We start from the raw sequence: 144,179 nt of genomic DNA, 5'->3' as shown, positions 1-144,179 counted from the left end.
ATAAAAAAATCCAGAATTTCAATTTCTTATGAAATTGTAAATAATTGTTTCTTCCCTTAATGACTGTGATAAACATTCCTAAGATTAGGACCCATGTATTGAAAACACCATTCCTACTTAATAAAACCAGATAACTGAAGGGGCAGGAAGGAACCTCAAAAAGAACCCAGAGGTCTAGCTGGAATATAACAGTCCAAACAGTTCACTACATACTGAAAGAGACCAGTACTTTAAGATCCTACCCCCCACCCCCGCCCATGTTAAAACCCCACCCATCTATCCAGCCTGAGACTAATGACCACCCATGTTGACCACTGGTAGGTCCTAAGAGGAGGTCGAGGGTAGGAGGAGAGGCTGTCTTTGGAGGGAGAACATGATTCAAGGAAAGGAGATATGCAGGGGTAGGGGTTTAAGCACAGTGTGGTGGGATCTTACAGTGAGTGTCAGGGGCAATCAGATCTGGCCAAAGCTTCAGTGTGGGGGGGGGGGGGTAGATTGGAGGGGTACCACCAGGCCACCTATTGTGACAGTGCCTTTTACCAAGATACACTAGTAAATGGGCTTAGTGAACCCTTACATGGGCTTTTCCTGCATGCTAAGTCCATTTCTAGCATGGCCGTCAAAAAGGGGTTTTTTTTTCCATTTGATGCATTTCTGGCTATAGGCTAATGTTGAATATCAAATAACCAGAGTGTAATAAGAAGGAGACCAAAATGACAGAGAATTGGCCAGACAAACTGTAAAATATATTTAAAAAATTTTATGGAGACGGAGAATTCTCAGAGTATAAACTCACTCAAGCGAGACTACACCAAAGTGATTTACGCCTCTAAGGGTGGACAAGTTTCTCAATCATAGAACTTCTCCGCAATTTTTTTGTTTATTTTATGTGTGAGCAAATACACACCAGTGGTCTTATTACAACAGTAATTTTTAGCCTAATTCAATGTTTGAAAAAAAATGTCTGGATCAATCCTATCATTAGCTCCGTCATACCTCATGCACATAATAGATGAAAAATATATATACGTAGAAGATATTACTCCTCTCTTACTTTCATAATCTCAACAGAATATTAATGTGCAATCATATTTTCTTCACACTGCTCTATACTATGAATCAATATAATCAATGTGATCCACTCCCGAACAATACTCAGTCTGTATTCCCAACTTGTGGTCCAGTCAAGTGGTACACCAACGCTACTTGTTATGCTACAGAAGCGAATCTTGTTTTATCATGTCCCAGATTTTAAACGCTCCCACGCTGTGGCGTACTGATTCCTTCAATAAAACCATAATGAGTTCAACTCTGCAGGGTTTCGAAATAAATTTCCTCAAGAACTCTAGATATGATTTAACAAAATAATAAGCAAAAGAAGAGTGCCCCTACTTTGTTGGGCTAATGTTACCATTAGCGCACAGCTATTTTTAAAAAAATTAGTACCAGAGCACTTACCATCTCTTACTTAGGAGCTGCTTAAGTGCTCCAGCATTATGGACATGCTAACCTGTTAGCATGGTGGTAATGTCAGCACGCTAGCTGATTAGTACATCCATATCCATTCTCTGCCTGTGACACGCCCCCTCCAAAATACCCCCCCCCCCCCAAAAAAAAATATTGCACGCTTAGGACCAGATTCTGTATATGGCACCTGAAAAATTGCACCAAACAATATTTCTGCCTAGGCGTATTCTATAAACCGCGCCTAGATTCAGGCACAGTTTATAGAATATGCCTAGTGCTCATGTCTGCGCCTAACTCTAGGTGCGTCCATTTTCACCAAATAAAACTTGGTGTAAATACCGGCACTTAAGTTATGTGTGGTGCAGGTGTATTCTATAACTGTGCATGTAGATTTTTGGAATGCCCATGGTCTGCCCATTCTAACACCTATGGCCATGCCCCCTTTTTGGCAGTGCACATCAGAATTTACCGCACCACTTTACAGAATATGCCTAGCAAGTTATGCATGTAAATTCTAATTAATGCCAATTAGTATCAATAATTGCTTAAGTGGCAATTATCAGCACTGATTGGCTCATTGAGCAATTAAATTGCACACACAAATCCAGAATATGACCAGATTTGCATGTGAAATTTTGGTCACGCTTTATAGAATCTGGGGGTTAGTGCGCGCAGATAACAAAACTAACACAAAACACTTTAGTGCATACATAGTTAGGCCATTGTTATTGCATTAGCTGCATGTTATCACTTTGCCTTTGATATCCAATCTTATTTGTTTCTAAAGAAACTTTAGTGGGCAGAGAATGGCCTTTAAGGGACAACACAGGCAGGAAAGAAAAGCAAACCAGAGCCTAGTAACCTGTAGAGCACTTCATCTAACCATACTCCTGACTCCAGTCAGGAGACCCTGGCTGTCCTTGCTCAACCAGGACAGGGACCCACAGGCCAGTGCTCCAGAGGTCTTGCCCATCATGAGTGGCTTGACCATGGGACTAGGTCCACAGACTACAGCCCTGGTAGCCTCCAACATGCCCAACCACGGACCTCAGACAAATCTGGGTCCCTGAAAACACTCCACTGTCCTGCTGCATTGCACGTGACACCATCTGCTGGAGACAGAGAATACTGGCAAGTTCCAGGGCTGCAACACGTGGAGGGGCATAATCGAAAGGGGCATCCAAGTTTTCCTGAGGATGTCCTCACAGGACATCCCAGCAAAGGGGCGGGGAAACCCGTATTATCGAAACAAGATGGGCGTCCATCTTTTGTTTCGATAATATGGTTGGGGATGCCCAAATCGCAAAATTTTGGTCGACCTTAGAGATGGTTGTCCCCAATTTTCACAGATAATGGAAACCGAGGATGCCCATCTCAGAAATAACCAAATTCAAGCCCCTTTGGTCATGGGAGGATCCAGCATTTGTAGTGTACTGGTCTCCCTCACATGCCAGGACACCAACCGGGCACCCTAGGGAGCACTGCAGTGGACTTCAGAAATTGCTCCCAGGTGCATAGCTCCCTTACCTTGTGTGCTGAGCCCCACACCCCCCCCCCAAAACCCACTCCCCACAACTGTACACCTCTACCATAGCCCTAAGGGGTGAAAGGGGGCACCTACATGTGGGTACAGTGGGTTTCTGGTGGGTTTTGAAGGGCTCACATTTACCACCACAAGTGTAACAGGTAGGGAGGGATGGGCCTTGGTCCGTCTGCCTGAAATGCACTGCACCCACTAAAACTGCTTCAGGGACCTGCATACTGCTGTTGTGGAGCTGGGAATGACATTTGAGGCTGGCATAGAGGCTGGAAAAAATATTTTAAAAGGGTTTTTTAGGCTGGGAGGGGGTTGGTGACCACTGGGGGAGTAAGGGGAGGTCATCCCCGATTCCCTCTGGTGGTCATCTGGTCAGTTCGGGCACCTTTTTGAGGCTTGGTCGTAAGAAAAAATGGACCAAGTAAAGTCGTCCTAGTGCTCGTCAGGGACGCCCTTCTTTTTTCCATTATCGGTCAAAAATGCCCATGTGTTAGGCACGCCCCAGTCCGGCCTTCGCTACGCTTCCGACACACCCCCGTGAACTTTGGTCATTCCTGCAACAGAAAGCAGTTGAGGATGCCCAAAATCGGCTTTCAATTATGCCGATTTGGGCAACCCTGGGAGAAGGACGCCTATCTCCCGATTTGTGTCGAAAGATGGGCGTCCTTCTCTTTCGAAAATAAGTCTGATAATCTCAGTATTTTAAACTCACTCTAGCCCAACTGAAATTGGTTCAAAGTGATTTACAATAAAAACATTACAAGAAAATTAGAAATAAAAAATTAGTCTTCCTAACTCGTCACCCTATTCCAGATACTTCTCAAAAAGAAAGGTTTTTAAATATTTATGAAATAATACGTAGGAAGATTGTTGTTTAATGATTAAAGGTAAAGTATTACAAGTTTGTAAAGCCTGATATTAAAAGGAAAGTTCAAAACAAAATTTACATAATGAACACCCATAAAAGATGGAGCAGACAGCAAATATCGATTATTCGAGCTGTATATTGGTTGCCAGAACTAAAGGAATGAGAAAAAAGATTAAAATATGAGCATATAGAAATCAAAACTTATTGGGTCAATATTCGAATAGCACAGCCAGCATTTTTTAAAACATGGCAAAAAGTGTGTAAATCTGTATTACAGCAATAATAAGATGCTATGCCCATGTGGTCTGTGTTAGGACAGCTTTTATGTTGGGCTAAATTAAGCCCTATAGTCATGCATATGGGAGGCAAGTCTATACCTTGGTATCTCAAGTTAGGTACCTCAATGCCAAACACTGAGCACCAATTCTATAATGGCATCTTGGCACCAAGATTTCTGTTATGGAATAGTAGCATAAGTTGGCATCGATATGTCTACATTTAGGTGCACCCACGTACACTAGATCTGTAGCAGTCATGGGCTGTTGTGCCTAAGAGTACCAGGCAACTTATAGTATTCTGTATTGTGCATGCATAAATAGGAGGCACACCCATATTTTGTCATGTTTTCAAGCAGGAAACTAGGTTGTGAGCCCTTGGACCACTGCCGAGGAGCGGCAGTGGCAGGCAAAACCACCCCGCGCTAGAGACAGGGCAGATCTCTGACAAACAGTTAGGCTTCACCTGCACCTGGTCACTTTTCACCAAGAGTTGAGCTCCAGGCTTCAGGTGGCCGGCAGGACTTACTGGACAGGGCAGGACTGGATAACAGCTAGGCAACTCAGGGACAGCAAGGCAGGGAACGGATAGGCTAAAGGACAGGACTGAAAGCTGAAAACAGCCACTAAAACAGGGAGCAAAACACTGACTAACAAGACACTAAACTAAAAGCTGCAGAGCAGCCGGTAAGATACAAACAGACAAGGTCTAACACAGAACTACAACTCAGAGACAAGACAAGACAAGCAAACAAACAAACAACAATCTAATCTAACTATCCACAGACTAGCAAGAACAGACAAGAATCAAGGCAGGAATAAACTAGAAACTGGAAACAGCAGAAGTGCACCAGCACTCCAACATACCAGGGCCTTAGACGCAATGCAAAGGCAAAGGCAGAGAGGTTCCACATGCCTAATAAGCCCAGCAGCAGCTGAGGCTTCAGCTGCAGCAATCACCAGGCAGCTACGGGTGCTGATCAGGGACAAACAAGAAGAGTAAGTCTGGCAGCCTGGAAGATCCGGACTGGACTGGGCTAAAGTCTGAAATGGGCAGGAACAGCAGGACAGTCTATAGCAGTTCAGAGCAGCCCCCCCCCCCCCCGGTTCTGGCCACCAGAGGGCGAGGTGAGCACAGATATAACATATTTATTTATTTATTTGCTGCATTTGTATCCCACATTTTCCCACCCATTTGCAGGTTCAATGTGGGATACAAATGCAGCAAATGCAGCATATATATATGAGCCATGAGTGAATTCCCAAAATTCTTTCAAAGTTTTACCAATCATTTTTCTTCTTTGGAAGATATATTAGAATAATTTATGTATGATGTTTCTTTTATTCTAAAACTGCCATTATCCAAAAATATTCATGGTTTTGGCTTGTGTTCCATCATCCAGAAAAATTTCTGTTATATATTTATATATACTTTGCCAGCCGCTTGTTGAAAACCAAATCAAGCTACTGTTCTTGCAAAGTTCCAGTGTTCAAAATCACAAAGTTCTCCTGGATTAAACAAAGTAACAGATACATATTTCATTGATAATGACAAGGTGGTAACAAAACAATGTAATATTTGCTCATGTTATACATTGTAACTGACATAACGGTGACAAAGTTCTGAAAAGAAGGACCTCTTCCAGGCAAAAAGAAGTAAGCTGATATTGTACTAATAATGACACAGTGGTAACTAGATAATGAAATACTTTGCTCGTGATATACATTGTAACTAATATAGTGGTGACATAGTTGATAGAAAGGCTGCTCTTTTTAGGCCAAAAATGCTGATGTTGATCTTGATGTATTATGTATTTATACATTGTTTACAGCCCCCTGAGGCAGGCTTTTGAAGCCAAATAAGGTTCCATGTTGGGTCTTTTTGATCACCAATAAAACCACACCATTTAGAATCTTCTTTCATTAGTGCGATTGTGTTGGAAGGCTTTTCTATTGACCTTACTGTTTGCCTATTTCAACGGACTCTGTAAGTTTATTCTCGTCCCTCCACTTTGGTGGTTTGTACTTTCCTCTTGATATTCAGTACTGGCAGCCACATATCTAACTGTGCAAAGATAAGACTTACTTTATTTGGTCCTATATGACCAGTTAAGTAGGTGGGTACCAGAACTGAAAAATCACCAGTGCTGGTGCATCCGATGGCTCCATTCCAACTCTGCCCATCAACCTCACTGATACTAACTGCACAGTGCCACAGCTATCACACCAGATTTTCAGTGGCACAGTGCAATTAAGTGCTGGTGAAAATCTAGGAACGGCCAACTGAATATTAACCCCAGATTGTTTTAATTGGCTAGGTTCAGCAATTTTCTGGTTACATTTTTGCTTTTAAAACGTTCCCACCACAGATTGACTAAATCTGATTCTTATTTTCGCAAGGCCACTAAGGGGCCCTTTTACTAAAGGATTGGCATGCTGCAATGGGCTTGCCATGTGCCAATCTGGAACTACCGCCAGGCTACTGCGGATTCCAGCGGTAGCTCCCGCTCCCAGCACGCACCATTTCTGGCACTACAAAAATATTTTCTGTTTTTGTAGCGCCGGTGCTTATCCGGTGGTAATTGGCTAGCATGGGAGCCCTTACCACCACCTCAATGGGTGGCGGTAAAGTTCCCCCCCCCCCCCCAAAAAAAAAATGGCCATGTGGTAAGTGGTTCACTTACCAAATGGCCATTAGTTGAAAAAAAGAGACAACCTTTTACCTGCTGCAGTAAAATGTGGCCGCAGCGTGCATCAAAAATGTGCTGATGCTAACACAGGCCCCCTTTTACCATAGCTTAGAAAAAGACCCCTAAAGCCCTTAATTTAGAAGCTCTATTCATGTTTTGGATGACTAAAAACTAGCATTTATATGTATAAAGCCAGGTTATGGATGTCTAAAACTGCACTATGTCCATATGGCATGGGGGCATGGTCTGGGTGTGTTTTAGACAGGACTAGGGAGGGGCCAAAATATGGATGTCCAATTCCAATTTCAGAAGCGAAAGGAACACCCATATCCAAAAAGATGGACCTCCGCATGTAGACTTGCTATTTTGCATGTCCAGGTTACTAACGGTGTTTTGACCGCACCTGGAGTATTGTGTTCAGTACTGGTCTCCGTATCTCAAAAAAGATATAGTAGAATTGGAAAAGGTACAGCGAAGGGCGACGAAAATGATAGTGGGGATGGGACGACTTTCCTATGAAGAGAGGCTGAGAAGGCTAGGGCTTTTCAGCTTGGAGAAGAGACGGCTGAGGGGAGATATGATAGAAGTGTATAAAATAATGAGTGGAATGGATCGGGTGGATGTGAAGCGACTGTTCACGCTATCCAAAAATACTAGGACTAGAGGGCATGAGTTGAAGCTACAGTGTGGTAAATTTAAAACGAATCGGAGAAAATTTTTCTTCACCCAACGTGTAATTAGACTCTGGAATTCGTTGCCGGAGAACGTGGTACGGGCGGTTAGCTTGACGGAGTTTAAAAAGGGGTTAGATAGATTCCTAAAGGACAAGTCCATAGACCGCTATTAAATGGACTTGGAAAAATTCCGCATTTTTAGGTATAACTTGTCTGGAATGTTTTTACGTTTGGGGAGCGTGCCAGGTGCCCTTGACCTGGATTGGCCACTGTCGGTGACAGGATGCTGGGCTAGATGGACCTTTGGTCTTTCCCAGTATGGCACTACTTATGTACTTATGTACTTATGATTGAGCAGTTCTCCACCGAAGACATAGGAGCCAACTTTTCAAAATGATTGGAGGTGCTCAACTCAGCAAAAATTACCCTTTCCTGGACACAGTCAAGGAGTTTGCTCAATATTGGGAGTGCTCAAGCACCCACAGCACTCACAGAACTGGCTTCTATTACTGGAGAGAGTAAGGGAAGTCACAGTAGGTATTTTTTTTGTGTGTCCCTACAGGGCTCACAATTTAAAAAGAAAAAAAAAACAGTATAAAGAGCTGCACGAGGATTTGACCCAGCAACATCTGGTTCTTTGCTCTGGATCTCAGCTGGCTGCTCTATTAGGCTACTGCTCCACATGGACAGCTACATGGCCATTTTATAATATGGACATTCCTATGTCACTTAGAAGACAAACATGTTCTTTGTTTTGCTCCATTCATAGTTTGGACTTTTCAGGTTTTACAATGGATGTTCGTACTGGACATAGCCAGCACATGGACATCCATTTCTCACATATTTTAGAAACAGCTATACGTCATCAGATCCTGTTGTAAAATACACGAGAAATGGGTGTCCATATGTGATGTACTGACTTGGACATTCTTATTCTGGGTTGAACGTCCTTTTTTAAAAATCTGCCTCTAAATGTATCCAGTCAACAATGGACTGAATTTATAGGTGCTACAATCCAGATCTATCCAGCTATGTTTTGGTGCTCAAGCTTGGTTGCACAAACAGCACACCCAAATATAACTAGCCAAATTTCGTCTGGTGAAATTTAATAAAGATTTCAGCTGAAAATCTAGCTGGAGAGGTATGGTTGAAAATTTTTCTAAAATTAGCAAATAATTTTACTACTCAGTTGGCTTCTTTTACACAGCAGCGTTACCAATTAGCATGTGCTGAATGCGAAGAAGCCCGTCGGACTTGATGTGCTTCTTCATATTCACTGTGCTGCTAATCAGTAGCGCCACTTTGTAAAAGGAGCCCAATGACTTTATGAAAATTGACTCACTAACATGCGCACTATACCAGATCTAAATTAAGATTTAGTGGGTGCATCCTGAATAGTGTGGTAGGCTGTTCTTCAAATGCTATATAAAATGCACAAGCTAATTCGTAACATTTAATACCTGCTTTGTAGCATATGCTATCTTTTTAGCTCAATATTATTTAATTGGGCTCAGTGAGCAGCATGGGAGTTACAGATAGAGGAATAATGAAAGATGTAGGGTAGAACACTAGAGAGATATGGAAGAGTGGGGGAAGACAGACAGACCTATGTCCATTTTATCACTTTAAAAAATCCACACAATTTATTTTCAAGCAAAACGTTAAGAGCTGGCAATCATTTTCAAACATTAAGAGCATAAGGTGAGCCATGTTGAGCCAATCCAAGGATCCATGAAGCCTAGTATCCTGTTTCCAAATAGTGACTAATCTGAGTCACTTGTAAGTACCTGGCAGATCCGAAAGAGTAGATCCATTCCTTGTTGGTCACTCCCTTGGATAAGTGGTGACTTTCCCAAGTCTACCTAGCTATCCAAATCTCTTATAAACCTAGTTATTCTAGATGCCTTGACCAAGTCCTCCAACAATAACTTCCACAGTTTCATTGTGTGTTGAGTGAAAAACTACTTTCTCCCATTAAAAAAAAAAAAAATCTGATGTGTCGCTTCAATCACAAACCCCTCTCTTGAAGTTACTTCATTGCTTCCCTATCCGTCTACAGTTCAAACTCCTCTTACTCACTTACAACTGCATTCTGCAGCTCCTCGGTATCTCTCCTCTCTTATGTCTCCCTACATGCCTCCCTAGTAACTCCATTCATCAAGGAAGTCTCTCTTACTGTACTCTTCTCCTCCTCTGATAACTTCAGACTCCGTTCCTTTTATCTTGCTGCACCACATGCCTGGAATAGACTTTCTGAGTCAGCACATCATGCTCCGTCTGTGGCCATATTCAAATCTAGACTAAAAGCCCACCTTTTTTGAGGGTGCTTTTAACCCCTGCTAACCTGTTCAATCCCTAATCCATTATTTGTCCTGTTCATTTATCTTGAATAGATTGGAAGCTCTGTCGAGCAAGGACGGTCTTATACTTGTCTAGTAGTGCGATAGAAATGACAAATAGTAGAAGTATTAAATAGATTAAATAACCATTCCGTATTTACCTGTTACCACCCACCTGATAATTTTAGAAAATTCTGACATACTGTGCTGTATAGCATGCCACTGTTGGACATGGATTGAACACTAGAGCTCTAAAAAGAAATGTGAGCCATTTAACACTGGGAGTTGCCATTCCTGGGAGTCCTGGATTGGTAGGTAGTAAACTCACAGAGGCAAGCAGTCTCACCAGTCCACAAGTGAAGGCAATTAAGCACCTGCAGCTAAGCAAGCTGTCTGCTGATGAATGCAGGAGCCTGGATGTAGTAATATACTAATAGGATAATTATATAAGATGCTGTTTTAGGATATTAGCATAACTCAACATCAACTAGCTTAAAATTTAGGCACTCACAGCTACACCAGTCATAGACCCAGCATAACTGCAGGTGCCTATATGTGGCAAGGGTGATATAATGTGCAGTATTCTGTAAGTGTGCATGTAAGTGGTGGCCCCAGCCCCTCCCATGCTCCACACCTTGCATTTAAACGCTATGCCACTTACATTGTGTTGCTGCCATTTACACATGTACAGGGCCGTGCCCAGGGTCTCTGGTGCCCCCCCCCCCCCCCCCGTGTGGCACAAGATGCAAAGGAAATAGGAGCTGAAAGATGGAGTGCATCTTTGTGGGATTGCTGAACAAATAGAGGGTTTACAACCACTTAGCTTTTCGTGCTTTCATGTTCACAAAATTAGTAATTAAATCTTTGATATCTAACTGGGCACATATATCATTCTCAATAGCAATCATGGCAAGGCTTACAAGCCTTTATTGCGAAACACTTGATTGCAAATAATCCTATATAATAATTCTCACCTCCAACAGGATGTGCCTGGGACCGTGCCTCCCTCGGAGGTGGTCTGCTAGATAGGCACACACTGACGTCAGTGATGTCAGTGACAGCTGATACCAAAGCAAGGGGAGGAGTAGGGAAACACGTGGAGCGTGTTTCCCTACTCCTCCCCCTGTGTTACAGCCCACTGCACCCCCCGTGACCCAGTCGACCCCCCCTTCTCGGCGAAAACCATCCCCCGCCACCATCCAGTACCTGTGCTGATGGGGGACCCCAACCCCCGTCAGCCGAAGTCCTGTGCTGGCCTTCGCGCTGTTGCTTCTTCAATGATTTTCAGTTCAAGTTCCTCTGCGTGCGTCTGATGTTAGATGCACGCAGAGCAACTTGGACACAAAATCATTGAGGAAGCAACGCCTCAAAGGCCAGCACAGGACTTCTGCTGATGGGGGTTGGGGTCCCCCATCAGCACAGGTATTGGACGGCGGCGGGGGACGGTTTTTGCCAAGAAGGGGGGGTCAACTGGGTCGCGGAAAGGGGGGTGAAAATGGAAGGATGGCAGAGTCTGGAACAGCGAGGGAGGGAGGGTGGGGGATGGCCTTGCTAGCGCCCATTTCCTTCCCTTTTGAAACAGGCATTTTTTACTAGTTTTTTATTATTTTTAACCGTGAAAATGATCGCTTACCACTTGCCACACTGACAGGAATTGTCAGCAATATTCTTAGAAACAAACTGCTATACATTGCAAAATAAGATAGCAGATGTAAATTCTCAAAGTGGACATATTCCAAACACTAAAATGAAAATAAAATGATTTTTCTCTACCTTTGTTGTCTGGTGACTTTCTTTTTCTGATCATTGATAAGTCTCTGACTCTAAAGTTTAGCAATTTCTTTAAAGCAAAATATATTTTCACATATCACAGACTCTTCCTATCCAAGGAGAATCTTTTATATAAAAACAAACACCAAAAAAAAAAAACAATCAGATTTCACTTACCAGCTCTTCTACACTACGTCAGCTAAACTTCCTCTGAAACCACTGTTGGAACCATCAGCCAATGAAATGGCTTTTAGCTGTAGATATCTGGTTACCTGATAATTATGCAAACATCATTGCAGTCATGCCTCTCTCGGTGTACAAGCTCAGAGAAAAACAAACAATAACTTTGAACCACTTACGGATTTTAACAATTACACTATTTAGTTTTTATTTCTCCCCAGTCTCACTTGCACACCTCCCTCCAAACCTGGCTGTTCTCTTTAATTTGAATGTTGTTCAAGCTCACCCTGAATGAGGAATTTGTCCCACACCAAAGACATAAATAGCACTGGTTGTATTCTTTCAAACAGCTTCAGCAGAGCCTGCCTGCCTCAGTGAGCACTGCGGTCGAAGAGGGGAGGGCAGGGGAGAGAGGAGAATCACAGCTTCAGGTAAAACATTTTGCAAGTGAGCTGACCTCAGGAAAAAGGTGCCGGTAGGCGCCCTCCAGAGGTTGGCGCCCTCCAGAGGTTGGCGCCACCCTGCGGCGCTTACCCCGCTTACTGTGTTGGCACGGCCCTGCACATGTAAGCGTATGTGTACCTGTGAAACTGTTGGTATTCTGTACATTTATGTGTGCAAGTGGAATGCAATATGAGCACCCATCATAAAATTGTCCTTTATCCCCCAAATTCTATGAATGGCACTCAAAAATGCTCATACAATGTAACTGGAAAACAAGCTCACCGGTGCTAATAATTGTGCATTAGCAATCAATTATTACTACTACTTGTCATTTCCAAAGTACTACTAGATGTACACTAAACATGTAAGAGATTGTAAGCTCTGTCGAGCAGGGACTATCTAATCAAGACAAACAGGACAAATAAGGGATATGGGAATTACTTGTGGTGGGAATGATAAAATAGACATGTGCACTGAACAAGTGAATAGGGGCATAGGCGTAGACTGGGGGGGGCGAGGGGGGCAATGCCCCCCCCAAACGATGATGAGGCGCCGCCGCGCCATTAGTTTAAAAAAAAAACACATGCATGCACGCGCTCCTCTCCATCCGCTTGGCTTCCCTGCTCTCTCTGTCTGCGTCCCACCTTCCTCTGACGGCAGAGGAAGGCGGGACGCAGACAGAGAGGGCAAGGAAGCCAAGCGGAGTAGCGGACGGAGAGGAGCGTGTCCGTCTACCCCTCTCTCTTCCTCCCTCCCTCCCTCCCTCCGCCGCAGGCAGCAGTCTTTTCCAGCATTCCTGGCAGTGGTAGCGTTGTACACGCTGCCTTCGGCTCTGCCCTGAAGCCTTCTCTTCAAGTTCCTGTTCCCGCATAGGTGGGAACAGGAACTTGAAGAGAAGGCTTCCGGGGCAGACCGAAGGCAGCGTGTACATCGCTACCGCTGCCAGGAACGCTGAAGACTGTTGCCTGCGCCGGAGGGAGGGAGGAAGAGAGGGGGTAAACGGAGTCACCATCTTGGACCTTGCGGGGGGGTGGGGTGGGGAGCAGAGGGAAGATGGATGGTACTGGGAGGGGTGGGGAGCAGAGGGATGGACCAGGAGATGGATGGGATTGGGAGAGGTCAGGCACAGCAGAGGGAAGGAGCAGAAGATGGATGGGACGGAGGGATGGTGAGCAGAGGGAAGGAACAGAAGATGGATGGGACTGGGAGGGGTGGGGAGCAGAGGGAAGGAGCAAGAGATGGATGGGACTGGGAGGGGTGGGGAGCAGAGGGAAGGAGCAGAAGATGGATGGGACGGAGGGATGGTGAGCAGAGGGAAGGAACAGAAGACAGATGGGACTGGGAGAGGTGGGGAGCAGAGGGAAGGAGCAAGAGATGGTTGGGACTGGGAGGGGTGGGGAGCAGAGGGAAGGAACAGAAGATGGATGGGACTGGGAGAGGTGGGGAGCAGAGGGAAGGAGCAAGAGATGGTTGGGACTGGGAGGGGTGGGGAGCAGAGGGAAGCAGCAAGAGATGGATGGGATTGCGAGGGGTGGGGAGCAGAGGGATGGACCAGGAGATGGATGGGATTGGGAGAGGTCAGGCACAGCAGAGGGAAGAAGCAAGAGATGGATGGGACTGGGAGGGTGGGGAGCAGAGGGAAGCCTACTGGAAAGAAGACACTGCATAAAACAGAAGACACTGGGACCAAAGCGAATAGAAAAACTAAATGATCAGACAACAAAGGTAGATAAAAGTATTTTATTCATAATTTATTAATTGAAATGTGTCAGCTTTTTGAAATGTGCATCTGTGATATTTTGCCTGTAAATTTCAATTCCTTCCTCCACATTAGCATATTCATTTGCATATGTATATATGCAAATGATATGCTAATATGCTCCGCCCATTCTTTGCCCCCCCCAAATGAAACAGTCGAACTACGCCTATGGAATAGGGGTTAAGAGTTAAAAGCAGTCTCAAAAAGGTGAACTTTTAGCCTAAATTTGAAGACAGCCAGAGATGGAGCTTGACGTACTGACTCAGGAAGTCTATTCCATGTGAATGTTGCAGCAAGATAAAAGCAGGGCTTTTTTTGAGGGGGTACTTGGGGGTACTGAGTACCGGCACCTTTTCCATTGTTTGCTAAAATTGACCCATGATCCCTAAGTTTTAATGAAAGAGCTCAGGCTCTACACACAAATTCTGCCTTGTCATAGATTCTGTGACTGGTTGCAGGGGGCCTGGCTATTGTGGGGTGGGTCCTCAGTAATCACCCCACCCTGAAGGGTGGCCTGGCATTTGAGTACCGGCACCTTTTTCGCTAGAAAAAATGCACTGGATAAAAGGAACGGAGTCTGGAGTTAGCAGTGGAGGAGAAGGGTATAGATAAGAGAGATTTGCCTGATGAATGGAATTCCCGGGTAGGAGTGTAGGGAGAGATAAGAGTGGAGGTACTGAGGAGCTGCAGAGTGAATGCACTTGTAAGTCAATAAGAGGAGTTTGAGCCATGCGCGGAAACGGTGCTAATTGGAAACAATTTGAATTTACACATGCATATTTCTAAGCACTATTCTATAAAGATGGACAAGTGAAAAGGGGGTGTGGCTATGGGTGGGTCAGTGGTATTCACTAAAGATGCACACAGTATTATAGAATACGGGAGATCCATGCCTAATTTAGGTGCAAGGATTTACACCAGATTTCTGTTGTGTAAATCCTTGCACCCACAATTAGGCACAGATCTCGGTGTTCAGTGATATTCTATAAAAGGGGCCCAACTCAGTGCGTCGTTATAGAATAGTGCTCATTCCAAATGTGGGTGCCATCTACTTAATCTAGTCCTAATTGTACACAACATCAACAGGAAAAATAGAAACAGAAATATATAAGTGTCATCTAGTCAACCATCTAGTCAACCAATATATAACTGTCATTTAGTCAACCATTTAGTCTTCACCTACCAACACAGCACGACTATGATCGAACAGGACATCATGCAATCTTCATCCATTCCGACCCTCCACTTATACCTCATGCGATCACTATACAACTTTGTATTTGTTATCCACCAACTGGGCAAACACCTTTGACGGTACTATGTAAGCCACATTGAGCCTGCAAATAGGTGGGAAAATGTGGGGTACAAATGCAACATATAAATAAATAAAGTATGGGGAGAATGAAATACAAAATTTCAGGCAAACACAAAAATCATAAGAAGAAAAAATAAAGTCACCAGTTAATTGATCACAATCATATTCCTTACTTGCAAGCTTCAGCAGGAACAAAATTGACCAAGAAACTGTGTTAAGCTAGATCATCTAACAAGTCCAATGCCATTGGTAACTTATTCCACAAAAGTGGGATGTGCAGGAACACCTAATACATCTAAAGGATCCAATCTCAGAAAGAGCAAATAACCTTGCACTGGAAAGGAATATGTACAGTTAAATATCTATACAATTGGTCACATAAGGAGAAATCTTTATGTCCTAGATTTATTAACATTTGTTATATTGAGAAACATATGAACTTTTAAACCATAAAATAACTCACCCCTATGATGAAAGAAAAATCTTATTACAATATTATAATCAGAATCAAACACCAGACTAACTATTAAAGTCACAATTTTCTTCAACAGATGATTCCAATAAATCAGTAAGATTAGGAACTTCATCAGACAATTGCCTTGAATATTATCACCAGATTTTTCCAAGTTCTTAAAAGGTTAGAAATAATGAGTCTCGGAAGCCATCGGAAAGGACTTCTCTTTTATCTTTGCTACACTGTAGACCCCATAAAACACATATGTTGGGGTCCAAGATATTTGACTAGGTTACAGATTAATCCATGCTATATTAGGTCTACAATGTAATATGTAATATCAAAATGATCAGGAACCAACCCTTGACTGCATTATAAATGATCCTGTGTTATATCAAGCCATGTTATATGGAGTCTACAGTGTACTTCTAACAAGTGTGAGCAGCTAGTTGTTTTAGCGCTCTGAAAACATCCAGTATCTTGGACCCTGATGCAGCATAAAGAATGTGTCTATGTGAAACATTGGCCATAGTTGGTCCTGGGGAATTGAGAAACTGGCTGGGATGCTTTCCAAGTTAAGTGTGCCTTTTTGAGAAATGTTTTGAATTGGCTTGCTACTGATAATGAACAATGTTATCTTTAAATCATAAGGAAGGTTTATTTGATCAGATTAACTCTATAAATTGGATGACTTGGATCTCTTTGAGGCTTTTTCCCTCCTATTTTTACCTATTAACTGCTATATATACTTTTTGATTTTTGGACAGTGGGGCATTTTTTGTTTTAAGTATATCATGTGTCACCACACCCGTTTTGGATTCTGTAAAAAAAAAAAATTAAAAATGTATCAATAAGAGGTAAAATTAAAAATGTATCAATAAGAGGTATATTTTGGACCGTAGAAAATTAAGGAGATGAATATTCCTCAGCTTCACCACATTTTCCAAAGCCTCAATCTTATTTTGGAGAAAAGCATTTCCATGAAAGTAGTAAATACTTTCTTGATTTCTTATCAAAGACTGTTCAGTAATAGTCACTTCTTATGAAAATACTTTATCTCATCTTCCTGTATTTTAGCCACCTCAGGAAAAAGTCTGATTTTGCTTAGAAAATTACAATATCTAAGAAGAAATCATAGCCAAAGTTTCCCTTATAACCTCCAGATTAATAACTAGGTCTCTGCAGTTGTATCTCAGAACATGTCCCACCTTGAGATGCATTAACAACATGCAGTACCTCATCATTATTAAAAGGCTGACCAGAAGCAGGAATAAGTGTAGCACATTCCACCCCTGCTTCAGCCAATCAATTATTTTCGCCATTTGTCACATGCACCCCAGCACATTCCAGACTTCAGTCGAAGAACCAAACTTCTCTTCCTCCCTCTCCTTGGGCTGTGATCCACCTGGGCCTGGTGTCATACCAGCAATGACACAAACAGCTAGTGCTTTTGCAGACTCGGCAACAGCTCCCCTCCTCCTGTAACCTGCTCCAGCAGAATACCAGCATCCCTCGTGACTGAATACTCTGGCTGCCAAGCCAAATGGACATCCATCTAGCCAATACACTGGGAATGTGAGAATTTATTTGACAATACACGGGATCTGGCTTTCCCCTTCCTTATGCAGAAGACAGGTAACCCTAAACAGATGAAAATTAGTGAACAGCTAAGAGGTAGCTATCTTGCTCCTCTCCCAAGTGGAGTAAGCTCTTGCTAAATGTGGTGGCTAAGAGCTGTGCAGGGAAAAGGCACATACTCTAAGATAAGCTAAAAGGAAGAATCCTACAATGGAAAAGTTATTGCCTACCTGGAAAATGCACTTGGAATAGCTAACTATTATAAGTTTATGATAAGAAATTAACGGTGAATATTTATGAGAGAGATTTGCATGCACTGCCTCCACTGTATGCAAATCTCTCTCATGAATATTCATTATAGATATCCTGAAAACTTGACTGGCTGGGGTGCCTGCAGGATCAGGTTTAGGAACCACTGCATTAGAGTTTTAAGCTTCAGGTGATGATGACCCTTTGTCCATGAGCATTTCATTCTATGGAAAATTCTGTTTCTTGGGACCTGCAGAGGACTAACAATGGTGGCAAATGCTAGAACTCATGTAGCCAGCATGTGATGTTACAGCCTCACTGAATACAGGAGGAATTCTGACTGAAAAAAATTACTTCTTGCTTTATTCAGTTCCCTTAAGCAATCTTTGGAAGGCAACAGAATCAGGAAGGATGAGATCTGCAGTTCCAATCTTTGAAACTGCAAGTACTCTGGTCTGCCTGCCATTTCCTGTACACATCTAACTGTATTAGAGACGGAAGACAAGGACATTAAGAGGTAACAGGGTAAGTAAATAATTCCTTGGTTGCCATGGCAAAGATAAAAACAGGCTATATTAAACAATGATGCAGATGATCATAAATCTCCACTTTGTCAATTTTGTTTAGTTTAAAAAACTGAAGTTTTGTGCTTAGGCAAACTCAATAACAAGTCTTCTCTATTTTATTTTCCAGAGGAAAAGAATATCTAATTATTTATTTTATTTCCAGGATTTTGCAGAACCCTTAACCGGGGCACTATCATGGCCTTCAATGCCAGCAGAAAGACAAGAGAATGGTTATCATAACTAGTATCTATAAGGCTGATATTCAGAGAGTTTAGGCTCCTAATTTAGAGTTAGGGTCCTAAATTAGCCAATTTGAAAATTAACTAGGGCTCAGGACCTCAGAAGCAGGCCAAGCAGGATGAAACAATGGTGCAGGGAGAAAGGCTATAGATTCATTAAGAATGGGGAAATAGGGAGTTTATTCCAGAGGGGTGGGCTCCCCTTTAACCAACATGGAACTTGGCTGCTGGAACTAATAATTAAGCAGGACATGGGAGCTTTTAAATTAAATCATTTGGAAATGTTCAGGTGCATATGGTTTGTAGCAGGGTATCTAGGAAGGATACCAACAAAAAAGGGAAATTATGGAGTCCTGATGGTGAGGCATGTAAAAAGCTGATTCCCAGTTGGTTGGATCAGTGCTAATAAGCAGACTGTGAAAAAGAACAAATAGGATACGTTTAATTGTCTGCATGCAAATACCAAAAGTTTTTAAAAGACTGGAGAATTAGAATGCACAGCATTAAATGAAGATACCAACATAATAGCATCTCAGAGACTTGGAGGAATAAAGATAACCACTACCAGTGAATACAATTTGTCAGAAAGACAGAGAAGGATGATGAAAATTATAAAGGGGATGGGATGACTTCCCTATGAGGAAAGGCTAAAGAGGCTAGGGCTCTTTAGCTTGGAGAAGAGATGGCTGAGGGGAGATATGATAGAGGTCTATAAAATACTGATTTTCCTCTTTCCAAAAGTACTAGGACTAGAGGCTACACAATGACTCTCCTAAGAAACAAATTAGAGAAAATATTTCATCACTCAATGTGTAATTAAGGAATTCAAGAGGTACAAACCTTTTCTGTGTAAGGGAGGTAAGGCCTGATTTAAATTTCGAATACTCACTTATTCCCAGAGGTCTTCCAGATTCTTGTCATTATTGGCAAATTACTGATTGGATGAAATGAATGCACTTATCATATGCCAATTTCTTATGCGCAAGCTTTTATCACTCCCTTAACCACAGCCTATGTTTTGCATGCACCTGCCAAACAGTTGCCAAAGTACATAAAGCAAAGCCGTTTGATCCACCCTCTCAGGAGAGTCTGGCAGAGACTTTGCAAGGTTAAATATATTAATAAAGTTGTTACAGCCTGACTACCTTTATGGAGTAATGCAAATTTGCCAGTAGGTAATACCAGCATAAGTTTTCAACACTGGGCCAGGAAAGGTAAAACATGGTCTCATCTTTGGGACCACAATCAAACATATTGAATAGATAATCTAGTACATTTCCAAGTTAAGCGCTGTATCTCCTCTCTTCCTAGAGAGGCCCGGACAGAAGATATGACAGATCACGCAGAGGAGTTTTTACTATGCAGTGAAAGAAATCCTCAAGTCTTGTTTTTCTTTAAGTGCAGAGTTGCCTCCCTTGAGTTACCAAAGGTGGGTGGATGTTTTGGAAGGACATGACTGATAAGATTGTGCATATTTTGAGCATACATTTTCCACTTTCACAGTTTTTCTCCTTGACGATTACTCTGTTTCTAACCACATATCTTCAAAATGTGTGCATACCTTTCTCCATTATGTGTTTTTATTGGGATACAGAACTATCTTGCTACAATGGAGACATATTTTGCCACCTGTCACACAGTGGCAGAATTTGGTATGTGCTACTATGATCTTACTTAGAGTATCATAAAACTGGCTGGACTCACCCTCTGTGCTGAAGAACATTCCCTCCATGCTGGAGAACATTCCAGAAGATTTGGGAACCAGTTTAGACAGCAATGTCACTGTCACAACAACATTGTTGATTGGCTGTGTTAACTTACTCTTGAACATTATTTGTGTCAGACTTGGATAAGATCCAACCAAGTCTGGAACTATAGTTGGGTTGTGAATATGGGCATCAGTAGGGGTGTGTGGAAGGGAAAATACATACTTGTAGAATTGTCAACAAGTTCAGAATTATGTAAAGATTTTAGGGCTAGCAATTCCCGTGTGGCAAATGAGAGGAAGCCCATTCAATTCCTATAGGCTCTCATTTGCACGACTTTATAAAAGAGGCCTTTAATCTTTTTGTGTATTCATTTTGGTTTGAAAGTAACTTATTATTAATAAAGAAAAATGTTTTAAAACTCTGGAATTTGTTGCCAGAGAATGTGGTTAAAGCAGTTAGCTTAGCAGGGTTTAAAAATGGTTTGAACCTATTCCTAAAACAAAAGTCCATAAACCATTGCTAAGATGAACTTAGGAAAATCCACTTATTATTCCTGGGATAAGCAGCGTAAAATCTGCTTTATTCTTTTGGTATCCTGCCAGGTACTTGTGACCTGAACTGGCCACTGTTAGAAACAGGATACTGGGCTTGATGAACTTTCGGTCTGTTCCGGTATGGCAATGCTTATGCTCTTAGAATTGATAGAAGTGGTGGTGATACACTGCTATGGAGATGATTTTATAAAGCATTTTCCATATGTAAAGCACATTCTAGATTCAGAAAAAGACTCACGAAATTGTGTGGCCAAATCTGTGCATAAAAATACACACACCAACAAGATTGCACACAGTATAAAAATACATCTATTTTTAGGCATCAAGAATGTTTATAAATGACCAGAATACTGGCATATACATGCATGTGCACGCACATATGTTGGAGTGTAAGAAAAGGATAAAAATCCCTGTGACAATAAGCAGCAAGACAAAAACAGTGAGGAGATGAAGCCCACTTGCAGAACCAGTCAGTAGATTTTGCTTCACAGTTAAGTTCAGCTATACAACAGCTGATTGAGGCTTTGAACCTGTGTTTTCTCTCACATCAAACCAGCAACACATCATTTTTGAGATTGTATAGACAGACTCTTGATGCAGGGATTGTTTTTGTCGAAACACAGTCATGTCGGGTCGCTCTGTTTGTGCTGCAGACGCTGGTCGTAACAAAGTTTCTTTGGTTCTGCAAGTGGGCTCCATCTCCTCACTGTTTTTGTCTCACTGTGCACATATATGTACATAATTTCCAATACGGAAAAATAGAGGCTGTGATCTACATGCAGTTAACTAAGCTACAGAAGAACAATGCAGACCAGAGTGAAAGTAAAAATGTTAATAAAGAGTGCATTTTTACTTTCACTCTGATCCGCATTTTTCTCCTGTGCATAAATTCCAATATTCCGGCTATGCACTATTCTAGAAATTGGTGCCTACATGCAATGGCGTGTAGTTTGAAAATGAGCATATACATGGGTGGAGTGCACTGTAATGCATGCAAATGATGGAATACTGTAATTTACATGCATGTTCTAGCAATCTAAGCTATGGCCGGTGTAACTGGTTGTGCCGAAAATATAGGCAGGTATTTGCCCTGCTATGCAAATATTCTCTAAGGAAAAGTAGGCACATGTATAAGTGCATTTTTAGCACATAAAAATAGATGCATTGTTATAAAACTACCATCCACATGTGCATATCATACATATGTATACCCAGGGGCATAGTTTAGTTGCATTTGGAGTGGATTTGCGATATATACATCTACTATAATAAAACGCAGCCTCAACGTTCTGAGGACACTGACGTCACTGAAGTCACTCACACACCGGTTCGTGGTTTCATGGTGGTGAAGCCACACAACATCTTCATGCCCTGCCCTCGCGTCACACGTGATGACGTCGAGGGTGCAACACGAAAACAAGGCTAATCCCTACTCCTCCCCTTCCAAAAAATCCCAGCCGCCCAGGACGTCCACATCAACCCGGCCCCTTTCCCCACATAGCCCCGCCCCTTTGAAGTTACCGCCCCGCCCACGGTACCACACTCACCCTCAGCAACGTCCCTCCCCCCTGTCACCTCCCCTCCCCTTCCCTTCCGCCTGTCTCCCTGGTGGTCTAGAGGTACCTGTTCGGTGGGGGCAGGACAGAAAGAACCCCCTCTTTCCTGCCCGTAGCGGTGGTGGTAGCATCCTTGCTACATCGTGTGGGAGTCCGGCTCTCAGCGTTTCAAAATGGCCACCGAGAGTTCAAGCTGCATCACGAGACTTCAACTCTCGGCGGCCATTTTGAAACGCCGAGAGCCGGACTCCCACATGATGTAGCAAGGATGCTACCACCACCACTATGGGCAGGAAAGAGGGGGCTCTTTCTTTCCTGCCCCCCCCCCCCCGAACAGGTACCTCTAGACCACCAGGGAGACACGCGTAAGGGGAGGGGAAGGGAGTCCGCTGCCCGCTAGCGCTCGTTTCATCGCCGCCAGAAATGGGCCATTTTTACTAGTATTTTATAAAATACAAGAGTACTTGCATATATTTACAACCTCTTCAGAGCAAGTGTAAATTTGTGGATACAAATTTGTGTACTACTGGGTAGTTCCTCGTGCTTATTTTATAAAGATACATAGGCACCTGTGTTGCCTTTGTAAAATATGTCATTCAGTCAGATCCCTGTAAACTTTACATTTGCAATACACCTTCCAATCAGGTTAAGGTAATTTGATGGGCCTTTCCAATACAGTATGTTTTCCACTGGAACTTCTTATGCTGTCTCATCTCTTTGTTTCATGGTCATTGCTGTCGCCTTATCTGTGTGCTCTTGCAGAGACCTTCCTCCTGCTATTTTGTTGTATCACCAAAAGGTTATCAGACTGAGAGCTAAGACCATGACAAGGTACATATGGGACTAGTCTAGAGTTAGCCAAGTGTTCTGGAACTCCTTTATTCAATGCTCTACGAGTCAACATAAGCTTCTTAAACTCAACACAAAAGGGTACCAGAAACCGGTATAGGTCAGTTAAATATAGAAACAAACACCCACAGAAGGTGAACTCTCCACAGGAAAACCAATGAAAGGCAAAACACACAGTGGATCCAAAAAAGTCCTCTCACAATGAGTGTCTTCCTGAACAAGGTCTTTATTGACAGTAGCAGAAATGACCCGACACGTGACGTGTTTCGGCCGTGAGGCCTGCGTCAGGGGTCTATAAAATAATATAATATACAAAGACATGCATAAAAATACAATTATGATTAAAAACATGAATAAAAACTTGAACATCCATATACAATTTCTTGTACAAATTTAGACAAATAAAACATCAGAATGAAAGATGCAAAGTATATATAATAAAAAATATATGATAAAATATGAAATTATACCACATAGAGATAATGAGGACAAGGCATGGAATAAAATACACAACATAATAAAGTATAAATATAGAGGACATACCTAGTATTATCTGTAGAAAAAAGTACCTTGTAGATCAGATGAAAAAAAGCACTAAAGCTGCTAACAACGATATCTATAATAAATATGTAAGCGAAGGCATAAATCACTACATACTCTCCATACATACATATACAACAAAATGAAATGATACTGAAAAAAGTGAAACATAGAATATATGGACAGGGATCCCAAAAAATTGTTTTGATGATGGAGAATAATGAAGAAGACCACACGGGTATGAAAATAAAAATAAAAAAATGAAAAAAAGGCACGGCTGCCAAATGAATCAGCAAATGTCAAAGGTGATGAACCATAAAATGATAAGGATGGGAGAAACAGAAAAAAGAATTGCCTAATATTACTGTGAAAAATAGCATATATTAAAAAAGAAGACCATAAACTACTAAGAAAAATGGACCATAACATAGGGGAACCACCTAACTGAAAAATAATATTACCTTTGCAAAAGTGCATAAAGAACCACGTAACATGCTGGCAGAGTACACCTGAAGGCCATGTTTAGACGATACTGTCACCATAAAAAATATATATAAAATAAGAGTCAGCAAAAGTATATTGGCATATAAAGATAAATAAAGCTGTGCCCACAGGAATGATGACATAAATATCCTCAGTGTGAATCAAAAAGGGGGCAAAATTACAAATAAAAGGTAAATGCCAATCGAAATGAGAAAAAATAAATAAGAAAAAATAATGGGTGTGGGGCATGCTATAAGCTATTACAGCAGCCAGCATAGCTATCAGCGATACAACGCGATCGAGCCATGAAAACGCCAAAGTTAATACTGAGTACTGAAAAGTACGCTAGTTTATGTAAGGCACCATGCTAAACCCAATAACTGCACTAAATCAGCACTAATTTAAGTGAAGACTTAATGAAAGTTGGAAAGGCAGAGGAGAAATCGATAAAAATGCTTATCATACACAAGAACCCGTTAATACATATGAGAGCATATGAAGACAATATGAAACAATACTATCAACATGGAATATTGAAAAAAATGAGTCTAAAAATGTATATTAACATCTAAAAATATCTAAAACTGTGCCCAAGGGAATATTGACGTAGCTCCCCTAGGTGTAAATCAAAAAAGGGGGGATTATTGCAGATAAAATATATAACAATGAAAATGAATGGAATAGTCGGTGTGGGGCATGCTATAAACTACTAAAACAGACTACATAGCTATCGGCATTGCACAAGATCAGGCCATAAAAGCGCCTAAATGACTGCTGAGTACTGGGAAGCAAATTCGTTTGTGTGAGGCACAATGCAAACCGCTATAACTGCATTGAATTAGCACTGGTTAAATAAAAGCTAACAGGACTAAGGAAAAACCAATGAAAATGCTTACCGTACACAAGAAAACGCTGTGCTGCTTTGTGAAACGAAATGTATGGCAAAACATGAAACCACCTTCAAGGGAAGGATTTATACCGGAAGTAAAGATGACATCACTTCCCCTGTGATTGGAACGAACCATTACTAAGGAGATATAGCACATGCGAGTGGTGGGGTCGATACTTAATGGTATGATCGATATAAGAGACTCCACTGCTAAAAAGGGGTTAGTGAAGACAATGGGGCGCACATAAAGCTATAGGTGGAATCTAACAACAATAAAACAAGAGATTGGACTATATAAAACATGTGATCCCATATGTAGTTCCAGCTAACTACAGAATACAAATGAAAAATAAAAGGTAAAAAATAAAAATAGCAATTCAATTGTTTGACATGGACAAATAATTTTGTAAAAAAAATTTTTAAACATATATATATGTCCTCGTATACAATGTATATGCTATAAAAATAAAAATAAAAATGGTAATAATCCTGAATGATGGAACAAAATAATAATAATGGAAATGAAAAAAATGAATATGGAAAACCAAAAAATGTGTAATAGAAAAAAGACAGGCGACTGGGAACACTGAACAAAAATAAAAATAGAAGCAAAAATGAAAATAACAAGGATGATCATAAAAAAGGACTGAAATCCATGTCCATATTGAGTCCATGCGGTGTGGCTGTACCTAATGTATATATAGTTCTCTGTTCTTCCCTTAGCAGTTTCTCATCCATATTACCACCTCTCCAGGACATAGATATTTTTTTGAATACAAAAAATTTTAAATGTTCAATTGTATGATTTTTTTCAACCCAATGAGTCACCAGGGGGGCGCTATGTATCTGCCTTGTGAGGCAACTCCTATGTTCTATAATTCTTGTTTTTATGGCTCTCTTAGTTTTTCCTACATAGAGTAAGTCACAAGGACATATTATGATGTAAATAACTCCAGTAGTATTACAATCTGAAAAATGTCTGAGAGTGTAGTTTTTGTTATTATGTTTACTGTGAAATGAAGTGATAGTAAGTGATAGTAAGTTAAATATAGAGTCATATGGTTCTGTGAATGGATGTATTTTGTATAATTTGAAGGTGCTTCAAAGACAAATGCTTTATCCTGTTAATAAAAGGAACTACAGTAGTCTAAGCTAATAAGAGCCAGTGCATGCAGTGTAAGTCTTGAAACAAAGATATGACCTAACAGTGCAAGTATGTCCAAGTGAAAAACAACAGGAATTTACTACTCAGAAGATGTGTTTGTCAAAAGATAGTTTCCTGTCCAAGAGAATATTTAATATAACAGTACATCTTGAGGAGTAGCCTAATGGTTAGTGCAGTGGGCTGAGAACCTGGGGAACTTGGTTCTTTTCTCACTGCAGCTCCTTTTGATCCTGGGCAAGTCACAACCCTCCATTGCCCCAGGTACAAAAACTTAGACTGTGAGCCCACTAGGAACAGAGAAAGTACCTGCATATAATGAAAACCGTAAACTGCTTTAGTTGTTGTAACTGCATGCAGTTAAGACATGGTTAAGTGAAAATAAATCATCCATTAACCCTACTAAATCCCATGCTGTCCTCTCCTCCAAATCAGCAGATCAGGCAGTAGCTTTGCCCATATGTTTATGTTCCACTGCTCCCTACTGTAAAACATTTAGGGCTGATCTTGGACAGCTCTCGCACCTTGTCCCCCAAATTTTTCAGTTATGAAAAGTTCTTTCTACAAACTACACATGATCCTCTCCATATGTTCCTTCTTGGAACCCTCTGCCCTAAGCATTCTCCTGTACTCACTTGTCCTCAGTTGGCTTGACTACTGTAATTCCTTGTACCACGGGATCAGGGCTAAAGACTTGCATTGCAGCTAATATAAAACACAGCCGTGAAGCTTCTTACTAGCCATAAGAAATACGCAGACCACTCATAAAAGATGCCCATTGGCTGCCTGTCTCTCACTGCATTCTGTTCAAACTCCTTCTTCAGATTAATAAAATTCGTACCATTGGCCTCAGCCCTCCTTCAGTACCTTATCCCTTATTTTCCATCCTGTAGCCTACGCTTGCAGCAGCAGAACAAACGTGTTGTCCCTTCTTTTCGTGAGATTCTTCATGACTCCATTCAACATTCTGTCTTTTCAGGACTCTGGAATACACTACTACCACATCTTCAATCCACTCACACACTTTTCAAAGCTGCTCTAATAACACACTTATTTCTGAATGCTTATCCCTATGAGGGGGTCCTGAATGTTTCCTCTCCCCTTCTTTCCTATTAATATTGTAGATCTTCCTCCTTCCCTCTTTTTTTCTTGTCATCATGAATTTTTCTCTTTCCTTTTACTTTTAGATTGTAAGCCACCCAGACATTTATTTTGATGGACGAGATAGTAAGGTTCCGAATAAACTTGAAACTTGTACCACAGAAAGGCGTTATATTAAATTCATGACCCATTACCCTTTGAAGCTAGCAGTATAGCAGGCAATAAAGTGGGAATCATAGCATTACCTGTGAATCAAATCACAGATGACTTCACGGGATTCAGTTTAAGCCCTTTGGGTGCTGACCAGTTAGCCACTGAATCCAATCAATGATTTAACAGAAAACTGTAAATTGAAGGTCTACAAGACATAGCAGCTGGACATCATCAGTATAATACTTGCCAGTGATACCATAATCCTGCACCAGGGTAATTAAGGGGCTAAGATAAAAATTAAAAAATAAAGGGGCCAAAACCAACCCCTGGGGATCTCCACATATAAAGAATGACACTCAAGAGGCTGAAGATTTCCAATGGACTTTAAAGGAACAAGAGTCCAGAAATGAAATAAACTAGCTGAAGACAGTTCTTGCTATTCAATTAAATCAAATGTAGCAGTCAATTCTAGAGAAACCATAAGAATAGTGATACTGGGTCAGACCAATGGTCCATCCAGCCCAGTATCCTGCTTCCAGCTGTGGCCAATCCATGTCACAAGTACCTGGCAGAAACCCAATTAATAGCAACATTCCATGCTACCAATCCCAGGACAAGCACTGGGTTCCCCCATGTCCATCTCAATAACATACTATGAACCTTTACTCCAGGAACTTGTCCAAACCTTTTTTAAACCCAGATACACTAACCGCTATTACCACATCCTCCAGCAACGAGTTCCAGAGCTTAACTATTCCTTGAGTGAAAAAATATTTCCTCCTCTTTGTTTTAGGTTTAATAGTTTTTTATTGATGACAGAATCAAGTAAACAGGCAACAGACACGTTATACATAGATCAAATAGCATATCATTTAACAAACTAACAGAGATTGGCTAGTAAAGTAGTCATCAAATATCCCCCTTTTCTTCCCATCTGGCCCTCCTTTGCCCTTCCCTTCTCCAGGAAACTACTCCCTCTTTCCTTCATTTGGGGATCAACGTTCCTTTAGTTACATAACATAGAACTACTCAACAATTGTAACTTGCATCCATTCAGCCTCCAACTATCTGAGTGCCAACTTAATAGTGATCCTATCTTTTATATTGACCATTATTCCCTACTTCCCTTCCCACCCCCGCCCTTGCCAACTCCTCTTTGTTTTAAAAGTATTCCCATGCAATTTCATTGAGTATCCTCTGGTCTATGTACTTTTTGAATGCGTGAAAAATAGATTAATCTCCACCCGTCCACACTACTCAGGAATTTGTAGACCTCAGTAATATCTCCCCTTTTTTATGATTCATAATTTTTATTAATTTTTATATACTTATTACAGAAGTTATCATACTGCAAAAGTGTAATACAGCCATTAAATACAACAAATCATCTAAATAAAGACAAATATTGGCTTCCTTAGACCTCAATAGTGGGGAGGCAGGAAATAGTGAAGATATACAAAATCAAAACATATTAGTGAAACTTTTATGGTACCGTCAGTCCCATTTATAATTCTAATTCTATCGTTGTTTAGTGTCTAGAAAAGTCTGAAGCTGTTCAGGCATATAATATATGTATTTAGCTTGATTCAACCTGATGACACATTTACATGGGTAAGCCAGGAGGAAAGAGCCTCCCATTTCCAATACTTTAGACCTCATAGATAGAAACTTTTTACGTTTTTCTTGTGTGGATTTAGTCACATCCGGATAAAGCCAAATCTTTTGACCTGCAAATTCTCGATTAGTAGATTTAAAGTAAAGACGCATAACTGCATTTAAATCCTGTTGAAATACAAAGGAAATTATCAATGTCCCCCTTTCTGGTGATTCCTCAATTGTTTGCTCCAAAATGGCTGTGACATTTTGTAGGTCAATAGAATTTTCTGTCCCAACTTTTTTCATCGTGCTTGGAATATAATATATTTTATCCAGAGGAGGAAATACTTCTTGGGGAAAGTTTAAATTTTCTTTTAGATATCTCTGGAACAGATCTTTTGGAGATTCTCCCAGTATTCTAGGAAAATTCAACATTCGAAGATTTAATCTCCTATTGAAATTCTCTACCTGTTCCAGTTTTCTTCTAATTTCCATATTGTCTTTTACCACTGCCATTTTGAAATCTTCTGTTTGTTTTGTCTCTCTCTCTAAGGCCTCAATCTTTAAAGTAAAATCTTGTTTTGCCAAATCTAGGGAGCCTTTCACTTCCTGTACATTGAAATTCAAAGTCTTTACCTCATCCGAAGATTGTCTCAAGGTTTTTTCTATTTCCAATAACTTCAGCCAGATCTTGCCCAGGCTCACCTCCGTCTCCTCTGCAGCTGCAGTTGTCTTTACAGAGCCAGGCTCCCCTCTGGGCTCCCCAGGATAGCCCTTTCCGGGCTCCAAGAGAAACCCCGACTCGCTCAAGGCAGTTGCAGGGCAAGGAGGCGTCGTAGAAGGCGGGGAGAGAGAAACTTCTATTTCCTGCGGGGAGGTCGCTTCACCGGCCCCACTCGCTAAGGACTCCGCTCCGCTTCTTCGGGACAATGCAGGGAAGAAGCGTTCCAAACCTCCGCTTGCCGGTGTGGACGTCGCGGGGTGAAGGGGAATCCCCCGAGTCGTCCCTTTACGCTTGGTATGCGGCATTACAGGAAAAAACAGGTATATAATTTAAATTCCGCAAGCAAAAGGCAGGAGCTCGCTTCTAGCACACCTGCTCACGGCGCCATCTTGACACGCCCCCGTAATATCTCCCCTTAATCATCTCTTCTCCAAGCTGAAGAGCCCTAACCTCTTTAGCCTTTCCTCATATGAGAGCACTTCCATCCCTCTATCATTTTGGTCGCTCTTCTTTGCACTTATAGAATGGCTCACAGATGAATTATTCTTATTTACACATATATATGTTCACATACATGCATGAATGACTAGAATACGAACAATTATGTGTGCATTTTCTGCCTAAATGTATGCTCTCCTTCATTGGAGCCGACTCTGTGGGTGCTTGAGCACCCCCAATATTGAGAAAATTCCTTGTATTTGTCCAGGGAGGGGTTATTTTCATTGGGCTTAGCACCCCCAATAACTTTGAAAAGTTGGCTCCTATGCTCTCCTTATAGAATTACTTCCCACACGTGTAGATATATATTTTATACATAATCCTCTGGATTCTATAAAGTTGTGAAGTGAAATTTCTGACTGGCACGCAAGTTATAGAATTTTGCCAGTTGTGCACCTGGCCTAATTGTTAAATTTAGACATCAATTGGCCTAAAATACCAATAGTAGCACTTAAGTGATATTAATTGCTGCTAATTGGCACTACTTTGTAGTTATGAGCGTAACTGCACTTAGGCGCTATTCTGTAAAATTAGGCCAGTGACCGGCATTGAATATCCAGTTTATTTTTGGCCGGTTAGAAGATAACTGGCTATGTCAGTATTCAGACTTAGCCGGTTATCTTCTAACCAGCCAAAGATATCCCACATATTCACATGGCCAAATATAGCCACTAAAGTGGGGCTGAATATCGCCACATAGCTGGTTATGGTGATCCTGGCCAGTTAGATGCTTTTGAATATCTGGGGGCAAACGCCTAAATGCTATAGTGTGCAACTACAAAGGGGATGTGAGCATGGAAGAGTCAGGGGGCGTGTCTTCCAGTTGTATGTAAAATACTATGACTTACATGTGCAAATGCCAACTTTGGGTGCAACCGCTTACATCAGCTTTTGACATGGCGGAGGTGCTCAAGCCTAAAGTTAGGTGTGTACATGCCAACTTATGCTCTATTCTATAACAGCAGTTTCACACACACTTGCCATTATAGAATTGGCACTTACCGCCTGATTCTATATAGCGTGCCTAGCATTCTGTGCTGAAATCTAAGCGTATTCCATAACAATGCACCTAACTTAATTGGCTTAACAAGCTAATCAACGCTAATAACAGCACCTAACAAGCAATAATTAGAATTTACATGCACAACTTGCTAAGAGTATTCTGCAATGAACTGCGCCTAAATTCTAATGAGTAGTTCAAAAGGGGCATGGCTATGGGCAGGGAAATGGGCATTTCGTTGGTGTTCTTAAATTTACAGGCATAGTTACAGAATACCATTGTGCATAAATCCAAATGCTGAGATTTATGTCACATTTTCATTGGTGTAAAGGGAGACGCATAGTTTTAGGCGCTGGGATATCAACTAAGCGTATTCTATATACCGCGCCTAAATCTAGGTGCCACTTATAGAATACGCTTAGCCGGAAATGTTTACCATGCAAATTTTTTAGGCACCTTATATAGAATCTGGCCCTTAGTGCCTATATTTTTTGCACCTAATTTTTAGTACTTTTTCTTGAGTCTACCCATATATGTGTATATCGCAAAACCACTCTTGTTCCACTCAAATTATACCCCCAGAAATACAGATCAGTGTTGCATAGAGTCTTCTGGCTGTGTTTTCTTGGACTTGGCCTTCAAATGGTTAGGGTGAGAGGGGAGGTTGGGGGGTTCTCCTGAGTGGCCTCTATTAGTATTGTCATACTGGGACAGACCAAAGGTCCATCAAGCCCAGCATCCTGTTTCCAACAGTGGCCAATCCTGGCAAGATCCCCAAAAAGTACAAAACATTTTATACTGCTTATCCCAGAAATAGTGGATTTTCCCCAAGTCCAATTTAATAATGGTCTATAGACTTTTCCTTTAGGAAGCTGTCCAAACCTTTTTTAAACTCTGCTAAGCTAACCTCCTTTACCACATTCTCTGGCAACGAATTCCAGAGTTTAATTACATGTTGAGTGAAGAAAACTTTTCTCCAATTCATTTTAAATGTACTACTATTAGGGCAACACAGGAGGAGGAGTGGAGGCTATGCAAAGAGGTGGAAAATGCATTGGTGGTTATATTTACATTGTGTATTGCTTGTAACTGTTCTGGGCTGTTAGACTATTGTTGGCTACATTTTATATTGCTGTTGTTTCTGTGGCTATGTTTTCACCAATAAAGAGATTTAAACATAAATTAAGCTAAGCTGTTGTTGGCCCACATAAACATTTACACATGAAAAATGCATTTTAAAATTACCCCATCTGTGTAATACTTTGGTAACACATTATGTATAAATTGTCAAGCCAATAGCTTCCTGAATTGGACTATGAGTGAAGGCGATTGTGGTTACTACCAGAGGTAACTGTACAGCAGCTTTCCACTTTTAAGCATTGTTGCATGGTTCCGAACCCTATTATAGTACTAGTCTATAAAGGAGGCGTATTGGCCCCTATAGGGCTGTCTTTCTTCCCCTTCAGGAAGGGTGTTGTGGTACTTATCTTAGTTGGGTGTTTATGAGACTGGGGAAGGGGATGGTAAGGCTCAGCTGCACATGTTCACCAGACTTGAGAACAGGAAAAGAAGCTGCAGAGGACACTCTCTGTCCTTTTCATGTGGCTTTTTTTAAATCCTCTGAATTGGTTTTTAGAAGCATTCGTACTTGCAGTCTCACAAAAGAAACCTGCCTTTAATGTTTTCATTTTAAAACAAATCTTTTAGTCAAAACAGAGCAGATGTGCTTCCCATTCACCAGATGTGGCACATGTATGAGGATTCCCCACAATGTTGCAGCCAGCTTTTAGACAGCATCTGAAGCTCTCTGTAAAGTCTTCTGTAGTAAGGACTGGAAAAGGAGGGGTGCATTCCAGATTTCATCTTAAAATATAGTCCGTCCATTCCTCTTTTCTTCTCGCCCTAAGTTCTTGTCACACACACATACTCTCAAAACATAAAAACAAAATCTGGTAAATTATTGTCACTCTAGCATGATTGGCAGAATAGTAGTATCTCACCTCCCAGGTTTGAAGTTGCCAAGGTTATGCGAGTTTACCAATATATTCTATATTCTTGCAGCTTTCTGTAAAGGGACATGAGCTGAACAAAATTATTATTATTAGATAATAGGGAAGCCAGGGTAACACTGGTAACACAGGGTAACATGCATATAACAGAGCCTTTAGTAAAATACCATGGAACTGAGCATGTCCCAACTTGCACATCTAAATTCTAATCTCAGCGTTCTATGTACACTGGGCCTTCACATATCCAGGAAAGCATCTAACATAGTAACATAGTAGATGACAGCATAAAAAGACCTGCAAGGTCCATCCAGTTTGCCCAACAAGATAAATTCATATGTGTATACCTTACCTTGATTTGTACCTGTCTTTTCAGGGCACAGACCATATAAGTCTGCCCAGCAGGATTCCCCGCCTCCCAACCACCAGTCCCGCCTCCCATCACTGGCTCTGGCACAGACCGTATAAGTCTGCCCTCCACTATCCTCGCCTCCCAACCACCAACCCCTCTTCCCCCCACCTGCTCCGCCACCCAATTTTGGCTAAGCTTTATAAAAGAAGAGAAGGAAATGGAATTTGGATTTAGCTTACATCTAGTTTTCAGTAATAGCGCAAGGTGAGTTGCATTCGTTCAGTAGACATTTTTCTGTCCCTGAAGAGTTTACAATCTACATTTGTCTCTGAGGCAACAGAAGTTAAGTACCATGCCCAAGATGACGAGGAACTTCAACGGGATTTGAATACTGGCTTCACTGGTTCTCAGCCTGCTGCTCTAACCATTAATACTCCATAGATACTTAGAAAGATCTACTTAAAAAATTTACAAGGGTGCATTCTGTGAAGATTAATGGTGTCTTTTGTTTTCATTGAATGCATAGGTGCATTTATACAATAGGCATAAAAAGGTGCCTTTTGGAAATTTTGAATAGGTGGCTTTTATTTTCATTTCCCAAAATTTGTATTAATTACAAAGTAATATGCAAGTAAAAATTTACATCAAAAATAAACTTTACATCACATCAGAGTATACTAGTCCACATCACAGGGAGTCGTGGAGAGGCAAAATCGAAAGGGACACCCAAGTTTTGCTGAGGACGTCCTCGCAAAACATCCTGATGGAGGGGCGGGGGAAAACCGTATTATCGAAACAAGATGGACGTCTATCTTTCATTTCGATAATACAGTCGGGGACGCCCAAATCTTGAAATTTAGGTTGTCCTTAGAGATGGTCATCCCTAGACGTGGTCATTTCTGATTTTCGGCAATAATGGAAACCAAGGACGCCCATCTCAGAAATGACCAAATGCAAGCCCTTTGGACATGGGAGGAGCCAGCATTCGTAGTGCACTGGTCCCCCTGACATGCCAGGACACCAACCAGGCACCCTAGGGGGCACTGCAGTGGACTTTAGAAATTGCTCCCAGGTACATAGCTCCCTTACCTTGTGTACTGAGCCCCCCCAAAACCCACTACCCACAACTGTACACCATTACCATAGCCCTTACGGGTGAAGGGGGGCACCTAGATGTGGGTACAGTGGGTTTGTGGTGGGTTTTGGAGGGCTCACATTTACCACACGTGTAACAGGTGGGGGGATGGGCCTGGGTCTGCCTGCCTGAAGTGCACTGCACCCACTAAAACAACTCCAGGGACCAGCATACTGCTGTGATGGACCTGAGTATGACATTTGAGGCTGGCACAGAGGCTGGTACAAAATATTTTTAAAGATGTTTTTTGAGGGTGAGAGGAGGTTAGTGACCACTGGGAGAGTAAGGGGAGGTCATCCCCGATTCCCTCCGGTGATCATCTGGTCATTTCAGGCACCTTTTTGTGCCTTGGTTGTAAGAAAAAGAGGACCAGGTAAAGTCGTCCAAGTGCTCGTCAGGGATGCCCTTTTTTTTCCATTATGGGTTGAGAACATCCATGTGTTAGGCACATCCAAGTCCTGCCTTTGCTATGCCTCGACACGCCCCTGTGAACGTTGGCCGTCCCTGCGACGGAAAGCAGTTGAGGACATCCAAAATCAGCTTTTGATTATACTGATTTGGACGACCCTGAGAGAAGGACGCTCATCTTCTGATTTGTGTCAAAAGATGTCCTTCTCTTTTGAAAATAAGCCTGTTTGTAGCCTAGCAAGGTCAAAATAAGAAAAAAAGAATTTCCAAATCTAATACAGGGAAGCTACAATACTGCAGGAGAGACAAATAAACGTAATAAACCCACTACATAAAACCTGTCTTTAACTCAGTAGAAGGAGAACCTAGACCCTCCTTAGAAACTAAGAAACTTTCTAAATGTAGTGGGTCCAAAAATATATAAGAATTGCCTCCAGACATTACCAAGCATTTACAGGGAAACTTTAGGGGAAAAGACCCCCTAAAGCTAAAACTCTATCCCCCCATTTATTAATCCATGCTAGTGGCTGCCATGCGCTAATGCCGACACAGCCCATTCACTGCTGCGTGGCGTAGTAAACAGGGAGGTAGGTGTCAGCTTCAGGAAGGCTTTACACATCAACTGAGTGGGCCTGGCAACATAGGGAAAACAAGAACACAGTTTGGCTACAAAATGGTACAGCTTTTTTTTTTTTTTTTTAAATATGCCTTTTTAATTTCTTCTCCATTGAGTCCAAAACGACTAACAAAGCTGCTCTGTTAGTTATATTATCTTGCTAAGATTCTAAAAACTTCATCAAATCAAGACTATCTGGTTACCCAACTGAATATTCCTAGACAAATAATCTCAAAAACATCCAAACTAAGTTGCAAATCTTTCAAGAACATTTTAAACAGTTCCATAGCAGATAAATAATGGGTTATTGGGAAGTTCAACAATCTCAAATTAGAAGCAGAAGAGGCATTCTCTAGTGCCTGTAGCTGCAGATGTAAAAGCAAATTATCCTTGGCAGAAGCAATAGCGAATTGTCCATGAGCAAGTTGAGACTCCACCTTCTCCAAATTTTTCTCAACAACCTGAAGTTGCCCTTTCCTTTCTGAGCACACTACCAGAACCTTCATCCATGCTCTTATCACCTCTCGCTTAGACTATTGCAACTTACTTCTCACAGGTCTCCCACTTAGCCATCTCTCTCCTCTTCAATCTGTTTAAAATTCTGCTGCACGACTAATATTCCACCAGGGTCGTTATGCTCATATTAGCCCTCTCCTATCCGTTTCCCCATACAGTTCAAACTCCTCTTATTGACCTATAAGTGCATTCACTCTGCAGCTCCTCAGTACCTCTCCACTCTCATCTCTCCCTACATTCCTCCCTGGGAACTCCGTTCACTGGGTAAATCTCTCTTATCTGCACCCTTCTCCTCCACTGCTAACTCCAGACTCCGTTCCTTTTATCTTGCTGCACCATATGCCTGGAATAGACTTCCTGAGCCAGTACGTCAAGCTCCATCTGACAGTCTTCAAATCTAAGCTAAAAGCCCACCTTTTTGATGCTGCTTTTAACTCCTAACCCTTGTTCACTTGTTCAGAACCCTTATTTTATCATCCTCACTTTAATATTCCCTTACCTTTTGTTTGTCCTGTTTGTCTGTCCTAATTAGATTGTAAGCTTTGTCGAGCAGGGATTGCATCTTCATGTTCAAGTGTACAGCGCTGCGTACGTCTAGTAGCGCTATAGAAATGATAAGTAGTAGTAGTAGTAGATTCATGATCCATCAACTTAAGTGAGGTTTCTTCAGTATACTTACTGTACAAAGAAAGATTCTCTTGTAAGCTTTTGTCCACAGAAAGAATAGCTTCAAAAATGTCTTTTAAAGAGACATCTTGCTTACCAGCCATAGAAACTGAAAACTCCTTCAAAGATTTATAAGAGCTCACTACTGGAGCAGGTACCGGACATTGCACAAAAGTTAAGGATTTGGAGAGAGAAGGGGACTCTGGGAGCTCAACATCCCTGGAGACTGCCATCAATCGTTCTGGAGTGGTGTCCACCGACTCTTGTTGAACAACAGGTTGCAGGAGTGGGGTTCTATCCCCAAGGAAAAGGAAACTTCTGGGAATGCAATGGAAGAGTAATCATTGGCATTGACAGATGAAAATCCATGGGCTTCTTCACAACGACAGGGGCCGGAACTTTCTTAACACATCCTTTACGTTTCCCCATAGAAGCGGAGCAGAGTGACATACTCCACACTCTCAATCACTCTGGAGGGGCTCCAAAGAGGCAGGACCTGCCCCTCTGGCCATGCACCCGTGATTGCATCCCACAGAAGGGACACACTTATGAAGATGAAAAAGACTTGCACAGCTGACTACAACGAGTTAGGCATCTAGACTTCTGCCTGCAGGGAACCTCACAAGGCACTGGAATGAGTCCCACTTGGATAAATGGATTTTATAAAATTATGCGGGGGTATACACGTGTCCAAAGTAGCCACATCTCAGGATTGCACCTACCTTTACACAATTGTAGGTGTTCCCAGATTATAGTTTGGATGGAACTCAGGCAGGATTGTGATATACACATTTGTCACTTATAGAGGACAGTTCTACAATAGGGTGCCTGGTAGGTGTCTATTCTACAAAGGAATGTAGGTACCTACTTTCCTTTATAGGATACAAACCTAATCAGGTACATATGCTTAAAAGTTAGGCATGAGCACTTAGGACTAGATTCAATAAGTGGTGCTCAATAAAATTGCACGCTGAGCACTATTTTATAAATGCTGCACCAAGGTATCATTTATAGAATAGCGTGTAGCACCAGAATCCGTGCCCAGAGGATTTACACCAACTGAAACCTGGTGTAAATCCTTGCATGTAAGTATTTGCATATCCCCCAAATTCTATATTACTGTATACATCTTTAGTGAATGCCCCTGACCCACCCCCTTTTCAGTTACATGTTAAAAGATTTGCATGTGGATCTTTATAGAATATCACTTAGCAAGATGTGCATGCAAATCCTGATTGAAACCAATTAACTGCAGTAATTGGTTGTTAGCACCCAATTATTTTTAGTTGCCAGCTTGTTACTCAATTAAATTGCACATGCAAATTGGGCACACGCCTAAATTTGCATGTGAAATTTTGGCTGCCATATATGGAATCTGGAGGTTAATGCCAGTTCTAGAACTAGAGTCAGTTTTAGTGCCTAATTGCCATATAATATTCCACAAGTTACGCACACTATGTATGAGTCCCATATATAATGTGCTTAGGAACTGATTCCTTCTCTGTGGGTGTTGACCACCCCCAGTATTGAACAAGTTCCTTCACTGTGTCCAGGGAGGGGTAAAGCGAAGATACTTACCTGTAGCAGGTACTCTCTAAGGACAGCAGGCCATATATTCTCACATGTGGGTGACGTTTCCTTTGTCGCCCGGTTTGGGGCTTTAAAAAAGCTTTGTACAACTTTAAGAGTGTGCATAGCACTCACACTGCGCATGCGCAAGTGTCTTCCCACCTGCCACGAGAGTGTGGGACCACCAGTACAATGAAATAGCAGAGGGAAGGAGGGAGGGTATGTGAGAATATATGGCCTGCTGTCCTCGGAAAATACCCGCTACAGGTAAGTACCTTCGCTTTCTCCAAGGACAAGCAGACCAATAATTCTCATATGTGGGAATCCCTAGCTACCAGGCTCACCGAAAACAACAGCATTAATCAACTGAACCTTGCAACAGCGAGGTCAAAATACAGATTAACCTGAAACTATATACAAACTGGGTGAGTGTGCAGCCTGGAACAGAACAAAATGGGCCTAGGAGAGTGGAGTTGGATTCTAGACCCCAAACAAATTCTGAAATACTGTCTGTCGAAACCAACTGTTGCATTGGATATCCTGCTCAAGGCAGTAGTGAGATGTGAATGTGTGGACTGAAGACCACGTTGCAAATTTCTTCAATGGAGGCTGACCCCAAGTGGGCTACTGATGCCACCATTGCTCTGACTTTGTGAGCCTTGACATGACTTTCAAGAGTCAGCCCAGCTTGGGCATAAGAGAAGTGGATGCAGTCTGCCCGCCAATTAGAAATGATGCATTTCCCGTTGGCGACCCCATCCTGTTGGGATCAAAAGAAACAAAAAGCTGAGTGGACTGTCTGTGGGGCTTAGTCCACTCCAAGTAAAAGGCCAATGCTCGCTTGCTGTCCAAGGTTTGCTGTGCGCTCTCGCCAGAATGGGCATGAGGTCTGGAAAAGAATGTTGGCAAGACAATCAACTGGTTCAGATGAAACTCCAACACAAGCCACAAAAAAGGAGGTAAAAACCCTCACGATACCGTGAGATATAGAATAAAAAAGTGAGGAAACCTCACTTTTTTATTCTATATGAAACTCCAACACAACCTTAGGCAGAAATTTAGGACGTGTGCAGAGAACTACTGTGTTGTGATGAAACATACTGTAAGGTGGATCCACTGAAACCACTGTATACCTCAGGATCACATTGCCCACCTTCTGCTTTCATCACCTCACCATCCCTTTTGGTTTCTCCCTTCTTCTCAGCTCTCAAGCTTCAACATTTTCTTCCTTTCATGCAACCATCTGCATTCTTACTGAGTGCATCTTATCTTCGTCACTATTATTTTAAAGGGAAAGGGAAATGGGACTTGATATACCGCCTTTCTAAGGTTTTTGCAACTACATTAGCGGTTTACATATATTCAGGTACTTATTTTGTACCGGGGCAATGGAGGGTTAAGTGACTTGCCCAGAGTCACAAGGAGCTGCAGTGGGAATTGAACTCAGTTCCCCAGGATCAAAGTTCACTGCACTAACCACTAGGCTACTCATGCCTCTCCTACTCTTCTCCATACTCTCTTGCTCTTTATCCTGCTCTCTGCTGGGGATATCAATCCCAATCCTGGTCCTCCAAATCAGCTCTAACCCTACTCGTGCAGGTCACACAGCAATGTCTCCAATCTAATTTCTGTTCCTCTCCTCTCCCCTTCTTCTCTGCCTTTCTCATGCGCCCTCTGGAATGCCCGCTCTGTCTCCAACATGCTTTCCTACATCTACAACCTCTTTATCTCTCATCATCTGCTTACACTGAGACTTGCCTTTGCCCTAAGGACTCTGCTTTGGCTGCTACCCTGTGTCATGGAGGTTATCTTTGCTCCCATACACCTTGCCCGGTTGGCCGTAGAGATGGTGTCAGGCTACTACTTTCACCCTCTTGTAGATTTCAACCTCTTCTTCCACCTCAGTCTCACTGCTTTTCTTCCTTTGATGTCCACGCCATCCGTCTAATCACTCCTCTACCTCTCCGAGTAGCAGTCATTTATTGACCTCCCTGACAAGTCTCTTTCTTCCTTTCTCACTGACTTTGACTCATGGCTTTCCTTCTTTCTCAAACCCTCATTTCTTGAGAATTTTAACATTCTTGCTAATGATCCCTCTGACTCTTATGCCTCTCAGTTTCTTGCTTTAACATTCTCCTTCAATCTTCAGCTGTGCTCCACTATCCCTACTCATCAGAATGGCTACTGTCTTGATCTTGTCTTCTTTTCCAACCGCTCACTCTCCAGTTTCTGCATCTCTGTTTTTTCCCCTTTTTGACAATCATCTGATAACTTTCACATTTATACACCCCCCCCCCCCAGGTCCCATCCAATCTCTACAATACATTTAAGAATCTTCAGGCTATTGACTCTTGCACTCTCTCCACTAGTGTTTCATCTCTGTTTCATAGTGTTTCTCAACCACTATATTGTCCAAGTCTGTCAATGAGGATGTCTCTTTCTATAATACTATTCTCTCCTCTGCTCTGGATACTCTCGCTCCTCCCAGTCCCCATTCCGTAAGGCGTACCAAACTTCAGCATTGGCCGACCTCTATAATCCGCTACCAACGTTCCTGTGCCTGATCTGCTGAACACCTTTGGCTGAAATCACGTGCCCATGCTGACTTCATACATTTCAAATTCTTGCTGACCTCCTTCCAGTCTGCTCTTTCACTTGCCAAACAGGGCTACTACATCTATTTGACAAACTCTCTTGGCTCAAATCCTCGACGTCTCTTTGCCACACTGAAATCTCTCCTCAAAGTGCCTTTACATCCAACCTCCTCTTCACTTTCTCCCCAGATTATGTAAAGTTTAAAAAATGTCCTGAAAGGGAAAATAAGACAAAGAGAGAAACAAAATGACGTGGGAAGGCACAAAAGATAAGTTCTAAAAAATTCTCACAAACTGAGCTGTGAGGAGTACCAAAAATGCCATCCTTTCCTCACAGCAGAAAAAAGAGAACTGGTGGTCCCGCACTCTCACAGCAGACAGGAAGGCACTCTCGCGTGCGTGGTGGGAGCGCTGTGCGCAATCTTAAAGCTATACAAACCTTTTTTCAAGCTCCGAAATGGGTGACACGGGACACATCACCCACATGTGAGAATTATTGGCCTGCTTGTCCTTGGAGAAATATTTGTACTGTTTGGCATCCCCCCCTCCCCCCCCCCAATCATTTTGAAATGTTGGTGCTCAGAACTGACATGACAGTAGATTTGAACAGTCTGTCCTCCATGGTTCCTGTAGGGTGTAAAAACAACTTATTTAAGGCTGTTTTACATATTTGAAAGGAAAAACAGGTTTGCTTTTACCCACAAAAAGTGTTATTCACCTGTTAATGATTTGCTCCCATTATTGCCTCTTTTTTGTGGAATAGCCTTTAGGTAGGGCTTCATACATGTGTGGATAATTCATCCTGTTTTTCTGTGGAGAAGACTAAGGCCTAGATGCACAAAACCTAATAAGGCAGCAACATGGTTTTTAAACTGGTTATAGCAGGTTTAGTGAGCAGGGAGTTCAGCGAGATATGCACAAAGGGGTTCTGCGGGCTGTTTTCCTCTCACAGTACCAGCTAATGATAATTGCATGCTAAGATACTAAAATGAGCTACTTACCATTCAAATGTGCATTCATTGCAATGCATAGCCATTTTCTGAGCGATGCACAGAAAGGACTGCCTCCCCTAACAAGAAATTTGTAACGGATGGTCAGGAGCTGTCGGTACTGCTGAGGAGAGCTGAGCTGCGGATCGCAACAGAGGAGGGGAAATATATAAAGGTCACCTTGATGCGATCTGAGTTGGGCACTATTTTAGAAGGCTTTCACAAATTTCAAGGCTAACAGCATGCAGACTGGTAAACTGTGATAATAACTGCAGCTTGGGTGGAGATTGCTTCTGAGCCTTACAAAAACTCCGGTTATTTTTTTCCCCCTGGCAGTTCTGTATACCAGTGAACTGAGCTGCTTTACCATAGGAAAGGGAGTCCCATGGAGCAGACACGAGAAACAGGAAAAAGAAAAGAGGGAAAACTTTGCACCGAGCCAAGATTTTCAAACACATCTATGATATGGAGAAGAACTGAGCCGCAAAGTTTGCGATCCACGCTCAGGGAAAACTTGGCACCAGCAAACACAAGCAGAGGCGCTCCGGTGCAGAATAAACATTAATGTTGTGATTGCTTCACTAAAGAGGCAGCAAAGGAATAGCAGAGAGCTCGGGTCCAAACACAACATCCCCAGGCAGCATTCCCAACAGACAGGAGAGCACCTACCTGCCCTCCCCAGCTCTCCTAAGTTGATCCCTGGGCAGAGACTCACCCTAATCTCCTCAAAGTTACCACTGTGGAATTCACCTTATATTCCTTCCTGAGCAGCCCGTGGAACTGTGTCCTGTGCCACTTCCAACTGCCGCCTCCTCCTTCTCCTGCCCTGCATGGCAGCTGCTGCTGCTCAATGTTATTATAATTTATTATTCATTATTAGCACAGGGTGAGAAAGGGAAATGCCAATGTCACAAATGTGCCTGGTTTTTTTTTTTCAAGGAGAAAACAAAAAAAGGCCAGAAAAAAACTGCTTTCTTACACGCAGCCTATATGCGTGTATGAAAACTGTCTTTAGCATATGCAGAGCAGCCATGCTTAGCGATTGGGTTCACCCCCTAACGCATGCAATTGAGCCGATTGCAAAAGCAGCAACCAGCTCATTTTCATGCGATTCGATTTGTAGATCCCTCTGTATTTCCAAATCGGTAATTTTTACCGAGGTGGAAATACAGAGCGATTCTTTACCTTTGTGCATCTGGGTGTAAGTTACTTACCTCTAATGGGCGCTCCGTGTAAATAACAGAACATCAGTTAGATGTACCCTCCTGCCTCTCCTTTTGGAGTTAGCTTTGGTTTTAAGCAGTAGCAGGCTGGGAACTCCCATGCATGTCAATAACATTTTTCTACATTTCTGTACACCTTCTGAAGAAATGTTCCGCTTGTGTGGCTGGACATCCTACTGTTCATGAAGAAAAGCCATTACAGGTAAGCAACTAGCTTTACATATTAAACCATACAAATCGATGCAAACATACAGAATTGTTGCAGTATTTAGAAATCTTTGCCACAGAACTGACATATATTTGTTATTTGTTACACATTTTACCCTGAGTCACAGCACAAATCTGGGGACCAAGACAATATCGTATAAAGGAATCACACCCCCTCCCCAATTCTATAAATGGTGCCCAGATTTAGGCATGAAATTGGGTGTGCAGTTAGAAAATAGGGTTGTTTGCACATATAAACTAAGTGGCTTAATTGGCAATAACTATCAATAATTTGCCTTGTGCTAATTGGCATAAATTAGCAGCTACGCTACATCCTATTCTATAAACTGTACAAAACTCTGAAGGGGGTGTGGCCAGGGGAGGGGCATGGGTGGATCAGGGCCCTGCCCAGCATTTAGGCACAATTTAATAGAATGCTCACATTTACATGCCTAAATGGCAGTAGTTAGATGGTGCATGAAAATGCAGACTATCATTTCCCCCTCTTCACAGCACATCTGGCTCCCAGCTCCCTGCCTGAACGGTCAACCCATCCCTTTCAAGAACTCGGTTAAGGTCCTTGGTGTGACATTCTACTCCTTTCTTACATTTAAGTCTCTTACAGATTCAGTCATCTGCTCCTTCTTCTTCCCAATTCATTGTGTTCAGTCTGTTCACTCACTCTTCCCTGCGTCCTTATTACACCTTCTTCTTCTTGCTCTCGTTTTCTCACACCTCGACTATTGCAATTCTCTCTTCACTGGTCTTCCCCTTCATAGCATCAAATACCTACAGTTAGTTCAGTCCACTGCAGTCAGTCTCCTACACAATACTCACTGGCTCAACCATGTCACCCCTCTCCTTCAGAAAGAACACTGGCTTCCTAGCTCTGCCCACATTAAATTTGAAATACTTCCAGTGGTCTATAAATCCAGGTTTCCTGCTGCCCCCTCTTAACAATCTCCTCATCCCTTACTCCCCCCCCCCCCCCACTGCATCTGCTCCGTTGACAACAACCGCCGCACTCTTTCCCCACGCTCACTCCTTCGTCTCAACAGTACCTGTGAACCTGCATTTAGCTACCTTGGCCCCAGACTCTGGAACGACATGCCACGTCACATTTGAAACCAATCCATGAGCTCAACTTTCAGGCACACCCTGAAGACACACCTCTTTGCTACCTCCTCCTCCCCCCCCCCCCCCCCATCATAGTTCCTTTTTCTTTCTTATCTCTTTCATTAGCTTATACTCCCCACTACCTCTTTACTCACCCTTGTGTTTCTCTGTCTTTATGTTTCTTTGTGTTCCGGGTAACCAATGTAATACCTATGTGAAGGCCCTCAGTGGTATATCAAGTTTGTCGAAATAAATAAATAAATATTCCATACAGGTGATTTCTGCATAGAATTGCTATTATAGAATTTATGCTTAATGCCTTACTACTACTACTATTTAACATTTCTAAAGCACTACCAGGGTTACGCAATGCTGTACAATCTAACAAAGAAGGACAGTCCCTGCTCAAAGGAGCTTACAATCTAAAGGACAAAAAAGTGCAGTCAATCAAATTGGGGACAGTCTAGATTTCCTGGATAGAGGTACAATGGTTAGGTGCCGAAAGCGACATTGAAGAGGTGGGCTTTGAGCAAGGATTTGAAGATGGGCAGGGAGGGGGGCTTGGCGTATGGGCTCAGGGAGTTTATTCCAAGCATAGGGTGAGGCGAGGCAGAAAGGGCTGAGCCTGGAGTTGGCGGTGGTGGAGAAGGGTACTGAGAGGAGGGATTTGTCCTGTGAGCGGAGGTTACGGGTAGGAGCGTAAGGGGAGATGAGGGTAGAGAGGTAATGAGGGGCTGCAGATTGAGTGCATTTTTAGGTTAGTAGGAGAAGCTTGAACTGTATGCGGTACCTGATCGGAAGCCAGTGAAGTGACTTGAGGAGAGGGGTGATATGAGCATATCGGTCTAGGCGGAAGATATGACGGGCAGCAGAGTTCTGAACGGATTGAAGGGGGGATAGATGGTTAAGTGGGAGGCCAGTGAGGAGTAGGTTGCAGTAGTCAAGGTGAGAGGTGATAAGAGAGTGGATGAGAGTTCGGGTGGTGTGCTCGGAGAGGAAGGGGCGAATTTTGCTGATGTTATTTACTGAACCTACTCCATAGTGCTCTCCTTCATACTGTACTTCCCCTCTATTATACTGTATAAGAGTGAGGATCAGCCATCCACCCCACATCATCTCTTCAACCCATTTTTATTTCTTTCATTAAAAATAAAGTCAGCACATCTGTGCAGCACATGACAAGAATTTTCTTTCCTTGTATTTTTCTGTGAAAATGTAAAGCCTGAAAAAGTTTGGGCTCTAGATAAAGTCATCCTTGGTCTGATTCTTTGAACTCAGTTTACTTGCCTGATGGCAATGCTAAGGGCAGTGCTGGCTTTGGGTGATGGACAAAAGATGCTGTTCCTGCTCTGAAGAGATGTCAGAGACTGTCCCAGGTGTCAGTCACAACTCTATTTAGTGCAGCTGTTACCCCAATAACACACCACTGACAATAGCCCAGGCCCTCTGGCATCCCAAGCAATCATTTATCTAATTAAGATATTAAAAAATATGGAAAGACTTTAAGAGACATATTAAAGTGCAATTAGCAGTGTGTACCACTTCAGCATGAGTGATATTATTATTATTTTTTTTTTAATTTTAAATGGGTTGATTGTGCAGCATTACCAACCGCCTTACGGACGTAATAAACCTGCCATTCCAGTTCTTCTCCATATTAGAAAAATTTCATTCCTTTTTACAACCCCTAAGTGAATATTAAAATTGATTATTAACCTCAGAATATTTGAACAGCCCAGACAACCTCTATAAGATAAAAGGGTTAATGGAAATTTTTACAAAGCAGAAAAACTTGGTTGTGTATAAAAGGCCAGCTTTCGTGAACTGGAAGTACATAAAATCGTCTGTCCCTCAGTATAAGGGACTGGTGCCGGCAAGTGAGGTGGGGCAAGATAAGAGATCTGTCCTTCTGTATAAAGAGCTGTGTCTGTGATTGGGGTGGGACACACTGAGAGATCTTTAATTGTTTTGGAATAAAGGTCTGGTGTCCATGGTCAGGGCGGGATAGAGATGAGAGGTCTACAGCTGGTGCCTACGATCAGGGGAGACAGGGTGAGATGTCTATGCTTTATATGTCTCAGTATAAAGGAGTGGTATCTGGGATCAGGATGAAAGGTCTGTGAGCTTCAGGATAAAGGGCTGATGTCTGTAGGTGGATGGGATGGAATAAAGGACTCGTGTCTGTGATTGGGTGGGACATGATAAGAGTTCTATGTGTGTCTTGGGATGAAAGGTTTGTGTGTGATTACAGTGGGATGAGTGAGAAATATGTCTTGGTATAAAGGGTTGATGTTGAGTGTGATGCAGTAAGAGGTCTGTGTGTGTCTTGCTATGAAGAACTAGCATCTGTGAGGATCATGCCTCGCCTTGGTTCCCTTAGCATGCAGCTTTTGCATTGAGATAGCAAAACTGTAAATGTTACCAGAATGAAAAAGCTATCCTTTCTGTTAACTGGTGATATTCAGCGAACAGCACTGCCATCTGCTGTACATACTGTGAACTACACCACTACAAAATGCCAACATATAGGGCATGATATTCAAGGGATTTAGGCTCCTAAATTTGAGGTCCTTTTACTTAACTGTAGTCTTTCCTGCATGCTATGGCCATTTTTAACACAACTGTAAAAATGTCTTTTTTTTCTATTTTTTTTTTATTAATGGCCCTGCGCTCACACTGCTATTAGCACGTGGCCATTTTGAAAAATTACACATGTGTACTCACTGCCACCCATTCTGTAAACAGTAAGGGCTCATGTGGTATCCATGCCCATAATAATAATAATAATAATAATAATAAACAACATTTATAACCCGCATATCTAAAACATTCTATGCAGGGAACAACAAAAAATTACAGAAGTGAAATACAAACATACAAGTCACACTACAATAGTTCAGTATCATCTATTTAAACATAAAAACAAAATCAACAGTCGACTTAGCCATATGCCTGAGCAAACAAATAGGTCTTTAAGTCTTTCTTAAACTGACCAATGGAGTGCAGGGAGCGAAGCTCTATGGGAAGAGCATTCCATAGTTTAGGACCATAGACATAAAAAAAATAGAGAACCTACACAAAAACTGAGCATGCATTGGGTTCCAGCTCAGGAATGCTGCTGCTAACTGCTAAGCAAGGCTCAGGAGACTCCTGAGGGCCTCTGGATATCTTCAGCTGACAGGGCTCGGGGATTCCCACCAGCTACAGCACAGACGCACCACTGCTGGTGGGCCTGAGACCAAAGTGTAGGGCCTCAATTCACTGAAGTTCACCCATGGCTATACCCTTGGTCACAGGTCCATGGTTGTTAATAGCCGGTAAATTTATGTGCTGCCTATTTTGGTCTGTGCATAAAGTCCTTAATTAACTTCATGCGGTCTGTGAATTTACTAGCAGATAGCATCTTCAGTCACATTTCTTTTCCAGATCCATCCAACAGAGGTAGGAGTTGCTGGAACTGTGCGTTGTTTCCGAGAGGTGTAGGCCCCTCATCGAGGCAAAGTACTATGAGTAGAAAGAGATGTGGGTCAGGAGTACAGGGAAAGTCTGGGCAGGGACAGGTGAGAAGGGAGCGAATGTCTGCCTGCAACCCGCTCAGTTTATCCTTAGTGGGTATCTCCTCACTCTATTGAGTCTCTGAGGAATCCTGATCTCCTTCCTTTCCATTCAACTAACCTAAAAGACAGTTTTATTGATAATCAGTAAAATAAGCTGGGTTTTCAGAAAAGGCAGAAATGTAAGGATACCTACTAATTTCTTTTCCTTGAATCTTGCTAGATCTGCTGGCAAGATGATGTAAACCGTGCATGGTTCCTTATCTAGCAGGATGATAAGGAGCTATCCTTAAAACTCTGATTATGATGGACAGATAAAGCCCTCAGATAAGTAAAACATTAAAGAGCCCCATTTACTAAAGTGCAATAAGCACTTAACACACAGAACCAAATTCTATAAATAGTGTCGAAAAAAGTGCTGTTCTATAAATGGTACTGAAATTTAGGTGCTGTTTATAGAATATGCTTATCGCCGGGATCAACGCCTAACTTTAGACATGAGGATTTACACCAGGTAAACCCTGTAAATCATCGTGTCTAAAATAGGCACAGATCCCTCTTAATCTATAACAGCGCACAGAATTTATAGGAACACCCTGATCCACCCATAACCTTCCCATGGTCACACACCCTTTTTGGAGCCACATGTAAAATTTCCGCGTGGATCCCTGCAACTAAAAATGCGTGCATAAATTTCAACTAATGCCAATTAGTTCTGATAATTATTAGCACCCAATTATCAATGCTAATTGGCTCATTATTCAATTCAATTATCCTCAAATTGGGTGTGCGCACAAATTTGCATATGCAGTTTTAAGCACCATTTAAAGAATTTTGTGGTTAATGTCCAGAAACAGGGTACTGTGTGATCACGTTAATGGGTTTTGTAGCAGTTTGCCTGTTACTGTGCATTAAGCTGTGCATTACTGAATTTTTCAAAATGTTTTGGTGTGGAAGTGTTAGCTAGCTAGTGCATTACACACAGGGGCCCTTTTACAAAGGCTCACAAGGGCCTGCGCATGGCCAGCACATGACAAATCGGCATCATTGGTGCCTCGGGTGGTAATTCCAAACTTGGTACATGCTGAAAACACTATTTATTTATTTGTTACATCTGTACCCCACATTTTCCCACCTATTTGCAGGCTCAATGTGGCTTACATAGTACTGGAGAGGCGTTTGCCAAGTTGGTTGATAACAGATACAAAGTTATATTGTGGTCAGATGAGGTAGGTGTGGATCAGGCATCAAGGAGTCGAAGGTATGATGATTATAAATTGTCCAGTACGATCATTAGTTATGCTGGGTGCTGGGATTAATGTTGGATCGGTGGGATAGGCCTTTTTGAAGAGATGAGTTTTAAGTGCTTTCTTGAAGTTTAAGCGGTCATGGATTGTACTCACAGCATTTGGGAGTCCGTTCCATAGTTGTGCGCTTATGTAGGAGAAGCTGGATGCGTAAGTTGTTTTGTATTTTAGTCCTTTACAATTTGGATAATGTAGGTTTAGGTATGATCGTGATGATCTGTATCTGTTTCTGATTGGTAGATCTATTAGGTCTGTCATGTATCCTGGTACTACTCCATAGATGATTTTGAGTACCAAGGTGCAGATTTTGAAGATGGTCCATTCTTTGATTGGGAGCCAGTGCAACTTTTCATGTAGGGGTTTAGCACTTTCGAATCGTGTTTTACCATATATCAGTCTGGCTGCTGTATTTTGGGCGGTTTGGAGTTTTTTTGTGAGTTGTACTTTACATCCCGCAAGTAGATTCCGTTACAATAATCTGCATGGCTTAGGACCATTGATTGTATTAGGTTTCGAAAAGTTTCCCTCAGGAAGAAAGGTTTTATTCATTTGAGTTTCCACATTGCCCTGAAAATGATGGATACAAATCAAGGTAAGGTATACACAAAAAGTAGCACATATGAGTTTATCTTGTTGGGCAGACTGGATGGACTGTGCAGGTCTTTTTCTGCCGTCATCTACTATGTTACTATTGCATAGAACATTTTCTTTATTACGGTGTTTACTTGGTTCTCGAGTGTGAGGTTACGATCGAATGTGACGCCAAGTATTTTTAAGCTACTGTGGGGCATCTACCCGGCGGCAAAAGGCAGTTAGTTGGCGTATGCTGCATGCTTACCACCTGGGCAGCGTGTGAGTCTTTACCGCTAAGTCAATGGGTGGCGGTAAGGTCTTAGGCCAAAAATGGACACGCGCTGGTTTTCATTTTGCCACACATCCATTTCCAAGCCCATTAAGATAATCCATTTTTTTTCCAGACACGGTACAATAAGGGTCCAGCACATGCCAAAAACACACGCCAACACTGCCTCAGGCCAGTTTTTGGCGCACCTTTGTAAAAGGGCCCCTTAAGGCCTTGTTTACTAATGTGTGCTAGCATTTTTAACGCACTCTAAAAGTGAGTGCCAAATGCTAGAAACTCCCACATATTCCTATGGGCGTCTCTAGCATTAGCCTGCGCTAAAAATGGTCGCATGCCTCTAACGTAGCTTAATAAACAGGGCCCACAATGCGCGCTTACTGGCTAAGCAGAGTTAACACACGAGCACTCAGCGGCTCCTATAGAAGAGGCGGTGACTTGTCCTCCATTAACTCCCAGCAGGTATTGTGCGTTAATGGGTACATTAACATATGACCTGCAATAAAAAATACTGGGAAAGCCCCTTCTTGATGCAGCATTAGTTATGGACTTGCCACACATTAAAATCCTGCGTTTTGATGTGTTCAGCCCCAAACTTAATGCACTTTAGTGACAGTTTTGGGAAAAATAAACATTCACGTTTCCAAAATGACTAACATAAACATTTATGTTTCAGCACATAAACTGTTATGTTGTTATTCCGTAACATAAAAATGTATGTGCTGGCACATAATCGTTTAATGTGCCCATGTTGCCCCATCTGTAGGCATTTATGATTGTAAAGCGGGTGCTCCTGCTGCACAAAATTAGCACATAAATGTCCATTTCAATATGTATTTTAGAATAGGCTCTATGCCAGCAGATGGTGTTCTACAATACCAGTGGTACTTGAGCTGGACATCTGAATTCTGATTTATACATATGGTCCTTTCTAAAATCCACCTCTAAACTCTTACATAGAAATGGGAATAAGGGCAACATCTGAAAAGCTATGTTTATTAAAAGAATTTTATATACCGCCTTACTTTACCAGATCTAGGTGGTTAACAATTTTAAAATAACAAATGACAAAAATCATCAAAAGAAAAGAATGCTATAGTTTGACAGGACAGACCTACCCATGCTCTCAAGGCAATCAAACACACCATGGTAGTTGAACTTTCTCCAATTGCAGTTATCTCAGTAAGTCCTTCCAGCCCTTTCCTCGGATAAATTACATGCTTGACAAAAGAAATTAGTTTTAAGCAGAATTTTCAATCTTTTTAAACTGACCTCCACTCTCCATTCTTTTGGTAATCTATTCAAAAATGTGGAGCCAGACAATAAAAGGCTCCGTGTCTTCTTCTTTCCCATCTAACTCTATTTGAGCTAGGAACCACAATTCTAAAACCTTGTACTGATCACAGTACCCTTCCTGGTGAATAGGTTATTATTAAAGTATTTAAATATGGTGGCTGCATTTCATAAAAGGCCTTATGAGCCCAGACCAGAACCTTAAAATAGATTCTATATTTAATAGGCAACCAATGGTAACTCCAGACCGCCCAAAACACTGCAGGTAGGCTTATATTTGGCAAAACGTGATTTGAAAGCGCAAAACCCCTCTGTGAAAAACTACACTGGCTCCCAATCAAAGAACGCATTGCCTTCAAAATCTGCGCCATGGTTCACAAAAATCATCTATGGAGAAGCCCCTAGTTACATGACAGACTTGGCCGACTTACCAACTAGAAATATATCCAAATCAACATGAACTTATCTGAATCTGCATTACCCAAGCTGCAAAGGACTTAAATACATATCAACTTACACATCTAGTTTTTCCTACATAAGCACACAACTGTGAAACGCATTACCCAAAGCCTTGAAAACGACGTATGACCACCTAAACGTCCGGAAATCACTAAAAACTAACCTATTCAAGAAGGCATACCCTACTGATCCAACCTAAATGCCTAACCGCAGCAACACGGTCAAACTAAAGCACGTAATGGTCATAACACAACTCTTCTGTTCTACGATTCCATAATGTGGCTGTGCCACATGAACTTTATCTTACCACGACATCACCTTGTATTTGTTCACACCGGAGCCTGCAAAGGCCTCTCCGGTACTATGTAACATAGTAACATAGTAGATAACGGCAGAAAAAGACCTGCACAGTCCACCCAGTCTGCCCAACAAGTAAGCCACATTGAGCCTACAAATAGGTGAGAAAATGTGGGATACAAATGTAACAAATAAATAAATAAATACAAACAGCAGGGTGACATGATCAAATTTATGTCTATTACCCACAGGCTTTTTAAATTATAACCTGGAAGGCCTGAATACATGGCAAAAAGTCCTGAATCTATGGGCTGCAATGAAAAAGGCGGACTTGGATTTAATGGTGGTCATGGAGACATAGTACATGAAGAATCATGACTGGGATATATGTTTATGTTTATTCACAGCATTTGATAAATTGCCATAAATTTGGACTAGCCAAGTCTCAGTGATGTACAACAAAAGAAATTAAAACTACAAAAGGCAACAGAAAAGAACTCCAATAAAAATAAGAAAGCATATCAGTCACACAAAAGAAAAAGAGATCTCAAATGTAGTGATTTCTCATATCATTCATCTCCCACCATTAGCTAAGAGATCTTAAGCGTCCTTGAAAATAAACAAGTTTTAAGGCCACTTTACATTTAGTATAAAAGGGTTTGGACTGAAACCCAAGGGGCAACCCATCCTATAAAGATGGAGTCAAGAAGAAAAAACAGTAACTCTTGTAGACTCCCAATGAGCTCTTGACAGGTGAGGGAGAACCAATCGATGATCGTTAAGTGAATGCAATAACCAAGATGTAACATAAGGAATAATATGATTGGAAAGATAGTCCAGAATTCCCTCATGAAACACCCTAAACATTAGAAGCAGAACTTTAGTGTATCCTAAAAGAAACCAGAAGCCAATGTAATTTGCAAACAAAGAGGTAACATGATCACGAGATTTAGCATTGCTTAAGAAACGCGCTGCAGTATTTTGAAGTGATTGTAATCTTTTGATTGCTGATTGAGGTAACCCTACATATACTACATTACAATAATCCAGACATGAAGTGATAAATGCATGATAAAGAGTGTGTAACATATTAGAAGTAAGGTAAGGCTAAACAGCATAGGGTTGATGTAGTACAAAAAAAAGCCAGATCGCAAAACAGAAGAAATCTGTTCAGTAAATGTCAACCATGAGTCAATAATAACCCACAAATACCATAAGGAGTTCACAGGTGGCTAGGGAACATTAAAAAGAATCAGAATAACAGACGGCGGAGGTATGTGATTTGAAATCCAGCATGTAGCAGTTTTCTCAGCATTAAGAACCAAGCCGTTGTCTTTAAGCCACCCAGCTATGGCCTCTAAACAAGTTTGAAGAGGCTGAAGGTTGGGAGCTATGGGGTCAGTATGATACACCAGCAGAATATCATCTGCATAAGGGCTCCCAATGAACTCAAGAAAATGTTTAAAAGTAAAGGAGACAGAATAGACTCCCGGGAAACACCACATATCAAAGGAAACGTTGAAGAGGTAAAACCTGCATGTGTTACTGCAAAAGATCGATATTGGAGAAAAGAAGTAAACCAAACCAGAACCATACTGTATAGACCTATCAAAGACAACCACTGAAGCAAAAGTGAATGATTAATTAGATCAAAAGCTGCTGACAGATCCAACAAAACCAATAAAATAACAGAACCTTTATCTAAATTACTGTGGATTTCACTTAGCAAAGAGGAAATAATAGTTTCCGTGCTATGTCCTATATGAAATCCTGATTGTCTTGTATGTAAAGTCTGTGGAGGCTTAACATGTCCAAGAGGTTGTTGAAAGACCAATTTCTCTAACTTTTGAAAGAAAAGGAACAGTAGAAACCAGGTGATAGCTAGCCAGAAGAGAAGTGTCAGGGCCAAGGGTGCTGCTAGGGCAAGTTCAGAAAAACATGTGAGGAGATATCATTTTTAAATCCCCACAACTGTCAGTACACTGGAAAAAAAAGTCCCACAGCACAAGCCAGATGTTGGATTTTCCCTTTGAAAACTGGCTAGCAAGCCTGTAGGGAATTTGAAATTTTCCCTCAGCAGTTCCTCACTACCAGTTCTTATTATCTCTTCCTACACTCCTTTACAAGAAGGGGGAAGTTATCAACAAGGGCTACCCTTAAGACACGTTATTTTACTGTTAACCCATTATTAGCAATTAGGTCCCAATGGATACAATGGGAAAACAGCACAAATTAGTAGTAAAATAACACATCTTAATGGAAGCCCACATTGATAACTACGCCCCAAAGTTCACTAGTCACTTTGTGCCATTCTCCTCCGCTGCAAGCTCTTGACTCCACATTTTGTATCTAGCCAGTCCATTTCCTAGAGATCTATTGTACGTCTTCTGCGTCTCACTTTCCCATGACACTTGTTTGCTTTCCAAAGGGCAGCTTCTGAGAGGGCACATTGAGGTAACTCTGTAACATGGCACCTAGTTTAAGTCTATTCTAAAGTGCCTAAAGTAGTGTGACAAGGCTAGCATCCAGGGCCCTGCAGAGAGGCAGCTAATCCACAAACTACAATTCCCAGAAGCCCTTGCAAGAAGGAGAGATGAGGGTAGCCCCAAAAGGGTGGAACGGATTTCCAACCCCAGCAGGGAGAGCAATGGCTCAGTGCTAGGTTACAAACACCCACAGAAGGTGAGCTCTCCACAAGGAAACCAACGATAGGCAAAACACACAGTGGATCCAAAAAAAGTCCTCTCACAATGAGTGTCTTCCTGAACAAGGTCTTTATTAACAGTAGCAGAATTGACCCGACACGTGACGTGTTTCGGCCGTACGGCCTGCGTCAGGGGTCTAGCGTATCTGTAGAAAAAAGTGCCTCGTAGGTCAAGTAAAGAAATAGCACTAAAATTGCTAAAAACGATATCATGCACGAGAATGCGCTGTGCAGCTATGTGTACACGATGTGAGAGGACTTTTTTTGGATCCACTGTGTGTTTTGCCTATCAGTGCTAGGTTAGCCAGTTACTCCCATCCCCACTAGAGGGAGAAGGGGAGGTGGAGCTCAGTCCCTTGGCTGCATCGCCAGTATATAATTCCCACCAGCTGTGAGAGAAGGGAGAGATTTCCTGGTGGCTCCCAGCCACCAGGGGGGAGAGGAGACTGATCGAGAGAATCCATGGAGTAGGTTGAGGATGAAAAGGGCCTGCCACTGGAGCTTCTCTGGGGGGGGGGGGGGGGGGGAGAGTAAGCTACCATGGAGTGTGAGAAGGAAAATTCAGGCCTGTCCAGTACATGAAGGCAGTGTGAGAGGCCACAGAGGTTGTGGTGCTGTGAGGTAGGAGGCAAACTGCCAGCCCTGCTCAGTACAGGGTCCTCCTGGGTGCTGAGAAGAGGACAGGTGCATTGAGTATTGGTTTCCTGTGAAGACACTGTTTGTGAAAGTGTTGGAACTATTTAGATGTATAGAAACGCCGGCTGAACTTTGACTGAGCCCTTCTGAGGGAGAGGGGAAGGTAGTGCCAAGGAAGTGGGCCTGAACTGTTAAGGAACTGAATGTTTGCTGGAGTTTTGAACCCGGCCTGAACCATTTTTGTGAACTACTACTACTTATCATTTCTATAGCGCTACTAGACATACGCAGCGCTGTACACTTGAACATGAAGAGACAGTCCCTGCTCAACAGAGCTTACAATCTAATTAGGACAGACAAACAAGAGATAAGGGAACATTAAAGTGAGGATGATAAAATAAGGGTTCTGATTTTGATATTGGGAGTGGAACTGAATTAAGAATAAAACACTTTGGCCCTAAGTCTAAATGGAAGTCTTGTTCTTTACCGGCCACCTGTGAGCCTAACCGGGCTGCCGGCACCAACCCAGAGTGGAGGAAGCCGACCCCTTTACAGTAGGCACCCACATTTCTTTTCAGAATACTAGCACAAGTGACAAAGAATGCACATGCATCTAGGTGTGACCACTTATACAAACCCCAAACTAGTATAAAGATGTATGCATGAATGTGCAGAAATTATAAGGGCACTCCACATTCCATCCATAAGCATGCTCATTGGAAAATTAAGATGCCATCAAAGCATGGTACATACTTTTCCATTAGTTATTTTATAAAAGGTCATTTACGCACATTCTTGTCTCCTCAAACTAGGCAGCTCTTTCTAGAAATGCTTTGTTGTGCCCAGATAATGAGCTGCCAAGGGGGTCAGCCTTCTGAGTGGGAGATTTAGGACCTGCCCATAGCTCCACCCCACTCTGCCCAGCCCGCTCAAAGCTCCGCCCAGCTGCTCATAGCTCCACCCAGAACTCTGCCCAGAACTGCTCACATTTCCACCCAGCCTGCCCAGAACTGCCTGTAACTCCACCCAGAACCACCCCAGCACACCAAGTTTTGCAGCCAGCAGCACCAGAAGTAGCCTCCCTTTCCAGCGACAGCAGGAGACGTCTTCATAAAACATCATCTCCTCCTGCCACGAGGTCAGCAGCAGCAGGAGATGATGTTTAATGAAGGCATTTCCTGCTGTCACTGGAAACAGAGCTGTTCAGCGGGAGATTCCAGCTCCCCGGCAGGAATTAACCCACAAAAGCGGGAGTCTTCTGCTGAAAGCGTGAGACGTAGCAGGTCTGCAGATAGCTCAAGGGCTCTTCTCTCTTCTTGTTCCTGTTTAACTACATATTTTTTACCTCCAGACTTCCAATGTCACCCAGTAATAAGATCCAGATTCACCTTTCCATTTATTAAAACACATTCTCAGTTATGGAATTCAAGAATGTGTGGGATAAACACAGAAGAACACTTTATAGAAAAAGGATGTAATCAAATTAAAGCAAAACTTAAATGACATCATAACTGAAGTGAACTTTGACGGCAGCTTCAGAAGTTGGGAAGTAAGACCAATGCCAGGAAGTCTTTTATGGTCTGGGACCAGTAAATGGCAAAAACAGATCAGGACTGAGGCTGAAGTGGGCTTCAATGGCAACTCCAGTAGTTGGGAAGAAGGAACAGTGCAGTGCAGACTTCTATGGGCTGTACCCCAAAACTGGCACAGAAAGACATAGATTAAGTACACCAGTGTTTAATCATGAAGAAGAGAAATCTGCGCAGAGTGCTAGATTCAACTCCGATAACCTTGTTGGGCAGAGTGGATGGACCATGCAGATCTTTATCTCCTGACAATTAGTACATTACTATGTAATATTCCTACCTATTTCCATAGTGCTATTAGACATATTTGGCACTAAATTCTATAACTTGGTGTCTCCAGTTAGGTGTGCACCAATTCTACCAACCTCTCGCAGTAGCCTTGTGATATACCATCCATTTTAGACACTTAGAGTTCGATATTCAAAGCGATTTAACCAGCAAGAAGAGGCTCCAGGCTGGTTAAATCACTTCTACTGGGCTATCTGCTGATATTCAGTGGCACTTAACCAGTTATTCAACAAGATAAAAGCAGATTACATAAAAACCACAGAAATGAGTGAATAAAAAAGGAGAAGTGGTTTATTAAAACAGTTACCCGACGTGGCCACGTTTCACCTTCAGGCTGTGTCAGGGGTAAAAAAAACTACAAGATAAAAACATATAAATTGAATCTACAGCATCATTATAAATCAAAACTTACAAACAATAACTCAAAAAAGTATTAAATAATTAAAATCATATTAAAACTATAAAATAGTAAAACAATAAAAACAGAGAACTTTAATTTAAAAGAACATTAAATATAACAGCAATCAAAGTTTAAAAAGAATATATACTCACAAACAGGCAACAGGAGACCATAGTGCGATAGTGTATGTGAAGGCAGAACAAATAAGTCAGTGTATTATCCACAGTGACTTGCTATTCAATGAAACATATTGTCTTCAAAATATATTGAACAATGAACAAAAAATGTGCAATCAGCAAACAATAACAGGTAACTGAAATAGGTATCAATTATAACATTGACTAAACATTTGTTTATTTCCTAAAAAGTACCTGGGAAGATCAGGACATATAAATCATCGAGCCTCACAAAGAGACCTGTCTCTCTTTTCTCCCTGGCTAAGACTGAAGGCAAAACCAGTACACTCTAAAGGAAATAAGCTCCTGGGCCAATCACAGCCCAGTCAACAAGATTTAAAAAATATACTGCTTCTTGCTTCCTGCTTGTGTGCTAAAACTGAAGAAAAGGCCGTAACAGCTTTACAGCAAAGCAACACCACCTGCTGACCAAATAGAAGAAATACACTTCAGGACATAATTAAGGGAGGAAAATATCCAATACATTTTACAGGCTTAAAATACTGTTTCTTCACAAATGTCTAAAATATCAAAGGGCCAAAAAGGGTACATGTTTATGGTATGACATAGCAACATAAATGTTAGCCAGTTTAGAAACATACCTCCAGATTCTATATTTGGCACTCAAAACTGCATGCATGCCAAATCTACACATGCAATTTGACTGAGTCAAATACCACCAATAATTGGGTGCTAACAATCTATAGTGGTGTTAATCTGCAACAATTTGGATCTACACGTGCATCTTGCTAAGTGCTATTTTATAAACAGTCACAAGTAAATCTCAGCATGCAACTGAAAAAGGGTTCTGGCCATGCGAGGAGCATGGGCAGCTCAGGGGAGTTCACTAAAGATGTGTTTCAGTATTATAGAATTCAAGCGATCCGCACCTAATTTAGACATGAAGATTTACACCAGGCTTCAGTTGGTGTAAATCCTCACACAAGAAGTTGGATGCGGATCCTGGTGCTATGATCTATTCTATAAACAGCTCTATTAGCACTCATTTATTTCAGCTCCCATTTATAGACTCTGGCCCATAAAGGTTTATTTTTCATGAAGCTGTCACAGTGTTTGGTATTTCATACCAGTTTCACTTTGAGGAATTAAGGGGGTGGGTCAACCTTCTCTAATCCCTCCAGTGGAGCACTGTTCAATAACAGCTGTTTCCTGAAGCCTAGACATCCAGGGTAGCAGATGTAAATTGTGGCATTGATCTTTTCGAATACAGACTTTCATTCCCCTTCTGAAATAAAGAATACATGTTTATTTTTTAGTCCTGCCTGTGCTGCTCAAAAACACCCAGACCACACCCCCTTGCCAGATGCATATTTTAGAGTTTTAAACATTTATATTCTGGCTTTGTAAAATTGGGATTTAGACATTTAGAGGTCCTTTTACTAAGGCATGCTAAATGCCATGCAGCCCACTATATTCCTATGGGCTGCATGGCATTTAGTGCATGTTAGCGTGCCTCAGAAAAGGGACCCCTTAATCGATATAAACATTTAAATACCAGTTTGCGCATGTCTAAAACCCAAGTGGTGCTTCTAAAATAAGCCCTTTTAATTTCTTCCTGGCCACCAAGCTTCTTCATTGCTTTAGTTTCATCCATACTGTATCAGAGATGTTCTGTTAGTTCTTCCAGAGGATGCCATAATTTGTGTTAATCATTTGCCACATTAACTTTCTGATGTACCTAGATTGTTTTGAAGAAAACTGTATACCACACTCACAGTGCTTTGTAAACATAAATAGAAACCAGGCTGTTGGCTTTCTCTTTATCTGTAATAAAGAACCCTGCAGGTCCTTAATTGGCCAGCAGGTGTTAGCATTGGCCTGTACACAGAAGCAAATCTTCTGGTCTAGCAGACCTCACTGCTGCCTAGTTTTAATAGTGCTTTCCTCCCACAGGCTTTTTGAACAACAAAATCACTCCTATTGATGTAATTTGAGTCACAAATTAAAAACTTAACATGGCAAACTTGCTGTGAATTGTTAGGATCTATGTTAATCTGTGTCAGGATCTCTGAGAAGCAAAAAACCTACATCATTCTGAGCACAACATGAAAAGTTCCTCTTATATTTTAACTTTTTACCTCTTTATTGCTAAAATTGTACTAACAAGAGAGTACAGAAAATTGCATATAAAAAGAAAGCCAGCAGCTATGTGCCAGTTTCGTGCAGGGCTGTGGAGTCAGAATCGGAGTCATTGAGTCAGTAAAATTGTACCAACTCCAATTTCAGCGTCAAAATAAAAAAAACATAGTAACATAGTAGATGACGGAAGATAAAGACTTGTACAGTCCATCCAGTCTGCCCAACAACGAGTTTATGTGATATGTATATCTGTCCTTGATTTGCCCTTGCCATTTTCAGGGCACAGACCGTAATATATGGCAAATTTATCATTTTATACTTACAAGAACATATCTTTGTTCTGGATTTAAAGTTATATTTACCAGTATTCTAGATCCGGAACAAAAAATTTAAAGCCTAATATCAATAGGAGCTGGAATCAGAGATGGAGTCAGAGTTGGAGTCGTACACTAGAAAAATAGAGGAGTCAGAGTCAGAATTGAAGCTTTGGTGTACTACTACTACTACTTGACATTTCTAAACTTCATAGTCCTGGCTTAGTGGCAAGTGCTTGCATGCAGAGGACATGGGTTCAATTCCCAAATCAGGTCTCTGTTTGCTAGGCCAAGACTAGCAATGCTGCAAAGGCCCAGAGAACTTGAGGTTGAAAAGTTGTGATCCACTTATCTGTAGGGTGAGATAAATAATACCTAGGGCAACAAGTACCCACAGATTACTTATACCAAGATTCCCTGATGCATAAGTCTGCCTAACAGACTCACTAGCTCTGTCTAGGGTGAGATACAGGAATCTTGCTTCTGGCACCTCTCCAGGTGTTTGGTGTGTAGAGTGAAAAAGAAAGACACAGCTGATAGATATATATATTAGCTTTATTATGGATAAGAAAATAGAAATACTCTGCGCTAGCTTATGCAATAAAAATATCCCTTACTGATATGAGCACTACCGAAAATATATTGTCTAAACTACACTCTGATTATCCTGAGACTAAGTACAGTAATGATTAGAACAGTACAAATGATAACCTAATAATCCTTATGAAACTTATCACATCTTATGCAAAATACACATTAGCTGCTTTCCCTGACCAAGAGCTGACATAAACCAGTCGTACTTAGATAAAACCACTGCCTAACCCCAGACCAGGAAATATATCACTGTGATCTTACCACGCTGTCGTGATGACGGCTTCAGATAAGACCGGAGCAGAATCTCCCCAGACGCTATTTTAGCTGTCGGTGTCTTAGGTAGTGCAGGTCTTTATTAGCCCATGTAGGTTCCCGTCACTCCTTTGGTTATCAGAGCCAATATCTCTGCCACAGGTATTTGCACCAGGATGCAGGTCACGATGTTAGTATCATACAAAGTCTCTGGCTCCCCCCGAGCCTTGCTGGATCTCTCAGGTCCTCTTACCAGTTGCCCCTCTTCCAAGGGTCTCCGACTCACTTCTTACTTCTGTTCCCGCTTTCCCTGTACCTCTCGGTCAGGTGACGGTAGGAACCAATCATGATCTTGTCCAGTTCAGTACATGGGCAAGAAGAGTTCTTTGTTTTGTGACCTTGGAGAATGGTAACTTCTGGAGCCATGTCTGCCTCCCTACTCCGTTCTCAGGGTGATAGAAGGGGGTGTTTAGAACACAGACTGTCCTTGGCTTTAGCAAGCCTGTCAGTGATTTTCCACAAGTTGAAGCTGGATCTTGCTGACACAGAGATGTTGCAGCAGCCATCTTATTATACCAAGATGTCATAGGTTTGTATAGGCCCAGACCAGCATAGGCTAGATCACAGGGAAATACCCCTACAGATTCCCCCCCTTGGAGATGGAAGTTACTACAAAGGAGTAAAAGCCTTCTCCAACCTAACTAATAATACAGCTAGACGGGTTGACATCAAGACTCATGGTCAGGACCAAAAATTAAGAACTGTAAATGTCAGTAACTCAAAACTAACACTCTGGTAATGATAACTGGAAGCAAATAATTCAAATACTTCATGAAATCATAGCAATGTTCAAAAGTATACAAAAACTAAATAGCAAATCACTGATACTAGAACAAACATAGGGTGTTAGCAGTTATGTCCTACCACATGAAAACATAATCAAAAATCAATTATCATACTATTATAAAATGCATGGCAAAGCATAAGCAAATCAGTCCTTAATATGATAGTAGACTAAAACTGTTGCATCGTGGAGAATTACTCATGGGTGACCTCCACAAAGTCTAACAAAGTCAATGATATGAGAGTCTTTAGACTGTAAAACGACATAATGTCCAAACCATAGTCAATAGGGTGGACCGTGATGAATAATGAGGTGTGAATGGACAACTTCTCACATCAAGAAGACATCAAACAGGAACAAAATGGTCCACGTAATGGTGATGATGAAGAAAGTCTTCAAACATAAGCATTGGACACAGTTCAAAAAGAAAGTCAATGAAATGTCCCAAAAACAAACAAACACACATCCAAAACTTCACTGTCAGGAACACTGGATCGGTTGAAATAAAAATAAAACCAAACAAATTCCCCCCCAACAAGAAGAATGATTCTTGGCCAAAGAAAAACTCCAACAGTCATGACTAAACAATGGAAATCATGAGGAACAAGGGGAAGGGATGTTGAAAACCACCAATGGATTAGGAAGCAGGGCGTCAGGAACATCTTATAGAACGACATCAGGAACAGGAACAGGATCAATCTGTTTGGCAACTGCACCGGATCTTCAAGGTTTTTGTTTTTTCTTTGTAGCTGAAAAACAAAAGAAGACGAAGCTATTCTGCTTCATGGTTAGTTTGTGTCATTTCAACAATGCATGTATCTGGAACCAAATGACTTGGATGACATGGTCTCAACTGATTGATGTGGACCCATTTAAGGTTATCTTCACCTTGAGAATTTTTCCTGAGGCGAATTTGGTAAGCCACAGGTGAAGCTTTTTCCACTATAGGGAAAGGACCATGCCAACTGGGTAGAAACTTCTTTTCTTTAACCTTATTTCTGGCAAAATTGAAATAGAATACCTTGTCGCCAATTTGGTACTCTTTGGAGGTAGTCCCTTGATCATAGTAGGCTTTTCTACCTCTAGCGCTACTTTCCAAGTTCTTCTGGGCAAAGGCAAAGGCACTTTGCAAATGTTGATGCAAATGGGTGACATACTCATGAGAGGAAGTAGCACTGGACAAGTTCACATCATTAGTCCTGTAAAGCAAATGAATTGGTAACATCATTTCCCTACCTGTCATCATCTCAAAAGGCGACACTCCTGTAGACCGATGGGGTGTGGCACGTATGGCCATGAGGACCAATGGTAACTTCATGTCCCAATCCTTACCTGAGGATGACACGTACTTCTTCAGAATAGTGATGATGGTCCGATTAGCTCTTTCCACTTGGTCTTTCACCATAGCGTCAAACTCTGAGAAAGGCTGGTTGGTTGGAATTTCCACCTGCTCTTCAATGTCCTCCTGCAGAGATGAAGTTTCAACCGCATTCACCACTCTAGACTTCTGGGGTAAAGACATCTTTCTGGACAAAATCAAGTAGTCGTCTTCCATCTGCACTTGCGAACCCGTTGCATCATATGGCCAAACAAACTCCAGCGAGATGAGGCCTCTGGGAGAGGTGAACAGACATTCAGGTGTCTCCCCCCCCTGGCAGGTGTTCCAAGAGGAAGGCAGCCTGCCAACAATGGGCAAACTTACCTCGACATCAGGAAAAGAGTCTCCCACTAGAAATCCAAAAGGGTCTCCTGCAGACACTTCCACTTCATCAAACTGTGGATTGGTGACTAACAGGTGAAAAGTCTCACCAATTACCTCTAACCATGGCAGAACACCGGTGGACAGCCCTAGGTCACGAAAATGAGCATGAGGGTTGAAGAACACCACTTTGTCCAACAGACGCTGTCCCTCGGCAAGACGGAGCTTGATGGAAAAGTCCCTCACTCTAGCTGGAATGGTCACATTTGTATCACAGACTACTTCACAGACCTGGGGTATGGTCTGTCCAGACTTCAAGCTAACAGGCGTTACTTCAGATTCCACTGGGCTGCCATCAAGTCTACTCCACAAGACCAGGTTCACCAGATCCACATAAACTCCCAGTCGCACAAGGCAATCGGAGCCCAGATATAAGGGCTGTGGTAGGTCTCTCACAACAGAGAAGTGGTGGGTGAACGACTTCTGTCCTACAGTCAAAGGAAGGCTACACAGTCCCACGAGCGTCTTGGCACCTTGTCCAGGTACCTGCACAGAAGTGGGCGAACACTTACTGAAGTGAAGTTGCACAGACTTGCGAAGACAATAAAACAGAGTGTCACTGATGAAGGAAACGTCACTAGGCAACAGCAACGTGGACTGGAGTGTTTGGATGTCAGCTATCTGGACAGGAATGGTGTAAGCATCATCCTTCTGTTGAATGTCCATCAACTTGCGAGGATGCGGTGAGTCTGGACTGGAAGTGGAAACAGAGGCCTTGTGGGCTATCTCGGCAGCAGCATCTGGGGAGTCACCGGTATGAGTCGAGTCAGTCAAAACAATTTCCAAATTGTCATCCTGGAGAACAATGTCAGCTATCCGGTCCGTTTGGATGCGGATAACTTCACCACGCTGTTCATCCCCCCCTGGTGCACCACACAACTGGAGCTCCCAGGTGTGAGGGTCTTCTGACTTCCGGAAATTCATTAGAATTGGGGAATCCCTAAGCCCCACGGAGCTGGAACCACTGACTCTGCTCATATGCTTTACTTTCCCATATGGGAGGGGACTTGCGACTTGGGCCCAGATGACTTCATGGCGATAATCCAGATCAGTCTGCAATCTCTTCAGAAGATCGTTCCCAATTAAGAATTCTTCACCAGCACCAGTAGTAATGATAGCAGGGTGTTTGACAAACAACTCGCCGAACTGCAAGGAAAGCCAAACCCGTCCCACAGTACCGATGCTTTGATTGCCATAGGCCACCAGTGACAAGTCACACGGGGTGACACGCAGCGCCTCCCCACCTCCCCCCAGAAAAGCCTCAAGTTTCTGAAACATGCCCTGGGTGATCAACGTCACCTCTGAGGCGGTATCCAGTAGACCCTGACAGGAAAATTTCTGTTGAATCAACAGAGCTAAGGTATATCTGTACCCTTTAGGAATAAGTTTACCAAGAAAATACCTGTTTTCCTCATTCGAGTCCTGTAAGAGAGGCCCTTTCGGGTTAGAGGGCTGGGCATCAGCATCGGTCACGGAGGACTCCTCACTGTTGGACGACAAAGCATTCACCTGAACTGTGGACATGATGGTTGGTGAAGGAGGGTCCGAGTCTAGTCATGCCAGGTCTTCCTCGCAAGAAACTGGATCTTCCAGTAATTCAACGGACTTGACACTCGGCCTAGGCCCTGTAATTGGCCCGGAAGATTTCTCTTTGGGCTTCTGAAAGTTGCCTCCTTTGTTCGGTGACGAGGATGGGTGGGGTGCGGCTGCAGGATTTGTTCGTTGAAGTTGCGCCATCAGTTGCTCAATCTGTGCTTGTTGGGTCTGGATCTTTTCCGCTGCCCACTGTCTCTTGTTAAAACGCTTCCTTTTCGGGTCCTGTTGTTGGCCCTCCGGCGCAGTCGGAGGCGTGGTGCCCTTTTGCTGGTAAGATTGGGTATTGCCAACCCGGGCGGGTGTAGAAGGACTTGACATCTTGTTTTCCAGAGAAAGCGTGGATGTAACAGCACAAACACTAGGTGGAGCCACTTTGCTGCGATTCTTAGGAACTACTTGGGTGGTCGCCGCATCAGGCTGCTCGCGACACATATCAAAAAGCTCCTCCGCCCGCTTTAGCAGAAGGGAAAAAGGTTCACTTTTCTTTCCTGCTAGAGACATTTTCACTTGATTGGGCAGACCTTTCACAAAAAGATTCCTAAATTCCCCAAACTCAAGCTCTTTGGCCTCTGGGTCCGCCCCCCCATCGAAAAATGTGCGCCTCAGGCGATAGGACCATTCATGTGGACTCTCATTCGGCCCGCAGCGCATATTATATGCTGCCCTTTTGGCCTCGGTGGGGTCCGCAAACAGTCCATACCGCTTTTTCAACGCTTGTTCCACGGTGGAGAAATCATTACTCTCAGCCAAAATTGCCTTTAAATACGTTTGGCACTCAGTCGCAAACGTCCACTGCAGCAAAGCTCTTTTATCTGAGTCGGCCTGAACCTGTAAGAAATTGAAAAGGTCATGCACGCTATCCAGATGTGCGTAGATTGTCACCTCAGAAGACTCTTTAAAAGGTGTAATCATCGCCCGAAGTGTTTTCATTACTTGTGAATACTGGTCCCTAGATAAAGGAATGACTTTGTGTGTCTGAGTGGAGTTCCGCTGCTCTCCAGTAGGGGACGTAAACAGTGGTGCTGTGGTGCTGCTGATGTCATCAAGAGGTGCCGTGAGCTGCGCCCTTCCTGGGCGGAGCATAGGCCCAATTGTACCGGTGCCCTCCTCAGGTGTCACAATAAGCTGTGACCTTCCTGGGCGGGGCCTAGGTGCAACTGTCCTGTTAACATCATCAATTTGCACAGTGTTCTGTGGCCTTACTGGGCGGAGCCTAGGCTCCTGCATGCTGTCGAAGGTCTCAGGAACTAGGCTACTGTACCGGGGTGGGGCTGTCAACTGACAAGGGTTAGGCTCCAGCTCTACTTCATTTCTCGGGGACCATTCAGGCAGTTTGAACTGTTCTAGCATAGGACTGGGCGACCTAGAGTCAGCCCTATTCTGTGATTCCATGGGTGTAGCAGTAGCCTCTTCCATAGAGTCATATACCTCCTGCTGGACCATATCTAGTTCTGTCCTATACTGAGTTAAATATCCTTTACACACATCTCTCTGTCCTGCTGAGCCTGTGACAACTGTAGTGAAAGCATATTATTCTTCTCCCATAACTCCACCCGTCCTTCTTCTGCCTTGTGCCAAGCCTGCCGGGCAGAGCTGACACTCCCTTTTTCCTGTTTCAACTCCCTACTCAAGGCCGTAATCCTATCCTCATATGTTTCTCTCACTTGCTCTTGCCGGGAGTGAAAGTGATCAGCTTCTTTCTTTCGCAAACTTAAAGTCTGCATCATCTCCTCCAATTGATAAGATTTAGAAGCAAGGGAATCGTTTTTCTGCCTCATATCCTTCTCCAAGGACTGGGCAGTCAGTTCCCAATGCTCTTTATCTTTCTCTAGGGCTGCACACTTTTCTTTCAACACTGCACAAGTGGAACATGGAACATTTCCCTGTGGACCTGAAGCACCCTCCCCTCCTCCAGCCGTTGCCTGAGAAGTGATGCTCTCTAACCTCAATTGTAAATCCAATCGTTCTGTTTTCAGAGCATTAACTTCATCACGCAGTTGTTGGAGTTCAGTTTGGAGGTCAAAGGTACTACAAGCTGCACTTTCGTTCTTAGCTAGTAGGGTACAGCCGAGCTCCACTAGTGCTGCCACAGTCAATCTATTTTTAACCTTCAACACTGAATGCAATACAAAATCATATGCCTTGTGACTTTCAGGCGAGTTTTTCCTAAACAATTTCAACAGAGAGTTTATAGAATACTCCGGTACTGCCTTATTAGACTGTCTTGCACTAATTAAAACTTCAAAAACAGTGACTTCTAGCGCGGAGAGCATATTGCTAGGTGACGTCATACTGAAGAACTGAAAGCTGCTAGCAAGTAACACAACTAGTACTGAAAAAAAAAACCTTATCTCACTGCTAGGTCGTAAAGCTGGCAGAAGCAGCAGATTTACGACTACCAGTGTCTATAGCACGCTTCACAGACACTTTCCAGTGCACACAGAGAGAGAGAAATTTAAAGTTCAGAACTATACAGCTAGGATTTCTTTCTTTCTACAGAAAAACAAACAAACGGATTCTTTCCTCAGCTCTTTGAGATCCCGGACGAGCCCCCATTTGTAGGGTGAGATAAATAATACCTAGGGCAACAAGTACCCACAGATTACTTATACCAAGATTCCCTGATGCATAAGTCTGCCTAACAGACTCACTAGCTCTGTCTAGGGTGAGATACAGGAATCTTGCTTCTGGCACCTCTCCAGGTGTTTTGGTGTGTAGAGTGAAAAAGAAAGACACAGCTGATAGATATATATATTAGCTTTATTATGGATAAGAAAATAGAAATACTCTGCGCTAGCTTATGCAATAAAAATATCCCTTACTGATATGAGCACTACCGAAAATATATTGTCTAAACTACACTCTGATTATCCTGAGACTAAGTACAGTAATGATTAGAACAGTACAAATGATAACCTAATAATCCTTATGAAACTTATCACATCTTATGCAAAATACACATTAGCTGCTTTCCCTGACCAAGAGCTGACATAAACCAGTCGTACTTAGATAAAACCACTGCCTAACCCCAGACCAGGAAATATATCACTGTGATCTTACCACGCTGTCGTGATGACGGCTTCAGATAAGACCGGAGCAGAATCTCCCCAGACGCTATTTTAGCTGTCGGTGTCTTAGGTAGTGCAGGTCTTTATTAGCCCATGTAGGTTCCCGTCACTCCTTTGGTTATCAGAGCCAATATCTCTGCCACAGGTATTTGCACCAGGATGCAGGTCACGATGTTAGTATCATACAAAGTCTCTGGCTCCCCCCGAGCCTTGCTGGATCTCTCAGGTCCTCTTACCAGTTGCCCCTCTTCCAAGGGTCTCCGACTCACTTCTTACTTCTGTTCCCGCTTTCCCTGTACCTCTCGGTCAGGTGACGGTAGGAACCAATCATGATCTTGTCCAGTTCAGTACATGGGCAAGAAGAGTTCTTTGTTTTGTGACCTTGGAGAATGGTAACTTCTGGAGCCATGTCTGCCTCCCTACTCCGTTCTCAGGGTGATAGAAGGGGGTGTTTAGAACACAGACTGTCCTTGGCTTTAGCAAGCCTGTCAGTGATTTTCCACAAGTTGAAGCTGGATCTTGCTGACACAGAGATGTTGCAGCAGCCATCTTATTATACCAAGATGTCATAGGTTTGTATAGGCCCAGACCAGCATAGGCTAGATCACAGGGAAATACCCCTACATATCACCATGACGAAAAGAGGATTACAAAGGATACACTAGTGTATATAAATGAAAGACGAGCTGCAAGGCTTTTGGACATCCAAGGCCACTATTTTCAACCACACTCAAAAAGGGATATCATAGTTTAATCTGCATACTAGGCCTGCAATACAGTGTAACCTTCTCCATTAGATATTGAAAAATCCTTAAAATTTCTGAGATGTTGTTATTACTACATATAACTTCATTAGCACTACTAAATTTTCCAAAGTCTGTTGAATCATTCCTTATATCTCGGAAAATACTCAGTCTCTGAGTTGTGGTGCATTTGCAGTCTGCTTTTCATATATAAGATTTTGCAAATCCACAATGATCTGGTTGCAGTTTGCGTTGCCAGTTTACCTGATACCTTTACAGATAATGTAGCTGCACTGACATCTTCTTTGTCTGAATCTGATATTATACTTGTAGATGTGGAATGAGAGCCAATTCTTTTCAGGCTGCTAGGATCACAGTGATGAGGGGGAGGGCGGAAACTCTAAACAAATTTAAGGTCTGCTATTTACAGTCATAATCATTGACCATCTCAGTTATCGGAAACAGGAACTAAACAGCTTGGGTACATTTTTACACAGTATGGTATTGGTTTCTACCAAGGACGGAGGTCAGATAACAGGAGACGGGATGAAGTCAAAAGGTTGAAGCCAATTAGGTTAATCTCCCTTTCCCTCTCCTCCGCACAGCCATCATCCCTGTTTACTCAAAATAAAGCAAGCAAACCTATGAGCTGCTCTATCCACAGTATCGTACTTTATTGTTGACAACATTTTTTTTTTATTTTTAAACATGCCACCTTGTGCAGCATATGGATGTACACAAAGGAAGTATTTGTTTCATCGTTTAGAGCAGTAATTAGTTCTAAATTTTAAATCATGTCATTTGGAGGGGCTGGTTATAGGGACTCCCTGTATTTGTGCAGAGATTTTTTCACCTAGTAAAGGGCCACCATAACAGACTTAACAATCAGACTTATTATTTATAAGTACATTTAAAAAAAACGTTAATTAGGTTGAAACCTGGGAGCATTTAAAACTTTTTTCCTGTACCTACATCAAAAGAAAAAGATGGCATGTGGGAACTTGCTCCTTTTGTTTTGTAGATTGCAGTGGTATATTATAAAAATGCACTTGCCTTTTCTTATTACTACTATTTCACAGGGGGGGGGGGGTATTGAATAATGAGGGAAGCGCTTCATTCATGCAGAAGTTCTGTTGAGTCAGTGTAACCCCCCTGTTTAATGTCACCTGCTGCTATGAGCTTCACACAGTTTGCTTATTTAACCTTTTTATTTGGAGTCGTGAATTCAGCCGAGATACCTCAAACTGTATTTAGCTTACAGTAGACAGGTTAGACATAAGAAAATACCTCATCGAATAAAAGTATTACCGGATGATTTTTTTTTTTATAAAGAGTGGTATGAAGGTATAAAACTATGAAGAGAATCAATAGATGTTACATATTCTCAAATGACACAGACAGGTAAAAATGAATGAACTATTCATTAAAGTGCAACTAGTGAATTTATTGCACTGAAATTTTGTTATAACTATTTAGAAACATTAAAATCATTTAAATAATTTTAAAATATATGATAATTAAAATTCCCTTCTAGATCCAGATTTACAATACTAAGGGTCAGAGCCATAGCGAGGGGAGCTGACACCCGGGGCAGGTTGCCGCTGCGAACCCCCCCCCCCCCCCCAGGTGCAGCACGGCGAACCCTCCTCCCGCTGGAGCACATACCTCCCCCCCCCCCAGAGCGCATACCTGCGGCGAGGGACGGGCGGGAGGGCCGATCCGCCCCGACTGCACGTTGCTGGGGTGTGTCGGCTCCACGCTGGTTCACTGCTCTCTCTGTCCCGGAACAGGTTACTGTTCCGGGGCAGAGAGGGCAGTGCACCAGCGTGGAGCCGACACCCCCCAGCGGCGTGCACCCGGGGTGGACCGCTCCCCCCGCCCCCCCTTCCTACGCCACTGATAAGGGTTTTGTTTCTCTTTTTCAGAATTGGATGTTCTTACAGAGAATCTTTAGGTAAGTATTGCACATGAACTATATTACTGAACCTTTAAATTAATAAAGCTAATAGAACTTAACAATTGATTTTTTTTTTCCTTTCCCTTACAGGGTTTATTTTTAAGATACGTATAAAGTGTAAATTTAAGAAATAAATTGTATTTTCATGAAAATTAAACTATTTTAACACTTCTCTTTCTCTTTTTTAGGTTCCAAGCTTTTCAAGGTAAGTAAGTATGAGTATTAGCGTAGTGCTTCTCTCAGTTCAAAAGTCCTGTAGAATTGATTTTTTTTCTTACTTTTCTCTATTTCCCAGCTTTTTTGGTTCTTCAATTTTCATCTGTCTTGGATGTCTTTGTCTTCTCTCTAACCTTCACTTAAAATTAAAAATAAATGGAAAGAAACTATCTCCCTTCAGTGTAGGTATAGCTGTGAGTGGGCCTACCTGTCCCAAGAACCTTAACCTGAGAATTCTAATCTAAATTTTTTTTTAAATGTTTTTTTCTCTGGTCTGGTTTCCTGACTGACACCAACAAACTTTGAATTCTTTAGTCTAGCTACAGAGAGCAGGTCCTCTTCATTGAAGCAGCTGTGTCATTGAAGTTCTTTAACATCCACACATAACACACGGCTCTCATTCTATACTCACACAGAACTAGGAGGTTTGATTTAAATTAAATCCTTTCTTTGCTTCTCTGAGTTCATATTACTCAAATATCTGTCAGGCTCTGACTTTAAATAGGGAACCTGTTTGGTTTCAATAAATTCTTTCTATATAGGCTTAATAGTTTACACCTCAGAGAAGATTTTTCCTTTCAGGTGTGATATCATATCAATTCCTATAATAATTTCTTCAACTCACTGAAGGATTTCTAGATTTCAGTACCTGTACAGCACTGTTCTGAGGAAAATAATTTTTTATTTCCCCTGAATTATATTCCAACTATTTCTTAAATTAATTACTATCAATTTTTGAGTATTTAATCTGACAACTACAAGCTTTCTCCCTCTAGAGAAGAGCTAAAACCTTTCAAACTTTTACAAACCTCCTTATAGCTTTTAAATATTCTCACTTATTGTAAACCCAAGCACTCTTTTATTATTTCAGTCAAAAATTTCTCATTTATTCCTTTCTTTTCATTCTCTCAGACAGGTCAGAGTACACTTCCTCACTCTTTGAAGTCTTCCGTTGCTCACTCAACTGTTTCTTGTTAGGTTCCTAACTGGAGTAGTGCAGCCAATCAGAAAGCTCTATGCAAACATACAGCTCCATACTAACATTCCATTAGGTATTTTTAATTAAAAATATCATCTAAAACCTTCGTTTTGTTTTTTTAAATTTAAACTATATAACTCAAATAAGAGCACTGTCCTAATGTCTATTATGTAAAAAGTTTCATTTAAATTGACCCCCAAATAGTCAAATTAGAACCTTATAAAACTGGACTAATTTGCATACAATTAGAACTAAAATAAACCCATGGCAAGCATCAACAGGCTTCCTGCATCTAAATTCTATCAATAAAACTTTTGCAAACACTTTTAAAATTTATTTTTAATACATTTACGTTTGCAGGTGTCAGTACAGATCTCCATTAACTTTACTGCACCTGCGCCCGAATTCGCACCAGTTTGGGGTCATAGAGATCACCAATCTCTGGCGTAAATTAATAAAACTGTGCCATGCACGCATGCATTCGCGTATGCACGAGAGCGATAACACCCCAATTTTGGCTGTAATATTATTTTTATAAACAGACCCTTCCCTGGGTCAACATATGCCCCTCTTTACTATTTTTAATTAATCATTGGTGGCACAGTGGTTCTCGATGCTCTGGTACAACTCTGGAGTCACCAGAAAATTTAGACTGCTGTTCATGCACTGCTGACATCATTAATGACATCACAACACTCCCAACGCTGGCCCACCCAGAAACAGCGATTCTTGGACCATAGCAGGCCTCAGGAATCCCGGAGCTTTCCCTGCTCACTATGCTCAGACTCCTCTTCTCCGGCAGCGGCCTGGAAACCACACGGATCACGCCGGAAGCGCGATCCCATGGCAGACCCGGCACCGGCCTCAGACCCAACCCCAACCTGAGCTCCCAGGGCCAGCTAGGTTAAAAATATAAATGTTTTAATACTGGTTACATTAATATGCCACGCAGCAATGCCGACACAGCCCATTCAAAGTGAATGGGCTGTGTCGGCATTAGCACACTGCAGCCACTAGCGCGGCTTAGTAAACAGGGGGTAAATATACAGTGGGGCCCTTTTACTAAGGCACACCTAAAAGTGGCCTGTGCTAGTGTAGGCACGTTTTGGACATGCGCAGGTCATTTTTTCTGCGCGCCTGAAAAAAAGGTGATTTGTGGCCAAAAATGGACATGTGGTAAAATTAAAACCAGCACGTGTCCATTTTCGGCCTGAGACCTTACCACCACCCATTGACAGCGGTAAAAGTCTCACGTGCTAACCAGGCAATAAGCAGCCAGCGTACATAAACTGCCGATTACTGCCGGGTAAGTGCCACAAGGTAGAAAATAGAAAATATTTTCTACCATGTTTTTGGACGCATGTCAAAAATGGAATTACTGCCCGGGGCATGCAGTAGCCAGTTCCAATTCGCACGTGTTGGACACACGTGTTTTAAGCCTGTAAAATGTATTGCATATTTTCCTGTCTTAAATATGTCTGAAGTGTATTTCTCCGTTTGGCCAGCAGATGGTGCACATTTATGCTTAAAGGTGTTACAAAGGACTGACTTCTCATTCTTTTATTTGCCACGCAGATAACAGGAAGTGCCTGTAGCGATTTAACCAGTTATTTGAAACTTGACTGTTCTGGGCTCTGATTGGCCTGGAGTTTTGAAATTACCCAGCAATGGCTGGCTGTTGCTTCAGTTTCAGTCCAGGAGAGAAAGATCACTTTTGCTGAAGTTCTGTAAACAGATATATGTCCTGATCTCCCCAGGTACTTTCTAGGAAGTATGTAATTGTTTAGTTAATGTTATAATTGATCCATATTTCAGTTACCTGTTATTGTTTCTGAATTGCACTATTTTGTTCCACTGTTCAATATTATTTAAGAGAATAAACACAATTGTTTGTTCATCCCGTTTGTCTGGACTGATAAAGAATCCTGGTGGTTTGTGTGTTGGGTCTGTGAGTGCTTTCTGGGATCTGTGGAACCACTGGGAGTGTGGCTCCAGTGACCTAGAAATCACTGGGGATAATTTGAGAGCAGGAGATTCGCCCAGAGGCAGCTGTGACCCAGTCAGTGAGAGGAGGGTGCTAGTAGAGCACAAGCAGCAGGTGTAGGAGGACCTGAGCAGTGCTGGGGATTGACCCACTAAGTGGCATGGGGTACCCCAGGCAGGTAGCTAGGCATTTCATGACAGTATAACATGTCAAATTCTAAAAAACAGATGAAGATGTGATTCCATGTGCTCCAATGAAAGGAGAGTTTAATTTTACTTCCATTTAATTTCAATCTATTCCATCTTGATAACACCAGGCTTCCCAAGGCAGATTACAACAGTTAAGATGAACCCATCAGGAAACTGTATATCCTCACTGAAATTTTTGACACCTGTATTGTATAGAACAGTGTAAAAAAATGAGCACACACTACAGAGTTTATAATGGCTTTTGCTACCTGGTACAATAATTTTTTAAGCTGTTTTAGTGATATTCAATTTTTATTTCATGATATTTATATCTACATATGGGAAGTAAAAAAAAAAATCTTTGCTCCTCCACCTTTTAAGGCACTGCCTAACCAACTGAAACAGCTTTAGACTTGTTACAAACAAATTCTTAATATTACACGAACCACAGTCAGGTTTTTGCCCCCTACACAGCACAGAAACAGTACTACTCACTCTCCTAGCCAAATTCAAGCAGGAAATAGCAACAGGCAAAAATATCCTCCTCCTGTAATTCGACATGTCTAGTGCATTCTACATGGTAAACCATAATATATTAATAAGATTACTAGATACGTTCGGGATTGGTGGAAACATACTTAGCTGGATCAAAGGTTTCCTAACCACAAGACCATATCAAGTAAAATCAAACGCAAACATATCATCACCGTGGAAAGCAAACTGTGGAGTACCACAAGGATCACCGCTATCACCAATCCTCTTCAACCTAATGATGACCCCTCTAGCCAAGACCTTATCCGACCAAGGCCTTAACCCTTTCATCTATGCAGACGATGTCACAATATACATTCCTTACAAATCTAAACTGACAGAAATCACCAACAAAATTAAGATCAGCTTGAATATCATGGACTCTTGGGCAAATGCATTTCAACTAAAACTCAACAAAGAAAAAACACACTGTCTCGTCGTCTCATCCCAATACAACATGGACAACCCCACAATTATCAACACCCCGGATTACCCCCTCCCTATCTCAGACAGCCTGAAAATCCTCGACGTTACAATGGACTGCAACTTAACACTAGAGAGCCAAGTGACATCCACAACAAAGAAAATGTTCCACTCAATGTGGAAACTCAAACACGTGAAACAATTCTTCCTAAGGGAAACATTTCGCAACCTGATACAATCTATGGTACTAAGCCATGTAGAGTACTGCAATGGAATTTATGCGGGATGCAAAGAACAAACCTTAAAGAAACTTCAGACCGCTCAAAACACGGCAGCTAGACTTATCTTCGGAAAAACGCGATTTGAAAGTGCAAAACCCCTCAGCAAAAAACTACACTGGCTCCCAATCAAAGAACAAATTGAATTCAAAATCTGCACTCTGGTTCACAAAATTATCTATGGTGAAGCCCCGGGATACATGACAGACTTGATCGACCTACCAACTAGAAACACATCCGAATCAACGCAAACGTGCTTAAACCTGCACTACCCAAGCTGCAAAGGACTCAAATACAAGTCAACTTATGCATCCAGTTTTTCCTGTATCAGCACACAACTGTGGAACGCGTTACCAAAAGCCTTGAAAACTACGTACGACCACCTACACTTCCGGAGAACACTAAAAGCTTACCTGTTTAAAAAGGCATACCCTACCAATCCAACATAAATGCCTAATCTCTGCAACACGACAAACCTAAAATACTTAATGGACATAACACAACTCTCCCGCTGTACCCTTATGTGGCTGTACCACATGAACTTTATCTTACCACAACATCACTTTGTATTAGTTTGAACTTTACCTTACCACAACACCACTTTGTATTTGTTTACACCAGGAGTCTGCAAACCGGTCTCTGGCACTATGTAAGCCACATTGAGCCTACAAATAGGTGGGAAAATGTGGGATACAAATGTAACAAAATAAATAAATTACATATGGACCACGCATAGGCAATCCCTTAGTTCTAATAATCTTTTGCTATTGTTTTCAAAAGCGTTTGGTATTATTTTGGGTGTTCTAAAACTAAGGCAAGCTCCGCCTACTGGCTTCAGCTCATACAATGGACTAGATAGGCTCACTTCGTCTCCTGTTTAAGCCATTATCCTTGTCTGGGACAACAACAAAGCACACCAATCCGGTGAGAGAGCTGCTATGGATGAGGTCACACCCCCACCCCACCCCCGTTGAGTGGCTGCTGCATTCTCCTGCTATGCGCTATCCATAGAGGCAGTGAGTGCACCCGCACGATATAATAACCCAACCCACAATGGTGATCTCTCCGAAAGTCATGAGTAAACAAGGAAAACTAGTAGCATATTACTTACACAACTTAAGCCTGGACTCTTACAAATGCCAGCTTGTTTGTTCGTAGTGCCACACAGCAACCTGGTTGAAATGTGTTACTTTACGTTTTTGTCACTCCCTTTAGACACCCCACCTCAGATTGCTGGCTTTGGTGCAACCACCTTGACCTTAGTTGGGTTTTTTTTTTTTTTAAATGAAAAATACTGAATTACGCTAATGAAAGAAAGCATCAGTCTAACCTTCGGGAAATGCAAACGGCGCGCGCCTACCCCCTTAGAGAAGCCGCTGTCTGTGCATGCGCATAAACTGTAAAAACCCGCTGCCCATGGGACATACCATATCTCGCACTGGGAGGGGGAAATTAGGCCTTATACCCAGGTTAAATAAAGATAAGATTTATTCAGGTTGGTGAAATATTTCAGTACGTAATAATCTATGAAAAATGGAAATGTGCACGTGAATAAGATTTCGCGGAAAGCACACAATCGCATCATTTTCTTCCTTAAGCGTACTGCTTGCCCCTGTGTTGGAGGTGATGGCAGAGGCACACCCGCCAGCTAAACTTGCCTATAGTATAGACCGGCGGATAGACGGCCATTTTATGAGTAAGGTAGTAAGGGGATGTGGTTGGTATTTAAGCTTTAAAGATTTGTTTTGTTTTTTTTTGCTATAATAAACTTATTGGCTTTTTTAGGCTTCCGTCGTCCGAAAGTCCTTTGTGTGATTTTATTTGCTGCCCGGTAAAGGTGGCTTGAAGTTCCTGAGTTTCAGGTTAGTGTTTGCGAAGGCCTCGAGTTTTTGCGATATCCTGCCAGTGTGTAGGCCTGGGACAAAGAAGGTGTTCTGTGGGCCCTGGAAGTGGCTAGCTAGGCTTTCATTGGAGGAGTAGAGGTGATATATAGTTTATTAATAGTCCCTGCTTTTGTTGTGAATATAAAGGAGGTTAAGTGGAGTGGCCTAGTGGTTACAGTACCGATCTTGTAATCCAGAGGTGGCCGGGTCAAATCCCGCTGCTGCTCCTTGTGATCTTGGGCAAGTCACTTAACCCGCCATTGCCTCAGGTACAAACTTACATTGTGAGCCCTCCTGGGAAAGAGAAATATCCACCTGAATGTACTACTACTGAAAAAGGTGTGAGTAAAATCTAAATAAATAAATAGAAACGTGAGCCGCAACTCATCCGTCATTGAAAGAAGAGCTGTTGCCTGTTTTGCTAGATGGAGACATTTTTGTTCTATGATAATAGGTTTTGTTGAGCTTTTGGCAGTAGCATTGTGCATTATTAATTACAAGGCATAGAACATGTGTGAAATCTGTACTGGAGAAAGGTATTTTTTAAACGTGTAATGTTTCTGTTTTATTACTCAAGGTTTGCCTATTGGTAAAAGAAATGGCTTTTTCTGATAAAGATCATTAGAGAAATGAGGACTTATAACACCTAGAAGGAAGGGAAAATAAAATGTGTGCATGTTATGCTAGTAGATTAAGAAAAAATGATTTAATAAATTAATCTAGGGTGGTCTTTACTTATATAACTTTTATTTTACTGCTCACATGGTTCACATTTGTCTTGATTTTTCTTATGATAGGTTTACATTTCATAATCAGTCAGCATGGAGATAGAATATATACGAGTCACTGAAGATGAGAATGATGAGCCCATGGAGATCCCTACAGAGGATGATGGCACTGTCCTGTTGTCTACAGTTACAGCCCAGTTTCCTGGAGCTTGTGGGCTGCGATATAGGAATCCTGTGAATCAGTGTATGAGGGGTGTCCGTTTGGTAGAAGGGATACTCCATGCACCTGAGAGTGGCTGGGGGAATCTTGTTTATGTTGTCAATTACCCTAAAGGTGAGTTTTCTTGGCTAATGTAGCCATTTTTGTATATTAGAGCGGGGTTTCTTAACCAGAGGTGCCAAGACCCATGGAGAGGTCAAATAGGGTGTGGAGAAGAGTCTTGAAATCTGAAGCAATTTATTGAAACTTTCTACGACAGTTATTGATAGTATAACAGTGTGCTACTCTAATCTTAGCAATGTATTAGTATGACAGAACTCTGTGTCAAAAAAATTCAAAATTCTGTGCACAAATTTTGCAAATTCTGGGGAGTACACACACACCCCAGCCATCTTTTTTTACTGCACATATGTAACATCCTATTTTATTTCCAACCCACACACCACCTTACATTACAGCTGCTCTCCTTGTACAGATACCAGCCCCCCACACGCCATCTTTTTCCAGTCCCCTACACTCACTTGTCCAGCGCATTAGGAGCTGCAGAAGAGCACATCGGGAGGACCTCTTTGTGGCAGAAAAGGATCTCAGTTTTTCCTGCCCGCTACCGCTGCTCCAGCCAGTATCCAGTTCTTCAAGATGGCTGCCGAGACTTTGTGTGACAGCCTTATGGGATGGCCATTTTGAAATAGTGGCGTTCTTTCCTGCCCCCGAAGAGGCCACTAGACCACCATGGAGCATTAAGATAGGCCTGTGGAGGGCCCACTGGGGTTCAGGGGGCAGGGTGGCCTAGCCAGCTAACCTTCCTAATTATCTCCATTATTGCAGGATAAATTACAGTCACCATTCCCACAGTAATAATGTGTGAGTTTTTAAAACTTTCTCATTACCACCTCTTCAGCACTGCCAGATGATGTTGGGGAGTCCTGGAGGGGGGGGGGGCATTGTTTACTCTGTCCTTCCAAGCGTTCTGCATAAGAAGGAGGGCCCATAGGCATATGCCATTAGATTGTGTGATCTGTGATGGAGCTGCTCTCGCCACCTGATTTCAGGTTCGGCACGAAAAAATTAAATCCTGCACGGCTGGATTCTGCGTTGCACAGAATTTTGCCAGAAGTTTCAGTTAAAGGGATGCAGGAAGAAAAAAGTTGATTACCAGTCTTAGAGTAAAGAGATTGATGCTTGCTTGTTTGGGTGTTACATGAGTTATTTAATTTTTTCTTTTTTTTCAGATAACAAAAGGAAAATGGATGAAATAGATGCTTCTTCAGCTGTGAAAGTGAAACGAGCTGTACAAAAAACTTCTGATTTAATTGTTCTGGGTCTTCCCTGGAAAACCACAGAACAAGATCTGAAGGAGTATTTTGGCACTTTTGGCGAAGTCATTATGGTGCAGGTGAATAGCACTCAAAGTGGAAATGCATAGAGTTGTGATTTTTTTTATATATAATTGTCATATACTTGTGGGCAGCATATGGTTGCATGTGTTGCTATAGTAGTGATTATCTCCATTTTAACTAGCAGATTTAAACTATAGTTTCAGTCATATTTTTTTATAGAAGACTTAATTAGTGACCACATGAGTTATGTTATTTTTTTCCCCTATGCCTTGTAGTATATTAGAAACAACTAGAGCAGAAGAATATGGCTGGCTTCAAAAATACATTTCTCGGAGGACAAGCAGGCCAGGTTATTCTTGCATGTGGGCGATGTCATCCACGGAGCCTGGTGCCAACGCTGCCCAGTGTAATATTTCTTTGAGCTCAAGGCAGCACTCATATGGTGCATGTGTGGATGGATGCCTTCCTGTCTGACTTGTGAGCATGGGACCATTAGTCTTTCTCATCCGCGGTGAGGGGAAGATGTGTCTAAAGCTACTCCTGTCAGCATTATTATTGTTGTAACTATTTTTGGTGCAGTCCCTTACGGAGTATACTTATTTTTCCTCCAGGATTTACCTTTTTAAATTATTTTTCTCATGTCATCTTAGCTAAATTTTGTCACACCGACAACTCTGCAGGTTGTCTGAACAGATGCTCCAGCCTTTGCCGATGTCAGCCCTTGAACAGATTTGGGCCATGCTCCAAGAGCACTTGGCTGGACTTTTACAAGTGCAGAGTTCATCGGCACAGAAGGCGCTTGCACCAGCCATGACTGCCCCACAAGCCAACAGTCTGCCCCACAAGGCCCTTAGTCTGTGGTGTGGTCACCAACGCTGGTACCATATGGGATATCGGTGTCAACACCAATCCATGTGGGTACTTTCTCGATGTCAGTGGAGGAAGCTTTGCTGGAGTCTAGAGAAGATCCTGTATCTTTGTACCATTCCAGGCATGGACATGGTTCCCCTCATCCAAGGTGGCATGGTCTCGGTCCTCCCATGCTGAGTTCTTCACTGATTCTGATTCAGACCGTTCATGGATACCTTGTGAGGATACACAGTTCTTCTCGGAAGAGGCATCCTATGGAATACCATCAGACCACTCTCCACCAGAGGAGAGGTGTAGATCTTCACCCAAGAGTCTCTCCTTCCCTGCTTTTGTTAAGGAGGTGGCAAAAACCTAGAGTAAAAGAATATGGCTGACTTGAAAAAATCCATTTACTGTAAATTTGTGATCTTCTTTTTTTACTTTTTGCTGTTATTTCGTGTGACACTTTTATGAACTTGGATTTGCAGTTGTGGCTGTGGTAATATATGGGCTTCTATTGTAGAGAGAGCAGTTTATTGCTCATTTGCTTTCTATGTCAGGTTTTTTGCATTTGATGTAGGAAATGACAAGTTGGAGCATGATGCAAATACCGCTAAATCAAAGACATATCAAAGTGGTTTACAATTAATATAAAAAGGTAGAATATGGGATAGAAACTAGAGGTAGTGTAGGTTACAGTGAACGTAAGAGTGTAAAGTTTATGCAGTGCTCCTTTTACCTTCACACTTTTTATGGTATACTTATTGAGTAGCTCGCCTGTCCCAAAGAAGTTTCATGTAAAAAAAAAATTGTGTAATGGTGGTTTCCTGAAACTCTTCAATTTCTTTAGTTGTAATATCTTTCTTTTCAGGTTAAGAAAGATGTTAAAACTGGCCACTCAAAAGGCTTTGGTTTTGTTCGCTTTACTGAATATGAAACTCAAGTGAAAGTAATGTCACAACGACACATGATTGATGGAAGATGGTGTGACTGTAAGCTTCCTAATTCTAAGGTATTTATTCTTTGTTGCATGATTAATCTTTTAGGGGCAGATGCAGCAACCAAACGTAAAAAAATCTAAATCGTTAAAGTCCCTAACGATTTTAAAATAACGAAAAATGCACCAAAAAAAAAGTCACACATGCTGAGATCGGTATTGAAACGTACAATGTATCAAAGAATCACAATACACATCGTTAATCGGCCCCCAAATCATGCGCAGAGCAGCCAAGCGTTATGTTAGCTGCTCTGCGCATGCCACAAACAGTCAAAACACAGTCAAATCACAAGCACATGGCTCCCAAATCAAAACAAAAATTAAAAAAAAGGGTCGGGAGGGGGCAAGGGCGCTCATCAGGAGCGTCCTGTACGGACGGCCTTGCTCCCCACTTTCCGCCGCTCCCCCCACCCCGAAAAAGCAAAATTCTAGCAGCCCCTGCCCCCCTCCCTTCCTCACTACTCTCTCACCTCAGCTCCGCCTCCCGACATCCTCCGTCCTGTGCCCCGCCCCCTTTTGGGGTCGTCGCCGCCATTCCCCTCCTCCATCGGGCCCCCCTCCCTCTTACCGGGCCCATGCAGCGCCTCTCTCCTCTGTCCGAAGGCGCTGCACGGGCAAGAAGAAAGCTGATGCCTGCCTTCGCCCAGCTTCGATGGCGCATCTTTCTCCTGCTGGGCCCGCCACTGTCTGACGTCAGTAACCTACGTAGGTTACTGACGTCAGACAGTGGCGGGCCCAGCAGGAGAAAGATGCGCCATCGAAGCTGGGCGAAGGCAGGCATCAGCTTTCTTCTTGCCCGTGCAGCGCCTTCGGACAGAGGAGAGAGGCGCTGCATGGGCCCGGTAAGAGGGAGGGGGGCCCGATGGAGGAGGGGAATGGCGGCGACGACCCCAAAAGGGGGCGGGGCACAGGACGGAGGATGTCGGGAGGCGGAGCTGAGGTGAGAGAGTAGTGAGGAAGGGAGGGGGGCAGGGGCTGCTAGAATTTTGCTTTTTCGGGGTGGGGGGAGCGGCGGAAAGTGGGGAGCAAGGCCGTCCGTACAGGACGCTCCTGATGAGCGCCCTTGCCCCCTCCCGATCCTTTTTTTATTTTTATTTATTTATGTTTTTCTGACGTCCTTTGGACCAATCACAGCGCTTTTAGCTCTGCTAATGCGCTGGGATTGGCTCAAAGTTTGTTTATTTTTTCTCTTAATGATTTTTCCTGGCACAGAGCTGTCCTAACGAGTGGTCCAGACCTCTCGTTAGTTTTCCTGCCTTTTTCCTGCGTAAAGGCAATCGGAAAAGGTTAGTGCATGTCGTTTCAATGGGGTTTTCACACTAATTGCTCATCTCCATTCCGTTTTCGTTAGCTGCTGGCTTCCTCGGTAAAAGCCCTTTGATGCATGCAACGGATCAAATTTTCCTCGTTGGAGAGTCATTAAAGGCTCATTTAGCTTTAGTGCATCTGCCTCTAAGTACCTTAATGGAACATCATTTAGGGGGATGGGACTTGATATACCACCTTTCTGTGGCTACAATTAAAAATGATTTACCTGTTATATACAGGTACTTTATTATGTACCTGAGGCAGTGGAGGGTTAAGTGACTTGCCCGGAGTTTCAAGGAGCTGCAGTGGGAATTTAACCTGGTTCTCAGGCCACCTCACTAACCACTGGGCTACTAGCTGTTGCCACTCAGACTAGAGTGTGCAAATAAGTTTGTACATAATAATAAACACATCTTACACTTGTGTACCATATTAGTAAGTGGGAAAACAAATTAAAATTTGAGGCCTAATTTCAGTAAGGTTTCTTTCTTATTGTCTGTCTCGGGGAAGGGGGGGGGATCATAGTAAAACCAAAATGTTGGTAGTCCTGGTGTTTAAAAGTTAAAACTAATTTGCATAAGTGTTCATTTCTTCTTGGATGTAAGAACATTCAAGAACATGTGCTACTAGTTTTGGTTAAAAGAAAACCTTGTTAAAATAATTTCTGATAATCTCATGAATCTTGATGTCCTATTATGGGCTGCTGCTAGGAGACCTAGCAATAAGGGAATACCTGCAGCATAGGATTGCTCTTCTCATTACATTTTTTCTGCATTTTTTAAACTAGCAAAGTCCAGATGAGCCATTGCGCAGTCGAAAGGTGTTTGTGGGTCGCTGCACAGAAGATATGAGTGCTGATGAACTCCGCCAGTTCTTTACCCAATATGGGGAAGTTCTAGATGTCTTCATTCCTAAGCCTTTCAGGGCATTTGCTTTTGTTACATTTGCAGATGATCAGGTACAGTTTTAACTGATTACATTTAAGGAAACTTGGGCATAGCTTATAAATCACCTTACATTAAGGGGAAGGGAAATGGGACTTGATATGCCGCCTTTCTGAGGTTTTTGCAACTACATTCAAAGCAGTTTACATATATTCAGGTACTTATTTTGTACCAGGGGCAATGGAGGGTTAAGTGACTTGCCCAGAGTCACAAGGAGCTGCAGTGGGAATTTAACTCAGTTCCCCAAGATCAAAGTCCACTGCACTAACCACTAGGCTACTCCTCCACTCCAGCCTTAAACACACATCAACAGTGAAATTGTAAACTTAAACACAATTGTAGAGACAGATAATACACTAAATTAATAAATGACATCACACAGTCCCTGAAACCCAGTAGGCACTGAAGAGCCAAGTCTACAATTTCTTTTCTAAATGTAATGTAGTTAAATCTCCCTATGCAGCTCCTGGGGGAGTTGATTCTGTTATTTCGGGGTTTCTACTGAAAAGGTTGGTATCCTAATTCTCATGTGCTGGAAAACTCTAATAGGTGGATTCATCATTATTGAAATGTTGGTGAATTGTAATATTAAACAAGAAAGATCATTCCAAAGCAATACAATTAGCAGGAAAAAAATAAATTTTTCATAACATCTGAAAATAGTATAATATAGTCCACATAAATAGGGGGATGAAGTCAGAAAGAAGCCAACAAACCAATAAAACCCATAGCATTGTTCTGTGCCCCTTTTACATTGCATCATACTCAAAAACCAAAGGCTGGATCAACAAGAGAAAATCATATCATCATGAAATGAAATTGTAACCTTTTTAACAGCCAAACAAGTAAGGCCACATACTGGGCACTATAAACCCTCTTTCAAAAAATGGACCTCTTTAGAGAGAGAAATAACTTATTAATGACTAGATGTACAATAATAAAACTTGGCTCACAAATAGGCTTATGATAGAACTATTAAATGATCATGCAACAAATATATAGCAAGGTAAATATTCTTTGCAAACTTCATTCCTTAGCATCACTCCAGATGTGTCCAGATACTTGGGTTTTTGCACTCCTACCAGCAGATAGCAACTGAGAACTACTGACCAGAGTGAGCTTATAAGTATTCTGTGCATTCCCCAGCCAGTATGTTTCAGTCTCTAGCAGATGGTAGATGTGGGAGACCTGTGCAGTCTTGTGCTAGATCAGGTAAGACACTGAAATAGGGCGGGGGTACTTAGCCCCCCCACCCACCCCAGAGCACAACTGCAGCTTTAAATAAAAAAGAGAAAGTGAAAAATTAGGATTACTACTTATTTCTGTAGCCCTACTGGATGTACGCAGCGCTGTACACTTGAACATGAAGAGACAGTCCCTGCTCGACAGAGCTTACAGTCTAATTAGGACAGACAAACAGGACAAACAAAAGATATGGGATTATTAAAGTGAGGATGATAAAATAAGGGTTCTGAACAAGGGTTAGGAGTTAAAAGCCGCAGAAGAGAAGTCAGTATTTTTGCAGAGGACCTCAGGGTGACCCTACCATTATGCATGTTTTCCATAAGGATGATCTGTAGGAGTTCAGTACCCAGGTCTCTGCATTCCTTAACTTGTAGAAGCAAGGTTCACAGGAGGGAGATCGGCTTTCATGTACCGTTCAGCTCGTGCCCTTTTATACCAGGATGTTCTGATCTCAGCCAAGTGGGACACCTCAGATGCAAGTTAGTCATTCTGTGGGGTCGCCTTATGTGATTCTGGTAGAAGAGGGAGTCCCTTAAAACAGCCAAAGGTGGATTTTGTGTGGCAACAGTTACCAAGACAACCATCCTTTGTCCTGGACATGCACAGAACATCAGCGCTTAACTTGAGACTGTTCTGCACATATGGTGGGTGCTTTCCTTACTGAACTTCAGGCAGACTTTCCATGCATCCTATTTGCATGCTTTGCTATGCCCTTCTGTCTTGGTGGTTTTCACAGACTCAGGATTTGGAGGTGAGATTTCTCCTCCCAAAGGGAGACAATAAGCAGCCTGGTTTTGGAGTGCTAGTTTGGACAAGAGCATTAGTCTGGAACCCTCAGAGTGGATAGTGGTTGTGAACCCATTGCCTGATAAGTGGCTCAAGGACTGGTCCAAGGAGGAATCCAGTGGTCAATAAACAAGCTGGAGACCAGGGCAGTTCAGCTGTTATCCAGGCCTTTCATCCATTGATCAAGGGATGAGCAGTGTGTATCTTACAACGTAGTGGCTTATGTGAATCACCAAGGTGTCACAAGGAGCCACCAAGTGGCAGCAAAAGTGGCAAGCCCGATGATTTGGGTGGAGAGCCATCTGTCTGTGAACTATGTAGCCAGAACAGAGAACATTGAAGGACATTTCTGCTCAGAAATTTGCTTGACCTGGGAGAATGGAGTCTGGGGCAGTCAGCTTTTGGGATTGTGTACTGCTGGGAACAACCCATCATAGACCTAATGGTGAAAACGAACAACACAAAAGCTGACATTCAGTTGCAGAAAGGACTAGCGGTCAGAAGGAATTGACGCAGTGGTATAACTATGGTCTTCTGTCGGTCTGCTATACATGTTTCCTCCATGGCCCTTGCTAGACCAGACAATCTAGAGGGTAGAAAAACATGGAGGTTGCATGGTGCTGGTGGCCCTTGTATTGGCCATCAAATGGAGACCATGGTAGAGGACTTGCTGTTGCAAGGACTTTTGGGAATATGGAGACAGACGTTGTTTTACAGCTTGGTTGTTGAGTGGACATGCTTGTGGAAGAAGGAGTACTCTGGGAGAGTGATTTCTGCCATGCTGCAGTTGAGGAAGAGATATATCAGCATTTTTCTGAGGGTGGTGTCAGGAACATCATTTTGGTGCTGTTGAAAGCTTCAGTGGCAGAGATTTTGGATTTTTTTACAAGATGGACTGTTTCTCCCTTTCCCTATCACAACACAGGTCTCTAGGGTACATGGATAAAACTGGTCCATACTCAAGGTGACCACCGCCTCAATGTGTGTGTGTTGGCTGAAGTATTGGTGTCTGTGTAGGAACTTTAAGATCCATTTCCCCTCTAGTGGCCTCAAGTTTCCTCCGAAATGTAGGAGGCAGGACTCAATCTGGATAGATTTTGAGGTCTAAAGTTACTTGGTTTTACAGGACTGCTTTGTCATCACTTCATACAACTCTCAGGAATAGCAAAAGGCTTGTGTTCCATATTGTATAGTAGACCCTATGTGGAAAACCTCTATAGATGCCATGCTCCATCTTGATGTACAGATTTTCAGGGACCTCAGCTCACTAAAGCCATGGGGAAACAATGAGTCCTGTGACTTCAATCTGTACAAAAAGGTGCAGCAATCTAAAATGTTAGAATTTTCAGAATTCTAAGCTTAAAACCATGAAATGTAAAGACTTATATTAGAAAGTTCCTGCTTAGTTTTACTATTTACTGCTTTCTGGGGAGAACAAACCTGAGATGCATAATTTTAAACTACAAATTTTCCCTTCACCTAGAATCAAATGATCTGATATGGAACTTAGGCCTATGGAGAAGAGCTTACATGTGTGTGTGTGTGTGTGTTCTGCTTTGTGCTTGGGGAAATTTGAAGCTGAAACTCCTGAGTATAGTACACTGGACCAGAGAGCTGCATGGAAACCTACCCTACCTATCCTATCTCACTAATGCAAAGAAAGCTGAAAATAATACTGCGTCAGGGGGTGGGACTGGGAGGTCACACTCGCCAAACATCAGTGCCATCTTCAGCTTTCTTTGCATTAATGGATGTTCTCTTCAGGTGCCTCTTCCAGAGGCCTTAGCCAGTAAGGGCCTTGTGAGATATGGAGCTGGTATGCAGTGGTAACATGTCCGCCCTTTGTGCATTGTCATCCCGAGGAACGTATTGATATCCTAGTTACAGCTTGGTTGTCTACCTTACCTTTCATGTAAGGCCCAAATGAAAACTTGAGATGAGTATGCACCTTTATTTTAATTTATCTTTTTGGTTAGATGCATTCATCATTGAACTGTTGTATAAGTTTTTAAGGTTGTGGTTTTTTTAAATTGTTTTAAGGTTCAAAGAAATTCTTTAGCTGTTTAGAATTATGAAAATTGTTTTATTGTTGAGGTTTGGTTTGTTCTTTTAAATTTCACTGCCATCACTTCCTGCTCTTTGAACATAAGTTCATTTAAACCAGTCTAAACATGCCACAGAGTGCTCAATGACAGAGTCTACTGTTCATATTCTTCATCCATAGGGTACACAATGCTTGCAACCATCCTTATCACCACAGAACAAAAAAACTTGGGGACAATCATTTATTAGGTTTGATATACCGTTTCTCATTGATGACAAATTACATGGACGTTTGACCAGGGCCAGGTCTGCCAAAAATGATCAGTGAAGACAATTTTCCTATTTTAGTAACATCCTTCAAATCTCATCTCCCTACCCTAGTGAGAATCAAAAATTTTATGTGCAACCTATCACCAGCTGGATAATCAGTACTCCTCTTTCTTTTTTAAAAAGATACTAAATATCACTTTGTTATACTAAATGGATAAGCAGAGTAGAAGTTTGTTGTTGTTACAGTATTCTAGGTTGTGAAATGCTTTCATGTTAGAATTGTCCTTTGGCTCGTAAAGCAATGAGGTGTGTGGAAGATTCTGAGACCTTGAAAGAGTCTGAAAGATTCATTTGCTGAATTCAGAGTATTGCTAGTTTGCACTGTTGTGTCCTCCTGAAATGGGTAAAGAAACAAAAAGGTGATGTACTCTCTGGACGCGGTAAATTTATTTTATCCATAGGTCCATAACAGAAACTCGTAACTATTTTTTTTTTTTATCAGTGTTCCTTCTGTTTCTCCCCTTGGCTTATTTAATATAGAGCAGTTTGATCATAGAGTTCTTATTGTTCCAGTGTATGACAGTTCTGTGGCTGTTTACACAGCAAGATGATTAGTCTTTGAATTTTGTTTTGAAAGATAATGTTGTAGGAGCAAGGACAAAATATGATCTAGGTTTAATAGTAAAATGAACAGCGGTGGTAAACTGTTTCTAAAGGTACAGATGTTTTATGGGACAATTGTACACAATACAGGGGTAAACTAGCATCTGCCTTTCCCTTCTTAAAGGTTTAGCTCTTAAAATCAAATCCCACTGTCATGTCGTGAATAGAAGGTATATTTTTTCCCAAAGGTAAAGCAATATGTGCAGTATTGCAGTGCAGTAGTAAAATAAGGCATCTGTAAGGGAACATGTGGTGTTGGTGATGGAGCTGGCAAAGTGGGTTAAGATGCGATATACTTTCAGTGATTACAGTTAAAGTTGATTACGTATTATATACAGGTACTTATTTTGTACTTAGGGCAATGGCGTATTAAATTACTTGCTCAGAATTACAAGGAGCTTCAGTGGCATCAAAACTTGGTTTTAAGGCTGCTGTATTAACGGGCTGCTACTCCACTCCAAAGGTGACTGCAGAGACCAGTTCTGAGCTTATAATTTTTTACAGAATGGGTGGTTTTACAAGTCGGGTTATTTTGGTATAGGGATGGGTGGGGATGGAGGAGATTACTGGAGGGGATGAGTTAGATTAGCAGGGATGGGTGAAATTTCTGTCCCTGTGCAACTCTACACTGGACCTCATCCACATGTTAACTAAAATCCTCTAGAATTACCTGGACATGGGTATTTGGATATTTTTATTTTATTACTTAAGTTGTACACCAAACAAAACATACCTGCCCAAGTTGAAGCTTAAATTCTTAATTAGGTGCTACAAAAGGGAAGGATTTGACCTCTACCAAACATATACTGTGATTTAAAAACTAACAGCTGTATTGTATGGTAATCTTTTCCCTTTACTTTATCTAAAATCCGGATTTTTAGTTAAAGGAAAGGTCTCAATTATAAAGCAGAAAAATAATCTTCCAAGAATCTTGTGGTGCCGTTTCTTCTAAGGAAGTACAAGGCAAAACAGCTTTTTGTGAAAAACTACTTGACACCACATAAATGATTTACACATTAAAATTTTGCTTTGATATTTTTTGTGGTGGGTTACAAGGAAAATTTGGTGTTTTTTTAGAACCACTGAGTAAATTGATGTAAGTCAAAAAGTTCTTTATTTTTACTGTGCAGCTCGGCACCATTTTGTTAACTTAAGGTCAGAATTGGTGGTAATGAGGATTTGCAAAACAGCTACACTCTCATAACATGACTCACTGCTGCACTGGAGACCTTTTCTTTAATTGTCCCACTACCCTGCTCCTCCAAGCACTTTTTAGTTTTAGTATGATCAGTGGATCAACCAGTACATCTTTCATATGTGGTCTGGAGGGGAAAAAATGGTGCTTATGAATGTAACCTTTATTTTCATTGGTGATTCTTTTAATTAAATCCAAATTTTAATTCTGAATGTGGACTAGTCAGAAAAATGGGTGGTCATGCTTGCCAGGTTTTGTAGCATGGCTTCTTGTAGCATTTGCTTTGATACCCTTCTCTATGGAAAATATTTCTCATCTCTCTCGGGCAGGACCTACAAGTTGAGGGTCTTGCCCCTTGATTCACTTCCTGTTAACCTTCTGGTCTGTAGAAGAGTTACTATTGGGTGACATTTCCCTTCCACCTGTTGCTTTTTATATAGATATAGCTTGATTCCCATGCTAGATGTATCAGAGTTAGACTGTATAGATAAGTGGCAGTGTGATACATGGCAGACTTGGAAAAAATACTAAATGTAACTTGCCTTAAGCTACAGCTGAAAAAAAGCATAAGCCAAAATCCAAATAAAATAGTTTATCATTTTGAGTTTCAGTATAAATTTTTTTTTAACATTTCAGATGCTATATAACCTAATTATTAGAAGACTTGCAATGTACTTAGTAAAATGACTCCCTTAGTAACATGCTCTATTGCTGTTTAGCATATGTTACCTGCCACAGAACCTGATTTTATTCCTTTGGGCCCCTCAGATAACACATTAACCCCCACTGTTTACTAAGCTGCGTGGCAATGCTGACACAGCCCGTTCAAAGTGAATGGACTGTGTCGCCGATAGGGGTAAGGCTGTTAGTAAATGACCCTAGTTTTCCTCCCTTTTTTTTTTTTTTTTGTGTTAAGCTGTGCTGTAGTCTAAACAATTATATAAGTATGAGAATTACATAGCTCATCTTTTGTGTTTGAAGCATTTAAGAATATGCACTCAAGTGGAAAGAAATCTTATTGTGTCTTGCATTTGTTTGTTTTCATAGGTTGCCCAGTCTCTGTGTGGCGAGGACTTGATCATTAAAGGAGTCAGTGTTCACATTTCTAATGCTGAACCTAAGCACAATAACAATAGACAGCTAGAAAGAAGCGGAGGAAGATTTGGTGGTGGTCCAGGTGGTTTTGGCAATCAGGGTGGATTTGGTAACAATAGAGGCGGTGGTGGTGGTGGTGGTTTGGGTAACAACCAGGGAAGTAACATGGGTGGCGGAGGCATGAACTTCAGTGCTTTTAGCATCAACCCTGCTATGATGGCAGCTGCCCAAGCAGCACTGCAGAGTAGCTGGGGAATGATGGGTATGTTAGCTAGTCAGCAGAACCAGACTGGGCCTTCAGGGAACAATCAACCCCAAGGTAATATGCAGAGGGAGCAGAACTTTGGCTCAACGAATAACTCCTATGGTTCTAACTCTGGCCCGATAGGTTGGGGATCAGGATCTAATGCAGGGTCAGGTGGTGGGTTTAATGGAGGTTTTGGTTCCAGCATGGAATCTAAATCATCAGGCTGGGGAATGTAAATAGAGGCAGCCCTCGTTCTAAGGTGGGAATGCAGATTTTTCTAAGTTCATGGTAAGTATAATGTAAAGTACATATACTGAATTTTTTTTCCAAAATGGGTGTTCTTAATGTGCAACATATTCAACAGTATTTTTGACATCTCTTTGTAAAAAAAAAAAAAATGCAAACAGAATTTTGTTTTACGTGAGGAGTTGGACATGAACCAGTGAAGAGAATCTATAACACTACACTGGTGATATCAATTATAACTCTTGTAATATTTATCACTTTAGTCTACTGACCATTTTGCATGTTTAAAGTGGAAATTTTTGGTCAGAAACTTAGCTTCCCTTCCTCTCCCCCCCCCCCCCCCCCCCCCCTTAGTTTTTATTTCATTTCCTACCATTTTTCTCTGATTTGTTTGGGAAGCGTGATGTCACCGAATTGGGTTGTTTTTATTTTTGTTTTACTTGGTCTCCCCTCTCATGTTGAAACCTGCACTGTGAAAGCTTCAGTTAATCTCTGCAGTACATCTCATTTCCTGAAGGAGTGTTCTGTTTAAAGAAAAAAAAATAATCTGTCCTGGAATACTTTGGTCTACCTTTTCCCGTTCAAGAAAACATTCTGCATGTGCTACTTCTTAAAAGACGGTGGGTTTTCCATTTTTATCCACTACTCTTTATTTGATGGAATCGTACCAGCACTAGAAACGCAAGGCTGTGAGATGGAACCCGAAGGCTGTTTGAACACTGTGGGATTGATGGTGTTGCCAAGGAATGAGAGGCTGGGTATGAACGAGAAAAAGCAGAGCGCATGCAGAGACCTGGTGGTGCATTATGGGATTTCTTTTTGAAACTGCGAGATGTGTCTCTCCATCCTGTGGATTTGGTGAGAGTGTGCAGAGAGCAATGGGAGCAAGTAACGTACGAATGTTCTTGCATTCAAAGGACATCCTATCTGTTGGAAGACATAACAGGTTTAGAATACCTAGCTAGCCAATTTAGTTGAATGTGTTAAGTGAAATGAATTTGTATTTTTTCCCCCATGTCTACTGCTGTGAATGATGTATGGTGTGTGTTCTCTTTTGTTAATGATTTGTAAGTGTGGCACTGAACTGAAGAAGATGGGCTTGGTGATGAGAAACACTGACCCAGGCTGGTGGTGTGCTTTTCTAGCAGTTGCCCCAGATGTGTCATTGTCTCTCACAGGAAGGTGGAAGTTTCAATGTCTGTAAGAAATCCATAAGAATGTTGTTTGCTGCAGTCATGTGTTCTGTGTTTGGATGCTTTTTACAAGATTGTCAATGTAGGAAATTCTTAAATAAAACTGGTTTAAGTAATGTGTGTGTCTGTCTTGCAGCCATAAATAAGTACAATTTCTTTCTACCTGCTGAGTTGTTTTTTTTTTTTGTTTTTTGTGTGGTTTTTTTTTTTTTTTTTTTTTAGTTTTAGTTTTCTGCCTACTAGAACTGAACATTCTCACAAATTCAGTTCTGATTATCAGCAGGAAATTTTGTGAAGATTTCAGAATCAACATTAGATAGATGTGGTTGTGTCTGGAGCTTCTGCTTTGGATGACCAATGACATGCCTTTATTTACATGATCAGAACAGCTTCTCACTGAACAGAGTGTGTCTGTTTGGTATTATGAGTTATTTGTTTGAGGTAAGATTGTTCTGAAAGAGCTGACCTATGGAAAACAATTTTATTAGACAGCAGGTAGGTAACAAGATAAAAACACTTAATTTGTGTTTTTAGATACCTTGTGACTTATAGATATATTAATTGAAGTAGAATTCATTCACTAAAATACCAATTATACTTAATTGCTATAAAAATGGTTCTGATGGGCCCCAAAAATCAATTCTTATTTCACATGAAAATGTTAGTGTGACCTAAAACAATTTTTCACTTGTTAAAACAGATTAAATGTTCTTGTTATGCATACACCTACACATTGCTGTGTCTACATTCAGATGTTGACTGCAGGATTCCTGTGGAGTGTTATGATTTATTCCATTATAGGGGATATTAAGAAGATCATGTTTAGTACAGTAGTAATCTTCAGGTGCTGTTATGGGACCTGCTTTGTGTGCATGGTATTTTTAGGAAATATGGAAAGGTGTCTTTACTGATTTAATTTTGCTGCTAAATGAGCATTTTTTCCTTAAGATTTTTGTATCTATGCTTATACATCAGCTATTATGCTTTTACTCTGTAGTAGCAGGATAACAAATCAATTTCTGGAGCATGCAAAGATCAGCTGGCGTCTCTGCAAGGATATGCTGGTAAGTTCACTTGAATGGAGTCCCAGTACCAGTCTGCTGCTAGCATTTAAGTCTAGGCTCAGATCCTCAAAGATGTGCATATGATAGTGAACAGCTACGTTATTTTATAAGTGCTGAACCTTGATTTTTCTGTTTAACCCTATGCATTCTAGTTCTTATTTTAAGAGTAGGAAAAGGTTCCTGACTTTCCTTTTAAAGCAATAGCACCTCCTACTGAATTTTGCTCAGCTGCTAGTTTGATTTGTTGCCTGGCATTCTCTGAATAATACTCAACACATTGGCATGCTAGTTTTGACCATGGCTTTGAACCATTCATGAATTGTTGATTACTAAATAGTAGTCTATATGGTTATACATGTCCTGATCAGAGATGGAAAACTCCAGCACCCAGCAGACATTAACAGAACTGATTAGTGTTTGGTATTTTCCTTTTTTTTTTCTTAGCTAAGTTGAGGGCACTACTTTGTTTTTGAATGTGTATAGAAGGGACTCCCGCTTTTAAAATATTTGCAGTCATTTAAGCCAATGATGTATTAGTTTATGCTTCAATCTTAAAGCAAGAAATTGGAAATCAGGAACCCTTCAAGTATTTTGAAGCCTTGTTGCTCTTATTTTGTATTGACTGAATAAAGTATTAACAATATATGCTTGGCTAAGCATGGTGTGTTTTTTATTCAGTTTGACAAAGGTATTAGCTAAAATATCAGTAAGCACTGGAGTTTGTATAGCTGATATACATTAGGGCTGTGCAGTAGAAAGATAAAAGCAACTACATTATTTGAACTTTGGTGTGGTGGGATGGGGAATGTGATATTGGAAAGAAAGAAAGGAATTGGAAATTACTAGATTTGCATAGTAGCAGGCTGAAGGAAGCCAGAGCTAAAACCCTTCTCTCGTTGACTATCCTTTTTGTGATCTTGGGCAACTCATTTAACCTGTTGCTTTAGGTCCAAAACTTAAATTTATAGGCTCCTTGGACATGGAAATAACCTGCACTTACCTACTGTATATGCAATTTGCCTTTAGGTTGGATTTGGAAAGGCAAATAAAATAGTCTAAAAATCCAAATGCAAAAGATGCTGAGTAGTTTGAAACAAAACTCTTCCATATTGACAATTGTCATGATTTGTTGTGGGAGCTGGGGGTGACTGTTCCATTTTACTTTTTGACCTTTCTACCATTACTATTTGTCCTTCAAGTTCAATTTGTAGTGGATACAGAAGGAATTAAAAGGCTTCACTATGTTCTTTTCTTAAGTTTTGCATCTTATCTAATTGGAGCTGTGATTTTACTTGATGCAATCAGTGGGGTATTTCATTATTTGTATCCCATCATGAGGCTTCAGATAGCAATAGTTGAGGTAGGCCTGCCATACGTTTTAGATGGTTTTCCTTGCTTCAAACCTTGAGTTTTGACAGTATAATTATTGAATCTGCTCTTGGCCCAAATCTTTTACAGACATGTTCATGAAATCATTGGCCTGCTGTCTCCAGGCAAAGTGTATTAAATTGTGTTAAGTTGGCGGCTCAGTTTGATCTGAGCTGGAAGACTGTTTTTAATCCTTGAAGAGCAAGGAAGATTGTAGCCAAGTGCATAATCAATCTGTTCACTTTAGTATACATTTAAGGCATAGCCTGTATGTAGTTTTGCCAAAATATTAGAACAAACTACTCTTACAGCAGCGGTTCTCAACCTACTCCATGAGACACACCCAGCCAGTTAGTTTTTCAGGATACCCACAATGAATATGCATGTGCGAGACTTGCATACAATGAGGCTGTTCATGTTGAAAACCAAATTGGGTTGATGTGTCTTAAGAACTGGGTTGAAAACTTCTGCTCTTAATTCTGGATTAGATGGACTATCAATCTGCCCCAGTATGGCTGTTATGTAAATCCAAGACCTCTTTTTTTTTTTTTTTTTTTTTGCAAAGGTGTTAGTACACTCAATCCCATAGAAAGATAGAGATGGCCCTCTTGTAAGACATGATGTACAAAGAATAAGATCCAGTCAAATATTTTCTGGGGTGGGTCTCTTAATAAAAATGAAGGACAGGAGTCCAGTATACATCTTTTATTGGTTCAACTATGGCCCAAATTTTATCCACAGGAATAGCATTATCTAAATCAGGAGAATGAAACACCAGTTTATGAAGGTTTTTATCTAGTGCCAAAGCCAAATCAAGTTTGCACAAGAACTTCCTCAATAAAGTATCGGGTTGCTCTGATTGTACAGGAGCAGTAGGAGAAGGAATGGATGGTTTCTTACCAGATTAAATAAAACATTTTGATCAAGATTGGAATCAAATTGGAATAATAGGACTGTTTTGTATTAGCTACTTCTTTCTTATAGGACTTCCGCTGATCTTTGCAGAGCTGCTTTTGATGACCCCCTCTGGAATTGTGCCTTGCTTACTCTAAAGCAAGAATGCCACAGGTTAAATTTTATAAACATTGATTATACCAAGGAAAACGGGTATGTCTCGGATAATTCTTATCAGTTAATGGAGCAACTCTATCAAGGGCATGGGATGTAGTAGAATTCCATTCAGAATAAAATTGCAGGATACTATCCCAAAACAATGGAGCTAACCTGTGACCAGAAATTTAGTTTGTCTTCTTGAGCTGAATGCTAAGATGGTTTAGACATGTCTATATTAATAGAGGTCAGACAAAATGATCTGACCACAGGACAATTTTCCAGTGACATAAGGTAATCAAAGTATTTAAAATATTGTCAGACTTAAAGACAATCGTATTAGACAGTGTCCCTTTTCATGGGTTGGGGCTGCATTCAAAATTGATATTTGTAAGGCATTAAGGGGCTTATTCTCGAAAGAGAGTCATAAAGCATCATTTGGATGGATTTCTTCTCAAAACTTCCAGATCGGTATTTTTGAAACTTGTGTTGTAGATATGTATCTATGCATTTCAGTTGTAGTGTGCCCAGATCACAAAGGGGGGGGGGGGGGGGGGGGGGGGGGTTGAAGGTGGGCTTAGGGTATGCTTACCACTTGACTTTACAGCCATAATGGAACAAAACCAAACCGTCAAGGGTGAAAACTTCAATATTTTGGTCTAGACTTGTTTTTCTTATGAATAAGACAGAAAAGGTGCCCCAAATGACCATTGGAGGGATTCAGGGATGTCCCCCCATTCCCAATTTGAATAAAAATAGTAGTAGCCTCTATGATGGCTTCAGATGCGATAGCTAGGTCTATTAGAACAGCATGCAGATCCCCGGAGTAGTGTAGTGGTGAGTGTAGTGTACTGTAGCCAGGTGGACCCAGGCCCATAACCTTTACTTACCTGTTACTCTTGTGGTAGAAACTGAGCCCTCCAGAAACCAACATAAAGGTGCTCCTTCACCAATAAGGGCCATTGTAGTGGTGTACATTTGGGAGTGGAGAGTTTTGGAGGGCTAAGCAGGGAACAACTGAGATGTGTATCTGAAAGCTTATGTATGAAGTCCACACAGTGCCGCCTAGGGTGCCCCGTTGCTCTCCTTGAATGTCTGGAGGACTAGTGTGCTAAAAATGCTGGCCCCTTCTACATACTAATGGCTTGAATCTTCTTTGGGGGGGGGGGGGTTGTTTTTTTGAAAATGGCCTGAAAAGATAAACGGTTGCATTTGGGATATTTAGTGTAAGACGGCCAAAGTACAACTTAAACGTCATATCGAAAATGTCCCTCTTAGTCTTAACTTCTTTAACATTTGCATCTGACTCATTTTCCAAATGAAGATTTAAATCTTCCATAATAATAACAACAGAAGAATACCGAGTAGTTTAATTCCAAAGTTGCTTTAAATGGCTTCAGTTAAATGTCTGGCCAAGAACCTGGAGGCTTATATATTAACACTAATCCTAGATGTCCATAAAGAACCTCCAGGCAATGAAATAATCACCTAAAGTTCTCCTTCATCTTAGGATTTCTACATCCCAGTGCATTACTCTGCACTTTTTGCATTAAATTTTAATGGCCAAACTGTAGACTAGTGCTTCATAAATTGGTCCTGGGAGCCCACCAGCCAGGGCAGATGTGCATGCCTGTCACCTCCATTATATGCAAATCTTTCTCTTGCATATTCAGTGCAGATATACTGAAAACTGGACTGGCTGTTGGTTCACCAGGCCTGGTTTGGGAACTACTGCCTTAGACCAATGGTGCCCAAAACTTGTCCTGGGATCTCCCTAGCCAGTCAGGTTTTCAGAATATCCACCATGAATATTCGAGAGATTAGCTTGCAGTGCCTCACTGCATGTAAATTCATGCAGTTGAAAAGCTTTGAGACACATGGATGACTTTCTTATGCAGATGTCAGCTGGTTAGGGGAATAGAGTTGCAGACAGTGTAAGCTACTGGTATTTGGGCCTTGACTTAAGTTTTAAGGAAATATAAATCATGTTAAAATAGAAAACAGGTGCAACTTCTTAAAAGTGGGTCTGATATGATCGCTAAAGTTAAGTACATAAGTATTGCCACACCAAAGGTCCATCAAGCCCAGCATCCTGGTTCCAACAGTGGCCAATCCAGGCCACAAATACCTGGCAAGATCCCAAAAAAGCTCAGTACATTTTATGCGGCTTATCCCAGAAATAAGCAGTGGATTTTCCCCCAAGTCAATTTAATAATGGTCTATGGCTTTAGGAAGCCGTCCAGACCCTTTTTAAACCCCGCTAAGCTAACGGCCTGTACCACATTCTCTGGCAACAAATTCCAGAGTTTACACGTTGAGTGAAAAAAAATGTCTCCAATTCGTGTTAAATTTACTACTTTATAGCTTCATTGCATGCCCCCTAGTTCTAGTATTTTTGGAAAGAGTAAACAAACGATTCACATCTACCGGTTCCACTCCGCTCATTATTTTTTAGTTTTTATGTAATTTTCTGGGTGGTTGTGTTTCTCGATGGAGAAGTAGGGGCTAATGCTACTACCTAACTGGTGTCCTTTTACAAAGGCGCGCTAGTGTTTTTAGCATGTGCTAAAAATAAGGATGCTCTAAATGCTAGAGCCACCCATAGGAATATATAGGTGGCTGTAGCGTTTAGCATGCACTAAAAACTAGTGTGCCTTTGTAAAAGACCTGTGTGATGTTATTCAAATGGCCTCTTCCCCTGCTGGCTCGGGATGCAACAGTGTAAGGCTTCCGCACACAAACTGAATGGAACTTTACTAGATAAAGCAGCTACCTTATGTACAAGCACCTGTGTGTACATAAAAAAAAAAATCATCCTTAAGGACCTGGCAAAAGTAGCAGCAGGAAGAGACTAAATTGCAGTTAAACAGTGTAGATCCTCTGAACTCTCAAATGCTGTGTTCCTTCACTTCCTCAACTTAGAGGTCAATGTAACAGGGCAAACAAATGATCCAATAAAAAAGCAGGCAGCAGCTGCTCTACTCTTGCTCCTTTCAGCTACTCCCATTTTCTCCCTTAGATGAGGGAATGACTTCTACTGTGGAGACAGTTGAGGGGGGATATGATAGAGGTCTACAAAACACTGAATGGTCTAGAATGGGTAAACATAAATCGATTTGTATTTATTTTAACTAAGGTGGCACTTGAAGTTATGTGGTTCTGCTTTTAAAATGAACAGGACCAAATATTCATTCACAAATAGTTAAGCTCTGGAACTCATTGCCAGAGGATGTAGTAGCAGTAGTTAGTGAATCTGGGTTTTAAAAAAAGTTTTGACAAGTTCTTGGAAGAAAAATCTACTATTGAGATGGACATGGGGAAGACACTGCCCTGGGATTGGTATGGAATGTTGCTACCAATTGGGTTTCTGCCAGATATTTGAATTGGCCACTGCTGGAAGTGGGATATTGGGCTAGATTGTCCATTGGTCTGATCCAGTATGGCTATTCTTATGATATAGGCCACGCAGCCCATTATATACCTATGGACTGCATGGCACTTAATGCACATTAATTTGTAAATGCACACAAAATTGTGACTAAAATTCATGCTAAAATCTTAGCAGACCATCTAGCATCAATAGTTGGATCTCTGATAGCACTTGATCAAAATGGTTTTGTAAAAGGACACTTTAGCCATGGAGAATACCAGCATCTTCAGCAATCTACTTCATGCGGCCAAGCAGCTTAATATCCTTGCATGTTTAATCTTACACGCCAAAAAGGCTTTTGAATACGTGGAATTGACTTTCTTATTTCAAGTCTTAAAATGGTGACATATTATTGACTTGATTTTGTATTATTCTTCTCCATTTCCTACCATCACTAAATATTCACTCTTTAAAATTGTTTTCTTCCTCCTCTTACATAAAGATGTGTATGTACTCTTCTCTATAGACAAGCTGGGTAAGGCAGCAACACATAGGTAATATCATCTGATGACTGCAGACCTGACCTGCTCTCCTAGAGCCCCAAATGGGCTAAAAGATTTTCTGAGCACATTGAGAGACTCTTCTTACTTGTAACTACCACCCCTCTCAGTCTCTTTCATCCTCTTGCTATCTCTGTTCAGATTCTTCTCTCTCACTAGACTTTAAAAACAGGAGCAGGAAGAAGAAAAGTTAAAAAGATCTCAAATCATTAGCATCTAATTCATAATTTTCTTGTAGTTGAGGCTAACTATTGCTGTTGTGAAGGTGAAGGAGTTCTTGTCATGCAATAAGCAAATCTGAGTTGGCTTTTCCTTGTCCCTTTACAAATTAATGGAAGGCTCTTTGTAACTTAGCACATATAGTATCCAAATGTGTCCTGAGTGGCTAGACGTCAAGAATTCCATACTGTTAAGGTAGACTCTTCTGCACTCTCATGCTAGGATGCTCCATTTCACCATACAACTTGATTAAAAAAAAAACCTGTGATATTTACTGGTCCATGTTTATTTTGTTTTGCATCAGCAATTACCCATTCATGATTATAAGGAGGATAGCATTTCAGATGAGTTTATTAAAGGTACCTGTAATAGAGAAATAGCTAAACAGTCATAGGTCCATGTAAAAATTTAAGAATTGTTGGAAATTATGTTTTTGATCCACAAAATATAGTTACTTACTTTTGTATAAACACCATACTGGCCTTCAACACCACAATCTAGTCCCCAGGAGACAATACCTCCAATGAACCATTTCTTATGTTGTTTTTCCTGAAAAATTAAAGGTCCACCACTGTCCCCAGTACAAGAATCCTTTCCTTCACCACCAGCACAGAACATGTTCTCTGTTAGGACAAGTGCTTTGCCACCTGGTGATTTCTTGTTTGTATATGAAGCATTACATTTTTCTTGGCTCACAACATCCACATCCACAAACCTCAGATGTTGAGAAATAGAACCTTTCTCTGTAGTTCCCCAACCAGCTACAACGCCTGTGTCATCAGCCATCACCTGAAACCTGTTTTCTTCTCCTGGCAAGCAAATTGCCATTACCATTGCAGTTATTGGGACTTTAATTTTCAGTTTTATTAGTGCAATGTCATTGTTAAAATTGGTGTCATCATGAACGTATCCCTCATGGATAAAAATTTCTTCTGGCAAGGCTTGAATGTAGTCACTGGCATGTTGCCTCACTTGACCCAGTTTCAGGGTTAGGGAAGAAGGATCTTGAAGGTCATAGATGACATGAGCAGCTGTCAAAACCCAGCTGTCATATAGAAGAGCACCTCCCCCTAGCAAATCTCCATGAGTTGTAAACATAACTTGCCAGGGAAAATCGCCAGAGCTGGCTTTTCTTCCTCCGTGGATGCGCTGCATTGGCCTCTTTGTCTTGATACCACATTCTGAGAAAATCATTGCAGCAATAAATACAAAACAATATAAACATGGCAATAAGCCTGGAAGGTCTACGTCTATATAATATTGCTGATGAAGTCTGTTGGGGCCAGAGCATGCCAATAGATGTCACTGTGTGCATAGTATTCCTGAGTGGGCTTTAAACAGGAGGCCAGAACACAAGGAAGGTGAAAATGTCGAAGCCATGCAGTGCTCAGTACAAGACTACAAGGCATGGAGGCAACAGGATGGACGGTAGTGGAAGAAACAGAAAACACTATAACTATGGTGCAGAAACAGTCAAGGGAGTACTGCAAAAAAAAAAAAAGAGTTCCAAAGACACGAGGGAAGCATGATGGTCATACACAGAACTTTATTCAACTTATAGTCTATGAGTTGAATAAAATTCTGTGTATGCCCATCTTGGTTTCCTCATGGCTTTGGAAGTATCTTTTTTTTTTTTTTCACTACTCCCTTGACTTCTATGGTTTCACAGTAGCAAGCAATGGGAGAGAGGAAGGAAGGGAGCGCATATTTGGGTTTCTTGTATAAATATTTTTTTATTTTATTTATTTATTGCATTTCTATCCCACATTTTCCCACCTATTTGCAGGCTCAATGTGGCTTACAGAGTGTAGTTATGACATAGTCTACAGGATATCAGATACAGTTTGTAATATAGGAGTATTATTGAATTTGTCCTTTATTTTTACTGGCACTACTGGGCAAATATTTTCATTGAAGGCAGGTTACATATGCTGACAACAGTTAAGCTGCATTGGAGCCACAGGCAGTGGTTTGGGAGAATGGAGATGGTGTTTGGCAGCAGTGAAAGTGAGTTTGTAGCTGTTGTGCACTGCATCAGCAGTCTCCATTAAGTGGCATATCTGGCATCAATAAACAACCTAAAACTGAAGTGGCAGAGAAAACTTCTTTTTGATTGATATAGTTTGAGTCTTGCCGTGTCTGAGTAAGTGGAACCAATGTTTCAGCCATCGTGCTATGACTTTCTTCAGAGTATTCTGTGAGGGACACAGTTTGTCTTTATATAGTGGGTTCACAATCCTGATTGGTTGAAGTTTGAGGTGAGTGGTTTCCTCGGTGGGAAAATTGAGGTGGGAAAGGTCATTGGTCACAAAGAATTTTGGCAGGAAGTTCTGGTGGTCAGAAATTAGAATTTTGGCAGGAAAATTTATTTGGTCACAATTTTAAATTCTGGCAGTATGGGTGGCCCAAGGCAAGATGCTACCTGAGGCGGGGCTGAGAGGCCACTCCCCTCCCCCTGCCAAGTTCTGGCATCTCCCCCCCTTCCTTCCTTCCTCCCCCCTCATTCCCTGATTTTACCTTCTTTGTATGATTTTAAAAGCCAGTGGCACAGCAATTCTCATGCGCTGCCGTTCCTCTAGCACCGGCTTCTTTACTGAAGCCACTTTGGAGGAAACAGGAAGTTACATCAGAGAGGTGAAGAGATGGGTGCCAGCGGCAGGGCATTGTATGGGAATTGCTGCTGCTGGCTTTTAAAAAATGTAAAAAGAAGGTAAAATTGGGGAATAAGGTAGAGAAAGGAAGGTGGGAGATGCTGTCTGAGGCCCCCGCCTAATGGGTGGCCTAATGTTCGGGCTGCCCCTGTCTGGCAGGAAATTGATTGGAACAGTTCTGACATTGGAGGGGGGAAGAATTTCTATAGGTCATATTCTGAAACTTTGAAATGGGGAAAATGATGTTTGTCCTTGACACCAGCCCCTTTTTGTGCTAAATTTGTTTTCACTGAATAGTTGCCATGATTTGTTTAATTTTTCTGCTAAGATTCACATTTGTGGCCAACCGACTTTCCAGCCTCAATTTCCTACTGAAATCTCCTGCCTTCCTGAGGAAACCACCCATCTCAAACCTTGACCAATCAGGTTTGAGAACCCACTTTTTAAAGACAAACTACAGACCTCATAGCATACCCTGAAGAAAGCCACAACACAATGGCTGAAAGTCAGTTGCTCTTACTGAGATGCAGCAAGACCTGGACAGCCACAACAATCATGAGGCCAGCTGCAGAAGCATAAAATAGAACTAGGGTTTTTTCCTTGTGGTAGTGGGGAAGTGAGGAGTATGTCAAGGGAGAGAGAGATGGAGGGGAGGTGAGGGTTGAAAGGGGTAATTCAAGATCGATGGTCATTTAACCACAAGTCTCTTACAGGTTTCAGCTAGTGTTTTATATATAAATTCTGAAGAATTGGCATTGCATCAATCATTTCTAACTTACTAAACAGCTAGTAAAAAGTTGACATCCTAAGATAAATAGCCATATTATAGATGAATTATTTCTAGCAGAAAAATTAACAGGCTAAACCACCTGTCAAACTTGTCTGAACTCTGGTGTAAGCCTTTCTTGACCATGAAACATGCTGCATTCTTGTTTTCTCAATGCTAAGCAGAGATTTGTCTGTTAAATTTTACATAACAAATGACTAACATACAAGTTTAAGTATAAAAAAGATTTGGGATCTCTAGGAAAGGCACAAATTAATTCATTCTATTTTAACTAAGCTGAGATTAGGTGGCAGAGCCGGTGGGAGGAGGCGGGGCTAGTGCTGGGCAGACTTCTATGGTCTGTGCCCTGAAAATGGCAAATACAAATCAAGGTAAGGTATACACAAAAAGTAGCACATATCAGTTTATCTTGTTGGGCAGACTGGATGGACCATGCAGGTCTTTTTCTGCCGTCATCTACTATGTTAAGGAGATGATGGTAAATAAGGATCGATTGACTTGTTTAGTTTTCTTAGTTATCATATAGTAACTGCTTTTAATATAGCAGTTCTAACAGAAAATGATTTCAAGGTGTAAGTCCTACTAATGTACTCAATATCAGCATTTAAAATTCTTTACTAAGCCTTCCTGTCAGAATTGCATTTTATATTTTGCCAGATAGTTTCCTTCTGCTTTAGGCTTCCACTCAGTTTGAAATGGTCTCTAGTGCATTTCATTTGCAGCCTCCTGCTATTTTCTTCCATTTTATAACTTACCCCTTCACTTCCTACTTCTCCACTCCAGTGTAGCCCATTCATTGCAAAAACACCAATGTCTTTCTTTAACTGGTATCTGAATACAATCTTGCTACTAGGTGGTACTTTTGCATACAAGCAGAGACTCCTCTCAAGGGCTGTTGAATGTGGCATCTCCAGCCAGACTGAGGCACAGAAGTTGGGCTTGGAATTTGTATTCATGTCTCTTGCATATGCAGGACTGGTGTTAAGCATGTTGGGGCTCAGGACATAAACTTGGGAGGGGGCCTCAACATCAGTCACTAGACTGTTTCATTTATGTTTACAATCAAAAAGCACCAAGAGCCTTCAAAACAAGGGCGTAGCCAGACAGCAGATTTTGGGTGGGCCTAGGCAAGAAGTGGGTGGGCACCAAATGTTCTCCCCCCACCCCTACTACCAAAAAAAATATCTCAGCTGGTGGGAAAATGCTTCTCTCCACCTTGGCAGTCTGCAGCAGACATGCACTGAAAACTGAGCATGCGCAGGTGCCAGTATTGTGGAGAGCAGCATTTTCATTACCTTCAGGGGGAAGTCTTCAGCTGGCAGAGCTTGGGATCCCCACCAGCTACCGCTGAACATGTACTACCGTTGGGTGGGCCTGAACCCTAAGTGGGTGGGCCCTGGCCCACCCAGGCCCACCTGTGGCTACGCCACTGCTTCAAAAACAGAACAGTTCTTTAATTCATGGACTTGACACGAGTTGTGTTTCAGCGCACAGCACCTGCATCAGGGGGTCATAAAAGCAAAGGACTGCCAGATGCAGTATTCCTGAGCCTGGCTGATAACTATTTTGACAGCCAGTTGTACTTTCAGACACTCAAAGTCAGCATTCTCTGAACAGAATGGCAGCATTTAAGTTTGAGCAGATTTTGAGTCACCTGTGATGTGGAGGCCCAGAGAAATTGCCTTGGTTATCCCCCACGCCCAATGCTAGCCCCAAACATGTAACACTGCCACTGAATGACTGGACTTACTCTTTGGCAAAGAATATCGTGGGCATTTCTCACCATTTGACACTTTTTCATTTTTTGGATGGAAGATACTTAAATGACCTCCTAGCTGGAGTGAGCTTCAGAGGTTGAGAAGTAAGACCAAAGTAGGGCACACTTCTAAGGTCTGGGTTCCTCAAATGGCAAAGACAGATCAGGATCAAGGCTGGAGTGGGGTTTGATAACAAGTTTGACAACTCCAGAAGTAGGACCGGTGCCAGGCAGACTTCTGTGGCTTTTGCTCCAAAATTGACAGGGAGAGACGGAGATTAAGTATACTAGTGTTTAATAATAAAGTAGTTGAACCTGTGCAGCAGAGTGACAGATTCAATTCTGACCACCTTGTTGGGCAGATTGGATGGACCGTGCAGGTCTTGATCTGCTGACATTTACTATGTTACTATGTAAATAATCCATATCCAGCAGACAGCCAAGACCTGTCGCCTCTTTCTCTATAACATCAGCAAAATTTGCCCCTTCCTCTCCGAGCACACCACCCGAACTCTCATTCACTCTCTCATCACCTCTCGCCTTGACTACTGCAACCTACTCCTCACTGGCCTCCCACTTAACCATCTATCCCCCCCTTCAATCCGTTCAGAACTCTGCTGCCCGTCTTATCTTCCGCCTAGACCGATATGCTCATATCACCCCTCTCCTCAAGTCACTTCACTGGCTTCCGATCAGTTCAAGCTTCTCCTACTAACCTACAAATGCACTCAATCTGCAGCCCCTTACTACCTCTCTACCCTCATCTCCCCTTACGCTCCTACCCGTAACCTCCGCTCACAGGACAAATCTCTCCTCTCAGTACCCTTCTCCACCACCGCCAACTCCAGGCTCCGCCCTTTCTGCCTCGCCTCACCCTATGCTTGGAATAAACTCCCTGAGCCCATACGCCAAGCCCCATCCCTACCCATCTTCAAATCCTTGCTCAAAGCCCACCTCTTCAGTGTCACTTTCGGCACCTAACCATTGTACCTCTATCCAGGAAATCTAGACTGCCTCAATCTTGATTGACTGCACTTTTTGTCCTTTAGATTGTAAGCTCCTTTGAGCAGGGACTGTCCTTCTTTGTTAGATTGTACAGCGCTGCGTAACCCTGGTAGCGCTTTAGAAATGTTAAATAGTAGTAATAGTAGTAGTAGTAGGATAAAGCTTGTGAGGTCATTAGTGTCTATTCTGTCAAATCAGGAGAAGGAATCGCTGAGAGCGGCATATCTCTAGCCTTGTGTTCATTTATGAGCTTCTGTATTTTTGCTTATTTTGCGATTTATTTGTTAGAATTAGGAGACATGATATGGGCCTGCAAGGAAGTAGGAGCAACCTCAGGAAATATTTACTTTTTTCACTAAACGAGTGCCAGGAATGCCCTCCTGAACAACGTGATGGAATTGAAATAGAAGTGTGGTATACAGGGGCTCAAAGCAATTTCAATAAAGAAATTTGTAATAACTTTAAGCTTCTTGTGGTAATTCAGAAGCCCCTCTGTATAGATCTGAGTAATTGATAAAACACATGTAGAAAGGCCCTACCAAAAATGCAAAGTTTATTATTAATTCAAAAGCACCATTCTCCCTTCTTGGTTGGTTTCATTGTAGAAATAAATAAACAGCGAAACATTTGTTGGCTAATGAAACAGATTCACCACATTGTCCGAGTGCAAATAGGTGGAAGTCATGCTGCTAACACTACCAAACCTGAAATTTCAGTTTTTGCTATGAAATGTTCCTAGGAAGATCCCATGTTGAAATTAGCATAGCTTCTCCTTGAAAACGTAAAAGAATGGTATATAAATTGAAATACATATAATGAAAATGCACAAAGATGGCAGAAAATTGTTTCTTTGTGCAATTTTGGTATATTTTAGGCTTGCTTTTCTGAAGTAGGCTGTGAAGACTGTAAGGCTGTTTATAGCTGTCCCGCATGCCGTTTAGATTCTTTAATGTATAATTTGTCAATTGGTATTTTGTATTTCTTATCTTTTGTTTTTATTCTTTAATTTTTTTAGGGCTGCATTTCAATTAAAAATTGTAATTCCCCCCTCCCCCCACTGCAACTCATTGTGACTCTGGGCAATGAAGGGTTATGGGCCCCTTTTACCATGCTGTGGCAAAAGGGGGCCTGCACTGGCATCGGCACATTTTTTTGATGCGTACTGAGGCCCCCTTTTACCCTTTTTTAAGAAATGGCCGTGCAGCAAGGGAAGTACGTGCCACGTGGTCATTTCAGAGACAGCCCTTACTGCCACCCATTGAGGTGGTATTAAGGACTCCAGCAGTAACCGGGCCGTGAGCGGCACTGCCTGAATATCACCAGGTACACACCAGTGCTACAAAAATAAATATTTATTTGTAGCTTTGGATTTGACAGCGTGCTGGAGGTGGGAAGTACCGCTGGGCTGCTGCGGTATCCCGGTGGTACTTCCTTTCTGGTGGGTGGTAAGCCTGCATTGGGCTTACCGCTGCCTTGTAAAAGTGGCCCTAACTAACTTGCCCAGACTAGAGTCATAAGGAGCTGCAGTGGGAAACAAAATAAATAACATACCTTTAATCATGATTAAAATTTTTGTCTAATGCACCTTTGTCAAAAGGTGCTGCAGAATATCTGCTTAACCCTTCAGTCTGGTTCTCAGTTGATGGTCAAGATCTTTAGGGTACATTTATCTTGTTATGACTTATTCTACTGACTTATTCTACTGCCCTCTAACCCCAGAAGCATTGGCTGTACATTACCAGGTTCACACACGGGGAGTTTCTGTTCCCCCTTTAAACGTTCCCAGATTCCATCAGTACCACAACGGTATCTACCTGAAAATCATTATAAAAAAGAAAAATCAGATTACAAAATAGTACTGAGATTAAACATTAACATTGTATATTATAGCAGAGTCATATCAATCTACCCAGTCATTCAGCCACTTGTAAGATTTTTCCTTATCCAAGATGATCATCATCTTCCTTCTTTATATTCCTCCCTTTTGTGCAGAAGAGCATACCACATCACTACTGAATTCCCTCTAGCACCAACCTTTCCCATGCACAGGAGGTAATGTATGCAAATCTAACTCATGAATATTCATTGCAAATAGATCAAGGAAAAGCACTAGATGTGGTGTACTTAGATTTTAGCAAAGCCTATACTTCTGCATAGGTGACTGATAAATTGAGTGTCCTCAAGTATGAGCCCTAAAGCGATGGACTGTATTAGAAATCTGTGAGTGGAAGGCGATAAAGGATAGTGGTAAATGGAGTTCATTCTGAAGAAAGGGATGTTATCAGGATTGGTTCTCGAACCAGTTCTTTTTAACATTTTTGTAAGCAATATTGTGAAAAGGCTGTCTGGTAAGGTTTGCCAAAATCTGCAATAGGGAAGACCCCCCACCCGATGGGGTGGATAACATGAGGAGGGATCGTGTGAAATTTGAAAAATGGTCTAGAATTTGGAAGCTAAGATTTAATGTAAATAATGCAGGGTTATGCATTTGGACTATAAAACCTGAGCGAGAGGTTCAGTACAGTATATAAGGAGTGAAGGACTTTGGTGCATGAAAGAGGAATGGGACTCAGCGGGGAGGGGAGGTGATTTGTTTCTGATCATCTTAAGGTGGCCAAAGAGGTAGAAAAGGTGATGGCAAAAGCAAGAAGGATGCTTGGGTGCATAGGGAGAGGTATGGCCAGCAGGAAAAAGGAAGTGATAGTGTCTCAGTATAAGTCTGATGAGACCTCTATGACAAAACAGTGGGTTTTTAAGCCTGTAAAACTGCCTTAACCCATTAGTGCCCAATGTTCCCATATGGGAATGTTCCCATATGGCTTATTATGGGAACATTGGACACGAATGGGTTAATTAATTCTTGAAGTGTATTTCTCCTATTGGCCGTGTTTCCTTATTTTAAAGCAGTTACAGAGGGATGACTGTTCTTTCTTTAGTCTAACACAGATAGGAATTAAGATGCAGTATACTTTTGAAAACTTGTTGTTCTGGGCTCTGATTGGCCCAGGAGCTCAAATTCATCTAGGATATACAGACTTTTTCCCCCAGTCATAGCCAGGGAGAAAAAAGAGAAAGATTTCTTTGTTGAGACCCTGTGAACAGTTATATTTGATAACTGTGAGCAGCTATATGTCCTGAACTCCTCAAGTACTATTTAGATAGTAAACAAATGCTTAGTTTTATAATTGATCCATATTTCATTTATCTGTTATTGTTTTGCTGATTGCACCTTTTCTATTCATTGTTCTAATTTTTCATGGCAATAAACATTTTTAAGGCTACCACTGGAATAGTGATGGCCAAAGCTATGCAGCCTAAAACAACTGAAAAAGTACTGACTAGGCCAAACAACAAGTAAATGATTTAATATTTGAGAATCTGCAAAAAGCAGGTCTGAATAATGACTTCTGACACAAATTGGTACAATTTTTAAATCAAATATAGCATCTGTAATGAAAGATCAGATGAATAAAATGGAGCTTATTAGTTTTGGTATACAATGATACAGAGGTAATACAGAGTTCATGAGAAAGGTATGAAAAGTATTGCAGCCGGAAGATGTGAAACTGTTATCTCAACGCTTCCCAAAACACGTTGATAATTAGCAGTAGCTGAGAACGGAAGGAGTTGGGTACATCAGATAGCAGATCGCGTGGGAAAGTATGATCTCAGAAAGTGAGAAAGATTAGGAGCAAGGTTTCTCACCATTCACTTCTATGGAGAGGATAGAGTATAAAAGATGGCAGATTTTGGCTTAGTTTGAGAGTCCTCTCCAAAGCTTCTGTCAGACGGCGAAGCCCTGTGCGGCTGAAACCAGAATCTGATGTCTGTATTTGTATCAACTTGAAGACTTGTGTTTGGGTAAGAAATAAAATGTACCTATCTATTTACACTATCTAAACCTATCTCTGTCTCTATTTTTATTGATTCTATCTTCTCTTTACCTAACATTTAGCCTAAGGTAGATCACATACAAGTGACACTCAGTTTTGGACAGAAAGCAGTAGTTATGGGAATTAGTTTTCAATTACAGCTCCTAATGCCACCCCCTTATGATTGGGTGACAATGGAGGTCAGAGAAACTATACAGAACCTGATATATGAAATAAGTACCTTTAGTCCCCCGTGTGACGGAGTCAGAAAGAGGTCTAAAAAGAGGTAATTAAAAACAGTGGTGACCCCGACATGATTCGAACACGCAGCCTTCTTTTTACGTCTCGGGACTGTCCCTTTTATTATTCCTCCTCATTTTTTTTCCTATTGGAAACAGTAATTACGGTGTTCAGCTTTGTAGCTGCTTACCGTCGTCCAACTGCTGTTTTCCTCTTATCTAATCAGTTCCTTCAGTCTTCTGAACTATGCTTTCTCTCTAACCACTCAGCCCACACCCCCCCTTCCTGTCCACACTTTTCTCGGCTCTTTTTCATAGTGCAGCATGAATAACTGCGTAGTATCTCTTATTCCGTTCTTTTTCCTTTTGCATCTTTGTGTGTGTCTTTGCACTCTGTCTGAATTGTATTTTTGTGTGAACTATCCTGTTCCGTCTCTGCTTTTCTTATTTCTCATTTCCACCTGTCAAAATCTTTATTATTTACTGCGTAGTTCAACTGATTGCTCTTTTTCACAGCTGTTCAGTCCTGTGCTCTCACCCCACCCCATAGCCATTTTTCTTTCCTTAAGTCCAATCTGAATCCCTTCTTCCACAACATTTTGTTCTTGTCCCCCTTTTTCTGCCACAATAATCCTCCCTGCCCTCCTCTCTGATGCTCTACCGACTCCTACACCATATGTCTGTGGTCCGTGTAAAATTTATAAGGCTGTGACCCGCACGGTACCAATTGGGGTAACTTGATACACCTTACATACACCTTTTTGGCTTCTTGTGCAAACCAGAAATCATTTTTTTTTATCTTTTGATTTCCTAGAAAACTTTTCTTTTTCCTTCTCAGTCCCATGTGGTGTGAGGGTTGATTCTCTTTCCGGTCCAAAGCTTATTACATTACTAGTAAATATATACTCCCTCTTGGGCTTCGAATCTGCCTTTGTAAATCTATTTAAACTTGCCCGAAGAGCTGTAAGTTCTAAACCCCTTTTTCTCACATTTTTTTTAACATCCTTATCCAGGCTTCCGAAACTGCCATTTCTTTCGGTAGCTTTTAAAGGTTTTCCCTAACAAGTGCTGTAGTTCACTATCTCAAGGACATGAGAATCTGGGAAGATTGCCCACTTTAGCTGCCTTATCAGTCCAGCACTGCTTTGGCAGAGGAGGCTCTACAGTTCACTTTTAAAAGCTAAGAAAGTGATTTTTTTTCCCTCTCCTCTCCCCCTTTTCCGTTCGTTTTTGTCCCTGTTCTATGCTGAAGTGGTACAACAGTCTTTTACACAGGTATCTTTCAACTCCGGTTTCCCCTCAAAATTGGTTCCTTAAGCAGGCACCATAATTGTAAAATGACTTATCTTTTCATGCCTCATGCTGCCAAGTCCGTTGTAAGTGCACTTCTGAGCATGTAAGAATGTACGGATGTATTTCTTTGCTTTCACTGTATCTTAGTCTTACTCTGCATTCTCCTTTTATCAGGGCATACTTTTTTCTCCTCTTTTGTGTCATTTTATTAGGACGTTATCTCCCACTCCCCAAGATTCACTGCTCATACTGCTTTGACTTTTGGGCGTTGCTCTCTATTTCATTCCATCTCCCTTAAACAAAGGCTTTCTCATTCTGTCTCTGAGCCATGATTTTAACCCCGAGACAGGTTTCTTTATTTTTGTACTGCAATTGACAGCTTGATAGACCTTATTGTGCTACACCATGTGCTTACAAAGTATTAAAAGGGTATCTTTCCTTCAAACATACATTACTTGACTTTCCCCTTTAAAAACCGGCTTTCTCCTTCTTTGTCCTAGTGGCCCCCCCATGACTTATACGGTAAATGGTATTACTCACTTCCTAGAGATATATCTTAATAGTCCACTATAATGTATTTCTTGCTGAATGCTTAACCGGCAGTATTTTAGGAAGGCTGTTGCATATTTTGTTTTATTGTTCTATTTAAATGATATCATATTGTGCTTGTGTTCTATGACACAGGGGTATAGCGTGGTTTCCAAGGCATATTAGATACAGACTTTTTCTTGTAAAAATATTCGTGCTCAAATCTTCATACCTTTTACTTCCGCGATGGCTGCGCTGGTCCGCTGCTCATCTATAATCTTTACATGTTTTCAACACTAATCTTATCAGCCATACAAGAAAACATTAAGCTACGTATACCTTCCTGTTCTGCTCTACCACCTTCAAGCTTTCTTTTCATAGTTTGCTGTGTGGCAACCTTAGTATACACGGTAAAGTTAAGGTGCCTTACCCGATGAGCTTACATGTTTTTTTCCCCTTTTAAAACAATATTTTTTTGCTTGCTACTTCTGGATTAGGTTTCAGAGATTCTTTCTAGGAACATGCCATATTTCTTATTTCCTTTTTCCCTTTATTTCTTAAATTTTTTTTTATTAATTTCTTCTACTAGTGTCATGCAATTAACTTTGATACCGATGTCTGGGACTTAATGCATTGAAGGGGATCCTTCAATGGATGACGGCATCTTAATTATTAGGGTCAGACTTCCATTCCATTTTCGGAGTGGCCTGCGGTTTCGGCATTATTGCCCACCTATGGGTTACCTGTATAGATGATCGCTGTGGCAATACAGGGACGCCTAAGACATTAGTTGAGATTGTATACAGGTTGACTAGGGCATTCAATATTTTTGAACGGCTAGTTGTAACAGAGAAAATTCATAGTCTTTCAATATTTTAGTTGGGTTAGTGGCAACAGAGAAAATTCCTCACCATAAATTTTTCAGTGTTTTGTTGTAAACGAGAAACATTCCAAACCACTGTAGGTCCATTAGAGGGATTAGTGGTAAAAGAGAAGATTCCTAATCCGCGGAAATCCATTGGACCGCTGCTCTTCAACTCATAGGACCTTATTCGCTGGTTTTTTTGAGTTTTTTGGGAGTGTTTGCAATGTCCCTTTTTGGGGGCTCTATCATGGGCTGGAGCTCATGGCCAATTGTAACCGGAATAATTCTTGGCAGGCAGTAGAAACCGAGATTTATTCCTGTCTTTAGAAGCACACTCTGGGGAGTAGTTTTTATTAATTTGGGATAGAGTAGTATAAATATATAATAGCTGACACTACGTATTTATTTACTTTTGTACTGTCTCTCGGTTCACAGTTTTTGTCTTGCTTTCTCCTAATGTCACTTGCGATTAAAGCGTAGAGCTTTCCGCCAATTCGTAATTTTTATTTTTTATTTTGGATCCCTTTGTTGGAGCACATTAATAGATGCATGAGTATGATTGTGTTATGTCTCTGCATGTTTTACTATTAGGATAATCATTGCATGTTTTTGTAAACTGTTAGCACATTATCATTTCTAGATCTCCCTGCTATCTCTGAAGCTGCCTTTTGAACCACTAACCTTGTACCAGGTTCTAGGACTGGTAAATATATATATTACTAATCTAGTTCATTGTTCTATAGCATGTTACAGGTCTGAAGCTTATTTATAGACCACTTGCTCACTAGGTCCCGTTATTATACATATTGGGTGATGTTATTCACTACCCGTTATATCATATCTTCCTCTCCGCACCCAACACCAAGATACTGGTGATCTGACATCTATTCAGATCTCTGGTAAGGACTTTCCGAAACAAACCTTTCTATTTTGAGGTTGACCTCCCTATGCCACCGAGAGTTCGGAAGGGCATAGTGATCCTGCCAGCTGTCCTCTTTCTCAATTGATTTTCTGCGCTGGAAATTACATTGCACGAATCGTGAGTATATTTTCATTTATTGTATGTGTTGCTATTGAACTTGCCGTTGTATACTTTCATGGCCTGTTGGATTATCTCTAATTTAAATGTTTTATTTTACCAAATTTACCAAATTTAGGATTAAGATTTTGTCCTCAATACCTCTGTATATGGGACAATAACTGTGTATATGTATGAGTGTAATTTTCCTTTTCTTGTAATTGGCTACTGGAATATTTATTTTTATATTTTTTGTTTTTTTATACCCTAAACAATTCCTTAACCGTGCACAATTCCAATGATTGGTTTCGAACTACATCTAAACATATCTTGCTTCCTCTTCTGAACTTTAAGTTTTCAACGTATCAGGATTAGGTTACTGTTTTAATTTTACGTCTATATGTTCCTGTGTGTCCTGTGGTAAATAGCATAAATTACACCAGCTATTTATTAAGGAATCATTTCTTTAGTTTTAAATGTGTGCTTTAAGGTTACTCTGCGAGATTACCTATCAACTGCAGTGGTAGTAAATCTCAAAGGAGTGTTTATTTTCCAGGATTGTATATTATTTCATTTAAGCAATGTTTGTTTGATTTGTGACATGATGTTAAATATCTGATTGTTTTTGATTTCTGATAAATTGCTTTCATTAGAAAAACAAGCACTTTTTAGTTTTAATTTTATAAGTGTATGTCCGTGTATGTGTTCTTTGAAAATTGCATAATTGTTTCAGATATTTCCTATGAAAGGTTCTATATTATATGCCATCTAAAGCACTGTTTCTTTGTGATGTTGGTTGAAATAAATAGTGCTGATGTTCACTTCCTGGTTCTCTATTGGGGATGTGTTCCGTAAGAATGAATTAACTGTTTTAATTTTTTCCTTTCACGTCTTATCTACAACTTTCAAACTTCCTTCCCTGCCTCTTAAAGATTTATGGTTTTAAGACAGAGTTCCAGCATTTCTGGTTCTCAATAGGGTTTGGAGATTAACCCTTGCATGATTAACCCTTGCATAACATAACTAACTGGTAAATCAGAACTAAAGAAATTCAGGTTGCTATTATTTCAGAGCTATGTTCAGATAAGACTAGCTACAATTGAGAACCGTATCTCTGGAAGCAGATAAAGTAATAACCTTCTCTTCCTCCTTTTCCTCTCCTGAAGTATTAATTCTATGAAGACCAATTCCACCAGCATGAAGTTTTAATACGAAAACTTGAACTTACAGTTTTTGTCTGATGTTTAATCCTATCTTCAGTCACCATAATGTCCAATGCTTGTAGTGAGTAGTAAACTCAAATTAGACACAGGAAGCACCGTTATTTCGTGATATCCTTAAGACCGAATGATAGAGATTAACCCTTTGTAGTTCTTATTTTCTCTAAAGTTCATCTTTACAATATATGATAAAGAAATTCATTACGTGTTTCAGATTTTTAATAACTGGATGGGTTATTCTATGATTCTGTGTTATCCTTGTTACTTTGTTTAGAATTCAATTTACAATGTAGGCCTACAAGCTGTTCCATTTATCATACTGGTCCATATGAACATACCCTAAGGGTCAATTTATGCATTTATTGCATTAATAAAAATTATTATTATATCCTTGAATTTTACTAAAATGTTTTAAGAAATGCTCCTACGTGTCTCCTGCTTATAAATTGGCTCCTCCTCTGTATTTAAAATATACTCTAAATTGTAAATTGGTTCCTGGGAATATATAAGCTTATTTTTAGCTATCCCTCTGAAGGTGAATCTTGATATGCTGTCATAATTTAGGGCCCAAATTGTGAAAGCATAGAAAGGATCATTTTCGAATTTGATATAATTTTCATTTTCCAAATTGGCTCTGAACTATTACAGAGGACTATAGGTAATTGTCCTTCTCATTTGATCTATTTAAACCTTGTAAAGGTCACGTGAGGAGGCCTCATAGAAATATATAGTTTTTACATCTTTCTTTTCTCATATTAAAGGCTACATTTTCCTGGAGCAGACTCTGACCACAGTGTTTCCTCAGACTCTGCTGACTTCCTGTGCCAGCACCATCAACTCTTCAGAGAAAACTTGTTTTCTACTTGTAATTTGTGATATTATATATTGAGTCTATACTCCACATACTGGTGCACCAAGGAACTAACAATGCATTCTTTGACTTTTCTTTCTAAAGATCCTGTGCTAAGATTTAACTACTAGGCATTACTCGTATCTCATCTCTATTTATTAAGTCCTGTAGGTTGACTGAAGACTGCAAATCCAATTCCTGATCTACCGCCTCTATTCCAGTTTAGTACTTCTGCTGCAACTGACCTCTGACAAGAAGAAGGAGCACCAACTTCTCCAATGAGAATTTTCTTTTGTCCAAATGATGTCCTTAATTTAGACCTTCTCGGTTATGCTCTTAAATATTCTGCTATATTAAATATTTTTGCAGGCTCATCTTTTCCAGAACTTACATGGCACTTTACATACGAGCTCTCTATTACAACAGACAGCGATCGTGATTCCAGAAGATACTTCCATCACCTGGACTAGTTATGCATTTTAAATTCCTACACATTAGACTTCTGCTCTGAATATGACTATTTCCTAAGCTACCCTTCTTTCTGAATCATCTAGCTCGTAAGTCCTGCTGGCCTCCTGCAGCTGAGGGCTCAACCCTTGGTGAATGGTAGTCATCGTAGGTGAAGATTCCATATCTATTGGCGATAGATTGCGATGCATTGCCCTCCATACATCAATAGTTGAACATTTACCATCATCTCTAAATTCTAATTGTTTTTTTTAATCTTCTCTTTTGTTCCATATACTTTACCATTGTTATTTGATCATGCCATTGTAATAATTACCAATCTGTCTTGCATTTATGTAAATTGGCTTTTCATTATTGAACCCTTCTGGGTTCCCTTTTGCTTTTGCACCTAATTAACACTGTTTTCTCCATGTTGACATTGTCTTTCATGTCTATTCAATTCACACTGATTATGCCCACTAAGATATAGCAATATATCATTCAGGCATACAGTTATTTTGCTTATTCCTTTGCCAGCCTCTGGCTCTTGATGGACTGATTATGATGGTGTATGCCTAGAATAAAGACATGAAAAGATCCCACTTTGTACACCACAAGTACGTCTTCAAAATCTATCCTGGCCCAAATGATGTTAGATCCCCCAAGGTTGTGGCAATGACCTTTACACCTTGCAAACTACTGGACCACAAGTCTTGGGTCCATGTGAAAGATATACGTGTTTACTCAGCCGCAGAACCAGATGTTACGAGCCTAACCATCTCAAGACCGGCAACTTCCTTCAGCAAGCCAGCCTGAAAACCCAGCCCTGTTAGATCTTCCAGATCTCCGTCCAGATTCTTCAGCGCTTCCACCGCCTCAACCATGATCGATGAAAGAGAATTTAGAACTGATACTTAATTTGAGAATTACTGTTGCTGTTTATGGACATTATAGATTCATATTATGTTTTATTTTCAGTTTAGCAATAATCCTGTCTAGATATTGAAAAGGTTTTATTTCCTTTATTGTTCTAAATGTTTTTCCACGAGTTTCCCCGTTATTTCTGTTTATGTAATTTAAATTGAAGTCGATATTGCTCAGATACAAGGGTAACATCAAACCCTAATACTGGCTAAGATATCATAATGAAGATGTAAACTCTGTTAGTATCAACCTGTTATGCAATTGTTTAACTTTGGTGTAGGCTTACTTGAGCTGCATGTCTTTCTGTAGGTCTGACTAAGCTCCAAGAGGGGTAACGGATATATACAATGCTTCCCATACTTCCAGGTCATTATGCATATGTCAAGATCCATGCATAACCTTGGTTAATATAAATTTTCCTAGGATTGACCATTTTTGCTGTATGAGGCAACCTCATACTTGCTATCCACTTATTAGTGCTCATGATTGGATGCCAATGATGAGTACTAGTAAGGTCCAGGAATCCCGACCTGTTTAAGGATTCTGAATACCTACAACCTTAAACAGCCTATTAGTATGATCCACTTGAAATTGCTATTACCCGCATACCTATATTTCATGGGATTTTGTAAATGAGCTCATGGATTAGTCCCATTCATAAAAACATTTCTCGCTACAGGTTTGAGTAAGTCTCAACCGAAAACTAAACAAATTGTACCAGTTGATCTTAAGACTCAGATAATTTGATGGCCTCATAGAATACCTTCTGGAATGGATGGTACCAAGGTACGTTAACCCTGGTGTCACCCTATGGGATAGGGTGAAGAGGGGAATGTTAATATATGGCCTAGCTTTAAGGCTACCACTGGAATAGTGATGGCCAAAGCTATGCAGCCTAAAACAACTGAAAAAGTACTGACTAGGCCAAACAACAAGTAAATGATTTAATATTTGAGAATCTGCAAAAAGCAGGTCTGAATAATGACTTCTGACACAAATTGGTACAATTTTTAAATCAAATATAGCATCTGTAATGAAAGATCAGATGAATAAAATGGAGCTTATTAGTTTTGGTATACAATGATACAGAGGTAATACAGAGTTCATGAGAAAGGTATGAAAAGTATTGCAGCCGGAAGATGTGAAACTGTTATCTCAACGCTTCCCAAAACACGTTGATAATTAGCAGTAGCTGAGAACGGAAGGAGTTGGGTACATCAGATAGCAGATCGCGTGGGAAAGTATGATCTCAGAAAGTGAGAAAGATTAGGAGCAAGGTTTCTCACCATTCACTTCTATGGAGAGGATAGAGTATAAAAGATGGCAGATTTTGGCTTAGTTTGAGAGTCCTCTCCAAAGCTTCTGTCAGACGGCGAAGCCCTGTGCGGCTGAAACCAGAATCTGATGTCTGTATTTGTATCAACTTGAAGACTTGTGTTTGGGTAAGAAATAAAATGTACCTATCTATTTACACTATCTAAACCTATCTCTGTCTCTATTTTTATTGATTCTATCTTCTCTTTACCTAACATTTAGCCTAAGGTAGATCACATACAAGTGACACTCAGTTTTGGACAGAAAGCAGTAGTTATGGGAATTAGTTTTCAATTACAGCTCCTAATGCCACCCCCTTATGATTGGGTGACAATGGAGGTCAGAGAAACTATACAGAACCTGATATATGAAATAAGTACCTTTAGTCCCCCGTGTGACGGAGTCAGAAAGAGGTCTAAAAAGAGGTAATTAAAAACACTAGGAATCACTGGGGATAATTTGAGAGCAGGAGAGACTCGCCCAGAGATGGTTGGGACCGTCAGTGGGAGGAAGGTTCTAGTGTAGAACACAAGTGGCAGGTGCAGGCAGGCCTGAGCTGTGCTGAGGATAGACCCTCTAAGTGGCTGCAGGGTTAGCCCCAGGTGGGTGCTAGGTGTTTCCATGACAATTCTGGAGAGCACACCTTCAAAAAAGATATAAATACGATGGAATCGGTCCAGAGGGTCAGGCATAAAATTCTCAGTATGTATATTTTGGAAGAAAGGCAGGAGAGGAGAGATATGATGGAGATTTAAGTTGTTAGCCACATTGAACCTGATCTATTGGGATAATGTGGATATAAATTAAATAAATAAATAAATAAATATTTAAGTGCATCCATAGCATAAATGTACAGGAGGCAGATCTCCAACTGAAAGGAATCTGTGAAATGAAGGGGCATAGGATGAAGGTGATAGATTCAGTAATAATCTAAGGAAATATTTATTTATTTATTAGGATTTATTTACTGCCTTTTTGAAGGAATTCACTCAATGCGGTATACAGTAAGAATAACTCAAACATAAGCAATAGACCAGTGCAGCAGTAAAAATATTCAAATTATACAAAGTATAGCATAGTATACTACTTACAATGTCAATACAATACATTAAAAAACCATTGTAATAGCATAGGGTATAAGCAAAGATGGAACATATAGATAGGTAAGAGAGTAAGAGGAATTAGAAAATAAGGTGACTAATTTAAAGAAAGTTGTATATGAGGTCAGAGCAGTGGCGTACCAAGGTGGGGGGCCATGGGGGCAGTCCGCCCTGGGTGCACGCCGCTGGAGGGTGCCGCAGCGCGCGCTTGTCAGCTCCGAGTTTGCTAACTTCGCTCATTCGCTGCAGCTCCCTCTGCTCCGGAACAGGTTACTTATGTTCCAGGGCAGAGGGAGCTGCAGCGAACGAGCGAAGTTAGCGAACTCAGAGCCGATAGGCATGCGCCGCGGCACCCCCCCAACCGGCGTGCACCCGGGGGGTGTCATTTTGCCGGGAGGGGGAGGTGTCATTTTGCAGGGGGGGGTGTGCTGCACCCGGCGGGGGCGCATCGGCGATCCGCCCCAGGTGTCATCCAGGCTAGGAACGCCACTGGGTCACAGAGATTATTAATTGTTATCTCAGCTAGGGTAGGAGTGGATAAGCATGTCCTGCTGTAGTATGTGCAGCCTGTGTCACTCCTTGTGTTTGTGAGTCTACCAGGTTAATTACTTCTTCCACTGAAAGCCTGGTTGAAGAGCCAAGCTTCCAACGGCTTCCTGAAGTAGAGATAGTCTTGTGTTAAGCGGAGCCTTTCAGGGAGTGCATTCCAGAGTGCGGGGGCTACTCCAGAAAAGGCTCACTTGTGGGTATCACATCATGTAATAATTTTTGGAGAGGGTGTGGTTAGGGATACTCCTTAGGAGGACCTTAGTGTCCCTTGGAGGTATGTAGAGGGTCATCCTGTTCTTCAAGTACTCTGGGCCATTTCTTTTAAGGACCTTGAAGATCAGACGTAGAGTTTTAAATTTAACCCTGTATTGTACTGGTAGCCAGTGAAGCCAGAAATACTTTTTCATGGAAAGAGTGGTGGATAAGTGGAATGGCCTCTCGGTGGTGGTGAGGGAGACTAAAGACTGTATCTGACTTCAAGAAAGTATGGGACAAGCACATAGGATCTTTAAGGTATAGGAAGGGATAGTAGATGGTATGAATGGGCAGACTAGGCCAAATGGTCCTTATCTGCCTTAATTTTCTGTTTCTATGTAAAAGGGAACCTTAACAGCCCTATCTTTGTTGACAGTGATTTAAATGACAGCAGTATATGACCTCTGCTTCTGTCCTTTCTTGCTTCCCAGTCCCACTCAGGTGCTGCCTGTCTAGAGTCAAGAATCAAGACATTTTTGTAATACAACAAGGCATGAACTAAATCCAAAATCCTTCCCCTTACAGGTGTGTTCCCAAAGTATGTACTAAAAAGAAAAACTTAAGTTTAGACTACAAGTAGACAATTCTAAGTTTTAGTATTGGCCATATTAGCCACGTTAAACATCTTAGTCCACTTTAAGGGGCATAGTTATCAATGTGGACTATCATAGGATGTGTTATTCTACCACTAGCTCATGCTATTTTAGCACAGGTCCTATTTTATACAATAAGACCTATCTACAATAGTTACTAATAACTAGAGAACAGAAAAATAGGTTGTCTTAACAGTAGCCCATATTGATGATAACTCCTCCCCTAAAGGTTGAAAAGAAAAATGAAGCAAAAAAATGAAAATAAGGAGGGGCCGAGGACTTAGCTGAGGGCCAGATAACATTGGCCTTGCTGCTTGAGGGATAGTTTATTGGACTGAAAGGGGGGGGGGGGGGGTTGGGAAGGGTAGGGTGGAATGTTAAGGCTCAGGACAGTAATGAATAAGGGTTATCTGCTGTTGCATTCATAACTTAAACCAGTTGAAAGGGGTAGTGTGTTATAATTGTGGCTAGTTAAAAAGTCTTCCGATTGCGTTCTAAGCTCTGATCTTTTCATCATTCTTACCATCATTGTTGGCCTCCATGATGTAGTATGGTCCATTACACTGGTACTGAATCATGGCATTGTATGTCGTCACTGTGGGTCCCGAGTAGCTAAATTTGCCATTGGATATCTCATCAGGCTCACCGCAATCAATAACTGATGGCAAAAAAGATAAATAAATAAAACAGCTTTAACTGAAAAAAAGTGTCAAAATGGTGGTGTACAATGAGATTACAAAACCTTTTAAGGAAACATCACAATGACCAACAGCAGTAGCTGTTTAGAAATTTAGTTAATGATATGTGTTGATAAGTTTGTATATATGTGTATTGTTTCAGTAATAGTTTGCCTGGCAGTTTTTCTTCTCCTTTGGGCTTCAGAGCCTCAACAAGGTGAGTTGATTAATGGTCTAAGAACCAAGAGACTTTGATTCCAATCCTGCTTCTTCCATGGATGCTTGTTGAAACCTTGGACTTGGTTCCTTCTCCAAGGGGGTTATAGTCTCGTATGTCATTTGTTCTAAGGCATCCTGGTTTAGGGGGCTCAATAAAATACCAAATGATCATTCATTGAAGATTTGTCCTCCTTTTTATGCCCTCACCCTCCTCCCTCTATGAGCTGGTAATCACAGTGACAAAATGCATCTCTTTATGGAACCTGCTATGCATGCACCTTTCATGTCACCTATAAACACTCTATTGTTCAATTGTTGGGATTCTTTCCCCATGGGGCCTGGGAATGGTCGATGAGCAGAAACAACCAGGTTTGGAAATCAATTCACATGGCAGGGTATAGCAATGCCACTATACCAGCGATTCTCAACCCCCTCCTGGGAGTACATTTAGGCAGCTGGGTCTCAGGTATATCACAATGAATATGTATGAGAGAGATTTGCATTCATGCATATGTGAAAATTTAACTCACTGTGTTAATCCTGACAACCTAACTGGCTAGTTGTGCTTGCTAAAGAGGGTTGAGAAGCATTGTACTAGGCTATTGAGTTTTAATTTGCTTATAATTGTGTGTTTGTTACACAATACAACCTTGTAAAATAATTCAGAAACTATTTTTGTAAAGGTTTTTTATATGGCTGAATATAGAAGACTTATAAATCTTCTGATAAAGGAAAAACGTTGAGTAACTATAATATGTATATACTAGATTGAATTGTAAGCCACATTGAACCTGAACTCTGGGGTAATGTGGGATACAAATGTCATTATAAATAAAAATAAACAAGCCAACTTGTGCAGCATATGGATGTACACAGAGGACGTATAATAGCGGAATAACTTTTCATAGGTAGAGTAGTAATTTGCTATAAATTGTAATCAGTGTGTCATTTGGAGGGGCTGGTTTTAGGGACACCTTAGCATGCGTTGTATTTGTGCAGAGGTTTTTTTTCTACTGAATGATCATTCATTGAAGATTTTTCCCCCTTTTTATGCCCTCATAAAAAGGGGGAAATGGATGAGTGAAGGGAGAAGGAGAGGAAGGGTGAGAGAATGAGGGAAAGGAAGAGGGGTGAGAATAAGAGTGATGGAAAGAGGAAGGGTAAGTGAAGGGAAGGAAGGGCTTAAGAGTGAGGAAAAGAGAAAGACAGAAGAGGATGAGGGCTAGGAGTGAGAGTGAGGGAAAGGGAAAAGAGGGGTGAATGAAGGGAAGGAAGAGAGGGTTAAAGTGAGAGTGAAGGAAAGAGAAAAGAAGAAGGGGCACGTGAGGCGAGGAGAAAGAGAGTGAGGGAAAAGGAAAGGGAGAGAAGAGTGGCGAGGGAAGGTAGAGGAGGGTAAAATTGAGAATGAGGGATAGGGGAAGGGAGAAGAGGGGTGAGTAAAAGAAATGGAAGGTGACAGAGTGAGAGTGATGGGGAGGGATAAGGAGAGCAAGACTGATGGAAAGGCAGAGGAGAGGTGAATGAAGGGAAGAGAGACTGAGGCAAGGGAGAAGAGGTGTGAATGAAGGGAGGGAAGGGAAAAACCATGAGAGTGAGGCAAAGGAGAAAGAAGAAGAGGTGTGAGGGGAGGGGAAAGAGTGAGAGTGAGGGAAAGGACAAGGAAGGGGAGGGAAAAGAGTGAAGTGAGGAAAAGGGAAGGGAGAAGAGGGGTGGGTGAAAGGAGAGGAGGATGAGAGAGTGTGTGGGAGGTAAAGGGGAATGAGAGTGAGGGGGAAAAGGGAGTGCATCACACATATCCTTACATCTTGGGGAGTAGATGTAGGTGAAGGCAGGATGCAGTTACAAGTATTGAGTAAGTTAAAGGGAATGACACCAGCGAACGATTTCCATACAGTTCTGTAGAGCCTGGTACTTTTGCATTTGAGCATGCTTCTCCCATGTTGAAATGTTTACATTGGTTGCCCGTAAAAGTTTGTATACAGTATAAAGTTTTGACTTTGATCCATCAATGTATATGTGGTAAAATTCCTCAATTTTGATATTGTGAATATTTTGTACTGTAACCCACTTTGATTTTAAAGCGGGATATAAATCTTTGAAATAAATACAGATTACCAGGGATGTGGCAGGGTTGTCAATTTCTGAGAAATCTAGAAATATGTGACACTTTTACAGTCTACCACACTTCTCTCAACATGTCAGATAATCAAAATGGCAAGACATGTTTCATCCCCCCACCCCTCCGCCTTGCTCAGCAAACTCCAAAGGTAGAAAGGGATCAGCCCTCTCAGTGATGTGTAATGTACTATATGATGTCCCTTGGAAAGACTGGGGATGTCTAGTTGAGAGGGAAAAACATTTGCACATTTTGAGGGTTTCAGCAGGCCAGATATTCTGTGGCTTGAAAGGCCCAGGGTGTGGATGCAAACTTACTAGTGCACTCCGGCATTGGCCTGTTCCAGGAGCCATCCTTCTGGCACACTGCTGTAAACAATGCTAAAACTTTTTCATTCTGCAGTGGAGAAAAGAGATTATTGACTTAAAAAAAATTATGTATCTACTCTACTGTATCATAAAACTCACAACATTCAGATTGCAGTTATGTTCCTTATGGTATATATTGTATTTTTTTTAATTCTGTGTTTCTTTAACCCCAGATTTCTATATCTTTATCTGTTCCTCTTGATATTCAATTTCTCCATTTATTTGATGAGTCTAGATTCAAGGACAAATTGCCCTCCCTCTGTCTGACTTCCTGTGTGCCATAATGTGCCACTTGCTGCAGGTTGAAAGTTGATTTGTTGATATTATTTTTCCCTTTTTTTGTTGAAAGGCATCCTGTAACCAGGATTCTCATTTAAGTGGCTGATTGATCCTGATTGCCTATGGAGAAAACTAAGACGGTAATATTCTGTGGCAATGTGGTAAAGGCAGTTAGCTTAGCGGAGTTTAAAAAAGGTTTGGACAGCTTCCTAAAGGAAAAGTCCATAGACCATTATTAAATGGACTTGGGGGAAATCCACTATTTCTGGGGTAAGCAGTGTAAAATGTTTTGTACTTTTTTGGGATCTTGCCAGATATTTGTGACCTGGATTGGCCACTGTTTGAAACAGGATGCTGGGCTTGATGGACCTTTGGTCTTTCCAGTATGGCAATACTTATGTACTAATGGTCAGCATTTTAATTTAAATGTCAGCTGTGGCTACTGGTGCTACTAGTTCAAACAAGGCACCAGGAATTCTGAAAATTCAAATTTTAAGCCTCAGCATATTCCGTGCTCTGAAAAGCTCTCTCTCCACAAAGGTATTCAAAAAAATCTTCAACACTTCAATGCACCAAATGTGCCCTCGGCCACTAGATTTTTCACCCCTCGCGTTTCGCCTTATGGCGTCTTCAGGGGCTCGATCTCATTGTGGCGTACAAGCATGCCCAGAAGAATAGCCTAGACGCGGTACCTGCTAACCTATGGGTGTTCAATCAGATGTACGCCACAATGTTTGTTTGAACTAGTAGCGCCAGTGTTTTGGCACCTTTTGATGACGTCTACAGCTGTCCGTCGCTGTTAGCAGTGTGGAGTGAACTTGCTGCGTATTTTCAGCTTTAAATCATTGGTGTGTCATTTGGAGAAATCACTAGACGGCATTATATTATATTCAAGTTACCAACAATTGGAGGATTCTGTCAGCAGTACTCGCTGTGTTAGAGCGCTGCAAGTATACTAAAGAGATTGATGCACTATATTTGTAGTATTCATGTGAATTTTTGCACATATTTTTGCAGTGAGTTTTTGTTTCACAGTGCAATTGATTGTAGGTTGATTGTGTGAGTGTGATGGTGTGAATGTTTGGAGTGCATGGAATCTTGGACAGAAGATTGTTAATTAAAATGCTTATATGAATAAAACAATTTTTTTGATATTAGAGAAATTCGTACATAAAATCTATTGCACTGTTATTCATAAGTTAGGATTAAATAAATCATAACAGGATTATTATTGTCACTCAAAGGGGCGGATGTATATTTAGTGGGGAAATCCTGAAAACCAGACTGACTAGAGGGTACTCTAGGATGGGCTTGAAAAAAACTGTTCTATGGCATCTGGGTTCAGAAGCCTGGCAGTATTTTGATGCCATGTGATAACTCAAGTCACATTCACTTTGCTCTGCATGCACTAGAAAGTGAAGTATTTTAATCTCCAGTTTATGCTGATTTTTTTCTATTATTTGTGGCTTCATACGTGGGTAACGTACCTGAATCAGCACATATCCTGTGTTGCAGGACAGGGAGAATTGCTCATTTACAACATATCGAGGTTGGGAAGGTGAAATCTGTCCTTGAGGTGGTGCTATGGGATCAGGACATGGAACCCCTGGATAGGAGATGGAAGAAGAAAACTGTCACCAAGTATGTAACCTTAAGCATTCTGAACTCCCAAGCTCTGCAGTGTGACACTGCCTATCGGAGGGAGGCAGACATAATCCCCCAGATTCTATAAAGGGCACTCAAATATCCATGCCCAAATTTGGGTGTGACCCAGAGATGTACATGCAACCTAATTGATTAATGAGCCAATTAGCATCAATAATTGGATGCTATCAATTATTGATGTTAATTGGTAACCATTAGGGGATGTCTGTGCATCTGGCTATGTACTATCCTATAAGCCTGGGCCCAAATCCCATATGTACAACCCCAAAGGAGGTGTGGTCATGAAACGGGCATGAGTGGTCAGGAGCATTCTCAAAAGATGCACGCAGTGTTAGAATCCTGAGGATTCTGTGCCCAACTTGTGCACCAGGATTTACACCAGCCCTTTATAGAATAGTGCTAAATGCTGATTTTTCCTGGCACCTATTTTTCAGCCCAAATTATAAATATTACAGGGGAGGCAAAAAGAATTCTTAATTTCCAAATAATAAATATAGCTTTTTGCAATTAAATGGTCAGTAACGTTTGATCCCGATTGCATTAATCATATACTTAAAAAATTGAAACCTCAGCTGTCCACGGGGGTACTTCACTGTTCCTTAACCCCGAAGAGGGCTACTATCACAGGTCCCCATTTAAACCAGAAAATAAGAATGGTAAGAAACAACTTTTAACAGAGAAAAAGTTGCCATTCCAAAAAACCCAGTGAACCAAATCTATAATGCATCAAGGTAAAAAAACTAACTGAACCAAAAAATGTTTTTTTTTTCAAAAGGCTTTCAAAACAATGTAAACACAAAACATCTGAAATTATCCTGAGTTTAAGTATAAGCTGTGCACAGCAATCACAAAATGACCAAAGCTTAACTAAGTCTGAATTTCATTGGCCTTCTGCAGCACAATATTTCTTTTCAGTAATGTATTCCACCTAGAGGATAATCATTCAGCTGGAACACAGCCACAAGAAAACCCAAACAAGGAATTCCTCATTTCACCTTGCTGCATCAGTTCTGATTCACCTCCTGATGCATTGAACACAAACTCTATAAATGGCATTGGTTGCCCAGATTCCAATATTGTAAGTGGGCATTTATGTAGCAACATTTAGGCACGCCCACTTATACCATGTCAATAGCAGGCATAAATGTGCACACCTAAATATAGCAATTTAGTGTGTAAATGACAGTAATGTATAACCTCAATGACTGACACGCCCATGCCCTGCTCTCACACCTCCCCCTGTAAATGCCCCCTTGCATTATGCACTATACAATTTGCACACTAGCATTATAGCACTTACACACATGAATGTGACATTCACACACTTGAGTGCTAATATTCTACAAGCTTAGGGGCCCTTTTACTAAGCCACGGTAGGGCTAAAACATGGGTAGCGTGTGCCAAATGGACACTGTCGCCAGGGTAGCATGGGTGCCCGGCAGTAATTCTGAAGTTGGCATGCACTGTTTCTCACCGTAGAAAATAATTTTCTACGGAAGGGGCGTTTCCGGCGATAAGCAGCAGTGCAGTCACATTGCCGCACACTGCCCAATGACCGCACGAGTAGTGTGTGAGCCCTTACCGCCAAGTAAATAGATGGCATTAAGGGCTCAGGCAGTAAATAGCCACGTTCTACTTTTAACATTAGCACATGGCTATTTACAGCCCCATTTTAAAAAAGACCTTTTCACCCACCATGATAAAAAGGAAATGGCCCAGCGTGCCCCAATTTCACGTGCCTACACTAGCGCAAGCCACTTTTTACAACAATTTAGTAAAGGGACCCCTTAATGAACAAATGGGGGTTACATTTAGATGTTAAAGGTTATAGAAATTAGGTTGAATGACTTGGAACAGGATACTTAGATGAAGAGGCCAAGTAAGCCCCTACTTAGGTGCAATTTTATAAAGACACATACCCCCCAGATTCTATATGTGGTGCCTAGATTTACATGCTGAAATGTCGGCATGCAATTTAATTGAGTAACCAGCAGTTCATTAACAATAATTGGATGCTAATAACAACCAACTATTGCTGTTAATGGACTCTCATTACTACTACTACTACTTAACATTTCTAAAGCGCTACTAGGGTTACGCAGCTCTGTACAATTTAACATAGAGGGACGGTCCCTGCTCAAGGAGCTTACAATCTAAGAGACAAGTGGACGGACAGTCCGATAGGGGCGGTCAAATTGGGGCAGTCTGGATTTAGTGAATGGTAAGAGTTAGATGCCGAATGCAGCATTGAAGAGGTGGGTTTTAAGCAAAGACTTGAAGATGGGCAGGGAGGGGGCTTGGCGTAAGGGCTCAGGTGTATGGTTCTAGATGTGTTCTATTCTATAAGGCATGGTACCTAATTCCCACAGCATGTAACTGAAAAGGAAGCATGGCCACAATGCAATTTTGTTAAAAGGATCATCCGTCCACCTTACTGTTTTGCCTGTTGCCGCAGACTTCATAAGGTTCCTTTCATCCTTCCACTTTGGTGGGTTTTGCCTATGCCATTTTAAGCTGCATTAGGCACGTATTAGTGTCTAACACAATTTAGCAAAAGGGGCCCCTCTTTATGCCTCCACCTTTTCCAAAGACCTTTCCTTTCCTGATCGCATCATTCTGTATATCATCTGCCCCCTGGTCAATACCCCCTTGCCCAAGCATTGTTCAGAGTTCAGAGGCAAGGGAGTTCACCAATACATTTTGCCTGCCAGATGTGATCCAGCAGTCGCAGAGTTTAAATTTTGCATTGCAGGCAGTTCCTGCAGATTACATGGCCCCACACAGTTTAATCCAGTTTAATTCCTTAGAGGAAACACTAGTCTCAAACCTCCTACCTGTTGTAGTGTATTGGATTTTCCAGCCAGTGTGAGCCCCTGAGATATCTGTGGTGAAACTTATAAACACTTTATTGCTGCCAGTCTCAATTTTCGGAGGCAAAGTCTTTCCACAGAATGGACCATACTTCTTTCTGCTCGTTTGAATCTGAACAATGAGAAAACAATTTGTCACCTCACTTCTGATTTATACATACTCTCCAGTATAGATAAACCACAAGGTTCATTTCTGCTATAAGCCAAAAGGGCAAAAGAGTGCTGATTGCTGATAAGGGTGCTTGGTGCTGTGAGGACTTCACAGATTTTTTGTTTGTTTGTTTCCTTTGATGGGAATTGAGCATCTCATCATGTATGGCAGAGAATCAGAAGCTTCAACGACTAAATACGCAAAGACCCTTTGGTGGTGAATTAGAGAGTGGAGAAGTCGCTTAATGGTTAGTGCAGTGACCTGAGAACCTGGGGAACTGGGTTATGATATGATAAGAATAGTACTTCTATTCCGCCAACTCCCAACAATTAGGTTCAAAGTGAATTCCAAATGTACATGAAAATGATTGATTCTCAGTGCAGCTCCTTGTGACTATGAGCAGGTCTCTTAACCCTCCGTTGCCCCAAGTACAAAATAAGTACCTGTATATAATATATAAACTGCTTGATTGAAACCACAGAAAGTCAGTATATCAAATCCCATACCTTTTTCCTTAATTACTGCAGGGTTTTTTGTTTGTTTGTTTGTTTTTTTTTACTTTCATTTATTTTCTGAAAGTCCCACTGGAGGTGAGCATGAGCACTGGAAGGGATTTGTTAATAACACACAACATTGATAACTGTGATCCAGCTGAAGTTATTCCCAGCCCTGCAGTTCTTGCCAGCAAAGTGGCACTTCCCACAACTCACAGGAGATCTTACCAACCTTCAGGATGTCATATGGACACAAAACGTCTGGATGATCTTCAACGTTGAAGGGTTCCAGGAACTGCAGGTTGATGTTGAAACCTTCCTCCACACGGATGCTGTAGCTACATGAGGAGAGTTTGGCATAAGGCTGCGGGTAATTAGGGCTTGTAATCTCTCCCGATCGGCCTGTAAAGACCTGTTCTTCACAGTTGGCTAAGGAGTAAAAACTCATTTTAGAAATAATATTCTCCAGTAGAAGAGGTCAATAGCACAGAAGAAATGAGGTGCACTGGCAGAACTGTGTATGTGTGTGTGTATATATATGCATGCATATGTGTGAGTATGTGTGTGCATGTGTACATGTATGCGTGAGTGAGTCTGTGCATATGTGTGAGTGTGTGTGTGCATGCATGTGCACATGTATGTGTGTCTGTGCATATGCGAGTGTGTGTGTGCATGTGTGTATATGTATGCATGAGTGAGTCTGTGCATATGCGAGTGTGTGTGTACATGTGTGTGTGCATGTATGTGTGAGTCTGTGCATGTGTGCATGTGTGTGTGAGTGAGTCTGTGCATATGCGAGTGTGTGTGCATGTATGTGTGAGTGAATCTGTGCATATTTGAGTGTGTGTGCGCATGTGTGTGAATGCACATGAGTGCATACATGTGTGAATGCACATGAGTGCATACATGTGTGAAGGTGTGTATGTATGTGAGTGTGCATATGTGTATTTATGTGTGTATGTGCACGTATGTGTCATTCCAAGAAGGTTAGATATAAAAGAATTTTTGCATCTTGCTTCTCTTATCAAGCTACCTTTTGATGGAAGGAACTCATTACCGCTGTCTTTAAGATTTGAGCAGAGTTTTTTCCAATTTAGAAAAATGTTAAAGATTTTTCTGTTTAACAAGTTCCTACAATGAATACAATTATAGCAATTTCTCCCTGTTGTTAAAATGATTGTAAATGTTTATTTGTCTTTCATTTTTTTCTTTGATGATGTATCTGTTTGCTTATCTTCTCTTGTTGTAAACCACATTGAACCCTTTGGGGCAAATCACAGATTAGAAGAATTACATTGTTGTGTGTAAGTATATGCATGTGTGAGTGTGTGTCTATGTGAGTATGCATGACTGTGTGTGTGTATGCGTATGCATATGTGTGTGCATGTGAGTGTGTATCTATGTGTATGTGTGTGAGTGCATGTGTGTGAGTGCACATGTGTGTATGTAAGTGAGCATGTACGTGTAAGGGTGCATATGTATGCCTGTGTGTGCATGTGTTTGCATGTGTGTGTGCATGAATGTACATGTCTATGTGTGAGTGCATGTTTGAGTATTATCTGTGTGCATGCATGTGTGTGTATCTTTGTGTGTATGTGTGTGAGTGCACATGTGTATGTGTGTGCACATGTATGTGTGCAAGTGTATCTTTGTGTGCATGTGTGTGCGCACATGCATGTGTGTATCATTGTGTGTATGTGTGCGAGTGCATATGTGTATGTGTAAGTGAGAATACATGTGTGTATTTGTGTGCGCACATGCATGTGTGTATCATTGTGTGTATGTGTGTGAGTGCATATGTGTATGTGTGTAAGTGAGAATGCATGTGTGTATTTGTGTGCATGCATGAGTGTGAGTGCATGTGTGTGTTTATATGAGTGTGCATGCATGTGAGTGCACATATGTGTGTCTGTGTGTGTAAGTGACCATGCATGTGAGAGTGCATCTGTGTGCATGTCTGTGTGCATGAATGTACATGTCTGTAAATATGCATGTATGTGTGAGTGCATGTGTGTTTCTATGTGTGTAATTGAACATGTGTGTGTCTGTGTGATGTGCATGTATGTATGTGTGTGAGTGCATGTGTGTGACTGCACATGTGTGTAAGTGAGCATGTATGTGTGTGAGTGCACATATGTGTGTATGTGAGTGTGCATGCATGTGTGCATGAATGTACATTTCTGTGAGTGCATGTGTGAGTGTGTATCTGTGTGCTTGTATGTGTGTGAGTGCACATATGTGTCTGTGTGTGAGACTGCATGTGTGAGTGCCTGTTTGTGAGTGTGTATCTGTGTGTGTACGTGTGTGTGTCTGTGTGTATAAGTGATTATGCATGTGTGTGTGCATATGTTTGCATGTCTGTGTGCATGAATGTACGTATCTGTGAGTGTGTGTGTCAGTGTGTATCTGTGTGTGTGTGCACATATGTGTGAGTGTGTGTGTGAATGTACATGTCTGTCTGTGGGTGTGCATGTTTGTGTGTGAGTGCACATGTGTGTGTCTTTCTCAGTTCTAAAGTATCAGGAGTTTTAAAATCAATATTTCTGATAAAATCATGTGGCAATGGAAAATAATCCAATATAAAAACTGTCTCTGTTTAATGTAATAGTTTGTGATAATGTAAGAGATTTCTTTCTCTGTTTCAGTTGTGATAGGAGTGAATAGTTCTGAATGCCATGCGTTAGTTCCCTACTAGAGTTACATTATCATCAAAGGGATCAGATTACCATCAACTCTACCTGAATGGCGTGAAACATTAATTTAGGCAATAGTCAAAACATGTCCAAACAGCAGCAAAATGAAGGAGATGCCAAGAAAAAAAAAAGCGATTTGCTTGAGTTTCTCTAAATTGTATAAATTAGAATAAATAATAAACACTCTTTTTAAGCATTTATATGGTTAATCTGACCCTACAAACAATACAAAAAGGCCTTTTCATATATGTCTACCTTCCCCCCTCCCCCACAACTTTTTATTAGTACTCCATGTTGTGCTCTCTCCACTTTCTCTCTCTATGTAGTTCTAAAATTGTTTCTCCCTCCTTGTTTGTCCTCCCCCTCCCTTCCCATTGCATTTCATCAACACTGTCCACTTCATTCTGCCTCATCAGCAAAGGACATTTTATTGAATCAGTTTATGGGGATATCAGAAAAGCATCAAGGGGGGGGGGGGGGGTTAGAACAAGGGCAATGCTGCTCATGGAGTTGTGGAAATGCCTAAGGCGCAGCTCTGTCTGTCTGGTGGTGGCTCAGAAAGATGTGAATAAAATCTTCCCCATACAGCTGTCACAAGAGAAGTTTAAGAGCCTTGTACTGGAAAAGAAATGGAAGAAAAAAGGAAATGATTATCAGCTCACGAGAGCTAGCACTCTGGGAAATAGAGACAAGGGTCCAAGATTCAAGATTTATAAACAACCAGTCACTGGGTCTAGAAGGATCTCACTCTTAATCTAATCTAACCCAGTGACTGATTAGAAAAAAAGATGAGGTTTCACCTATGCAAATATGAGGATACAGCGTGAGGGAAAACAGAAATGGTTGTAGAAGGTGACTAAAGACTGGAGGTCTCACCTGTGCATATTCTTTTGTCCTGGTGGAGGGAATAGCCAACCCTGCAACTGCAGTAGAATCCACCAAGATGGTTATGGCAGTGGTGATCACAAATCTGTTCTTCTTCTTCTGTATTTTTGTCACACTCATTGATATCTAATGAAATAAGAAAAGAATCCAGTGAGCACAACACCCGTTCATGAAGAGATACCTATGTACATAAGGTTCTTTAAAAAAAAAAACTAATACGTAGAAGCGTGGATGGAGGTGAGGAAAATACAGAGAAGATGTAGATATAATAAGCATTTCAGAGATGTGATGGAAAGAGGATAACCAATAGGACACTATGAAGCCAGGGTCCAAATCATATCAAAATGATAGGGTAGATCAAATTGGTGGAAGGGCGGCATTATGGAGGAATTCTATAACCGGGCAGGTCCATTTAAATGCCCCAAAGGTTGCACGTTAGGAGTCTATTCCATAATGGAACCAAAGCACCATAGAGCTGGTGTAAGTGCGAAAACACAAATGTAGCAGCAACACATATGACTTACAGTATTCTGTAAGTTATGTGCATAAGTGCGAGCCCTGTCCATTGTCCACCCATGCTCCACCCATGTGTTTTCCTCCTTGCAAATGCACACTATGCAGGATAGGTGCATATTTACAGAATGGGGCTTAGGTAGAATATGGAAATACTAGTAAAAAAGGCCCGTTTCTGACACAAATGAAACGGGTGCTAGCAACGTTTTTCTCGGAGTGTGTATGTTTGAGAGATTGTATGTGAGAGTGACTGTGTGTGAGAGAGAGTGAATGTGCGAGTGTGTGTGTGTGAGAGAGAGAGAATGAGTCTGGGTGCGAGTGTGTCTGTGTGAGAGAGTGTGTGTGTGTGTGAGAATGAGAGCGTATGCAAGTGCGTATGTGAGACACAGTGAGAGAGAGAGAGTGTGTGTTTCACACAGATACAGTGTGTGCGAGAGAGAGAGTGTGTGTGAGACACTGACTCTCTGTGAGACTAAGTGTATGAGACCAAGAGAGTGTGTGAGTGACTGTGTGACACATAGAGAGTGAATGTGATACAGTGTGAGACATAGAGTGAGAGAGAGAAAGAAAGACATTGTGAGAGAGAGAGAGAGTGTGTGAGAGAGAGTGTGTGTTTGTGACAGAGATACCTCCCCCCCCCCCTCTCTGGTGTCAGGCCCCCCTCCCTCCCTCTCGCTGGTGTCAGGCCCCCCCTCTCTTTCTGGTGTCTGAGCGTTACTGTGCAGGACACTGAGCTCTGGCTGTGCTTCAAGAAACTGACCAATCCTATTTAATAGAATGCACCTCCAACATTCTGAAGCCGAGAAACCTCGTGTGGTTGGTCACTTCTGCTAGTGACGAACCCGGAAGTACGTGATGTCAATTCAGGAGATAGATACAGAGAGCAGGAATGCCTCAGCCATGCAGTCAGCTTCAGAATTTTGGAGGTGCGTTTTATTATATAGGATGTGTATACATACATGTGTATATGCTAGTATTCTAAACATGCATTTAAATGTTAGCACCTAGTTATACAATTGTCCTTCACATGCTGATGATGGAATAGAAACATGCAGGATAAAAGTCCAGCAAGAACAGAATAAACTAAAAAATCTTTATGGATAGAAATTCCATAGGTGACTGGGAAAAATATAGTGGTGGGGTTGTACTACCATCTGCTTTAGCCAAGATGAAGCAAAGAACAATGAAATGCATCCAGAGATTAGAAAAGCAAATACATCTATAATACAATTATGGGAGATTTAAATTATGGTATTGGTTGGGTAAATGTCTCATCAGGAAACAATAGGAAGGTAAAATGTCTAGGTGCAATAAATGACTGCTTTATGGAGCAGCTGGTCCTTGAACCAACAAGAGAGTAGACTAGATCTAATCCATATTGTAATGCAGGATTTGATGTAAGAGGTATTGGCGATAGTTATAATGTCCTCAAATTTAACATAATTACTGAGAGGAGAACAATAAGTAAAATTACTGAAGTAGCATTTAACTTTATAAATAGAGACAATAACAAATTGAGGAAATTAGAAAAAACTAAAAGGAGCAGTTGCATGGACACTTTAAAAACACCATTTTGAAAGCTCAGACTAAATGCATTCCATACATTAGAAAGTAGAAATAAAACCAAAAGATTGAGACATGGTTAGATGTAAGACACTATTAAAGCTAAAAGGGTGTCTTAAAAAAAATTGGAAGCAGATCCCAATGAAGAAAATAGTAAAGAACACAAACACTGGCAAGACAGATGTAAATCATCAATAAGGCAAGCCATAAGAGAATTTGAGAAGAAGCTTGCCAGAGGGGCAAACACTCAAATGCTTTTTCAAGCATATTCAAACAAGAAGCCTAAGAGTCAGACTACTAGATGACCAAGGAGCAACATAGGTGCTCAAGAAAGATAAGGCCATAGCAGAAAAAATAAAGAAGCAGTCTTTCCTGAAGAAGGGATTGGGGAAATTCTTATCCAGAAACCCTTCTTTGAAGATGATGATTCAGAGGTATCGAAGCTAATCATGATAAATTGGAAAGATGTAATAGAACAAATTAACAAACTAAAGAACAACAAATCATCAGAACTGAATGGCATACACCCTAACATTCTAAAAAAAAAAAAAAACCCTCAAAAATGAAATTTTAGACTTCTTACTAGTAATCTGTAGACTAAATAAACTTCAGACAAATTGATTTTACACAAGCTAATGCTTAATATTCTGGAGCACCTGGGAAAATCACTGCTTAATCTTGTCTATGAACCAAAAAGACTGGATCTATTCTTTGGGATCCTGCCAGGTACTTATGACCTGGACTGGCTACTATCAAAGATAGGATACTGGGGTTGATGGGTCTTTGGTCAGGCCCAGTATGGCATATATTATGCCCTAGAAGCATGAATGTAATAGGGAACTTTAGCTCTCTGTTATTTTTTACATTGCCTGCACCCCATGTTGAGGTGAGGATGTTGTAGGGTGATATGCCTAAGGAGACCAGATTAGAATTGAATTATTAACTTTTCAGAAAATTATTAAGACATGGCTTTTCCCACTGCTTGAGTTTTGGTAACCTGAAGGGGGAGGAGCAGCTGATGAGGACATTTGAGTGGTCAGGTTGGATGGGACAGATTTAGAGTTGGGGTCATTGGTAGGGGGGGTGTTTTTTTTATGTGTTTTTATATGTTCTGTATGTGTTATTTGTTGTTTCAATGAGTGAAATTTAATGCTTATTTATTAGTTTTGAGTATTGTTAGCCTATGCATCTTGTGAATGTGATGTTGACAACTGCATTAAACAATCTGTATATGCAGTATATACATTTAAAAAATAAGTAAGTTTTTTCAAATAAATATTTTCCTCCCAAATTGGTTAGAAAGACATTCTTTCTTGTACCTTCTGCTGCATAGAAGGCCTCAAAGCCAATGACTTTCTTTTCATTGGAGTAGTCTGATCTAAACATCAGTGTCAGGGTGTTGTCAGTGGAGTGGAATATCTTGGTGCCAGGAGCTTCCTCGGTGTCGGTGCTCTCCTTTCCACAAAGAGTAGCAATCTTTCTGCTCCCAGAGCTGATCTGCAAACATGGAGAATTAATATGAATCATCTGTGTTATCTGCCACTGAAGCCCTAATATTCCAGAAAGTAGTGAGCGAGGGAGCTAAAGAGCCATCCGAACCCAAAGATGGGGGGTAGGGGGAGGGGGCAGAAGAACCATGAAAGGAATCCAGGAACCAAGGAGCTGGGGGAGAGAAGTGACAAAAGGAACCAGAAACTAAAGAGAGAGCAGCAGGGATGAGAAGTACCAAAGAAACAATTAGAAGGAGGCATCCAAAGAGGAGCATTTCAGCTCTGACATCCCTTCACTGGGTAAGCTGAAAGGATAAAGATGTCTTTATTGTCTGATAGTTGCTATGCTGCTTCTGAGGTATCACACTGAGATCTATCACACCTTATCTGCCTGCAGGGAAACTTTCTTCTCCAGAACTGTGCTCCACACAACTCGGGCACATTCACACACCCAGAAAGCAGAAACTGAGGTATCCAATCCCATCCATAAACATCACCTTTACATAGTCATATTCACACATGTATGACAACTCCAGGTCGAAGTAAGTGAAATAGATTTTAATGATGTATCCTTTGGGCACAGTGATGTTCCAGGTTTTCTTCATTTCATTTGGGTAAAATTCTGGAAAGCCAGGGGAGACAATCCTGCCAGACATTTCCGTCAATTGAATTACGTCTGTACCAGAACAGAAGGCAATGAGCAGGAGACACGGCCAAGGCCTGTTCACAAGAGAGAGAAGATGGGAAAGGAAAGGCACTGTTTGTTTCATCAATAGAGAAATTTAGCACATGTGCTTTGATTTATTTTGCGATACTGTAGACCAGTGGTTTTCAACCCAGTTCTTGGAACATCCCCAGCCAATCTGGCTTTCAGGATGCCCACAATAAATATCCATGAGATGGATTTATTTTTTTTTTATTACATTTGTACCCCACGCTTTCCCACTCATGGCAGGCTCAATGTGGCTTACATGGGGCAATGGAGGGTTAAGCGACTTGCCCAGAGTCACAAGGAGCTGCCTGTGCCTGAAGTGGGAATCAAACTCAGTTCCTCAGGACCAAAGTCCACCACCCTAACCACTAGGCCACTCCTCCACTAGAGTGTTGGCTGGATGTGTCCTAAGAACTAGAGAAAGAACCCCCTCCATATATCATGCACTATAACCCTTTACTGGGTGTGCAGATCCCTTTTCTACCTCCAAAGATTTTGGGAATACCCCCAACCCATTCATACCACTCCCTCTCCTTCCTGATTGGTTCCCAGCATGCTCTCAATTTCCCTCTTCATCTCCTTGCTCAAGTAATTTTTATTCTTAATTTTTGTGTGTGTGGGACAGGGGCGTAGCCAGACACCCGATTTTGGGTGGGCCTGGGCCCAAGATGGGTGGGCAGAAGAACCTCGCCCTGTCCCACACGTGATTTGGACTCTCCTTCTCTCGCCTACATGCCATATAGTCTCTCAAACTTCCCCCTTCTCCCATATACCTTTTAAATAGCAGATTTTCACCAGCAGCGAGCAGCAACTAATACACACTGCTCATGTTGGCCCCACACCTGTCCCTCTGATGCAACTTCCTGTTTCCGCCTAGGCAGAAATACATCAGAGGGAAGGCTGTGGGGCCGGTGCGAGCAGTATGTATGTCACTGCAGGCAAAGATCTGCTACTTACAAGGTATGCAGGAGGGACACTTGTTGGGAGTTTTCGGCTGGTGGGGCTTGGGGATCCCTGCCAGCCACATCATAGGTATGCTGCTACTGGGTGGGCCTGAACCCAAAGTGGGTGGGCCTGGGCCCACCCAAGCCCACCCTTGGCTACGCCACTGGTGTGGGAGGGGGGGGGGTTAATTCTGTTTTTTCTTTTATTATTGGTTTCATTTGTTTAAAATGAAAACAAAAAACATAGAAACTAATATAGGGGACTTTTACTAAACAAGTACAAATGAGTGCCTACCACACGCTAAAAGTCATTACCATGGGACATACTCAGGTGTCCCATGGTAGTTTTGAAATCGGCACCCACAACTCATGCACTAAAAAATAGGGAGGGTTAGCGGGGGAAGTGTTTGGAGCAAAGGCGTAGCCAGACTTCGGCGGGAGGGGGGTCCAGAGCCTGAGGTGAGGGGGCACATTTTAGCCCCCCCCCCCGTGCCATTTTTAACCCCTCTGCCATTTTTGACCTCCCCGCCGCCGCCACCACCTTTGACCCCCCCCAGAGCCAACCCTTTCGACCCCCTCTTCCCGCTGCCACCAACCCTCCCCTGCCGTCGGGTACCTTTGCTGGCGGGGGTCCCCAACCCCCGCCAGCCGAAGTCCTCTTGTCCGGCATGGCCGTGTTGCTGATCTGCAAGGGCAGGCTTCTGTTTCTGTGAGTCGTGCAGGACGTCAGACTCACAGAAACTGAAGCCTGCCCTTGCAGATCAGCAACGCGGCCGCACCGGAGAAGAGGACCAGCTGGCTGGGGTTGGGGACCCCCACCAGCAAAGGTACCCGACGGTGGCGGTGGAGGGTTGGTGGCGGGAGGGAGGGGTCAAAGGTGTTGGCAGCGGGGGGGGGGGGGGGGTCAGGGCCAGATCTATGAGGGCCCATGCCCCCATGGCCCCACGTAGCTACGCCCCTGGTTTGGAGTCAGAGAGTAGGCGTCACCTGCACTAATCAGGTAGCATGGGTAAATCGCCACACGTGGCCTGATTAGCACGGAGTTAGCATGGGAGCCCTTGCTGTCTAGTAAATAGATGGCGGTAAGGGCTCACAAGCTAATCGGGAAAGTAGCACATGGCCATTAACGGGAAAATAAAAATTGTGGCCATTTTACAGTCGCACTAAAAGTGGCCTCAGCGCATGGGAAACCAAACTAAAAATAGCACAGGCCACTTTTCAGCACAGCTTGTTAAAAGTGCCCCGTAATTTGAAAAATAAAAATAAAAATGAGAATGCAAACATTTTCAAAAATAAAAGATCATTGTGGCTTCCTGCCCTGCTGTAAAAAAAAACAAAAAACCATGGTAATTTAAATGACGCTGGCTAATCAGTGTCATTTTGAATATATACTGACCAAAATGAAGCCGGCACCATTTTATTCTATGGCAGAGATTCAAAGATTGGCTCCATTTGTATTATAATGTTGGCAGGCCTGGAACAGCTGGGGATCGCAGTTGCCCTGTGAAGAGTTTATGGACTCACAAATAAGAGGGTTAGGGTCACTGGGGGCAGAGGGGTGATGAAGAGAGGACCCAGGAAGGCTTTTTTTTTCTTAAAATAAAAATAAACAAGTTGCAGTTTTTTTTGTTTTTTAAACAAGATAAATTGAAAAGGAAATGTAATAGATATTTCCATTTTGTTTCAAAGGAAAGCACATCTCTACTCTCCCTACCATCATGCTCACTCTTTGATCAAGCTCCTCCTCATTAGCCTCTCTCCACTCCCCATAGGAGCCAACTTTTCAAAATTATTGGGGGTGCTAAGCCCAGTGGAAATAATCCTTCTTTGGATACATATAAGGAATATTCTCAATATTGGAGGTGCTCAAGCACCCACAGCACCCACAGAGTCAGCTCCTATGCGCACTTCCAGCCTTCCATCCCACCAACGCCTCCTTGTCAGTGTCTTACGATCACTTTCCTCCAGCCCTCCTTCTTTCCTCTACAGCTCGATTAAACCATCTCTTCCACCTCCCTCCCATGTCCCATCTAGCTCATTTAATTTAGCTAACTTCTGCCTCTCTCCACCAGTTCCTCCCCTAACACATCCACACCAGTCTTTTCCCCCAAAACTTTCCTGTTGCCCACCTCAGCCAACTAGTCTCTCACCCCAGCCCCTGCTCTCTCTCTCTTGCCCACTTTCTCCACCAGCGTCTCTCTCCCAGCTCTTCCATTCCAGTATCTGTCTCCTCCCTCCCAGTCCCCACCCTTCTCAATGTTATTTTATTTTTAACTGTCTATTGATTGGTCTACCTTTCTTTGTCACTTTTCTCTTTAACTTTTCCTTTATCTTTATGTTTATGTTTATTTACATTTGATAACTCACCATACATTTTGGAATTGCCAAGTCTCAGCGATGTACAATAAAAAATTAAAAGAAAGAAAAGGAAAACATGAAAAGAAACTCCATTATAAACAGGAAAGCGTACTAATCACACAAAAGAAAGAAATGTAAAATCTAAACTGAAACACATAGAATATAGAATGGAGAATGTACTAATCTCTCCCATCAATTGCCTCCCAGCATTAAGAGAGCTTAAATGCCCTTGAGAATAAACACGTTTTGAGGCCAGCTTTAAATTTAGAGTACGAAGGTTTGGACTGAAGCTCCAGGGGCAACCCATTCCATAAAAATAGAGCTGGAAAGAAAAAAAGCACTAGCTTTTGTAGACGCCCAATGAGCTCTTGATAACTGAGGGAGAAATAGTTGATGACCATCAAGAAGAATGTACAGTAATACCTGTGACGAAACATAAGGAATAGTATGATTAGAAAGATAGCCCGTAACTCCTTGTCTAATCATTCTCTTTCCTCCTTTTTTGTGTCATTCTTCTGAAACTGGAAAGCGTAGGTTTTTTAAAATCTCTAAATGTCCAGTCCTGTGCACTTCTCACCTCATCTTTCCTGCAGTGATCTCTCTCCTGTCTGTAGCCCAACACCACTTTGCTCTTGGGCAGTTCTAGGCAGGTTGTTTGCTTTTGGGTCATCTGTATTCCTAGTAACGTTGGCTTGTGCAAAGATTAAAGTCTAGTTATAAGTTCAAGGCTTCAGCCACATAGCTTGATGAAGAACAGAGTAATGAGCCTGTTGTTTACAGCGCAGGAAGGTGAGGGAAGTAGATCCTACTCTCCATAACTTTTCCCAAACCTTTCAGCTGTTTATAGCCTTACATTTCTTTTGTTTGTCTTCTGTTTGCTCCACTTCCACTCCTGTTTCTCCATCTCCACATCATGTCACATTTATATAAGGGAACATTTTCAAACTCTGCATTTTAGGACAATGTACTTTCACATTTTGCATGAGTTTTCAAAGACATAAGACATTTTGATGCTTAATTTAGAAGCTCTATTCCTGTTCTGGACATCTGAAAACTGGAATTTAGATGCCCATATTGCATAGATGTTCAAATCCCAATTTTACAAAGGCAGAATATGGATGTCCGATACTGCAGAACATCCATATAGCAAGGGGGTATGGTCTGGGCATATTTGGGGAAGAGCTAGGGAAAGCCCAAAAGATGTCCAACAGCGATTACAGAGAAGCAAGGACGTTGTTATTTAGACTGATACAGTTACAGAAAGGTGCTCTGATTGAGCAGTTGTCCACTGAAGTGATTAGGGCATGACACCTCCTTAATCTTCCAGTGGTCGCTGTCTTCCTCCCTTGCCCCTGAAAGTGAAACCAGTAAGGGATACCAGGCTGTATGACAGCTTAAGATATTACGGCAGTGATTCCCAAACCTGGTCCTGGAGGCATCCCAGCCTGCCAGGCTCTCAAGATATCCACAATGAAAATTCATGAGAGAGAACTGCATGCAGTGGACACAGTGCATGCAGATCTCTCTCATGAATATTAATTGTGGATATCCTGAAAACCTGACTGGCTGGGGTGCCACCAGGACCAGGTTTAGGAACTACTGTATTATGAGCATTCTTAACAAAACACTAAGCAAGTCTGAGGAGCAGCCTGGTGGTTAGTGCAGTGGATGGTAGTCCAAGGGACCCAGGTTCAAATCCAGCTTCAGCTCTGTTTCTTTTTTTTTTTAATTGTGAGCCCTCTAGGGTCAGAAATATACCTACTGTACCTAAATATATATGAAAGCCTGAAGGCTATCGAAGTGATATACATTCAGATACAGTAGGTATTTTTCTTTCCCTGGAAGGCTCACAATTACAAGTAAGACTCACAAACAGCTGGAGTGGGATTTGAACATGATTCTCAGTCCACTGCTCTAACCATTAGGCTACCCATCTGCCCTGCAAGGACATCTGTGCAGCCATTTTATAAGATGGACATTGCTATGCTGCAGTGGCGTACCAAGGGGGGGTGGTGGGGGCAGTCCGCCCCGGG

At 41.5% G+C, this 144,179-nt stretch overlaps 2 protein-coding genes across 9 annotated transcripts; one reads left to right on the top strand and one right to left on the bottom strand.

The window, feature by feature from the left end:
* Window positions 1-77,432: 77,432 nt before the first annotated feature.
* On the top strand, window positions 77,433-93,368 carry TARDBP (TAR DNA binding protein). Of its 3 annotated transcripts, none has more exons than XM_030186274.1 (7): window positions 77,676-77,696; window positions 77,786-77,862; window positions 78,681-78,945; window positions 80,064-80,227; window positions 81,892-82,032; window positions 84,113-84,283; window positions 91,519-93,368. In XM_030186274.1, the coding sequence occupies exons 3-7, from the start codon at window positions 78,705-78,707 to the stop codon at window positions 92,047-92,049; spliced, it is 1,248 nt and encodes a 415-aa protein (XP_030042134.1). In that variant the 5' UTR covers window positions 77,676-77,696; window positions 77,786-77,862; window positions 78,681-78,704; the 3' UTR covers window positions 92,050-93,368. The 3 variants fall into 3 exon arrangements, with proteins under 3 accessions (XP_030042135.1, XP_030042134.1, XP_030042133.1); XM_030186273.1 differs by having other exon boundaries at window positions 77,683-77,701; XM_030186275.1 differs by lacking the exons at window positions 77,676-77,696; window positions 77,786-77,862 and adding an exon at window positions 77,433-77,495.
* Window positions 93,369-101,148: 7,780 nt separating this feature from the next.
* MASP2 (mannan binding lectin serine peptidase 2) lies at window positions 101,149-142,831 on the bottom strand. 6 transcript variants are annotated; one of them, XM_030185621.1, is made up of 12 exons: window positions 142,724-142,831; window positions 142,156-142,178; window positions 138,630-138,852; window positions 137,962-138,139; window positions 134,558-134,692; window positions 131,221-131,417; window positions 130,308-130,455; window positions 127,296-127,414; window positions 125,479-125,557; window positions 122,673-122,807; window positions 108,822-108,896; window positions 101,149-102,064 (listed from the first exon to the last, which is right to left on the bottom strand). In XM_030185621.1, exons 1-12 carry the CDS (start codon window positions 142,814-142,816, stop codon window positions 101,292-101,294), a joined length of 2,178 nt encoding a protein of 725 aa, XP_030041481.1. In that variant the 5' UTR covers window positions 142,817-142,831; the 3' UTR covers window positions 101,149-101,291. The 6 variants fall into 6 exon arrangements, with proteins under 6 accessions (XP_030041481.1, XP_030041482.1, XP_030041485.1 ...); XM_030185622.1 differs by lacking the exon at window positions 142,724-142,831 and adding an exon at window positions 142,570-142,713; XM_030185625.1 differs by lacking the exon at window positions 142,156-142,178 and having other exon boundaries at window positions 142,724-142,811.
* Between the last annotated feature and the right edge of the window lie 1,348 nt (window positions 142,832-144,179).

The sequence above is a fragment of the Microcaecilia unicolor genome, chromosome 13 (genome assembly GCF_901765095.1).
Source record: "Microcaecilia unicolor chromosome 13, aMicUni1.1, whole genome shotgun sequence".
NCBI classification, from domain to species: Eukaryota; Metazoa; Chordata; class Amphibia; order Gymnophiona; family Siphonopidae; genus Microcaecilia; species Microcaecilia unicolor.
Note: the sequence above shows the minus strand (reverse complement) of the source record. Positions and strands in the feature narration are given on the sequence as shown.

Excerpts from the sequence above, each read along its gene's own strand:
- MASP2 (XM_030185621.1), bottom strand. The coding sequence starts at position 142,816 with ATGACCCAAAAGCAAACAACCTGCCTAGAACTGCCCAAGAGCAAAGTG. Across the intron at positions 125,558-127,295 it reads CAGGATATGTGCTGATTCAG|AATGAAAAAGTTTTAGCATT; the intron begins GTACGTTACCCA and ends TCTCCACTGCAG. Across the intron at positions 102,065-108,821 it reads ACTCCCCGTGTGTGAACCTG|AATGTGGTATCAAGACAAAG; the intron begins GTAATGTACAGC and ends TGATTTTCTCAG.
- TARDBP (XM_030186275.1), top strand. The coding sequence starts at position 78,705 with ATGGAGATAGAATATATACGAGTCACTGAAGATGAGAATGATGAGCCC. Across the intron at positions 78,946-80,063 it reads TGTTGTCAATTACCCTAAAG|ATAACAAAAGGAAAATGGAT; the intron begins GTGAGTTTTCTT and ends CTTTTTTTTCAG. Across the intron at positions 84,284-91,518 it reads TTACATTTGCAGATGATCAG|GTTGCCCAGTCTCTGTGTGG; the intron begins GTACAGTTTTAA and ends TTGTTTTCATAG.